Consider the following 144,179-nt stretch of genomic DNA (forward strand, 5'->3'; position numbering starts at 1 on the left):
CATTCCACCTTCCACTGGGCACCCTTTTTCCCCTCCTCAATGGCCCCTTTCCCCCTCATTAGAACCCTCCTTTACACACCCTCCACAATTCAGGGCCCTCTTCCCCTATGACATTGTCCCCAGGGCCCACTTTATCCTACATTCCCTTGCCCCCTCTCAACATACCCAGACTCACCCAGCCCCTCCACTTCTCCACAGGGACCCGTTCATCCAGCACTACCTCCCCCTTTACCCTTCCCCGCCTCCTCCTTTGTTTACCCTGCACTTCGTCTCCCCTGCCTCCACAGTCCCGCCTCTCTGCCACCCTCCCTTTTCCAGGGAACTAATTACATAACCACTGAACCTTTTAGAAGGAGTGTGGGTCCCCGCAACTGTACAAGGAGATTACCGAACTATTCCGAAAGCAGGACTCAAAGTCAGACCCCCCAGGATGTAACACAACCACTTAACCTCTAGGCCACTGCAGTTAGCTGATATTTGGTGGAGTGGGGGGGGGGGGCAGATGTTCTATCCTCATTGGCTTCAGTGAACATGTTTCACAATGCAAATGGGTATGCTCACAGGTGCATGCAGTAGAAAGATATATGTGCCCAAAAGCTACTTTCAGAAGCACAGCCACCAGTGGCTCAAGTGGTAAATGCTTGGTCTTGCAATGCTGGAGACCTGAGTTCTAATCCAATGTCTGGCAACTCATATGCATGTATTTCTGATAGGGAAAATCTTTTTTTTTTATTGAAAATGGGTATACATTGTCCTGCGCGATCAACCAACAGCTAATGCCCCTTCAACAACTGCATTCTTACTAACAGTTTTGCCTTTGTTTTCTGCAATCTGGTCTTGGTAACGCCCATACAAAAGCTTGTCTCTCTGGCCCAAAATGACTGGAAAAAAACGAGGGAAAAAGGTGTAATCTACAAGTCATGGTTGATACAATAATTGCCCTGGGAGTCAAACAGGACACCTTCTCGAGGTGCTGTGAGGTGACCACCGCCCCCTGCATAGCAAGCAAACATGTATCAGCATCTCACCAGCAACTGAATGTGTCGCCTGCAGGCTACAGAAAGCAGACTGCAGTAGGTGCATTAACCCATTGGCTGTCGACCCTCCTTCCTCTGAGAGCAGGAAACTGAATTTCCTTGTTGCCTTCCTTTGGCACATTAGATCTATCTTTCAACCCAATTCAGAGGATCTTTTGCTTCACAGAGAGGTGATAATCACTGTGAGGTATGAGCCACTAATAGCCAAGCAGGCCAGTTAAATCTTAGAATTTGTCATTGCGGTGTACTGATATGCGCAGGGCAGTTTTCTGTCCTCTGCTACTGTATGCTATCTTCCTGCTGCTTGTTCATGATTCCTAAATGTAAACACTCTGCTCTCAAAAGTGAAAGATTTGAAAGACTCTTGATGTAACAAGCCTTTCCCACTCTTTGCCCTGGGGGTGAGAGGGCTGCTTTCTGCCTTTAACACCCTCAAGTTTGGAGTGGCTGGCTCCACCAATGAGAATGCCTAAGCCTGGAGGGAAACGGGCAGAGGTCTGCGCCCTGCGTCCTCCACATGTCCCTAACGCTCCCAAACGCGACCACAGCCTTTACGGGCACAGCCCTATGTCCGGTGCGGCCTCTATGGTGCACCCATCCAGGTAGCTTAGGGTTAGGATATGTGCTCTTCAACATAATCCTGGCCAACCAAGCCCCGGAGAGTGTCACAGCATGCTCTGTAATCCCCGAGTGCTGGTGGCCTTGGTGACGATGATCTTGATGGAATACTGATGCCTTTTTTCCTCCCAGAAGCCCCAGAAGCCTAGTGAAATGAAGGGGTGTGCACCTCTCCCTGGCCTCTGTTTACCCTCTGGCTAACTGAAATTAGTTCTGGGCTCTCCAGGCAAATGTATCCATTTGGGAGAGAACTGGCAATAGGAAGGCTCTTTCTGCAGGCACGGTGGGGAAGAGTCAGAGAGCTACATGCCTGGGGCATCTTTCCTCCTCACTCGCTCATTGTGTTCCCTAACTTCTAACTCTCTGCCAGGCCAGGCCCTGTTTCTTTTACTGCCAACCCCCCAGACCCCTCGTCTTCCACCTACTTCCCGCTTTATCATGCCTTCTCCTTTGTTGCTCTCTTCTATGCCCTTTGAAAAGGAATGCAGGCCTAGCTAAGCCTCATGAAGGAAATCTACCAACAAAAGATGCATTCCTCGTTTATGGGAGGTGCTGTGAGACGAGTAAGAATGGCTGAAGGGGTGATTGGGTTGTTGAGTTGGGAAGCACCAGAGGCGTAGGCAGGATTGTCTAGCAAATGGGGCCTGATGCTAATGTAGTTGGGCCCACTGCACTGACACACATATCTGTAAATGTCCACACAGCGCTGCTGCGTGGGCATTTACAGATTTTGGGTGGGCCTTGCCCCTCAGGCCCTACCCTGCCTACGCCTCTGCCCTCTCCCCCAGGGCAAAGACTGGGAAAGGCTAGCTACAGCAAGAGTCTTTCAAATCTTTCACTTTTGAGAGCAGTGTTTACATTTAAAAATCATGAACAAGCAGCAATAAGAAAGCATACAGTAGGACAGGACAGAAGACTGCCCGGCGCATAGCAATACACCCCAATGACAAAGGCAATGATTTAACTGACCTACTTAGCTGATAGTGGCTCACACCTCACAATGATTATCATCTCTCCGTGAAGCAAAACATCCTCTGAATTTCTGTTGAAAGATAGATCTAATGTGCCAAAGGAAGGCAACATGGAAATTCAGTTTCCTGCTCTCAGAGGAAGGAGGGACGACAGCCCAATGGGTTAATGCACCTACTGCAGCCTCCTATGTGTAGCCTGCAGGCGACACATTCAGTTGCTGGTGAGATGCTGATACAGGTTTGCTTGCAATGCAGGGGCCGGTTGTCACCTCTCAGCGGCTCGAGAAGGTGTCCTCTTTGAGTCCCCGTGCAAATATCTTATCAACCATGGCCCATAGTTTACACTTTTTCCCCTCGTTTTTCCCAGTCAGTTGGGGCCAGAGAGACAAGCTTTTGTATGGGTGTTACCAAGGCTAGAGTGCAGAAAACAAAGGCACAACTGTTAGTAGGAATGCAGGTATTGAAGGGGCATTAGCTGTTGGCTGATCGCACAGGGCACTGCATACGCATTTAAAAAAAAAAAAAACAGTTTAAAAAAAAAAACAATGCACAGGAGATTCTGGACATTGGATTAGAATTCAGGTCTCCAGCGTTCCAAGACCAAGCCCTTACCACTTGAGCCACTGGTGGCTATGCTTCTAAGAGTCACTTTTGGGCTTATATATCTTTCTTCAGCAAACCCCTGTGAGCATACCCATTTGCATTTTGAAACATGTTCACTTAAGAAAACGTGGATAGAACATCTGGCCACCCCGCTCCACCAAATACCAGCTAACTACAGTGGCCTAGAGGTTAAGTGCTTGTGTTACAGTGCTGGGGGCCTGGGTTTGAGTTCTGCTTTCCTCACATAAACGGAATAGTTGGGTAATGTCCTTGTACAGTAGGAGTGGAAGAAAGCAGAGGGCCGGGACTGTGGAAGCAAGGAAGTACAGGTTAAAGGAGGAGGTGGGGCAGGCTAAAGGGGGGATAGGGCTGGATGTATGGGTCCGTGTTGAGAGGAGGCAGGCTGGCCAAGTGGCGGTAGGTCTAGAAGGACATGGGGTAGGTTCCCAGGTAAAGGGAGGGTGGAAGAAAGCAGAAATGAAGGACTGTGGAGGCCAGGAAGTGCATTGTTAATAAAGGAGAAGGCGGGGCAGGATGAGGAAAGAAAATGTCAGCCCATTGTGCGGGGTCCATTCCACCTTCCACTGGGCACCCTTTTTCCCCTCCTCAATGGCCCCTTTCCCCCTCATTAGAACCCTCCTTTACACACCCTCCACAATTCAGGGCCCTCTTCCCCCATGACATTGCCCCCAGGGCCCACTTTATCCTACATTCCCTTGCCCCCTCTCAACATACCCAGACTCACCTAGCCCCTCCACTTCTCCACAGGGACCCGTTCATCCAGCACTACCTCCCCCTTTACCCTTCCCCGCCTCCTCCTTTGTTTACCCTGCACTTCGTCTCCCCTGGCTCCACAGTCCCGCCTCTCTGCCACCCTCCCTTTTCCAGGGAACTAATTACATAACCACTGAACCTTTTAGAAGGAGTGTGGGTCCCCGCAACTGTACAAGGAGATTACCGAACTATTCCGAAAGCAGGACTCAAAGTCAGGCCCCCCAGGATGTAACACAACCACTTAACCTCTAGGCCACTGCAGTTAGCTGATATTTGGTGGAGTGGGGGGGCAGATGTTCTATCCTCATTGGCTTCAGTGAACATGTTTCACAATGCAAATGGGTATGAGCACAGGTGCATGCAGTAGAAAGATATATGTGCCCAAAAGCGACTTTCAGAAGCACAGCCACCAGTGGCTCAAGTGGTAAATGCTTGGTCTTGCAATGCTGGAGACCTGAGTTCTAATCCAATGTCGGCCAACTCCTACGCATGTATTTCTGATAAAGAAAATCTTTTTTTTTTATTGAAAATGGGTATACATTGTCCTGCGCGATCAACCAACAGCTAATGCCCCTTCAACAACTGCATTCTTACTAACAGTTTTGCCTTTGTTTTCTGCAATCTGGTCTTGGTAACGCCCATACAAAAGCTTGTCTCTCTGGCCCAAAATGACTGGAAAAAAACAAGGGAAAAAGGTGTAATCTACAAGTCATGGTTGATACAATAATTGCCCTGGCAGTCAAACAGGACACCTTCTCGAGGTGCTGTGAGGTGACCACCGCCGCCTGCATAGCAAGCAAACCTGTATCAGCATCTCACCAGCAACTGAATGTGTCGCCTGCAGGCTACAGAAAGCAGACTGCAGTAGGTGCATTAACCCATTGGCTGTCGACCCTCCTTCCTCTGAGAGCAGGAAACTGAATTTCCTTGTTGCCTTCCTTTGGCACATTAGATCTATCTTTCAACCCAATTCAGAGGATCTTTTGCTTCACAGAGAGGTGATAATCACTGTGAGGTATGAGCCACTAATAGCCAAGCAGGCCAGTTAAATATTTGAATTTGTCATTGCGGTGTACTGATATGCGCAGGACAGTTTTCTGTCCTCTGCTACTGTATGCTATCTTCTTGCTGCTTGTTCATGATTCCTAAATGTAAACACTCTGCTCTCAAAAGTGAAAGATTTGAAAGACTCTTGATGTAACAAGCCTTTCCCACTCTTTGCCCTGGGGGTGAGAGGGCTGCTTTCTGCCTTTAACACCCTCAAGTTTGGAGTGGCTGGCTCCACCAATGAGAATGCCTAAGCCTGGAGGGAAACGGGCAGAGGTCTGCGCCCTGCGTCCTCCACGCGTCCCTAACGCTCCCAAACGCGACCACAGCCTTTACGGGCACAGCCCTATGTCCGGTGCGGCCTCTATGGTGCACCCACCCAGGTAGCTTAGGGTTAGGATATGTGCTCTTCAACATAATCCTGGCCAACCAAGCCCCGGAGAGTGTCACAGCATGCTCTGTAATCCCGAGTGCTGGTGGCCTTGGTGACGATGATCTTGATGGAATACTGATGCCTTTTTTCCTCCCAGAAGCCCCAGAAGCCTAGTGAAATGAAGGGGTGTGCACCTCTCCCTGGCCTCTGTTTACCCTCTGGCTAACTGAAATTAGTTCTGGGCTCTCCAGGCAAATGTATCCATTTGGGAGAGAGCTGGCAATAGGAAGGCTCTTTCTGCAGGCACGGTGGGGAAGAGTCAGAGAGCTACATGCCTGGGGCATCTTTCCTCCTCCCTCGCTCATTGTGTTCCCTAACTTCTAACTCTCTGCCAGGCCAGGCCCTGTTTCTTTTACTGCCAACCCCCCAGACCCCTCGTCTTCCACCTACTTCCCGCTTTATCATGCCTTCTCCTTTGTTGCTCTCTTCTATGCCCTTTGAAAAGGAATGCAGGCCTAGCTAAGCCTCATGAAGGAAATCTACCAACAAAAGATGCATTCCTCGTTTATGGGAGGTGCTGTGAGACGAGTAAGAATGGCTGAAGGGGGTGATTGGGTTGTTGAGTTGGGAAGCACCAGAGGCGTAGGCAGGATTGTCTAGCAAATGGGGCCTGATGCTAATGTAGTTGGGCCCACTGCACTGACACACATATCTGTAAATGTCCACACAGCGCTGCTGCGTGGGCATTTACAGAGTTTGGGTGGGCCTTGCCCCTCAGGCCCTACCCTGCCTACGCCTCTGCCCTCTCCCCCAGGGCAAAGACTGGGAAAGGCTAGCTACAGCAAGAGTCTTTCAAATCTTTCACTTTTGAGAGCAGTGTTTACATTTAAAAATCATGAACAAGCAGCAATAAGAAAGCATACAGTAGGACAGGACAGAAGACGGCCCGGCGCATAGCAATACACCCCAATGACAAAGGCAATGATTTAACTGACCTACTTAGCTGATAGTGGCTCACACCTCACAATGATTATCATCTCTCCGTGAAGCAAAACATCCTCTGAATTTCTGTTGAAAGATAGATCTAATGTGCCAAAGGAAGGCAACATGGAAATTCAGTTTCCTGCTCTCAGAGGAAGGAGGAACGACAGCCCAATGGGTTAATGCACCTACTGCAGCCTCCTATGTGTAGCCTGCAGGCGACACATTCAGTTGCTGGTGAGATGCTGATACAGGTTTGCTTGCAATGCAGGGGCCGGTTGTCACCTCTCAGCGGCTCGAGAAGGTGTCCTGTTTGAGTCCCCATGCAAATATCTTATCAACCATGGCCCATAGTTTACACTTTTTCCCCTCGTTTTTCCCAGTCAGTTGGGGCCAGAGAGACAAGCTTTTGTATGGGCGTTACCAAGGCTAGAGTGCAGAAAACAAAGGCACAACTGTTAGTAGGAATGCAGGTATTGAAGGGGCATTAGCTGTTGGCTGATCGCACAGGGCACTGCATACGCATTTAAAAAAAAAAAAAACGGTTTAAAAAAAAAAACCACGCACAAAAGATTCTGGACATTGGATTTGAACTCAGGTCTCCAGCGTTCCAAGACCAAGCCCTTACCACTTGAGCCACTGGTGGCTATGCTTCTGAGAGTCACTTTTGGGCTTATATATCTTTCTTCAGCAAACCCCTGTGAGCATACCCATTTGCATTTTGAAACATGTTAACTTAAGAAAACGTGGATAGAACATCTGGCCACCACGCTCCACCAAATACCAGCTAACTACAGTGGCCTAGAGGTTAAGTGCTTGTGTTACAGTGCTGGGGGCCTGGGTTTGAGTCCTGCTTTCCTCACATAAACGGAATAGTTGGGTAATGTCCTTGTACAGTAGGAGTGGAAGAAAGCAGAGGGCCGGGACTGTGGAAGCAAGGAAGTACAGGTTAAAGGAGGAGGTGGGACAGGCTAAAGAGGAGGTGGGGGAGTAAGGGCAGGCTAAAGGGGGGATAGGGCTGGATGTATGGGTCCGTGTTGAGAGGAGGCGGCTGGCCAAGTGGCGGTAGGTCTAGAAGGACATGGGGTAGGTTCCCAGGTAAAGGGAGGGTGGAAGAAAGCAGAAATGAAGTACTGTGGAGGCCAGGAAGTGCATTGTTAATAAAGGAGGAGGTGGGGCAGGATGAGCAAAGAAAATGTCAGCCGATTGTGCGGGGTCCATTCCACCTTCCACTGGGCACCCTTTTTCCCCTCCTCAATGGCCCCTTTCCCCCTCATTAGAACCCTCCTTTACACACCCTCCACAATTCAGGGCCCTCTTCACCTATGACATTGTCCCCAGGGCCCACTTTATCCTACATTCCCTTGCCCCCTCTCAACATACCCAGACTCACCCAGCCCCTCCACTTCTCCACAGGGACCCGTTCATCCAGCACTACCTCCCCCTTTACCCTTCCCCGCCTCCTCCTTTGTTTACCCTGCACTTCGTCTCCCCTGCCTCCACAGTCCCGCCTCTCTGCCACCCTCCCTTTTCCAGGGAACTAATTACATAACCACTGAACCTTTTAGAAGGAGTGTGGGTCCCCGCAACTGTACAAGGAGATTACCGAACTATTCCGAAAGCAGGACTCAAAGTCAGACCCCCCAGGATGTAACACAACCACTTAACCTCTAGGCCACTGCAGTTAGCTGATATTTGGTGGAGTGGGGGGGGGCAGATGTTCTATCCTCATTGGCTTCAGTGAACATGTTTCACAATGCAAATGGGTATGCTCACAGGTGCATGCAGTAGAAAGATATATGTGCCCAAAAGCTACTTTCAGAAGCACAGCCACCAGTGGCTCAAGTTATAAATGCTTGGTCCTGCAATGCTGGAGACCTGAGTTCTAATCCAATGTCTGGCAACTCCTACGCGTGTATTTCTGATAGGGAAAATCTTTTTTTTTTATTGAAAATGGGTATACATTGTCCTGCGCGATCAACCAACAGCTAATGCCCCTTCAACAACTGCATTCTTACTAACAGTTTTGCCTTTGTTTTCTGCAATCTGGTCTTGGTAACGCCCATACAAAAGCTTGTCTCTCTGGCCCAAAATGACTGGAAAAAAACGAGGGAAAAAGGTGTAATCTACAAGTCATGGTTGATACAATAATTGCCCTGGGAGTCAAACAGGACACCTTCTCGAGGTGCTGTGAGGTGACCACCGCCCCCTGCATAGCAAGCAAACATGTATCAGCATCTCACCAGCAACTGAATGTGTCGCCTGCAGGCTACAGAAAGCAGACTGCAGTAGGTGCATTAACCCATTGGCTGTCGACCCTCCTTCCTCTGAGAGCAGGAAACTGAATTTCCTTGTTGCCTTCCTTTGGCACATTAGATCTATCTTTCAACCCAATTCAGAGGATCTTTTGCTTCACAGAGAGGTGATAATCACTGTGAGGTATGAGCCACTAATAGCCAAGCAGGCCAGTTAAATCTTAGAATTTGTCATTGCGGTGTACTGATATGCGCAGGGCAGTTTTCTGTCCTCTGCTACTGTATGCTATCTTCCTGCTGCTTGTTCATGATTCCTAAATGTAAACACTCTGCTCTCAAAAGTGAAAGATTTGAAAGACTCTTGATGTAACAAGCCTTTCCCACTCTTTGCCCTGGGGGTGAGAGGGCTGCTTTCTGCCTTTAACACCCTCAAGTTTGGAGTGGCTGGCTCCACCAATGAGAATGCCTAAACCTGGAGGGAAACGGGCAGAGGTCTGCGCCCTGCGTCCTCCACGCGTCCCTAACGCTCCCAAACGCGACCACAGCCTTTACGGGCACAGCCCTATGTCCGGTGCGGCCTCTATGGTGCACCCATCCAGGTAGCTTAGGGTTAGGATATGTGCTCTTCAACATAATCCTGGCCAACCAAGCCCCGGAGAGTGTCACAGCATGCTCTGTAATCCCGAGTGCTGGTGGCCTTGGTGACGATGATCTTGATGGAATACTGATGCCTTTTTTCCTCCCAGAAGCCCCAGAAGCCTAGTGAAATGAAGGGGTGTGCACCTCTCCCTGGCCTCTGTTTACCCTCTGGCTAACTGAAATTAGTTCTGGGCTCTCCAGGCAAATGTATCCATTTGGGAGAGAGCTGGCAATAGGAAGGCTCTTTCTGCAGGCACGGTGGGGAAGAGTCAGAGAGCTACATGCCTGGGGCATCTTTCCTCCTCCCTCGCTCATTGTGTTCCCTAACTTCTAACTCTCTGCCAGGCCAGGCCCTGTTTCTTTTACTGCCAACCCCCCAGACCCCTCGTCTTCCACCTACTTCCCGCTTTATCATGCCTTCTCCTTTGTTGCTCTCTTCTATGCCCTTTGAAAAGGAATGCAGGCCTAGCTAAGCCTCATGAAGGAAATCTACCAACAAAAGATGCATTCCTCGTTTATGGGAGGTGCTGTGAGACGAGTAAGAATGGCTGAAGGGGTGATTGGGTTGTTGAGTTGGGAAGCACCAGAGGCGTAGGCAGGATTGTCTAGCAAATGGGGCCTGATGCTAATGTAGTTGGGCCCACTGCACTGACACACATATCTGTAAATGTCCACACAGCGCTGCTGCGTGGGCATTTACAGAGTTTGGGTGGGCCTTGCCCCTCAGGCCCTACCCTGCCTACGCCTCTGCCCTCTCCCCCAGGGCAAAGACTGGGAAAGGCTAGCTACAGCAAGAGTCTTTCAAATCTTTCACTTTTGAGAGCAGTGTTTACGTTTAAAAATCATGAACAAGCAGCAATAAGAAAGCATACAGTAGGACAGGACAGAAGACGGCCCGGCGCATAGCAATACACCCCAATGACAAAGGCAATGATTTAACTGACCTACTTAGCTGATAGTGGCTCATACCTCACAATGATTATCATCTCTCCGTGAAGCAAAACATCCTCTGAATTTCTGTTGAAAGATAGATCTAATGTGCCAAAGGAAGGCAACATGGAAATTCAGTTTCCTGCTCTCAGAGGAAGGAGGAACGACAGCCCAATGGGTTAATGCACCTACTGCAGCCTCCTATGTGTAGCCTGCAGGCGACACATTCAGTTGCTGGTGAGATGCTGATACAGGTTTGCTTGCAATGCAGGGGCCGGTTGTCACCTCTCAGCGGCTCGAGAAGGTGTCCTGTTTGAGTCCCCATGCAAATATCTTATCAACCATGGCCCATAGTTTACACTTTTTCCCCTCGTTTTTCCCAGTCAGTTGGGGCCAGAGAGACAAGCTTTTGTATGGGCGTTACCAAGGCTAGAGTGCAGAAAACAAAGGCACAACTGTTAGTAGGAATGCAGGTATTGAAGGGGCATTAGCTGTTGGCTGATCGCACAGGGCACTGCATACGCATTTAAAAAAAAAAAAACGGTTTAAAAAAAAAACCACGCACAAAAGATTCTGGACATTGGATTTGAACTCAGGTCTCCAGCGTTCCAAGACCAAGCCCTTACCACTTGAGCCATTGGTGGCTATGCTTCTAAGTGTCGCTTTTGGGCTTATATATCTTTCTTCAGCAAACCCCTGTGAGCATACCCATTTGCATTTTGAAACATGTTAACTTAAGAAAACGTGGATAGAACATCTGGCCACCACGCTCCACCAAATACCAGCTAACTACAGTGGCCTAGAGGTTAAGTGCTTGTGTTACAGTGCTGGGGGCCTGGGTTTGAGTCCTGCTTTCCTCACATAAACGGAATAGTTGGGTAATGTCCTTGTACAGTAGGAGTGGAAGAAAGCAGAGGGCCGGGACTGTGGAAGCAAGGAAGTACAGGTTAAAGGAGGAGGTGGGACAGGCTAAAGAGGAGGTGGGGGAGTAAGGGCAGGCTAAAGGGGGGATAGGGCTGGATGTATGGGTCCGTGTTGAGAGGAGGCAGCTGGCCAAGTGGCGGTAGGTCTAGAAGGACATGGGGTAGGTTCCCAGGTAAAGGGAGGGTGGAAGAAAGCAGAAATGAAGGACTGTGGAGGCCAGGAAGTGCATTGTTAATAAAGGAGGAGGTGGGGCAGGATGAGCAAAGAAAATGTCAGCCGATTGTGCGGGGTCCATTCCACCTTCCACTGGGCACCCTTTTTCCCCTCCTCAATGGCCCCTTTCCCCCTCATTAGAACCCTCCTTTACACACCCTCCACAATTCAGGGCCCTCTTCACCTATGACATTGTCCCCAGGGCCCACTTTATCCTACATTCCCTTGCCCCCTCTCAACATACCCAGACTCACCCAGCCCCTCCACTTCTCCACAGGGACCCGTTCATCCAGCACTACCTCCCCCTTTACCCTTCCCCGCCTCCTCCTTTGTTTACCCTGCACTTCGTCTCCCCTGCCTCCACAGTCCCGCCTCTCTGCCACCCTCCCTTTTCCAGGGAACTAATTACATAACCACTGAACCTTTTAGAAGGAGTGTGGGTCCCCGCAACTGTACAAGGAGATTACCGAACTATTCCGAAAGCAGGACTCAAAGTCAGACCCCCCAGGATGTAACACAACCACTTAACCTCTAGGCCACTGCAGTTAGCTGATATTTGGTGGAGTGGGGGGGGGCAGATGTTCTATCCTCATTGGCTTCAGTGAACATGTTTCACAATGCAAATGGGTATGCTCACAGGTGCATGCAGTAGAAAGATATATGTGCCCAAAAGCTACTTTCAGAAGCACAGCCACCAGTGGCTCAAGTTATAAATGCTTGGTCCTGCAATGCTGGAGACCTGAGTTCTAATCCAATGTCTGGCAACTCCTACGCGTGTATTTCTGATAGGGAAAATCTTTTTTTTTTATTGAAAATGGGTATACATTGTCCTGCGCGATCAACCAACAGCTAATGCCCCTTCAACAACTGCATTCTTACTAACAGTTTTGCCTTTGTTTTCTGCAATCTGGTCTTGGTAACGCCCATACAAAAGCTTGTCTCTCTGGCCCAAAATGACTGGAAAAAAATGAGGGAAAAAGGTGTAATCTACAAGTCATGGTTGATACAATAATTGCCCTGGGAGTCAAACAGGACACCTTCTCGAGGTGCTGTGAGGTGACCACCGCCCCCTGCATAGCAAGCAAACATGTATCAGCATCTCACCAGCAACTGAATGTGTCGCCTGCAGGCTACAGAAAGCAGACTGCAGTAGGTGCATTAACCCATTGGCTGTCGACCCTCCTTCCTCTGAGAGCAGGAAACTGAATTTCCTTGTTGCCTTCCTTTGGCACATTAGATCTATCTTTCAACCCAATTCAGAGGATCTTTTGCTTCACAGAGAGGTGATAATCACTGTGAGGTATGAGCCACTAATAGCCAAGCAGGCCAGTTAAATCTTAGAATTTGTCATTGCGGTGTACTGATATGCGCAGGGCAGTTTTCTGTCCTCTGCTACTGTATGCTATCTTCCTGCTGCTTGTTCATGATTCCTAAATGTAAACACTCTGCTCTCAAAAGTGAAAGATTTGAAAGACTCTTGATGTAACAAGCCTTTCCCACTCTTTGCCCTGGGGGTGAGAGGGCTGCTTTCTGCCTTTAACACCCTCAAGTTTGGAGTGGCTGGCTCCACCAATGAGAATGCCTAAACCTGGAGGGAAACGGGCAGAGGTCTGCGCCCTGCGTCCTCCACGCGTCCCTAACGCTCCCAAACGCGACCACAGCCTTTACGGGCACAGCCCTATGTCCGGTGCGGCCTCTATGGTGCACCCATCCAGGTAGCTTAGGGTTAGGATATGTGCTCTTCAACATAATCCTGGCCAACCAAGCCCCGGAGAGTGTCACAGCATGCTCTGTAATCCCCGAGTGCTGGTGGCCTTGGTGACGATGATCTTGATGGAATACTGATGCCTTTTTTCCTCCCAGAAGCCCCAGAAGCCTAGTGAAATGAAGGGGTGTGCACCTCTCCCTGGCCTCTGTTTACCGTCTGGCTAACTGAAATTAGTTCTGGGCTCTCCAGGCAAATGTATCCATTTGGGAGAGAGCTGGCAATAGGAAGGCTCTTTCTGCAGGCACGGTGGGGAAGAGTCAGAGAGCTACATGCCTGGGGCATCTTTCCTCCTCACTCGCTCATTGTGTTCCCTAACTTCTAACTCTCTGCCAGGCCAGGCCCTGTTTATTTTACTGCCAACCCCCCAGACCCCTCGTCTTCCACCTACTTCCCGCTTTATCATGCCTTCTCCTTTGTTGCTCTCTTCTATGCCCTTTGAAAAGAAATGCAGGCCTAGCTAAGCCTCATGAAGGAAATCTACCAACAAAAGATGCATTCCTCGTTTATGGGAGGTGCTGTGAGACGAGTAAGAATGGCTGAAGGGGTGATTGGGTTGTTGAGTTGGGAAGCACCAGAGGCGTAGGCAGGATTGTCTAGCAAATGGGGCCTGATGCTAATGTAGTTGGGCCCACTGCACTGACACACATATCTGTAAATGTCCACACAGCGCTGCTGCGTGGGCATTTACAGATTTTGGGTGGGCCTTGCCCCTCAGGCCCTACCCTGCCTACGCCTCTGCCCTCTCCCCCAGGGCAAAGACTGGGAAAGGCTAGCTACAGCAAGAGTCTTTCAAATCTTTCACTTTTGAGAGCAGTGTTTACATTTAAAAATCATGAACAAGCAGCAATAAGAAAGCATACAGTAGGACAGGACAGAAGACTGCCCGGCGCATAGCAATACACCCCAATGACAAAGGCAATGATTTAACTGACCTACTTAGCTGATAGTGGCTCACACCTCACAATGATTATCATCTCTCCGTGAAGCAAAACATCCTCTGAATTTCTGTTGAAAGATAGATCTAATGTGCCAAAGGAAGGCAACATGGAAATTCAGTTTCCTGCTCTCAGAGGAAGGAGGGACGACAGCCCAATGGGTAAATGCACCTACTGCAGCCTCCTATGTGTAGCCTGCAGGCGACACATTCAGTTGCTGGTGAGATGCTGATACAGGTTTGCTTGCAATGCAGGGGCCGGTTGTCACCTCTCAGCGGCTCGAGAAGGTGTCCTGTTTGAGTCCCCGTGCAAATATCTTATCAACCATGGCCCATAGTTTACACTTTTTCCCCTCGTTTTTCCCAGTCAGTTGGGGCCAGAGAGACAAGCTTTTGTATGGGCGTTACCAAGGCTAGAGTGCAGAAAACAAAGGCACAACTGTTAGTAGGAATGCAGGTATTGAAGGGGCATTAGCTGTTGGCTGATCGCACAGGGCACTGCATACGCATTTAAAAAAAAAAAAAACGGTTTAAAAAAAAAAACCACGCACAAAAGATTCTGGACATTGGATTTGAACTCAGGTCTCCAGCGTTCCAAGACCAAGCCCTTACCACTTGAGCCATTGGTGGCTATGCTTCTGAGAGTCACTTTTGGGCTTATATATCTTTCTTCAGCAAACCCCTGTGAGCATACCCATTTGCATTTTGAAACATGTTAACTTAAGAAAACGTGGATAGAACATCTGGCCACCACGCTCCACCAAATACCAGCTAACTACAGTGGCCTAGAGGTTAAGTGCTTGTGTTACAGTGCTGGGGGCCTGGGTTTGAGTCCTGCTTTCCTCACATAAACGGAATAGTTGGGTAATGTCCTTGTACAGTAGGAGTGGAAGAAAGCAGAGGGCCGGGACTGTGGAAGCAAGGAAGTACAGGTTAAAGGAGGAGGTGGGACAGGCTAAAGAGGAGGTGGTGGAGTAAGGGCAGGCTAAAGGGGGGATAGGGCTGGATGTATGGGTCCGTGTTGAGAGGAGGCGGCTGGCCAAGTGGCGGTAGGTCTAGAAGGACATGGGGTAGGTTCCCAGGTAAAGGGAGGGTGGAAGAAAGCAGAAATGAAGTACTGTGGAGGCCAGGAAGTGCATTGTTAATAAAGGAGGAGGTGGGGCAGGATGAGCAAAGAAAATGTCAGCCGATTGTGCGGGGTCCATTCCACCTTCCACTGGGCACCCTTTTTCCCCTCCTCAATGGCCCCTTTCCCCCTCATTAGAACCCTCCTTTACACACCCTCCACAATTCAGGGCCCTCTTCACCTATGACATTGTCCCCAGGGCCCACTTTATCCTACATTCCCTTGCCCCCTCTCAACATACCCAGACTCACCCAGCCCCTCCACTTCTCCACAGGGACCCGTTCATCCAGCACTACCTCCCCCTTTACCCTTCCCCGCCTCCTCCTTTGTTTACCCTGCACTTCGTCTCCCCTGCCTCCACAGTCCCGCCTCTCTGCCACCCTCCCTTTTCCAGGGAACTAATTACATAACCACTGAACCTTTTAGAAGGAGTGTGGGTCCCCGCAACTGTACAAGGAGATTACCGAACTATTCCGAAAGCAGGACTCAAAGTCAGACCCCCCAGGATGTAACACAACCACTTAACCTCTAGGCCACTGCAGTTAGCTGATATTTGGTGGAGTGGGGGGGGGCAGATGTTCTATCCTCATTGGCTTCAGTGAACATGTTTCACAATGCAAATGGGTATGCTCACAGGTGCATGCAGTAGAAAGATATATGTGCCCAAAAGCTACTTTCAGAAGCACAGCCACCAGTGGCTCAAGTTATAAATGCTTGGTCCTGCAATGCTGGAGACCTGAGTTCTAATCCAATGTCTGGCAACTCCTACGCGTGTATTTCTGATAGGGAAAATCTTTTTTTTTTATTGAAAATGGGTATACATTGTCCTGCGCGATCAACCAACAGCTAATGCCCCTTCAACAACTGCATTCTTACTAACAGTTTTGCCTTTGTTTTCTGCAATCTGGTCTTGGTAACGCCCATACAAAAGCTTGTCTCTCTGGCCCAAAATGACTGGAAAAAAACGAGGGAAAAAGGTGTAATCTACAAGTCATGGTTGATACAATAATTGCCCTGGGAGTCAAACAGGACACCTTCTCGAGGTGCTGTGAGGTGACCACCGCCCCCTGCATAGCAAGCAAACATGTATCAGCATCTCACCAGCAACTGAATGTGTCGCCTGCAGGCTACAGAAAGCAGACTGCAGTAGGTGCATTAACCCATTGGCTGTCGACCCTCCTTCCTCTGAGAGCAGGAAACTGAATTTCCTTGTTGCCTTCCTTTGGCACATTAGATCTATCTTTCAACCCAATTCAGAGGATCTTTTGCTTCACAGAGAGGTGATAATCACTGTGAGGTATGAGCCACTAATAGCCAAGCAGGCCAGTTAAATCTTAGAATTTGTCATTGCGGTGTACTGATATGCGCAGGGCAGTTTTCTGTCCTCTGCTACTGTATGCTATCTTCCTGCTGCTTGTTCATGATTCCTAAATGTAAACACTCTGCTCTCAAAAGTGAAAGATTTGAAAGACTCTTGATGTAACAAGCCTTTCCCACTCTTTGCCCTGGGGGTGAGAGGGCTGCTTTCTGCCTTTAACACCCTCAAGTTTGGAGTGGCTGGCTCCACCAATGAGAATGCCTAAACCTGGAGGGAAACGGGCAGAGGTCTGCGCCCTGCGTCCTCCACGCGTCCCTAACGCTCCCAAACGCGACCACAGCCTTTACGGGCACAGCCCTATGTCCGGTGCGGCCTCTATGGTGCACCCATCCAGGTAGCTTAGGGTTAGGATATGTGCTCTTCAACATAATCCTGGCCAACCAAGCCCCGGAGAGTGTCACAGCATGCTCTGTAATCCCGAGTGCTGGTGGCCTTGGTGACGATGATCTTGATGGAATACTGATGCCTTTTTTCCTCCCAGAAGCCCCAGAAGCCTAGTGAAATGAAGGGGTGTGCACCTCTCCCTGGCCTCTGTTTACCCTCTGGCTAACTGAAATTAGTTCTGGGCTCTCCAGGCAAATGTATCCATTTGGGAGAGAGCTGGCAATAGGAAGGCTCTTTCTGCAGGCACGGTGGGGAAGAGTCAGAGAGCTACATGCCTGGGGCATCTTTCCTCCTCCCTCGCTCATTGTGTTCCCTAACTTCTAACTCTCTGCCAGGCCAGGCCCTGTTTCTTTTACTGCCAACCCCCCAGACCCCTCGTCTTCCACCTACTTCCCGCTTTATCATGCCTTCTCCTTTGTTGCTCTCTTCTATGCCCTTTGAAAAGGAATGCAGGCCTAGCTAAGCCTCATGAAGGAAATCTACCAACAAAAGATGCATTCCTCGTTTATGGGAGGTGCTGTGAGACGAGTAAGAATGGCTGAAGGGGTGATTGGGTTGTTGAGTTGGGAAGCACCAGAGGCGTAGGCAGGATTGTCTAGCAAATGGGGCCTGATGCTAATGTAGTTGGGCCCACTGCACTGACACGCATATCTGTAAATGTCCACACAGCGCTGCTGCGTGGGCATTTACAGAGTTTGGGTGGGCCTTGCCCCTCAGGCCCTACCCTGCCTACGCCTCTGCCCTCTCCCCCAGGGAAAAGACTGGGAAAGGCTAGCTACAGCAAGAGTCTTTCAAATCTTTCACTTTTGAGAGCAGTGTTTACATTTAAAAATCATGAACAAGCAGCAATAAGAAAGCATACAGTAGGACAGGACAGAAGACGGCCCGGCGCATAGCAATACACCCCAATGACAAAGGCAATGATTTAACTGACCTACTTAGCTGATAGTGGCTCACACCTCACAATGATTATCATCTCTCCGTGAAGCAAAACATCCTCTGAATTTCTGTTGAAAGATAGATCTAATGTGCCAAAGGAAGGCAACATGGAAATTCAGTTTCCTGCTCTCAGAGGAAGGAGGAACGACAGCCCAATGGGTTAATGCACCTACTGCAGCCTCCTATGTGTAGCCTGCAGGCGACACATTCAGTTGCTGGTGAGATGCTGATACAGGTTTGCTTGCAATGCAGGGGCCGGTTGTCACCTCTCAGCGGCTCGAGAAGGTGTCCTGTTTGAGTCCCCATGCAAATATCTTATCAACCATGGCCCATAGTTTACACTTTTTCCCCTCGTTTTTCCCAGTCAGTTGGGGCCAGAGAGACAAGCTTTTGTATGGGCGTTACCAAGGCTAGAGTGCAGAAAACAAAGGCACAACTGTTAGTAGGAATGCAGGTATTGAAGGGGCATTAGCTGTTGGCTGATCGCACAGGGCACTGCATACGCATTTAAAAAAAAAAAAAACGGTTTAAAAAACCACGCACAAAAGATTCTGGACATTGGATTTGAACTCAGGTCTCCAGCGTTCCAAGACCAAGCCCTTACCACTTGAGCCATTGGTGGCTATGCTTCTGAGAGTCACTTTTGGGCTTATATATCTTTCTTCAGCAAACCCCTGTGAGCATACCCATTTGCATTTTGAAACATGTTAACTTAAGAAAACGTGGATAGAACATCTGGCCACCACGCTCCACCAAATACCAGCTAACTACAGTGGCCTAGAGGTTAAGTGCTTGTGTTACAGTGCTGGGGGCCTGGGTTTGAGTCCTGCTTTCCTCACATAAACGGAATAGTTGGGTAATGTCCTTGTACAGTAGGAGTGGAAGAAAGCAGAGGGCCGGGACTGTGGAAGCAAGGAAGTACAGGTTAAAGGAGGAGGTGGGACAGGCTAAAGAGGAGGTGGGGGAGTAAGGGCAGGCTAAAGGGGGGATAGGGCTGGATGTATGGGTCCGTGTTGAGAGGAGGCGGCTGGCCAAGTGGCGGTAGGTCTAGAAGGACATGGGGTAGGTTCCCAGGTAAAGGGAGGGTGGAAGAAAGCAGAAATGAAGGACTGTGGAGGCCAGGAAGTGCATTGTTAATAAAGGAGGAGGTGGGGCAGGATGAGCAAAGAAAATGTCAGCCGATTGTGCGGGGTCCATTCCACCTTCCACTGGGCACCCTTTTTCCCCTCCTCAATGGCCCCTTTCCCCCTCATTAGAACCCTCCTTTACACACCCTCCACAATTCAGGGCCCTCTTCACCTATGACATTGTCCCCAGGGCCCACTTTATCCTACATTCCCTTGCCCCCTCTCAACATACCCAGACTCACCCAGCCCCTCCACTTCTCCACAGGGACCCGTTCATCCAGCACTACCTCCCCCTTTACCCTTCCCCGCCTCCTCCTTTGTTTACCCTGCACTTCGTCTCCCCTGCCTCCACAGTCCCGCCTCTCTGCCACCCTCCCTTTTCCAGGGAACTAATTACATAACCACTGAACCTTTTAGAAGGAGTGTGGGTCCCCGCAACTGTACAAGGAGATTACCGAACTATTCCGAAAGCAGGACTCAAAGTCAGACCCCCCAGGATGTAACACAACCACTTAACCTCTAGGCCACTGCAGTTAGCTGATATTTGGTGGAGTGGGGGGGGGCAGATGTTCTATCCTCATTGGCTTCAGTGAACATGTTTCACAATGCAAATGGGTATGCTCACAGGTGCATGCAGTAGAAAGATATATGTGCCCAAAAGCTACTTTCAGAAGCACAGCCACCAGTGGCTCAAGTTATAAATGCTTGGTCCTGCAATGCTGGAGACCTGAGTTCTAATCCAATGTCTGGCAACTCCTACGCGTGTATTTCTGATAGGGAAAATCTTTTTTTTTTATTGAAAATGGGTATACATTGTCCTGCGCGATCAACCAACAGCTAATGCCCCTTCAACAACTGCATTCTTACTAACAGTTTTGCCTTTGTTTTCTGCAATCTGGTCTTGGTAACGCCCATACAAAAGCTTGTCTCTCTGGCCCAAAATGACTGGAAAAAAACGAGGGAAAAAGGTGTAATCTACAAGTCATGGTTGATACAATAATTGCCCTGGGAGTCAAACAGGACACCTTCTCGAGGTGCTGTGAGGTGACCACCGCCCCCTGCATAGCAAGCAAACATGTATCAGCATCTCACCAGCAACTGAATGTGTCGCCTGCAGGCTACAGAAAGCAGACTGCAGTAGGTGCATTAACCCATTGGCTGTCGACCCTCCTTCCTCTGAGAGCAGGAAACTGAATTTCCTTGTTGCCTTCCTTTGGCACATTAGATCTATCTTTCAACCCAATTCAGAGGATCTTTTGCTTCACAGAGAGGTGATAATCACTGTGAGGTATGAGCCACTAATAGCCAAGCAGGCCAGTTAAATCTTAGAATTTGTCATTGCGGTGTACTGATATGCGCAGGGCAGTTTTCTGTCCTCTGCTACTGTATGCTATCTTCCTGCTGCTTGTTCATGATTCCTAAATGTAAACACTCTGCTCTCAAAAGTGAAAGATTTGAAAGACTCTTGATGTAACAAGCCTTTCCCACTCTTTGCCCTGGGGGTGAGAGGGCTGCTTTCTGCCTTTAACACCCTCAAGTTTGGAGTGGCTGGCTCCACCAATGAGAATGCCTAAACCTGGAGGGAAACGGGCAGAGGTCTGCGCCCTGCGTCCTCCACGCGTCCCTAACGCTCCCAAACGCGACCACAGCCTTTACGGGCACAGCCCTATGTCCGGTGCGGCCTCTATGGTGCACCCATCCAGGTAGCTTAGGGTTAGGATATGTGCTCTTCAACATAATCCTGGCCAACCAAGCCCCGGAGAGTGTCACAGCATGCTCTGTAATCCCCGAGTGCTGGTGGCCTTGGTGACGATGATCTTGATGGAATACTGATGCCTTTTTTCCTCCCAGAAGCCCCAGAAGCCTAGTGAAATGAAGGGGTGTGCACCTCTCCCTGGCCTCTGTTTACCGTCTGGCTAACTGAAATTAGTTCTGGGCTCTCCAGGCAAATGTATCCATTTGGGAGAGAGCTGGCAATAGGAAGGCTCTTTCTGCAGGCACGGTGGGGAAGAGTCAGAGAGCTACATGCCTGGGGCATCTTTCCTCCTCACTCGCTCATTGTGTTCCCTAACTTCTAACTCTCTGCCAGGCCAGGCCCTGTTTCTTTTACTGCCAACCCCCCAGACCCCTCGTCTTCCACCTACTTCCCGCTTTATCATGCCTTCTCCTTTGTTGCTCTCTTCTATGCCCTTTGAAAAGAAATGCAGGCCTAGCTAAGCCTCATGAAGGAAATCTACCAACAAAAGATGCATTCCTCGTTTATGGGAGGTGCTGTGAGACGAGTAAGAATGGCTGAAGGGGTGATTGGGTTGTTGAGTTGGGAAGCACCAGAGGCGTAGGCAGGATTGTCTAGCAAATGGGGCCTGATGCTAATGTAGTTGGGCCCACTGCACTGACACACATATCTGTAAATGTCCACACAGCGCTGCTGCGTGGGCATTTACAGATTTTGGGTGGGCCTTGCCCCTCAGGCCCTACCCTGCCTACGCCTCTGCCCTCTCCCCCAGGGCAAAGACTGGGAAAGGCTAGCTACAGCAAGAGTCTTTCAAATCTTTCACTTTTGAGAGCAGTGTTTACATTTAAAAATCATGAACAAGCAGCAATAAGAAAGCATACAGTAGGACAGGACAGAAGACTGCCCGGCGCATAGCAATACACCCCAATGACAAAGGCAATGATTTAACTGACCTACTTAGCTGATAGTGGCTCACACCTCACAATGATTATCATCTCTCCGTGAAGCAAAACATCCTCTGAATTTCTGTTGAAAGATAGATCTAATGTGCCAAAGGAAGGCAACATGGAAATTCAGTTTCCTGCTCTCAGAGGAAGGAGGGACGACAGCCCAATGGGTAAATGCACCTACTGCAGCCTCCTATGTGTAGCCTGCAGGCGACACATTCAGTTGCTGGTGAGATGCTGATACAGGTTTGCTTGCAATGCAGGGGCCGGTTGTCACCTCTCAGCGGCTCGAGAAGGTGTCCTGTTTGAGTCCCCGTGCAAATATCTTATCAACCATGGCCCATAGTTTACACTTTTTCCCCTCGTTTTTCCCAGTCAGTTGGGGCCAGAGAGACAAGCTTTTGTATGGGCGTTACCAAGGCTAGAGTGCAGAAAACAAAGGCACAACTGTTAGTAGGAATGCAGGTATTGAAGGGGCATTAGCTGTTGGCTGATCGCACAGGGCACTGCATACGCATTTAAAAAAAAAAAAAACGGTTTAAAAAAAAAAACCACGCACAAAAGATTCTGGACATTGGATTTGAACTCAGGTCTCCAGCGTTCCAAGACCAAGCCCTTACCACTTGAGCCATTGGTGGCTATGCTTCTGAGAGTCACTTTTGGGCTTATATATCTTTCTTCAGCAAACCCCTGTGAGCATACCCATTTGCATTTTGAAACATGTTAACTTAAGAAAACGTGGATAGAACATCTGGCCACCACGCTCCACCAAATACCAGCTAACTACAGTGGCCTAGAGGTTAAGTGCTTGTGTTACAGTGCTGGGGGCCTGGGTTTGAGTCCTGCTTTCCTCACATAAACGGAATAGTTGGGTAATGTCCTTGTACAGTAGGAGTGGAAGAAAGCAGAGGGCCGGGACTGTGGAAGCAAGGAAGTACAGGTTAAAGGAGGAGGTGGGACAGGCTAAAGAGGAGGTGGGGGAGTAAGGGCAGGCTAAAGGGGGGATAGGGCTGGATGTATGGGTCCGTGTTGAGAGGAGGCGGCTGGCCAAGTGGCGGTAGGTCTAGAAGGACATGGGGTAGGTTCCCAGGTAAAGGGAGGGTGGAAGAAAGCAGAAATGAAGGACTGTGGAGGCCAGGAAGTGCATTGTTAATAAAGGAGGAGGTGGGGCAGGATGAGCAAAGAAAATGTCAGCCGATTGTGCGGGGTCCATTCCACCTTCCACTGGGCACCCTTTTTCCCCTCCTCAATGGCCCCTTTCCCCCTCATTAGAACCCTCCTTTACACACCCTCCACAATTCAGGGCCCTCTTCACCTATGACATTGTCCCCAGGGCCCACTTTATCCTACATTCCCTTGCCCCCTCTCAACATACCCAGACTCACCCAGCCCCTCCACTTCTCCACAGGGACCCGTTCATCCAGCACTACCTCCCCCTTTACCCTTCCCCGCCTCCTCCTTTGTTTACCCTGCACTTCGTCTCCCCTGCCTCCACAGTCCCGCCTCTCTGCCACCCTCCCTTTTCCAGGGAACTAATTACATAACCACTGAACCTTTTAGAAGGAGTGTGGGTCCCCGCAACTGTACAAGGAGATTACCGAACTATTCCGAAAGCAGGACTCAAAGTCAGACCCCCCAGGATGTAACACAACCACTTAACCTCTAGGCCACTGCAGTTAGCTGATATTTGGTGGAGTGGGGGGGGGGCAGATGTTCTATCCTCATTGGCTTCAGTGAACATGTTTCACAATGCAAATGGGTATGCTCACAGGTGCATGCAGTAGAAAGATATATGTGCCCAAAAGCTACTTTCAGAAGCACAGCCACCAGTGGCTCAAGTTATAAATGCTTGGTCCTGCAATGCTGGAGACCTGAGTTCTAATCCAATGTCTGGCAACTCCTACGCGTGTATTTCTGATAGGGAAAATCTTTTTTTTTTATTGAAAATGGGTATACATTGTCCTGCGCGATCAACCAACAGCTAATGCCCCTTCAACAACTGCATTCTTACTAACAGTTTTGCCTTTGTTTTCTGCAATCTGGTCTTGGTAACGCCCATACAAAAGCTTGTCTCTCTGGCCCAAAATGACTGGAAAAAAACGAGGGAAAAAGGTGTAATCTACAAGTCATGGTTGATACAATAATTGCCCTGGGAGTCAAACAGGACACCTTCTCGAGGTGCTGTGAGGTGACCACCGCCCCCTGCATAGCAAGCAAACATGTATCAGCATCTCACCAGCAACTGAATGTGTCGCCTGCAGGCTACAGAAAGCAGACTGCAGTAGGTGCATTAACCCATTGGCTGTCGACCCTCCTTCCTCTGAGAGCAGGAAACTGAATTTCCTTGTTGCCTTCCTTTGGCACATTAGATCTATCTTTCAACCCAATTCAGAGGATCTTTTGCTTCACAGAGAGGTGATAATCACTGTGAGGTATGAGCCACTAATAGCCAAGCAGGCCAGTTAAATCTTAGAATTTGTCATTGCGGTGTACTGATATGCGCAGGGCAGTTTTCTGTCCTCTGCTACTGTATGCTATCTTCCTGCTGCTTGTTCATGATTCCTAAATGTAAACACTCTGCTCTCAAAAGTGAAAGATTTGAAAGACTCTTGATGTAACAAGCCTTTCCCACTCTTTGCCCTGGGGGTGAGAGGGCTGCTTTCTGCCTTTAACACCCTCAAGTTTGGAGTGGCTGGCTCCACCAATGAGAATGCCTAAACCTGGAGGGAAACGGGCAGAGGTCTGCGCCCTGCGTCCTCCACGCGTCCCTAACGCTCCCAAACGCGACCACAGCCTTTACGGGCACAGCCCTATGTCCGGTGCGGCCTCTATGGTGCACCCATCCAGGTAGCTTAGGGTTAGGATATGTGCTCTTCAACATAATCCTGGCCAACCAAGCCCCGGAGAGTGTCACAGCATGCTCTGTAATCCCCGAGTGCTGGTGGCCTTGGTGACGATGATCTTGATGGAATACTGATGCCTTTTTTCCTCCCAGAAGCCCCAGAAGCCTAGTGAAATGAAGGGGTGTGCACCTCTCCCTGGCCTCTGTTTACCGTCTGGCTAACTGAAATTAGTTCTGGGCTCTCCAGGCAAATGTATCCATTTGGGAGAGAGCTGGCAATAGGAAGGCTCTTTCTGCAGGCACGGTGGGGAAGAGTCAGAGAGCTACATGCCTGGGGCATCTTTCCTCCTCACTCGCTCATTGTGTTCCCTAACTTCTAACTCTCTGCCAGGCCAGGCCCTGTTTCTTTTACTGCCAACCCCCCAGACCCCTCGTCTTCCACCTACTTCCCGCTTTATCATGCCTTCTCCTTTGTTGCTCTCTTCTATGCCCTTTGAAAAGAAATGCAGGCCTAGCTAAGCCTCATGAAGGAAATCTACCAACAAAAGATGCATTCCTCGTTTATGGGAGGTGCTGTGAGACGAGTAAGAATGGCTGAAGGGGTGATTGGGTTGTTGAGTTGGGAAGCACCAGAGGCGTAGGCAGGATTGTCTAGCAAATGGGGCCTGATGCTAATGTAGTTGGGCCCACTGCACTGACACACATATCTGTAAATGTCCACACAGCGCTGCTGCATGGGCATTTACAGATTTTGGGTGGGCCTTGCCCCTCAGGCCCTACCCTGCCTACGCCTCTGCCCTCTCCCCCAGGGCAAAGACTGGGAAAGGCTAGCTACAGCAAGAGTCTTTCAAATCTTTCACTTTTGAGAGCAGTGTTTACATTTAAAAATCATGAACAAGCAGCAATAAGAAAGCATACAGTAGGACAGGACAGAAGACTGCCCGGCGCATAGCAATACACCCCAATGACAAAGGCAATGATTTAACTGACCTACTTAGCTGATAGTGGCTCACACCTCACAATGATTATCATCTCTCCGTGAAGCAAAACATCCTCTGAATTTCTGTTGAAAGATAGATCTAATGTGCCAAAGGAAGGCAACATGGAAATTCAGTTTCCTGCTCTCAGAGGAAGGAGGGACGACAGCCCAATGGGTAAATGCACCTACTGCAGCCTCCTATGTGTAGCCTGCAGGCGACACATTCAGTTGCTGGTGAGATGCTGATACAGGTTTGCTTGCAATGCAGGGGCCGGTTGTCACCTCTCAGCGGCTCGAGAAGGTGTCCTGTTTGAGTCCCCGTGCAAATATCTTATCAACCATGGCCCATAGTTTACACTTTTTCCCCTCGTTTTTCCCAGTCAGTTGGGGCCAGAGAGACAAGCTTTTGTATGGGCGTTACCAAGGCTAGAGTGCAGAAAACAAAGGCACAACTGTTAGTAGGAATGCAGGTATTGAAGGGGCATTAGCTGTTGGCTGATCGCACAGGGCACTGCATACGCATTTAAAAAAAAAAAAAACAGTTTAAAAAAAAAAACAATGCACTGGAGATTCTGGACATTGGATAAGAACTCAGGTCTCCAGCGTTCCAAGACCAAGCCCTTACCACTTGAGCCACTGGTGGCTATGCTTCTAAGAGTCACTTTTGGGCTTATATATCTTTCTTCAGCAGACCCCTGTGAGCATACCCATTTGCATTTTGAAACATGTTCACTTAAGAAAACGTGGATAAAACATCTGGCCACCCCGCTCCACCAAATACCAGCTAACTACAGTGGCCTAGAGGTTAAGTGCTTGTGTTACAGTGCTGGGGGCCTGGGTTTGAGTTCTGCTTTCCTCACATAAACGGAATAGTTGGGTAATGTCCTTGTACAGTAGGAGTGGAAGAAAGCAGAGGGCCGGGACTGTGGAAGCAAGGAAGTACAGGTTAAAGGAGGAGGTGGGGCAGGCTAAAGGGGGGATAGGGCTGGATGTATGGGTCCGTGTTGAGAGGAGGCAGGCTGGCCAAGTGGCGGTAGGTCTAGAAGGACATGGGGTAGGTTCCCAGGTAAAGGGAGGGTGGAAGAAAGCAGAAATGAAGGACTGTGGAGGCCAGGAAGTGCATTGTTAATAAAGGAGAAGGCGGGGCAGGATGAGGAAAGAAAATGTCAGCCCATTGTGCGGGGTCCATTCCACCTTCCACTGGGCACCCTTTTTCCCCTCCTCAATGGCCCCTTTCCCCCTCATTAGAACCCTCCTTTACACACCCTCCACAATTCAGGGCCCTCTTCCCCCATGACATTGTCCCCAGGGCCCACTTTATCCTACATTCCCTTGCCCCCTCTCAACATACCCAGACTCACCTAGCCCCTCCACTTCTCCACAGGGACCCGTTCATCCAGCACTACCTCCCCCTTTACCCTTCCCCGCCTCGTCCTTTGTTTACTCTGCACTTCGTCTCCCCTGGCTCCACAGTCCCGCCTCTCTGCCACCCTCCCTTTTCCAGGGAACTAATTACATAACCACTGAACCTTTTAGAAGGAGTGTGGGTCCCCGCAACTGTACAAGGAGATTACCAAACTATTCCGAAAGCAGGACTCAAAGTCAGGCCCCCCAGGATGTAACACAACCACTTAACCTCTAGGCCACTGCAGTTAGCTGATATTTGGTGGAGTGGGGGGGGCAGATGTTCTATCCTCATTGGCTTCAGTGAACATGTTTCACAATGCAAATGGGTATGAGCACAGGTGCATGCAGTAGAAAGATATATGTGCCCAAAAGCTGCTTTCAGAAGCACAGCCACCAGTGGCTCAAGTGGTAAATGCTTGGTCTTGCAATGCTGGAGACCTGAGTTCTAATCCAATGTCCGCCAACTCCTACGCATGAATTTCTGATAAAGAAAATCTTTTTTTTTTATTGAAAATGGGTATACATTGTCCTGCGCGATCAACCAACAGCTAATGCCCCTTCAACAACTGCATTCTTACTAACAGTTTTGCCTTTGTTTTCTGCAATCTGGTCTTGGTAACGCCCATACAAAAGCTTGTCTCTCTGGCCCAAAATGACTGGAAAAAAACAAGGGAAAAAGGTGTAATCTACAAGTCATGGTTGATACAATAATTGCCCTGGCAGTCAAACAGGACACCTTCTCGAGGTGCTGTGAGGTGACCACCGCCGCCTGCATAGGAAGCAAACCTGTATCAGCATCTCACCAGCAACTGAATGTGTCGCCTGCAGGCTACAGAAAGCAGACTGCAGTAGGTGCATTAACCCATTGGCTGTCGACCCTCCTTCCTCTGAGAGCAGGAAACTGAATTTCCTTGTTGCCTTCCTTTGGCACATTAGATCTATCTTTCAACCCAATTCAGAGGATCTTTTGCTTCACAGAGAGGTGATAATCACTGTGAGGTATGAGCCACTAATAGCCAAGCAGGCCAGTTAAATATTTGAATTTGTCATTGCGGTGTACTGATATGCGCAGGACAGTTTCCTGTCCTCTGCTACTGTATGCTATCTTCTTGCTGCTTGTTCATGATTCCTAAATGTAAACACTCTGCTCTCAAAAGTGAAAGATTTGAAAGACTCTTGATGTAACAAGCCTTTCCCACTCTTTGCCCTGGGGGTGAGAGGGCTGCTTTCTGCCTTTAACACCCTCAAGTTTGGAGTGGCTGGCTCCACCAATGAGAATGCCTAAGCCTGGAGGGAAATGGGCAGAGGTCTGCGCCCTGCGTCCTCCACGCGTCCCTAACGCTCCCAAACGCGACCACAGCCTTTACGGGCACAGCCCTATGTCCGGTGCGGCCTCTATGGTGCACCCACCCAGGTAGCTTAGGGTTAGGATATGTGCTCGTCAACATAATCCTGGCCAACCAAGCCCCGGAGAGTGTCACAGCATGCTCTGTAATCCCGAGTGCTGGTGGCCTTGGTGACGATGATCTTGATGGAATACTGATGCCTTTTTTCCTCCCAGAAGCCCCAGAAGCCTAGTGAAATGAAGGGGTGTGCACCTCTCCCTGGCCTCTGTTTACCCTCTGGCTAACTGAAATTAGTTCTGGGCTCTCCAGGCAAATGTATCCATTTGGGAGAGAGCTGGCAATAGGAAGGCTCTTTCTGCAGGCACGGTGGGGAAGAGTCAGAGAGCTACATGCCTGGGGCATCTTTCCTCCTCCCTCGCTCATTGTGTTCCCTAACTTCTAACTCTCTGCCAGGCCAGGCCCTGTTTCTTTTACTGCCAACCCCCCAGACCCCTCGTCTTCCACCTACTTCCCGCTTTATCATGCCTTCTCCTTTGTTGCTCTCTTCTATGCCCTTTGAAAAGGAATGCAGGCCTAGCTAAGCCTCATGAAGGAAATCTACCAACAAAAGATGCATTCCTCGTTTATGGGAGGTGCTGTGAGACGAGTAAGAATGGCTGAAGGGGTGATTGGGTTGTTGAGTTGGGAAGCACCAGAGGCGTAGGCAGGATTGTCTAGCAAATGGGGCCTGATGCTAATGTAGTTGGGCCCACTGCACTGACACACATATCTGTAAATGTCCACACAGCGCTGCTGCGTGGGCATTTACAGAGTTTGGGTGGGCCTTGCCCCTCAGGCCCTACCCTGCCTACGCCTCTGCCCTCTCCCCCAGGGCAAAGACTGGGAAAGGCTAGCTACAGCAAGAGTCTTTCAAATCTTTCACTTTTGAGAGCAGTGTTTACATTTAAAAATCATGAACAAGCAGCAATAAGAAAGCATACAGTAGGACAGGACAGAAGACGGCCCGGCGCATAGCAATACACCCCAATGACAAAGGCAATGATTTAACTGACCTACTTAGCTGATAGTGGCTCACACCTCACAATGATTATCATCTCTCCGTGAAGCAAAACATCCTCTGAATTTCTGTTGAAAGATAGATCTAATGTGCCAAAGGAAGGCAACATGGAAATTCAGTTTCCTGCTCTCAGAGGAAGGAGGAATGACAGCCCAATGGGTTAATGCACCTACTGCAGCCTCCTATGTGTAGCCTGCAGGCGACACATTCAGTTGCTGGTGAGATGCTGATACAGGTTTGCTTGCAATGCAGGGGCCGGTTGTCACCTCTCAGCGGCTCGAGAAGGTGTCCTGTTTGAGTCCCCATGCAAATATCTTATCGCAAATATCTTATCAACCATGGCCCATAGTTTACACTTTTTCCCCTCGTTTTTCCCAGTCAGTTGGGGCCAGAGAGACAAGGTTTTGTATGGGCGTTACCAAGGCTAGAGTGCAGAAAACAAAGGCACAACTGTTAGTAGGAATGCAGGTATTGAAGGGGCATTAGCTGTTGGCTGATCGCACAGGGCACTGCATACGCATTTAAAAAAAAAAAAAACGGTTTAAAAAAAAAAACCACGCACAAAAGATTCAGAACATTGGATTTGAACTCAGGTCTCCAGCGTTCCAAGACCAAGCCCTTACCACTTGAGCCACTGGTGGCTATGCTTCTGAGAGTCACTTTTGGGCTTATATATCTTTCTTCAGCAAACCCCTGTGAGCATACCCATTTGCATTTTGAAACATGTTAACTTAAGAAAACGTGGATAGAACATCTGGCCACCACGCTCCACCAAATACCAGCTAACTACAGTGGCCTAGAGGTTAAGTGCTTGTGTTACAGTGCTGGGGGCCTGGGTTTGAGTCCTGCTTTCCTCACATAAACGGAATAGTTGGGTAATGTCCTTGTACAGTAGGAGTGGAAGAAAGTAGGAGTGGAAGAAAGCAGAGGGCCGGGACTGTGGAAGCAAGGAAGTACAGGTTAAAGGAGGAGGTGGGACAGGCTAAAGAGGAGGTGGGGGAGTAAGGGCAGGCTAAAGGGGGGATAGGGCTGGATGTATGGGTCCGTGTTGAGAGGAGGCGGCTGGCCAAGTGGCGGTAGGTCTAGAAGGACATGGGGTAGGTTCCCAGGTAAAGGGAGGGTGGAAGAAAGCAGAAATGAAGGACTGTGGAGGCCAGGAAGTGCATTGTTAATAAAGGAGGAGGTGGGGCAGGATGAGCAAAGAAAATGTCAGCCGATTGTGCGGGGTCCATTCCACCTTCCACTGGGCACCCTTTTTCCCCTTTCCCCCTCATTAGAACCCTCCTTTACACACCCTCCACAATTCAGGGCCCTCTTCACCTATGACATTGTCCCCAGGGCCCACTTTATCCTACATTCCCTTGCCCCCTCTCAAAATACCCAGACTCACCCAGCCCCTCCACTTCTCCACAGGGACCCGTTCATCCAGCACTACCTCCCCCTTTACCCTTCCCCGCCTCCTCCTTTGTTTACCCTGCACTTCGTCTCCCCTGCCTCCACAGTCCCGCCTCTCTGCCACCCTCCCTTTTCCAGGGAACTAATTACATAACCACTGAACCTTTTAGAAGGAGTGTGGGTCCCCGCAACTGTACAAGGAGATTACCGAACTATTCCGAAAGCAGGACTCAAAGTCAGACCCCCCAGGATGTAACACAACCACTTAACCTCTAGGCCACTGCAGTTAGCTGATATTTGGTGGAGTGGGGGGGGGGGGCAGATGTTCTATCCTCATTGGCTTCAGTGAACATGTTTCACAATGCAAATGGGTATGCTCACAGGTGCATGCAGTAGAAAGATATATGTGCCCAAAAGCTAATTTCAGAAGCACAGCCACCAGTGGCTCAAGTGGTAAATGCTTGGTCTTGCAATGCTGAAGACCTGAGTTCTAATCCAATGTCTGGCAACTCCTACGCATGTATTTCTGATAGGGAAAATCTTTTTTTTTTATTGAAAATGGGTATACATTGTCCTGCGCGATCAACCAACAGCTAATGCCCCTTCAACAACTGCATTCTTACTAACAGTTTTGCCTTTGTTTTCTGCAATCTGGTCTTGGTAACGCCCATACAAAAGCTTGTCTCTCTGGCCCAAAATGACTGGAAAAAAACGAGGGAAAAAGGTGTAATCTACAAGTCATGGTTGATACAATAATTGCCCTGGGAGTCAAACAGGACACCTTCTCGAGGTGCTGTGAGGTGACCACCGCCCCCTGCATAGCAAGCAAACATGTATCAGCATCTCACCAGCAACTGAATGTGTCGCCTGCAGGCTACAGAAAGCAGACTGCAGTAGGTGCATTAACCCATTGGCTGTCGACCCTCCTTCCTCTGAGAGCAGGAAACTGAATTTCCTTGTTGCCTTCCTTTGGCACATTAGATCTATCTTTCAACCCAATTCAGAGGATCTTTTGCTTCACAGAGAGGTGATAATCACTGTGAGGTATGAGCCACTAATAGCCAAGCAGGCCAGTTAAATATTTGAATTTGTCATTGCGGTGTACTGATATGCGCAGGACAGTTTTCTGTCCTCTGCCGCTGTATGCTATCTTCTTGCTGCTTGTTCATGATTCCTAAATGTAAACACTCTGCTCTCAAAAGTGAAAGATTTGAAAGACTCTTGATGTAACAAGCCTTTCCCACTCTTTGCCCTGGGGGTGAGAGGGCTGCTTTCTGCCTTTAACACCCTCAAGTTTGGAGTGGCTGGCTCCACCAATGAGAATGCCTAAGCCTGGAGGGAAACGGGCAGAGGTCTGCGCCCTGCGTCCTCCACGCGTCCCTAACGCTCCCAAACGCGACCACAGCCTTTACGGGCACAGCCCTATGTCCGGTGCGGCCTCTATGGTGCACCCACCCAGGTAGCTTAGGGTTAGGATATGTGCTCGTCAACATAATCCTGGCCAACCAAGCCCCGGAGAGTGTCACAGCATGCTCTGTAATCCCGAGTGCTGGTGGCCTTGGTGACGATGATCTTGATGGAATACTGATGCCTTTTTTCCTCCCAGAAGCCCCAGAAGCCTAGTGAAATGAAGGGGTGTGCACCTCTCCCTGGCCTCTGTTTACCCTCTGGCTAACTGAAATTAGTTCTGGGCTCTCCAGGCAAATGTATCCATTTGGGAGAGAGCTGGCAATAGGAAGGCTCTTTCTGCAGGCACGGTGGGGAAGAGTCAGAGAGCTACATGCCTGGGGCATCTTTCCTCCTCCCTCGCTCATTGTGTTCCCTAACTTCTAACTCTCTGCCAGGCCAGGCCCTGTTTCTTTTACTGCCAACCCCCCAGACCCCTCGTCTTCCACCTACTTCCCGCTTTATCATGCCTTCTCCTTTGTTGCTCTCTTCTATGCCCTTTGAAAAGGAATGCAGGCCTAGCTAAGCCTCATGAAGGAAATCTACCAACAAAAGATGCATTCCTCGTTTATGGGAGGTGCTGTGAGACGAGTAAGAATGGCTGAAGGGGTGATTGGGTTGTTGAGTTGGGAAGCACCAGAGGCGTAGGCAGGATTGTCTAGCAAATGGGGCCTGATGCTAATGTAGTTGGGCCCACTGCACTGACACACATATCTGTAAATGTCCACACAGCGCTGCTGCGTGGGCATTTACAGAGTTTGGGTGGGCCTTGCCCCTCAGGCCCTACCCTGCCTACGCCTCTGCCCTCTCCCCCAGGGCAAAGACTGGGAAAGGCTAGCTACAGCAAGAGTCTTTCAAATCTTTCACTTTTGAGAGCAGTGTTTACATTTAAAAATCATGAACAAGCAGCAATAAGAAAGCATACAGTAGGACAGGACAGAAGACGGCCCGGCGCATAGCAATACACCCCAATGACAAAGGCAATGATTTAACTGACCTACTTTGCTGATAGTGGCTCACACCTCACAATGATTATCATCTCTCCGTGAAGCAAAACATCCTCTGAATTTCTGTTGAAAGATAGATCTAATGTGCCAAAGGAAGGCAACATGGAAATTCAGTTTCCTGCTCTCAGAGGAAGGAGGAACGACAGCCCAATGGGTTAATGCACCTACTGCAGCCTCCTATGTGTAGCCTGCAGGCGACACATTCAGTTGCTGGTGAGATGCTGATACAGGTTTGCTTGAAATGCAGGGGCCGGTTGTCACCTCTCAGCGGCTCGAGAAGGTGTCCTGTTTGAGTCCCCATGCAAATATCTTATCGCAAATATCTTATCAACCATGGCCCATAGTTTACACTTTTTCCCCTCGTTTTTCCCAGTCAGTTGGGGCCAGAGAGACAAGCTTTTGTATGGGCGTTACCAAGGCTAGAGTGCAGAAAACAAAGGCACAACTGTTAGTAGGAATGCAGGTATTGAAGGGGCATTAGCTGTTGGCTGATCGCACAGGGCACTGCATACGCATTTAAAAAAAAAAAAAACGGTTTAAAAAAAAAAACCACGCACAAAAGATTCTGGACATTGGATTTGAACTCAGGTCTCCAGCGTTCCAAGACCAAGCCCTTACCACTTGAGCCACTGGTGGCTATGCTTCTGAGAGTCACTTTTGGGCTTATATATCTTTCTTCAGCAAACCCCTGTGAGCATACCCATTTGCATTTTGAAACATGTTAACTTAAGAAAACGTGGATAGAACATCTGGCCACCACGCTCCACCAAATACCAGCTAACTACAGTGGCCTAGAGGTTAAGTGCTTGTGTTACAGTGCTGGGGGCCTGGGTTTGAGTCCTGCTTTCCTCACATAAACGGAATAGTTGGGTAATGTCCTTGTACAGTAGGAGTGGAAGAAAGCAGAGGGCCGGGACTGTGGAAGCAAGGAAGTACAGGTTAAAGGAGGAGGTGGGACAGGCTAAAGAGGAGGTGGGGGAATAAGGGCAGGCTAAAGGGGGGATAGGGCTGGATGTATGGGTCCGTGTTGAGAGGAGGCGGCTGGCCAAGTGGCGGTAGGTCTAGAAGGACATGGGGTAGGTTCCCAGGTAAAGGGAGGGTGGAAGAAAGCAGAAATGAAGGACTGTGGAGGCCAGGAAGTGCATTGTTAATAAAGGAGGAGGTGGGGCAGGATGAGCAAAGAAAATGTCAGCCGATTGTGCGGGGTCCATTCCACCTTCCACTGGGCACCCTTTTTCCCCTCCTCAATGGCCCCTTTCCCCCTCATTAGAACCCTCCTTTACACACCCTCCACAATTCAGGGCCCTCTTCACCTATGACATTGTCCCCAGGGCCCACTTTATCCTACATTCCCTTGCCCCCTCTCAACATACCCAGACTCACCCAGCCCCTCCACTTCTCCACAGGGACCCGTTCATCCAGCACTACCTCCCCCTTTACCCTTCCCCGCCTCCTCCTTTGTTTACCCTGCACTTCGTCTCCCCTGCCTCCACAGTCCCGCCTCTCTGCCACCCTCCCTTTTCCAGGGAACTAATTACATAACCACTGAACCTTTTAGAAGGAGTGTGGGTCCCCGCAACTGTACAAGGAGATTACCGAACTATTCCGAAAGCAGGACTCAAAGTCAGACCCCCCAGGATGTAACACAACCACTTAACCTCTAGGCCACTGCAGTTAGCTGATATTTGGTGGAGTGGGGGGGGGGCAGATGTTCTATCCTCATTGGCTTCAGTGAACATGTTTCACAATGCAAATGGGTATGCTCACAGGTGCATGCAGTAGAAAGATATATGTGCCCAAAAGCTACTTTCAGAAGCACAGCCACCAGTGGCTCAAGTGGTAAATGCTTGGTCTTGCAATGCTGGAGACCTGAGTTCTAATTCAATGTCTGGCAACTCCTACGCATGTATTTCTGATAGGGAAAATCTTTTTTTTATTGAAAATGGGTATACATTGTCCTGCGCGATCAACCAACAGCTAATGCCCCTTCAACAACTGCATTCTTACTAACAGTTTTGCCTTTGTTTTCTGCAATCTGGTCTTGGGAACGCCCATACAAAAGCTTGTCTCTCTGGCCCAAAATGACTGGAAAAAAACGAGGGAAAAAGGTGTAATCTACAAGTCATGGTTGATACAATAATTGCCCTGGGAGTCAAACAGGACACCTTCTCGAGGTGCTGTGAGGTGACCACCGCCCCCTGCATAGCAAGCAAACATGTATCAGCATCTCACCAGCAACTGAATGTGTCGCCTGCAGGCTACAGAAAGCAGACTGCAGTAGGTGCATTAACCCATTGGCTGTCGACCCTCCTTCCTCTGAGAGCAGGAAACTGAATTTCCTTGTTGCCTTCCTTTGGCACATTAGATCTATCTTTCAACCCAATTCAGAGGATCTTTTGCTTCACAGAGAGGTGATAATCACTGTGAGGTATGAGCCACTAATAGCCAAGCAGGCCAGTTAAATCTTAGAATTTGTCATTGCGGTGTACTGATATGCGCAGGGCAGTTTTCTGTCCTCTGCTACTGTATGCTATCTTCCTGCTGCTTGTTCATGATTCCTAAATGTAAACACTCTGCTCTCAAAAGTGAAAGATTTGAAAGACTCTTGATGTAACAAGCCTTTCCCACTCTTTGCCCTGGGGGTGAGAGGGCTGCTTTCTGCCTTTAACACCCTCAAGTTTGGAGTGGCTGGCTCCACCAATGAGAATGCCTAAACCTGGAGGGAAACGGGCAGAGGTCTGCGCCCTGCGTCCTCCACGCGTCCCTAACGCTCCCAAACGCGACCACAGCCTTTACGGGCACAGCCCTATGTCCGGTGCGGCCTCTATGGTGCACCCATCCAGGTAGCTTAGGGTTAGGATATGTGCTCTTCAACATAATCCTGGCCAACCAAGCCCCGGAGAGTGTCACAGCATGCTCTGTAATCCCGAGTGCTGGTGGCCTTGGTGACGATGATCTTGATGGAATACTGATGCCTTTTTTCCTCCCAGAAGCCCCAGAAGCCTAGTGAAATGAAGGGGTGTGCACCTCTCCCTGGCCTCTGTTTACCCTCTGGCTAACTGAAATTAGTTCTGGGCTCTCCAGGCAAATGTATCCATTTGGGAGAGAGCTGGCAATAGGAAGGCTCTTTCTGCAGGCACGGTGGGGAAGAGTCAGAGAGCTTCATGCCTGGGGCATCTTTCCTCCTCCCTCGCTCATTGTGTTCCCTAACTTCTAACTCTCTGCCAGGCCAGGCCCTGTTTCTTTTACTGCCAACCCCCCAGACCCCTCGTCTTCCACCTACTTCCCGCTTTATCATGCCTTCTCCTTTGTTGCTCTCTTCTATGCCCTTTGAAAAGGAATGCAGGCCTAGCTAAGCCTCATGAAGGAAATCTACCAACAAAAGATGCATTCCTCGTTTATGGGAGGTGCTGTGAGACGAGTAAGAATGGCTGAAGGGGTGATTGGGTTGTTGAGTTGGGAAGCACCAGAGGCGTAGGCAGGATTGTCTAGCAAATGGGGCCTGATGCTAATGTAGTTGGGCCCACTGCACTGACACACATATCTGTAAATGTCCACACAGCGCTGCTGCGTGGGCATTTACAGAGTTTGGGTGGGCCTTGCCCCTCAGGCCCTACCCTGCCTACGCCTCTGCCCTCTCCCCCAGGGCAAAGACTGGGAAAGGCTAGCTACAGCAAGAGTCTTTCAAATCTTTCACTTTTGAGAGCAGTGTTTACATTTAAAAATCATGAACAAGCAGCAATAAGAAAGCATACAGTAGGACAGGACAGAAGACGGCCCGGCGCATAGCAATACACCCCAATGACAAAGGCAATGATTTAACTGACCTACTTAGCTGATAGTGGCTCATACCTCACAATGATTATCATCTCTCCGTGAAGCAAAACATCCTCTGAATTTCTGTTGAAAGATAGATCTAATGTGCCAAAGGAAGGCAACATGGAAATTCAGTTTCCTGCTCTCAGAGGAAGGAGGAACGACAGCCCAATGGGTTAATGCACCTACTGCAGCCTCCTATGTGTAGCCTGCAGGCGACACATTCAGTTGCTGGTGAGATGCTGATACAGGTTTGCTTGCAATGCAGGGGCCGGTTGTCACCTCTCAGCGGCTCGAGAAGGTGTCCTGTTTGAGTCCCCATGCAAATATCTTATCAACCATGGCCCATAGTTTACACTTTTTCCCCTCGTTTTTCCCAGTCAGTTGGGGCCAGAGAGACAAGCTTTTGTATGGGCGTTACCAAGGCTAGAGTGCAGAAAACAAAGGCACAACTGTTAGTAGGAATGCAGGTATTGAAGGGGCATTAGCTGTTGGCTGATCGCACAGGGCACTGCATACGCATTTAAAAAAAAAAAAAAACGGTTTAAAAAAAAAACCACGCACAAAAGATTCTGGACATTGGATTTGAACTCAGGTCTCCAGCGTTCCAAGACCAAGCCCTTACCACTTGAGCCATTGGTGGCTATGCTTCTAAGTGTCGCTTTTGGGCTTATATATCTTTCTTCAGCAAACCCCTGTGAGCATACCCATTTGCATTTTGAAACATGTTAACTTAAGAAAACGTGGATAGAACATCTGGCCACCACGCTCCACCAAATACCAGCTAACTACAGTGGCCTAGAGGTTAAGTGCTTGTGTTACAGTGCTGGGGGCCTGGGTTTGAGTCCTGCTTTCCTCACATAAACGGAATAGTTGGGTAATGTCCTTGTACAGTAGGAGTGGAAGAAAGCAGAGGGCCGGGACTGTGGAAGCAAGGAAGTACAGGTTAAAGGAGGAGGTGGGACAGGCTAAAGAGGAGGTGGGGGAGTAAGGGCAGGCTAAAGGGGGGATAGGGCTGGATGTATGGGTCCGTGTTGAGAGGAGGCAGCTGGCCAAGTGGCGGTAGGTCTAGAAGGACATGGGGTAGGTTCCCAGGTAAAGGGAGGGTGGAAGAAAGCAGAAATGAAGGACTGTGGAGGCCAGGAAGTGCATTGTTAATAAAGGAGGAGGTGGGGCAGGATGAGCAAAGAAAATGTCAGCCGATTGTGCGGGGTCCATTCCACCTTCCACTGGGCACCCTTTTTCCCCTCCTCAATGGCCCCTTTCCCCCTCATTAGAACCCTCCTTTACACACCCTCCACAATTCAGGGCCCTCTTCACCTATGACATTGTCCCCAGGGCCCACTTTATCCTACATTCCCTTGCCCCCTCTCAACATACCCAGACTCACCCAGCCCCTCCACTTCTCCACAGGGACCCGTTCATCCAGCACTACCTCCCCCTTTACCCTTCCCCGCCTCCTCCTTTGTTTACCCTGCACTTCGTCTCCCCTGCCTCCACAGTCCCGCCTCTCTGCCACCCTCCCTTTTCCAGGGAACTAATTACATAACCACTGAACCTTTTAGAAGGAGTGTGGGTCCCCGCAACTGTACAAGGAGATTACCGAACTATTCCGAAAGCAGGACTCAAAGTCAGACCCCCCAGGATGTAACACAACCACTTAACCTCTAGGCCACTGCAGTTAGCTGATATTTGGTGGAGTGGGGGGGGGCAGATGTTCTATCCTCATTGGCTTCAGTGAACATGTTTCACAATGCAAATGGGTATGCTCACAGGTGCATGCAGTAGAAAGATATATGTGCCCAAAAGCTACTTTCAGAAGCACAGCCACCAGTGGCTCAAGTTATAAATGCTTGGTCCTGCAATGCTGGAGACCTGAGTTCTAATCCAATGTCTGGCAACTCCTACGCGTGTATTTCTGATAGGGAAAATCTTTTTTTTTTATTGAAAATGGGTATACATTGTCCTGCGCGATCAACCAACAGCTAATGCCCCTTCAACAACTGCATTCTTACTAACAGTTTTGCCTTTGTTTTCTGCAATCTGGTCTTGGTAACGCCCATACAAAAGCTTGTCTCTCTGGCCCAAAATGACTGGAAAAAAACGAGGGAAAAAGGTGTAATCTACAAGTCATGGTTGATACAATAATTGCCCTGGGAGTCAAACAGGACACCTTCTCGAGGTGCTGTGAGGTGACCACCGCCCCCTGCATAGCAAGCAAACATGTATCAGCATCTCACCAGCAACTGAATGTGTCGCCTGCAGGCTACAGAAAGCAGACTGCAGTAGGTGCATTAACCCATTGGCTGTCGACCCTCCTTCCTCTGAGAGCAGGAAACTGAATTTCCTTGTTGCCTTCCTTTGGCACATTAGATCTATCTTTCAACCCAATTCAGAGGATCTTTTGCTTCACAGAGAGGTGATAATCACTGTGAGGTATGAGCCACTAATAGCCAAGCAGGCCAGTTAAATCTTAGAATTTGTCATTGCGGTGTACTGATATGCGCAGGGCAGTTTTCTGTCCTCTGCTACTGTATGCTATCTTCCTGCTGCTTGTTCATGATTCCTAAATGTAAACACTCTGCTCTCAAAAGTGAAAGATTTGAAAGACTCTTGATGTAACAAGCCTTTCCCACTCTTTGCCCTGGGGGTGAGAGGGCTGCTTTCTGCCTTTAACACCCTCAAGTTTGGAGTGGCTGGCTCCACCAATGAGAATGCCTAAACCTGGAGGGAAACGGGCAGAGGTCTGCGCCCTGCGTCCTCCACGCGTCCCTAACGCTCCCAAACGCGACCACAGCCTTTACGGGCACAGCCCTATGTCCGGTGCGGCCTCTATGGTGCACCCATCCAGGTAGCTTAGGGTTAGGATATGTGCTCTTCAACATAATCCTGGCCAACCAAGCCCCGGAGAGTGTCACAGCATGCTCTGTAATCCCCGAGTGCTGGTGGCCTTGGTGACGATGATCTTGATGGAATACTGATGCCTTTTTTCCTCCCAGAAGCCCCAGAAGCCTAGTGAAATGAAGGGGTGTGCACCTCTCCCTGGCCTCTGTTTACCGTCTGGCTAACTGAAATTAGTTCTGGGCTCTCCAGGCAAATGTATCCATTTGGGAGAGAGCTGGCAATAGGAAGGCTCTTTCTGCAGGCACGGTGGGGAAGAGTCAGAGAGCTACATGCCTGGGGCATCTTTCCTCCTCACTCGCTCATTGTGTTCCCTAACTTCTAACTCTCTGCCAGGCCAGGCCCTGTTTCTTTTACTGCCAACCCCCCAGACCCCTCGTCTTCCACCTACTTCCCGCTTTATCATGCCTTCTCCTTTGTTGCTCTCTTCTATGCCCTTTGAAAAGAAATGCAGGCCTAGCTAAGCCTCATGAAGGAAATCTACCAACAAAAGATGCATTCCTCGTTTATGGGAGGTGCTGTGAGACGAGTAAGAATGGCTGAAGGGGTGATTGGGTTGTTGAGTTGGGAAGCACCAGAGGCGTAGGCAGGATTGTCTAGCAAATGGGGCCTGATGCTAATGTAGTTGGGCCCACTGCACTGACACACATATCTGTAAATGTCCACACAGCGCTGCTGCGTGGGCATTTACAGATTTTGGGTGGGCCTTGCCCCTCAGGCCCTACCCTGCCTACGCCTCTGCCCTCTCCCCCAGGGCAAAGACTGGGAAAGGCTAGCTACAGCAAGAGTCTTTCAAATCTTTCACTTTTGAGAGCAGTGTTTACATTTAAAAATCATGAACAAGCAGCAATAAGAAAGCATACAGTAGGACAGGACAGAAGACTGCCCGGCGCATAGCAATACACCCCAATGACAAAGGCAATGATTTAACTGACCTACTTAGCTGATAGTGGCTCACACCTCACAATGATTATCATCTCTCCGTGAAGCAAAACATCCTCTGAATTTCTGTTGAAAGATAGATCTAATGTGCCAAAGGAAGGCAACATGGAAATTCAGTTTCCTGCTCTCAGAGGAAGGAGGGACGACAGCCCAATGGGTAAATGCACCTACTGCAGCCTCCTATGTGTAGCCTGCAGGCGACACATTCAGTTGCTGGTGAGATGCTGATACAGGTTTGCTTGCAATGCAGGGGCCGGTTGTCACCTCTCAGCGGCTCGAGAAGGTGTCCTGTTTGAGTCCCCGTGCAAATATCTTATCAACCATGGCCCATAGTTTACACTTTTTCCCCTCGTTTTTCCCAGTCAGTTGGGGCCAGAGAGACAAGCTTTTGTATGGGCGTTACCAAGGCTAGAGTGCAGAAAACAAAGGCACAACTGTTAGTAGGAATGCAGGTATTGAAGGGGCATTAGCTGTTGGCTGATCGCACAGGGCACTGCATACGCATTTAAAAAAAAAAAAACGGTTTAAAAAAAAAAACCACGCACAAAAGATTCTGGACATTGGATTTGAACTCAGGTCTCCAGCGTTCCAAGACCAAGCCCTTACCACTTGAGCCATTGGTGGCTATGCTTCTGAGAGTCACTTTTGGGCTTATATATCTTTCTTCAGCAAACCCCTGTGAGCATACCCATTTGCATTTTGAAACATGTTAACTTAAGAAAACGTGGATAGAACATCTGGCCACCACGCTCCACCAAATACCAGCTAACTACAGTGGCCTAGAGGTTAAGTGCTTGTGTTACAGTGCTGGGGGCCTGGGTTTGAGTCCTGCTTTCCTCACATAAACGGAATAGTTGGGTAATGTCCTTGTACAGTAGGAGTGGAAGAAAGCAGAGGGCCGGGACTGTGGAAGCAAGGAAGTACAGGTTAAAGGAGGAGGTGGGACAGGCTAAAGAGGAGGTGGGGGAGTAAGGGCAGGCTAAAGGGGGGATAGGGCTGGATGTATGGGTCCGTGTTGAGAGGAGGCGGCTGGCCAAGTGGCGGTAGGTCTAGAAGGACATGGGGTAGGTTCCCAGGTAAAGGGAGGGTGGAAGAAAGCAGAAATGAAGTACTGTGGAGGCCAGGAAGTGCATTGTTAATAAAGGAGGAGGTGGGGCAGGATGAGCAAAGAAAATGTCAGCCGATTGTGCGGGGTCCATTCCACCTTCCACTGGGCACCCTTTTTCCCCTCCTCAATGGCCCCTTTCCCCCTCATTAGAACCCTCCTTTACACACCCTCCACAATTCAGGGCCCTCTTCACCTATGACATTGTCCCCAGGGCCCACTTTATCCTACATTCCCTTGCCCCCTCTCAACATACCCAGACTCACCCAGCCCCTCCACTTCTCCACAGGGACCCGTTCATCCAGCACTACCTCCCCCTTTACCCTTCCCCGCCTCCTCCTTTGTTTACCCTGCACTTCGTCTCCCCTGCCTCCACAGTCCCGCCTCTCTGCCACCCTCCCTTTTCCAGGGAACTAATTACATAACCACTGAACCTTTTAGAAGGAGTGTGGGTCCCCGCAACTGTACAAGGAGATTACCGAACTATTCCGAAAGCAGGACTCAAAGTCAGACCCCCCAGGATGTAACACAACCACTTAACCTCTAGGCCACTGCAGTTAGCTGATATTTGGTGGAGTGGGGGGGGGCAGATGTTCTATCCTCATTGGCTTCAGTGAACATGTTTCACAATGCAAATGGGTATGCTCACAGGTGCATGCAGTAGAAAGATATATGTGCCCAAAAGCTACTTTCAGAAGCACAGCCACCAGTGGCTCAAGTTATAAATGCTTGGTCCTGCAATGCTGGAGACCTGAGTTCTAATCCAATGTCTGGCAACTCCTACGCGTGTATTTCTGATAGGGAAAATCTTTTTTTTTTATTGAAAATGGGTATACATTGTCCTGCGCGATCAACCAACAGCTAATGCCCCTTCAACAACTGCATTCTTACTAACAGTTTTGCCTTTGTTTTCTGCAATCTGGTCTTGGTAACGCCCATACAAAAGCTTGTCTCTCTGGCCCAAAATGACTGGAAAAAAACGAGGGAAAAAGGTGTAATCTACAAGTCATGGTTGATACAATAATTGCCCTGGGAGTCAAACAGGACACCTTCTCGAGGTGCTGTGAGGTGACCACCGCCCCCTGCATAGCAAGCAAACATGTATCAGCATCTCACCAGCAACTGAATGTGTCGCCTGCAGGCTACAGAAAGCAGACTGCAGTAGGTGCATTAACCCATTGGCTGTCGACCCTCCTTCCTCTGAGAGCAGGAAACTGAATTTCCTTGTTGCCTTCCTTTGGCACATTAGATCTATCTTTCAACCCAATTCAGAGGATCTTTTGCTTCACAGAGAGGTGATAATCACTGTGAGGTATGAGCCACTAATAGCCAAGCAGGCCAGTTAAATCTTAGAATTTGTCATTGCGGTGTACTGATATGCGCAGGGCAGTTTTCTGTCCTCTGCTACTGTATGCTATCTTCCTGCTGCTTGTTCATGATTCCTAAATGTAAACACTCTGCTCTCAAAAGTGAAAGATTTGAAAGACTCTTGATGTAACAAGCCTTTCCCACTCTTTGCCCTGGGGGTGAGAGGGCTGCTTTCTGCCTTTAACACCCTCAAGTTTGGAGTGGCTGGCTCCACCAATGAGAATGCCTAAACCTGGAGGGAAACGGGCAGAGGTCTGCGCCCTGCGTCCTCCACGCGTCCCTAACGCTCCCAAACGCGACCACAGCCTTTACGGGCACAGCCCTATGTCCGGTGCGGCCTCTATGGTGCACCCATCCAGGTAGCTTAGGGTTAGGATATGTGCTCTTCAACATAATCCTGGCCAACCAAGCCCCGGAGAGTGTCACAGCATGCTCTGTAATCCCGAGTGCTGGTGGCCTTGGTGACGATGATCTTGATGGAATACTGATGCCTTTTTTCCTCCCAGAAGCCCCAGAAGCCTAGTGAAATGAAGGGGTGTGCACCTCTCCCTGGCCTCTGTTTACCCTCTGGCTAACTGAAATTAGTTCTGGGCTCTCCAGGCAAATGTATCCATTTGGGAGAGAGCTGGCAATAGGAAGGCTCTTTCTGCAGGCACGGTGGGGAAGAGTCAGAGAGCTACATGCCTGGGGCATCTTTCCTCCTCCCTCGCTCATTGTGTTCCCTAACTTCTAACTCTCTGCCAGGCCAGGCCCTGTTTCTTTTACTGCCAACCCCCCAGACCCCTCGTCTTCCACCTACTTCCCGCTTTATCATGCCTTCTCCTTTGTTGCTCTCTTCTATGCCCTTTGAAAAGGAATGCAGGCCTAGCTAAGCCTCATGAAGGAAATCTACCAACAAAAGATGCATTCCTCGTTTATGGGAGGTGCTGTGAGACGAGTAAGAATGGCTGAAGGGGTGATTGGGTTGTTGAGTTGGGAAGCACCAGAGGCGTAGGCAGGATTGTCTAGCAAATGGGGCCTGATGCTAATGTAGTTGGGCCCACTGCACTGACACACATATCTGTAAATGTCCACACAGCGCTGCTGCGTGGGCATTTACAGAGTTTGGGTGGGCCTTGCCCCTCAGGCCCTACCCTGCCTACGCCTCTGCCCTCTCCCCCAGGGCAAAGACTGGGAAAGGCTAGCTACAGCAAGAGTCTTTCAAATCTTTCACTTTTGAGAGCAGTGTTTACATTTAAAAATCATGAACAAGCAGCAATAAGAAAGCATACAGTAGGACAGGACAGAAGACGGCCCGGCGCATAGCAATACACCCCAATGACAAAGGCAATGATTTAACTGACCTACTTAGCTGATAGTGGCTCACACCTCACAATGATTATCATCTCTCCGTGAAGCAAAACATCCTCTGAATTTCTGTTGAAAGATAGATCTAATGTGCCAAAGGAAGGCAACATGGAAATTCAGTTTCCTGCTCTCAGAGGAAGGAGGAACGACAGCCCAATGGGTTAATGCACCTACTGCAGCCTCCTATGTGTAGCCTGCAGGCGACACATTCAGTTGCTGGTGAGATGCTGATACAGGTTTGCTTGCAATGCAGGGGCCGGTTGTCACCTCTCAGCGGCTCGAGAAGGTGTCCTGTTTGAGTCCCCATGCAAATATCTTATCAACCATGGCCCATAGTTTACACTTTTTCCCCTCGTTTTTCCCAGTCAGTTGGGGCCAGAGAGACAAGCTTTTGTATGGGCGTTACCAAGGCTAGAGTGCAGAAAACAAAGGCACAACTGTTAGTAGGAATGCAGGTATTGAAGGGGCATTAGCTGTTGGCTGATCGCACAGGGCACTGCATACGCATTTAAAAAAAAAAAAAACGGTTTAAAAAAAAAAACCACGCACAAAAGATTCTGGACATTGGATTTGAACTCAGATCTCCAGCGTTCCAAGACCAAGCCCTTACCACTTGAGCCACTGGTGGCTATGCTTCTGAGAGTCACTTTTGGGCTTATATATCTTTCTTCAGCAAACCCCTGTGAGCATACCCATTTGCATTTTGAAACATGTTAACTTAAGAAAACGTGGATAGAACATCTGGCCACCACGCTCCACCAAATACCAGCTAACTACAGTGGCCTAGAGGTTAAGTGCTTGTGTTACAGTGCTGGGGGCCTGGGTTTGAGTCCTGCTTTCCTCACATAAACGGAATAGTTGGGTAATGTCCTTGTACAGTAGGAGTGGAAGAAAGCAGAGGGCCGGGACTGTGGAAGCAAGGAAGTACAGGTTAAAGGAGGAGGTGGGACAGGCTAAAGAGGAGGTGGGGGAGTAAGGGCAGGCTAAAGGGGGGATAGGGCTGGATGTATGGGTCCGTGTTGAGAGGAGGCGGCTGGCCAAGTGGCGGTAGGTCTAGAAGGACATGGGGTAAGTTCCCAGGTAAAGGGAGGGTGGAAGAAAGCAGAAATGAAGGACTGTGGAGGCCAGGAAGTGCATTGTTAATAAAGGAGGAGGTGGGGCAGGATGAGCAAAGAAAATGTCAGCCGATTGTGCGGGGTCCATTCCACCTTCCACTGGGCACCCTTTTTCCCCTCCTCAATGGCCCCTTTCCCCCTCATTAGAACCCTCCTTTACACACCCTCCACAATTCAGGGCCCTCTTCACCTATGACATTGTCCCCAGGGCCCACTTTATCCTACATTCCCTTGCCCCCTCTCAACATACCCAGACTCACCCAGCCCCTCCACTTCTCCACAGGGACCCGTTCATCCAGCACTACCTCCCCCTTTACCCTTCCCCGCCTCCTCCTTTGTTTACCCTGCACTTCGTCTCCCCTGCCTCCACAGTCCCGCCTCTCTGCCACCCTCCCTTTTCCAGGGAACTAATTACATAACCACTGAACCTTTTAGAAGGAGTGTGGGTCCCCGCAACTGTACAAGGAGATTACCGAACTATTCCGAAAGCAGGACTCAAAGTCAGACCCCCCAGGATGTAACACAACCACTTAACCTCTAGGCCACTGCAGTTAGCTGATATTTGGTGGAGTGGGGGGGGGGCAGATGTTCTATCCTCATTGGCTTCAGTGAACATGTTTCACAATGCAAATGGGTATGCTCACAGGTGCATGCAGTAGAAAGATATATGTGCCCAAAAGCTACTTTCAGAAGCACAGCCACCATTGGCTCAAGTGGTAAATGCTTGGTCTTGCAATGCTGGAGACCTGAGTTCTAATCCAATGTCTGGCAACTCCTACGCATGTATTTCTGATAGGGAAAATCTTTTTTTTTATTGAAAATGGGTATACATTGTCCTGCGCGATCAACCAACAGCTAATGCCCCTTCAACAACTGCATTCTTACTAACAGTTTTGCCTTTGTTTTCTGCAATCTGGTCTTGGTAACGCCCATACAAAAGCTTGTCTCTCTGGCCCAAAATGACTGGAAAAAAACGAGGGAAAAAGGTGTAATCTACAAGTCATGGTTGATACAATAATTGCCCTGGGAGTCAAACAGGACACCTTCTCGAGGTGCTGTGAGGTGACCACCGCCCCCTGCATAGCAAGCAAACATGTATCAGCATCTCACCAGCAACTGAATGTGTCGCCTGCAGGCTACAGAAAGCAGACTGCAGTAGGTGCATTAACCCATTGGCTGTCGACCCTCCTTCCTCTGAGAGCAGGAAACTGAATTTCCTTGTTGCCTTCCTTTGGCACATTAGATCTATCTTTCAACCCAATTCAGAGGATCTTTTGCTTCACAGAGAGGTGATAATCACTGTGAGGTATGAGCCACTAATAGCCAAGCAGGCCAGTTAAATCTTAGAATTTGTCATTGCGGTGTACTGATATGCGCAGGGCAGTTTTCTGTCCTCTGCTACTGTATGCTATCTTCCTGCTGCTTGTTCATGATTCCTAAATGTAAACACTCTGCTCTCAAAAGTGAAAGATTTGAAAGACTCTTGATGTAACAAGCCTTTCCCACTCTTTGCCCTGGGGGTGAGAGGGCTGCTTTCTGCCTTTAACACCCTCAAGTTTGGAGTGGCTGGCTCCACCAATGAGAATGCCTAAACCTGGAGGGAAACGGGCAGAGGTCTGCGCCCTGCGTCCTCCACGCGTCCCTAACGCTCCCAAACGCGACCACAGCCTTTACGGGCACAGCCCTATGTCCGGTGCGGCCTCTATGGTGCACCCATCCAGGTAGCTTAGGGTTAGGATATGTGCTCTTCAACATAATCCTGGCCAACCAAGCCCCGGAGAGTGTCACAGCATGCTCTGTAATCCCCGAGTGCTGGTGGCCTTGGTGACGATGATCTTGATGGAATACTGATGCCTTTTTTCCTCCCAGAAGCCCCAGAAGCCTAGTGAAATGAAGGGGTGTGCACCTCTCCCTGGCCTCTGTTTACCGTCTGGCTAACTGAAATTAGTTCTGGGCTCTCCAGGCAAATGTATCCATTTGGGAGAGAGCTGGCAATAGGAAGGCTCTTTCTGCAGGCACGGTGGGGAAGAGTCAGAGAGCTACATGCCTGGGGCATCTTTCCTCCTCACTCGCTCATTGTGTTCCCTAACTTCTAACTCTCTGCCAGGCCAGGCCCTGTTTCTTTTACTGCCAACCCCCCAGACCCCTCGTCTTCCACCTACTTCCCGCTTTATCATGCCTTCTCCTTTGTTGCTCTCTTCTATGCCCTTTGAAAAGAAATGCAGGCCTAGCTAAGCCTCATGAAGGAAATCTACCAACAAAAGATGCATTCCTCGTTTATGGGAGGTGCTGTGAGACGAGTAAGAATGGCTGAAGGGGTGATTGGGTTGTTGAGTTGGGAAGCACCAGAGGCGTAGGCAGGATTGTCTAGCAAATGGGGCCTGATGCTAATGTAGTTGGGCCCACTGCACTGACACACATATCTGTAAATGTCCACACAGCGCTGCTGCGTGGGCATTTACAGATTTTGGGTGGGCCTTGCCCCTCAGGCCCTACCCTGCCTACGCCTCTGCCCTCTCCCCCAGGGCAAAGACTGGGAAAGGCTAGCTACAGCAAGAGTCTTTCAAATCTTTCACTTTTGAGAGCAGTGTTTACATTTAAAAATCATGAACAAGCAGCAATAAGAAAGCATACAGTAGGACAGGACAGAAGACTGCCCGGCGCATAGCAATACACCCCAATGACAAAGGCAATGATTTAACTGACCTACTTAGCTGATAGTGGCTCACACCTCACAATGATTATCATCTCTCCGTGAAGCAAAACATCCTCTGAATTTCTGTTGAAAGATAGATCTAATGTGCCAAAGGAAGGCAACATGGAAATTCAGTTTCCTGCTCTCAGAGGAAGGAGGGACGACAGCCCAATGGGTAAATGCACCTACTGCAGCCTCCTATGTGTAGCCTGCAGGCGACACATTCAGTTGCTGGTGAGATGCTGATACAGGTTTGCTTGCAATGCAGGGGCCGGTTGTCACCTCTCAGCGGCTCGAGAAGGTGTCCTGTTTGAGTCCCCGTGCAAATATCTTATCAACCATGGCCCATAGTTTACACTTTTTCCCCTCGTTTTTCCCAGTCAGTTGGGGCCAGAGAGACAAGCTTTTGTATGGGCGTTACCAAGGCTAGAGTGCAGAAAACAAAGGCACAACTGTTAGTAGGAATGCAGGTATTGAAGGGGCATTAGCTGTTGGCTGATCGCACAGGGCACTGCATACGCATTTAAAAAAAAAAAAAACGGTTTAAAAAAAAAAACCACGCACAAAAGATTCTGGACATTGGATTTGAACTCAGGTCTCCAGCGTTCCAAGACCAAGCCCTTACCACTTGAGCCATTGGTGGCTATGCTTCTGAGAGTCACTTTTGGGCTTATATATCTTTCTTCAGCAAACCCCTGTGAGCATACCCATTTGCATTTTGAAACATGTTAACTTAAGAAAACGTGGATAGAACATCTGGCCACCACGCTCCACCAAATACCAGCTAACTACAGTGGCCTAGAGGTTAAGTGCTTGTGTTACAGTGCTGGGGGCCTGGGTTTGAGTCCTGCTTTCCTCACATAAACGGAATAGTTGGGTAATGTCCTTGTACAGTAGGAGTGGAAGAAAGCAGAGGGCCGGGACTGTGGAAGCAAGGAAGTACAGGTTAAAGGAGGAGGTGGGACAGGCTAAAGAGGAGGTGGGGGAGTAAGGGCAGGCTAAAGGGGGGATAGGGCTGGATGTATGGGTCCGTGTTGAGAGGAGGCGGCTGGCCAAGTGGCGGTAGGTCTAGAAGGACATGGGGTAGGTTCCCAGGTAAAGGGAGGGTGGAAGAAAGCAGAAATGAAGGACTGTGGAGGCCAGGAAGTGCATTGTTAATAAAGGAGGAGGTGGGGCAGGATGAGCAAAGAAAATGTCAGCCGATTGTGCGGGGTCCATTCCACCTTCCACTGGGCACCCTTTTTCCCCTCCTCAATGGCCCCTTTCCCCCTCATTAGAACCCTCCTTTACACACCCTCCACAATTCAGGGCCCTCTTCACCTATGACATTGTCCCCAGGGCCCACTTTATCCTACATTCCCTTGCCCCCTCTCAACATACCCAGACTCACCCAGCCCCTCCACTTCTCCACAGGGACCCGTTCATCCAGCACTACCTCCCCCTTTACCCTTCCCCGCCTCCTCCTTTGTTTACCCTGCACTTCGTCTCCCCTGCCTCCACAGTCCCGCCTCTCTGCCACCCTCCCTTTTCCAGGGAACTAATTACATAACCACTGAACCTTTTAGAAGGAGTGTGGGTCCCCGCAACTGTACAAGGAGATTACCGAACTATTCCGAAAGCAGGACTCAAAGTCAGACCCCCCAGGATGTAACACAACCACTTAACCTCTAGGCCACTGCAGTTAGCTGATATTTGGTGGAGTGGGGGGGGGGCAGATGTTCTATCCTCATTGGCTTCAGTGAACATGTTTCACAATGCAAATGGGTATGCTCACAGGTGCATGCAGTAGAAAGATATATGTGCCCAAAAGCTACTTTCAGAAGCACAGCCACCAGTGGCTCAAGTTATAAATGCTTGGTCCTGCAATGCTGGAGACCTGAGTTCTAATCCAATGTCTGGCAACTCCTACGCGTGTATTTCTGATAGGGAAAATCTTTTTTTTTTATTGAAAATGGGTATACATTGTCCTGCGCGATCAACCAACAGCTAATGCCCCTTCAACAACTGCATTCTTACTAACAGTTTTGCCTTTGTTTTCTGCAATCTGGTCTTGGTAACGCCCATACAAAAGCTTGTCTCTCTGGCCCAAAATGACTGGAAAAAAACGAGGGAAAAAGGTGTAATCTACAAGTCATGGTTGATACAATAATTGCCCTGGGAGTCAAACAGGACACCTTCTCGAGGTGCTGTGAGGTGACCACCGCCCCCTGCATAGCAAGCAAACATGTATCAGCATCTCACCAGCAACTGAATGTGTCGCCTGCAGGCTACAGAAAGCAGACTGCAGTAGGTGCATTAACCCATTGGCTGTCGACCCTCCTTCCTCTGAGAGCAGGAAACTGAATTTCCTTGTTGCCTTCCTTTGGCACATTAGATCTATCTTTCAACCCAATTCAGAGGATCTTTTGCTTCACAGAGAGGTGATAATCACTGTGAGGTATGAGCCACTAATAGCCAAGCAGGCCAGTTAAATCTTAGAATTTGTCATTGCGGTGTACTGATATGCGCAGGGCAGTTTTCTGTCCTCTGCTACTGTATGCTATCTTCCTGCTGCTTGTTCATGATTCCTAAATGTAAACACTCTGCTCTCAAAAGTGAAAGATTTGAAAGACTCTTGATGTAACAAGCCTTTCCCACTCTTTGCCCTGGGGGTGAGAGGGCTGCTTTCTGCCTTTAACACCCTCAAGTTTGGAGTGGCTGGCTCCACCAATGAGAATGCCTAAACCTGGAGGGAAACGGGCAGAGGTCTGCGCCCTGCGTCCTCCACGCGTCCCTAACGCTCCCAAACGCGACCACAGCCTTTACGGGCACAGCCCTATGTCCGGTGCGGCCTCTATGGTGCACCCATCCAGGTAGCTTAGGGTTAGGATATGTGCTCTTCAACATAATCCTGGCCAACCAAGCCCCGGAGAGTGTCACAGCATGCTCTGTAATCCCCGAGTGCTGGTGGCCTTGGTGACGATGATCTTGATGGAATACTGATGCCTTTTTTCCTCCCAGAAGCCCCAGAAGCCTAGTGAAATGAAGGGGTGTGCACCTCTCCCTGGCCTCTGTTTACCGTCTGGCTAACTGAAATTAGTTCTGGGCTCTCCAGGCAAATGTATCCATTTGGGAGAGAGCTGGCAATAGGAAGGCTCTTTCTGCAGGCACGGTGGGGAAGAGTCAGAGAGCTACATGCCTGGGGCATCTTTCCTCCTCACTCGCTCATTGTGTTCCCTAACTTCTAACTCTCTGCCAGGCCAGGCCCTGTTTCTTTTACTGCCAACCCCCCAGACCCCTCGTCTTCCACCTACTTCCCGCTTTATCATGCCTTCTCCTTTGTTGCTCTCTTCTATGCCCTTTGAAAAGAAATGCAGGCCTAGCTAAGCCTCATGAAGGAAATCTACCAAAAAAAGATGCATTCCTCATTTATGGGAGGTGCTGTGAGACGAGTAAGAATGGCTGAAGGGGTGATTGGGTTGTTGAGTTGGGAAGCACCAGAGGCGTAGGCAGGATTGTCTAGCAAATGGGGCCTGATGCTAATGTAGTTGGGCCCACTGCACTGACACACATATCTGTAAATGTCCACACAGCGCTGCTGCGTGGGCATTTACAGATTTTGGGTGGGCCTTGCCCCTCAGGCCCTACCCTGCCTACGCCTCTGCCCTCTCCCCCAGGGCAAAGACTGGGAAAGGCTAGCTACAGCAAGAGTCTTTCAAATCTTTCACTTTTGAGAGCAGTGTTTACATTTAAAAATCATGAACAAGCAGCAATAAGAAAGCATACAGTAGGACAGGACAGAAGACTGCCCGGCGCATAGCAATACACCCCAATGACAAAGGCAATGATTTAACTGACCTACTTAGCTGATAGTGGCTCACACCTCACAATGATTATCATCTCTCCGTGAAGCAAAACATCCTCTGAATTTCTGTTGAAAGATAGATCTAATGTGCCAAAGGAAGGCAACATGGAAATTCAGTTTCCTGCTCTCAGAGGAAGGAGGGACGACAGCCCAATGGGTAAATGCACCTACTGCAGCCTCCTATGTGTAGCCTGCAGGCGACACATTCAGTTGCTGGTGAGATGCTGATACAGGTTTGCTTGCAATGCAGGGGCCGGTTGTCACCTCTCAGCGGCTCGAGAAGGTGTCCTGTTTGAGTCCCCGTGCAAATATCTTATCAACCATGGCCCATAGTTTACACTTTTTCCCCTCGTTTTTCCCAGTCAGTTGGGGCCAGAGAGACAAGCTTTTGTATGGGCGTTACCAAGGCTAGAGTGCAGAAAACAAAGGCACAACTGTTAGTAGGAATGCAGGTATTGAAGGGGCATTAGCTGTTGGCTGATCGCACAGGGCACTGCATACGCATTTAAAAAAAAAAAAACAGTTTAAAAAAAAAAACCACGCACTGGAGATTCTGGACATTGGATAAGAACTCAGGTCTCCAGCGTTCCAAGACCAAGCCCTTACCACTTGAGCCACTGGTGGCTATGCTTCTAAGAGTCACTTTTGGGCTTATATATCTTTCTTCAGCAAACCCCTGTGAGCATACCCATTTGCATTTTGAAACATGTTCACTTAAGAAAACGTGGATAAAACATCTGGCCACCCCGCTCCACCAAATACCAGCTAACTACAGTGGCCTAGAGGTTAAGTGCTTGTGTTACAGTGCTGGGGGCCTGGGTTTGAGTTCTGCTTTCCTCACATAAACGGAATAGTTGGGTAATGTCCTTGTACAGTAGGAGTGGAAGAAAGCAGAGGGCCGGGACTGTGGAAGCAAGGAAGTACAGGTTAAAGGAGGAGGTGGGGCAGGCTAAAGGGGGGATAGGGCTGGATGTATGGGTCCGTGTTGAGAGGAGGCAGGCTGGCCAAGTGGCGGTAGGTCTAGAAGGACATGGGGTAGGTTCCCAGGTAAAGGGAGGGTGGAAGAAAGCAGAAATGAAGGACTGTGGAGGCCAGGAAGTGCATTGTTAATAAAGGAGAAGGCGGGGCAGGATGAGGAAAGAAAATGTCAGCCCATTGTGCGGGGTCCATTCCACCTTCCACTGGGCACCCTTTTTCCCCTCCTCAATGGCCCCTTTCCCCCTCATTAGAACCCTCCTTTACACACCCTCCACAATTCAGGGCCCTCTTCCCCCATGACATTGTCCCCAGGGCCCACTTTATCCTACATTCCCTTGCCCCCTCTCAACATACCCAGACTCACCTAGCCCCTCCACTTCTCCACAGGGACCCGTTCATCCAGCACTACCTCCCCCTTTACCCTTCCCCGCCTCGTCCTTTGTTTACTCTGCACTTCGTCTCCCCTGGCTCCACAGTCCCGCCTCTCTGCCACCCTCCCTTTTCCAGGGAACTAATTACATAACCACTGAACCTTTTAGAAGGAGTGTGGGTCCCCGCAACTGTACAAGGAGATTACCAAACTATTCCGAAAGCAGGACTCAAAGTCAGGCCCCCCAGGATGTAACACAACCACTTAACCTCTAGGCCACTGCAGTTAGCTGATATTTGGTGGAGTGGGGGGGGCAGATGTTCTATCCTCATTGGCTTCAGTGAACATGTTTCACAATGCAAATGGGTATGAGCACAGGTGCATGCAGTAGAAAGATATATGTGCCCAAAAGCTACTTTCAGAAGCACAGCCACCAGTGGCTCAAGTGGTAAATGCTTGGTCTTGCAATGCTGGAGACCTGAGTTCTAATCCAATGTCCGCCAACTCCTACGCATGTATTTCTGATAAAGAAAATCTTTTTTTTTTATTGAAAATGGGTATACATTGTCCTGCGCGATCAACCAACAGCTAATGCCCCTTCAACAACTGCATTCTTACTAACAGTTTTGCCTTTGTTTTCTGCAATCTGGTCTTGGTAACGCCCATACAAAAGCTTGTCTCTCTGGCCCAAAATGACTGGAAAAAAACAAGGGAAAAAGGTGTAATCTACAAGTCATGGTTGATACAATAATTGCCCTGGCAGTCAAACAGGACACCTTCTCGAGGTGCTGTGAGGTGACCACCGCCGCCTGCATAGGAAGCAAACCTGTATCAGCATCTCACCAGCAACTGAATGTGTCGCCTGCAGGCTACAGAAAGCAGACTGCAGTAGGTGCATTAACCCATTGGCTGTCGACCCTCCTTCCTCTGAGAGCAGGAAACTGAATTTCCTTGTTGCCTTCCTTTGGCACATTAGATCTATCTTTCAACCCAATTCAGAGGATCTTTTGCTTCACAGAGAGGTGATAATCACTGTGAGGTATGAGCCACTAATAGCCAAGCAGGCCAGTTAAATATTTGAATTTGTCATTGCGGTGTACTGATATGCGCAGGACAGTTTCCTGTCCTCTGCTACTGTATGCTATCTTCTTGCTGCTTGTTCATGATTCCTAAATGTAAACACTCTGCTCTCAAAAGTGAAAGATTTGAAAGACTCTTGATGTAACAAGCCTTTCCCACTCTTTGCCCTGGGGGTGAGAGGGCTGCTTTCTGCCTTTAACACCCTCAAGTTTGGAGTGGCTGGCTCCACCAATGAGAATGCCTAAGCCTGGAGGGAAATGGGCAGAGGTCTGTGCCCTGCGTCCTCCACGCGTCCCTAACGCTCCCAAACGCGACCACAGCCTTTACGGGCACAGCCCTATGTCCGGTGCGGCCTCTATGGTGCACCCACCCAGGTAGCTTAGGGTTAGGATATGTGCTCGTCAACATAATCCTGGCCAACCAAGCCCCGGAGAGTGTCACAGCATGCTCTGTAATCCCGAGTGCTGGTGGCCTTGGTGACGATGATCTTGATGGAATACTGATGCCTTTTTTCCTCCCAGAAGCCCCAGAAGCCTAGTGAAATGAAGGGGTGTGCACCTCTCCCTGGCCTCTGTTTACCCTCTGGCTAACTGAAATTAGTTCTGGGCTCTCCAGGCAAATGTATCCATTTGGGAGAGAGCTGGCAATAGGAAGGCTCTTTCTGCAGGCACGGTGGGGAAGAGTCAGAGAGCTACATGCCTGGGGCATCTTTCCTCCTCCCTCGCTCATTGTGTTCCCTAACTTCTAACTCTCTGCCAGGCCAGGCCCTGTTTCTTTTACTGCCAACCCCCCAGACCCCTCGTCTTCCACCTACTTCCCGCTTTATCATGCCTTCTCCTTTGTTGCTCTCTTCTATGCCCTTTGAAAAGGAATGCAGGCCTAGCTAAGCCTCATGAAGGAAATCTACCAACAAAAGATGCATTCCTCGTTTATGGGAGGTGCTGTGAGACGAGTAAGAATGGCTGAAGGGGTGATTGGGTTGTTGAGTTGGGAAGCACCAGAGGCGTAGGCAGGATTGTCTAGCAAATGGGGCCTGATGCTAATGTAGTTGGGCCCACTGCACTGACACACATATCTGTAAATGTCCACACAGCGCTGCTGCGTGGGCATTTACAGAGTTTGGGTGGGCCTTGCCCCTCAGGCCCTACCCTGCCTACGCCTCTGCCCTCTCCCCCAGGGCAAAGACTGGGAAAGGCTAGCTACAGCAAGAGTCTTTCAAATCTTTCACTTTTGAGAGCAGTGTTTACATTTAAAAATCATGAACAAGCAGCAATAAGAAAGCATACAGTAGGACAGGACAGAAGACGGCCCGGCGCATAGCAATACACCCCAATGACAAAGGCAATGATTTAACTGACCTACTTAGCTGATAGTGGCTCACACCTCACAATGATTATCATCTCTCCGTGAAGCAAAACATCCTCTGAATTTCTGTTGAAAGATAGATCTAATGTGCCAAAGGAAGGCAACATGGAAATTCAGTTTCCTGCTCTCAGAGGAAGGAGGAATGACAGCCCAATGGGTTAATGCACCTACTGCAGCCTCCTATGTGTAGCCTGCAGGCGACACATTCAGTTGCTGGTGAGATGCTGATACAGGTTTGCTTGCAATGCAGGGGCCGGTTGTCACCTCTCAGCGGCTCGAGAAGGTGTCCTGTTTGAGTCCCCATGCAAATATCTTATCGCAAATATCTTATCAACCATGGCCCATAGTTTACACTTTTTCCCCTCGTTTTTCCCAGTCAGTTGGGGCCAGAGAGACAAGGTTTTGTATGGGCGTTACCAAGGCTAGAGTGCAGAAAACAAAGGCACAACTGTTAGTAGGAATGCAGGTATTGAAGGGGCATTAGCTGTTGGCTGATCGCACAGGGCACTGCATACGCATTTAAAAAAAAAAAAAACGGTTTAAAAAAAAAAACCACGCACAAAAGATTCAGAACATTGGATTTGAACTCAGGTCTCCAGCGTTCCAAGACCAAGCCCTTACCACTTGAGCCACTGGTGGCTATGCTTCTGAGAGTCACTTTTGGGCTTATATATCTTTCTTCAGCAAACCCCTGTGAGCATACCCATTTGCATTTTGAAACATGTTAACTTAAGAAAACGTGGATAGAACATCTGGCCACCACGCTCCACCAAATACCAGCTAACTACAGTGGCCTAGAGGTTAAGTGCTTGTGTTACAGTGCTGGGGGCCTGGGTTTGAGTCCTGCTTTCCTCACATAAACGGAATAGTTGGGTAATGTCCTTGTACAGTAGGAGTGGAAGAAAGTAGGAGTGGAAGAAAGCAGAGGGCCGGGACTGTGGAAGCAAGGAAGTACAGGTTAAAGGAGGAGGTGGGACAGGCTAAAGAGGAGGTGGGGGAGTAAGGGCAGGCTAAAGGGGGGATAGGGCTGGATGTATGGGTCCGTGTTGAGAGGAGGCGGCTGGCCAAGTGGCGGTAGGTCTAGAAGGACATGGGGTAGGTTCCCAGGTAAAGGGAGGGTGGAAGAAAGCAGAAATGAAGGACTGTGGAGGCCAGGAAGTGCATTGTTAATAAAGGAGGAGGTGGGGCAGGATGAGCAAAGAAAATGTCAGCCGATTGTGCGGGGTCCATTCCACCTTCCACTGGGCACCCTTTTTCCCCTCCTCAATGGCCCCTTTCCCCCTCATTAGAACCCTCCTTTACACACCCTCCACAATTCAGGGCCCTCTTCACCTATGACATTGTCCCCAGGGCCCACTTTATCCTACATTCCCTTGCCCCCTCTCAAAATACCCAGACTCACCCAGCCCCTCCACTTCTCCACAGGGACCCGTTCATCCAGCACTACCTCCCCCTTTACCCTTCCCCGCCTCCTCCTTTGTTTACCCTGCACTTCGTCTCCCCTGCCTCCACAGTCCCGCCTCTCTGCCACCCTCCCTTTTCCAGGGAACTAATTACATAACCACTGAACCTTTTAGAAGGAGTGTGGGTCCCCGCAACTGTACAAGGAGATTACCGAACTATTCCGAAAGCAGGACTCAAAGTCAGACCCCCCAGGATGTAACACAACCACTTAACCTCTAGGCCACTGCAGTTAGCTGATATTTGGTGGAGTGGGGGGGGGGCAGATGTTCTATCCTCATTGGCTTCAGTGAACATGTTTCACAATGCAAATGGGTATGCTCACAGGTGCATGCAGTAGAAAGATATATGTGCCCAAAAGCTACTTTCAGAAGCACAGCCACCAGTGGCTCAAGTGGTAAATGCTTGGTCTTGCAATGCTGAAGACCTGAGTTCTAATCCAATGTCTGGCAACTCCTACGCATGTATTTCTGATAGGGAAAATCTTTTTTTTTTATTGAAAATGGGTATACATTGTCCTGCGCGATCAACCAACAGCTAATGCCCCTTCAACAACTGCATTCTTACTAACAGTTTTGCCTTTGTTTTCTGCAATCTGGTCTTGGTAACGCCCATACAAAAGCTTGTCTCTCTGGCCCAAAATGACTGGAAAAAAACGAGGGAAAAAGGTGTAATCTACAAGTCATGGTTGATACAATAATTGCCCTGGGAGTCAAACAGGACACCTTCTCGAGGTGCTGTGAGGTGACCACCGCCCCCTGCATAGCAAGCAAACATGTATCAGCATCTCACCAGCAACTGAATGTGTCGCCTGCAGGCTACAGAAAGCAGACTGCAGTAGGTGCATTAACCCATTGGCTGTCGACCCTCCTTCCTCTGAGAGCAGGAAACTGAATTTCCTTGTTGCCTTCCTTTGGCACATTAGATCTATCTTTCAACCCAATTCAGAGGATCTTTTGCTTCACAGAGAGGTGATAATCACTGTGAGGTATGAGCCACTAATAGCCAAGCAGGCCAGTTAAATATTTGAATTTGTCATTGCGGTGTACTGATATGCGCAGGACAGTTTTCTGTCCTCTGCCGCTGTATGCTATCTTCTTGCTGCTTGTTCATGATTCCTAAATGTAAACACTCTGCTCTCAAAAGTGAAAGATTTGAAAGACTCTTGATGTAACAAGCCTTTCCCACTCTTTGCCCTGGGGGTGAGAGGGCTGCTTTCTGCCTTTAACACCCTCAAGTTTGGAGTGGCTGGCTCCACCAATGAGAATGCCTAAGCCTGGAGGGAAACGGGCAGAGGTCTGCGCCCTGCGTCCTCCACGCGTCCCTAACGCTCCCAAACGCGACCACAGCCTTTACGGGCACAGCCCTATGTCCGGTGCGGCCTCTATGGTGCACCCACCCAGGTAGCTTAGGGTTAGGATATGTGCTCGTCAACATAATCCTGGCCAACCAAGCCCCGGAGAGTGTCACAGCATGCTCTGTAATCCCGAGTGCTGGTGGCCTTGGTGACGATGATCTTGATGGAATACTGATGCCTTTTTTCCTCCCAGAAGCCCCAGAAGCCTAGTGAAATGAAGGGGTGTGCACCTCTCCCTGGCCTCTGTTTACCCTCTGGCTAACTGAAATTAGTTCTGGGCTCTCCAGGCAAATGTATCCATTTGGGAGAGAGCTGGCAATAGGAAGGCTCTTTCTGCAGGCACGGTGGGGAAGAGTCAGAGAGCTACATGCCTGGGGCATCTTTCCTCCTCCCTCGCTCATTGTGTTCCCTAACTTCTAACTCTCTGCCAGGCCAGGCCCTGTTTCTTTTACTGCCAACCCCCCAGACCCCTCGTCTTCCACCTACTTCCCGCTTTATCATGCCTTCTCCTTTGTTGCTCTCTTCTATGCCCTTTGAAAAGGAATGCAGGCCTAGCTAAGCCTCATGAAGGAAATCTACCAACAAAAGATGCATTCCTCGTTTATGGGAGGTGCTGTGAGACGAGTAAGAATGGCTGAAGGGGTGATTGGGTTGTTGAGTTGGGAAGCACCAGAGGCGTAGGCAGGATTGTCTAGCAAATGGGGCCTGATGCTAATGTAGTTGGGCCCACTGCACTGACACACATATCTGTAAATGTCCACACAGCGCTGCTGCGTGGGCATTTACAGAGTTTGGGTGGGCCTTGCCCCTCAGGCCCTACCCTGCCTACGCCTCTGCCCTCTCCCCCAGGGCAAAGACTGGGAAAGGCTAGCTACAGCAAGAGTCTTTCAAATCTTTCACTTTTGAGAGCAGTGTTTACATTTAAAAATCATGAACAAGCAGCAATAAGAAAGCATACAGTAGGACAGGACAGAAGACGGCCCGGCGCATAGCAATACACCCCAATGACAAAGGCAATGATTTAACTGACCTACTTTGCTGATAGTGGCTCACACCTCACAATGATTATCATCTCTCCGTGAAGCAAAACATCCTCTGAATTTCTGTTGAAAGATAGATCTAATGTGCCAAAGGAAGGCAACATGGAAATTCAGTTTCCTGCTCTCAGAGGAAGGAGGAACGACAGCCCAATGGGTTAATGCACCTACTGCAGCCTCCTATGTGTAGCCTGCAGGCGACACATTCAGTTGCTGGTGAGATGCTGATACAGGTTTGCTTGCAATGCAGGGGCCGGTTGTCACCTCTCAGCGGCTCGAGAAGGTGTCCTGTTTGAGTCCCCGTGCAAATATCTTATCAACCATGGCCCATAGTTTACACTTTTTCCCCTCGTTTTTCCCAGTCAGTTGGGGCCAGAGAGACAAGCTTTTGTATGGGCGTTACCAAGGCTAGAGTGTAGAAAACAAAGGCACAACTGTTAGTAGGAATGCAGGTATTGAAGGGGCATTAGCTGTTGGCTGATCGCACAGGGCACTGCATACGCATTTTAAAAAAAAAAAACAGTTTAAAAAAAAAACAATGCACAGGAGATTCTGGACATTGGATAAGAACTCAGGTCTCCAGCGTTCCAAGACCAAGCCCTTACCACTTGAGCCACTGGTGGCTATGCTTCTAAGAGTCACTTTTGGGCTTATATATCTTTCTTCAGCAAACCCCTGTGAGCATACCCATTTGCATTTTGAAACATGTTCACTTAAGAAAACGTGGATAAAACATCTGGCCACCCCGCTCCACCAAATACCAGCTAACTACAGTGGCCTAGAGGTTAAGTGCTTGTGTTACAGTGCTGGGGGCCTGGGTTTGAGTTCTGCTTTCCTCACATAAACGGAATAGTTGGGTAATGTCCTTGTACAGTAGGAGTGGAAGAAAGCAGAGGGCCGGGACTGTGGAAGCAAGGAAGTACAGGTTAAAGGAGGAGGTGGGGCAGGCTAAAGGGGGGATAGGGCTGGATGTATGGGTCCGTGTTGAGAGGAGGCAGGCTGGCCAAGTGGCGGTAGGTCTAGAAGGACATGGGGTAGGTTCCCAGGTAAAGGGAGGGTGGAAGAAAGCAGAAATGAAGGACTGTGGAGGCCAGGAAGTGCATTGTTAATAAAGGAGAAGGCGGGGCAGGATGAGGAAAGAAAATGTCAGCCCATTGTGCGGGGTCCATTCCACCTTCCACTGGGCACCCTTTTTCCCCTCCTCAATGGCCCCTTTCCCCCTCATTAGAACCCTCCTTTACACACCCTCCACAATTCAGGGCCCTCTTCCCCCATGACATTGTCCCCAGGGCCCACTTTATCCTACATTCCCTTGCCCCCTCTCAACATACCCAGACTCACCTAGCCCCTCCACTTCTCCACAGGGACCCGTTCATCCAGCACTACCTCCCCCTTTACCCTTCCCCGCCTCCTCCTTTGTTTACCCTGCACTTCGTCTCCCCTGGCTCCACAGTCCCGCCTCTCTGCCACCCTCCCTTTTCCAGGGAACTAATTACATAACCACTGAACCTTTTAGAAGGAGTGTGGGTCCCCGCAACTGTACAAGGAGATTACCGAACTATTCCGAAAGCAGGACTCAAAGTCAGGCCCCCCAGGATGTAACACAACCACTTAACCTCTAGGCCACTGCAGTTAGCTGATATTTGGTGGAGTGGGGGGGGCAGATGTTCTATCCTCATTGGCTTCAGTGAACATGTTTCACAATGCAAATGGGTATGAGCACAGGTGCATGCAGTAGAAAGATATATGTGCCCAAAAGCTACTTTCAGAAGCACAGCCACCAGTGGCTCAAGTGGTAAATGCTTGGTCTTGCAATGCTGGAGACCTGAGTTCTAATCCAATGTCCGCCAACTCCTACGCATGTATTTCTGATAAAGAAAATCTTTTTTTTTTATTGAAAATGGGTATACATTGTCCTGCGCGATCAACCAACAGCTAATGCCCCTTCAACAACTGCATTCTTACTAACAGTTTTGCCTTTGTTTTCTGCAATCTGGTCTTGGTAACGCCCATACAAAAGCTTGTCTCTCTGGCCCAAAATGACTGGAAAAAAACAAGGGAAAAAGGTGTAATCTACAAGTCATGGTTGATACAATAATTGCCCTGGCAGTCAAACAGGACACCTTCTCGAGGTGCTGTGAGGTGACCACCGCCGCCTGCATAGCAAGCAAACCTGTATCAGCATCTCACCAGCAACTGAATGTGTCGCCTGCAGGCTACAGAAAGCAGACTGCAGTAGGTGCATTAACCCATTGGCTGTCGACCCTCCTTCCTCTGAGAGCAGGAAACTGAATTTCCTTGTTGCCTTCCTTTGGCACATTAGATCTATCTTTCAACCCAATTCAGAGGATCTTTTGCTTCACAGAGAGGTGATAATCACTGTGAGGTATGAGCCACTAATAGCCAAGCAGGCCAGTTAAATATTTGAATTTGTCATTGCGGTGTACTGATATGCGCAGGACAGTTTTCTGTCCTCTGCTACTGTATGCTATCTTCTTGCTGCTTGTTCATGATTCCTAAATGTAAACACTCTGCTCTCAAAAGTGAAAGATTTGAAAGACTCTTGATGTAACAAGCCTTTCCCACTCTTTGCCCTGGGGGTGAGAGGGCTGCTTTCTGCCTTTAACACCCTCAAGTTTGGAGTGGCTGGCTCCACCAATGAGAATGCCTAAGCCTGGAGGGAAACGGGCAGAGGTCTGTGCCCTGCGTCCTCCACGCGTCCCTAACGCTCCCAAACGCGACCACAGCCTTTACGGGCACAGCCCTATGTCCGGTGCGGCCTCTATGGTGCACCCACCCAGGTAGCTTAGGGTTAGGATATGTGCTCTTCAACATAATCCTGGCCAACCAAGCCCCGGAGAGTGTCACAGCATGCTCTGTAATCCCGAGTGCTGGTGGCCTTGGTGACGATGATCTTGATGGAATACTGATGCCTTTTTTCCTCCCAGAAGCCCCAGAAGCCTAGTGAAATGAAGGGGTGTGCACCTCTCCCTGGCCTCTGTTTACCCTCTGGCTAACTGAAATTAGTTCTGGGCTCTCCAGGCAAATGTATCCATTTGGGAGAGAGCTGGCAATAGGAAGGCTCTTTCTGCAGGCACGGTGGGGAAGAGTCAGAGAGCTACATGCCTGGGGCATCTTTCCTCCTCCCTCGCTCATTGTGTTCCCTAACTTCTAACTCTCTGCCAGGCCAGGCCCTGTTTCTTTTACTGCCAACCCCCCAGACCCCTCGTCTTCCACCTACTTCCCGCTTTATCATGCCTTCTCCTTTGTTGCTCTCTTCTATGCCCTTTGAAAAGGAATGCAGGCCTAGCTAAGCCTCATGAAGGAAATCTACCAAAAAAAGATGCATTCCTCGTTTATGGGAGGTGCTGTGAGACGAGTAAGAATGGCTGAAGGGGTGATTGGGTTGTTGAGTTGGGAAGCACCAGAGGCGTAGGCAGGATTGTCTAGCAAATGGGGCCTGATGCTAATGTAGTTGGGCCCACTGCACTGACACACATATCTGTAAATGTCCACACAGCGCTGCTGTGTGGGCATTTACAGAGTTTGGGTGGGCCTTGCCCCTCAGGCCCTACCCTGCCTACGCCTCTGCCCTCTCCCCCAGGGCAAAGACTGGGAAAGGCTAGCTACAGCAAGAGTCTTTCAAATCTTTCACTTTTGAGAGCAGTGTTTACATTTAAAAATCATGAACAAGCAGCAATAAGAAAGCATACAGTAGGACAGGACAGAAGACGGCCCGGCGCATAGCAATACACCCCAATGACAAAGGCAATGATTTAACTGACCTACTTAGCTGATAGTGGCTCACACCTCACAATGATTATCATCTCTCCGTGAAGCAAAACATCCTCTGAATTTCTGTTGAAAGATAGATCTAATGTGCCAAAGGAAGGCAACATGGAAATTCAGTTTCCTGCTCTCAGAGGAAGGAGGAACGACAGCCCAATGGGTTAATGCACCTACTGCAGCCTCCTATGTGTAGCCTGCAGGCGACACATTCAGTTGCTGGTGAGATGCTGATACAGGTTTGCTTGCAATGCAGGGGCCGGTTGTCACCTCTCAGCGGCTCGAGAAGGTGTCCTGTTTGAGTCCCCATGCAAATATCTTATCAACCATGGCCCATAGTTTACACTTTTTCCCCTCGTTTTTCCCAGTCAGTTGGGGCTAGAGAGACAAGCTTTTGTATGGGCGTTACCAAGGCTAGAGTGCAGAAAACAAAGGCACAACTGTTAGTAGGAATGCAGGTATTGAAGGGGCATTAGCTGTTGGCTGATCGCACAGGGCACTGCATACGCATTTAAAAAAAAAAAAAACGGTTTAAAAAAAAAAACCACGCACAAAAGATTCTGGACATTGGATTTGAACTCAGGTCTCCAGCGTTCCAAGACCAAGCCCTTACCACTTGAGCCACTGGTGGCTATGCTTCTGAGAGTCACTTTTGGGCTTATATATCTTTCTTCAGCAAACCCCTGTGAGCATACCCATTTGCATTTTGAAACATGTTAACTTAAGAAAACGTGGATAGAACATCTGGCCACCACGCTCCACCAAATACCAGCTAACTACAGTGGCCTAGAGGTTAAGTGCTTGTGTTACAGTGCTGGGGGCCTGGGTTTGAGTCCTGCTTTCCTCACATAAACGGAATAGTTGGGTAATGTCCTTGTACAGTAGGAGTGGAAGAAAGCAGAGGGCCGGGACTGTGGAAGCAAGGAAGTACAGGTTAAAGGAGGAGGTGGGGCAGGCTAAAGGGGGGATAGGGCTGGATGTATGGGTCCGTGTTGAGAGGAGGCAGGCTGGCCAAGTGGCGGTAGGTCTAGAAGGACATGGGGTAGGTTCCCAGGTAAAGGGAGGGTGGAAGAAAGCAGAAATGAAGGACTGTGGAGGCCAGGAAGTGCATTGTTAATAAAGGAGAAGGCGGGGCAGGATGAGGAAAGAAAATGTCAGCCCATTGTGCGGGGTCCATTCCACCTTCCACTGGGCACCCTTTTTCCCCTCCTCAATGGCCCCTTTCCCCCTCATTAGAACCCTCCTTTACACACCCTCCACAATTCAGGGCCCTCTTCCCCCATGACATTGTCCCCAGGGCCCACTTTATCCTACATTCCCTTGCCCCCTCTCAACATACCCAGACTCACCTAGCCCCTCCACTTCTCCACAGGGACCCGTTCATCCAGCACTACCTCCCCCTTTACCCTTCCCCGCCTCCTCCTTTGTTTACCCTGCACTTCGTCTCCCCTGGCTCCACAGTCCCGCCTCTCTGCCACCCTCCCTTTTCCAGGGAACTAATTACATAACCACTGAACCTTTTAGAAGGAGTGTGGGTCCCCGCAACTGTACAAGGAGATTACCGAACTATTCCGAAAGCAGGACTCAAAGTCAGGCCCCCCAGGATGTAACACAACCACTTAACCTCTAGGCCACTGCAGTTAGCTGATATTTGGTGGAGTGGGGGGGCAGATGTTCTATCCTCATTGGCTTCAGTGAACATGTTTCACAATGCAAATGGGTATGAGCACAGGTGCATGCAGTAGAAAGATATATGTGCCCAAAAGCTACTTTCAGAAGCACAGCCACCAGTGGCTCAAGTGGTAAATGCTTGGTCTTGCAATGCTGGAGACCTGAGTTCTAATCCAATGTCCGCCAACTCCTACGCATGTATTTCTGATAAAGAAAATCTTTTTTTTTTATTGAAAATGGGTATACATTGTCCTGCGCGATCAACCAACAGCTAATGCCCCTTCAACAACTGCATTCTTACTAACAGTTTTGCCTTTGTTTTCTGCAATCTGGTCTTGGTAACGCCATACAAAAGCTTGTCTCTCTGGCCCAAAATGACTGGAAAAAAACAAGGGAAAAAGGTGTAATCTACAAGTCATGGTTGATACAATAATTGCCCTGGCAGTCAAACAGGACACCTTCTCGAGGTGCTGTGAGGTGACCACCGCCGCCTGCATAGCAAGCAAACCTGTATCAGCATCTCACCAGCAACTGAATGTGTCGCCTGCAGGCTACAGAAAGCAGACTGCAGTAGGTGCATTAACCCATTGGCTGTCGACCCTCCTTCCTCTGAGAGCAGGAAACTGAATTTCCTTGTTGCCTTCCTTTGGCACATTAGATCTATCTTTCAACCCAATTCAGAGGATCTTTTGCTTCACAGAGAGGTGATAATCACTGTGAGGTATGAGCCACTAATAGCCAAGCAGGCCAGTTAAATATTTGAATTTGTCATTGCGGTGTACTGATATGCGCAGGACAGTTTTCTGTCCTCTGCTACTGTATGCTATCTTCTTGCTGCTTGTTCATGATTCCTAAATGTAAACACTCTGCTCTCAAAAGTGAAAGATTTGAAAGACTCTTGATGTAACAAGCCTTTCCCACTCTTTGCCCTGGGGGTGAGAGGGCTGCTTTCTGCCTTTAACACCCTCAAGTTTGGAGTGGCTGGCTCCACCAATGAGAATGCCTAAGCCTGGAGGGAAACGGGCAGAGGTCTGCGCCCTGCGTCCTCCACGCGTCCCTAACGCTCCCAAACGCGACCACAGCCTTTACGGGCACAGCCCTATGTCCGGTGCGGCCTCTATGGTGCACCCACCCAGGTAGCTTAGGGTTAGGATATGTGCTCTTCAACATAATCCTGGCCAACCAAGCCCCGGAGAGTGTCACAGCATGCTCTGTAATCCCGAGTGCTGGTGGCCTTGGTGACGATGATCTTGATGGAATACTGATGCCTTTTTTCCTCCCAGAAGCCCCAGAAGCCTAGTGAAATGAAGGGGTGTGCACCTCTCCCTGGCCTCTGTTTACCCTCTGGCTAACTGAAATTAGTTCTGGGCTCTCCAGGCAAATGTATCCATTTGGGAGAGAGCTGGCAATAGGAAGGCTCTTTCTGCAGGCACGGTGGGGAAGAGTCAGAGAGCTACATGCCTGGGGCATCTTTCCTCCTCCCTCGCTCATTGTGTTCCCTAACTTCTAACTCTCTGCCAGGCCAGGCCCTGTTTCTTTTACTGCCAACCCCCCAGACCCCTCGTCTTCCACCTACTTCCCGCTTTATCATGCCTTCTCCTTTGTTGCTCTCTTCTATGCCCTTTGAAAAGGAATGCAGGCCTAGCTAAGCCTCATGAAGGAAATCTACCAAAAAAAGATGCATTCCTCGTTTATGGGAGGTGCTGTGAGACGAGTAAGAATGGCTGAAGGGGTGATTGGGTTGTTGAGTTGGGAAGCACCAGAGGCGTAGGCAGGATTGTCTAGCAAATGGGGCCTGATGCTAATGTAGTTGGGCCCACTGCACTGACACACATATCTGTAAATGTCCACACAGCGCTGCTGTGTGGGCATTTACAGAGTTTGGGTGGGCCTTGCCCCTCAGGCCCTACCCTGCCTACGCCTCTGCCCTCTCCCCCAGGGCAAAGACTGGGAAAGGCTAGCTACAGCAAGAGTCTTTCAAATCTTTCACTTTTGAGAGCAGTGTTTACATTTAAAAATCATGAACAAGCAGCAATAAGAAAGCATACAGTAGGACAGGACAGAAGACGGCCCGGCGCATAGCAATACACCCCAATGACAAAGGCAATGATTTAACTGACCTACTTAGCTGATAGTGGCTCACACCTCACAATGATTATCATCTCTCCGTGAAGCAAAACATCCTCTGAATTTCTGTTGAAAGATAGATCTAATGTGCCAAAGGAAGGCAACATGGAAATTCAGTTTCCTGCTCTCAGAGGAAGGAGGAACGACAGCCCAATGGGTTAATGCACCTACTGCAGCCTCCTATGTGTAGCCTGCAGGCGACACATTCAGTTGCTGGTGAGATGCTGATACAGGTTTGCTTGCAATGCAGGGGCCGGTTGTCACCTCTCAGCGGCTCGAGAAGGTGTCCTGTTTGAGTCCCCATGCAAATATCTTATCAACCATGGCCCATAGTTTACACTTTTTCCCCTCGTTTTTCCCAGTCAGTTGGGGCTAGAGAGACAAGCTTTTGTATGGGCGTTACCAAGGCTAGAGTGCAGAAAACAAAGGCACAACTGTTAGTAGGAATGCAGGTATTGAAGGGGCATTAGCTGTTGGCTGATCGCACAGGGCACTGCATACGCATTTAAAAAAAAAAAAAACGGTTTAAAAAAAAAAACCACGCACAAAAGATTCTGGACATTGGATTTGAACTCAGGTCTCCAGCGTTCCAAGACCAAGCCCTTACCACTTGAGCCACTGGTGGCTATGCTTCTGAGAGTCACTTTTGGGCTTATATATCTTTCTTCAGCAAACCCCTGTGAGCATACCCATTTGCATTTTGAAACATGTTAACTTAAGAAAACGTGGATAGAACATCTGGCCACCACGCTCCACCAAATACCAGCTAACTACAGTGGCCTAGAGGTTAAGTGCTTGTGTTACAGTGCTGGGGGCCTGGGTTTGAGTCCTGCTTTCCTCACATAAACGGAATAGTTGGGTAATGTCCTTGTACAGTAGGAGTGGAAGAAAGCAGAGGGCCGGGACTGTGGAAGCAAGGAAGTACAGGTTAAAGGAGGAGGTGGGGCAGGCTAAAGGGGGGATAGGGCTGGATGTATGGGTCCGTGTTGAGAGGAGGCAGGCTGGCCAAGTGGCGGTAGGTCTAGAAGGACATGGGGTAGGTTCCCAGGTAAAGGGAGGGTGGAAGAAAGCAGAAATGAAGGACTGTGGAGGCCAGGAAGTGCATTGTTAATAAAGGAGAAGGCGGGGCAGGATGAGGAAAGAAAATGTCAGCCCATTGTGCGGGGTCCATTCCACCTTCCACTGGGCACCCTTTTTCCCCTCCTCAATGGCCCCTTTCCCCCTCATTAGAACCCTCCTTTACACACCCTCCACAATTCAGGGCCCTCTTCCCCCATGACATTGTCCCCAGGGCCCACTTTATCCTACATTCCCTTGCCCCCTCTCAACATACCCAGACTCACCTAGCCCCTCCACTTCTCCACAGGGACCCGTTCATCCAGCACTACCTCCCCCTTTACCCTTCCCCGCCTCCTCCTTTGTTTACCCTGCACTTCGTCTCCCCTGGCTCCACAGTCCCGCCTCTCTGCCACCCTCCCTTTTCCAGGGAACTAATTACATAACCACTGAACCTTTTAGAAGGAGTGTGGGTCCCCGCAACTGTACAAGGAGATTACCGAACTATTCCGAAAGCAGGACTCAAAGTCAGGCCCCCCAGGATGTAACACAACCACTTAACCTCTAGGCCACTGCAGTTAGCTGATATTTGGTGGAGTGGGGGGGCAGATGTTCTATCCTCATTGGCTTCAGTGAACATGTTTCACAATGCAAATGGGTATGAGCACAGGTGCATGCAGTAGAAAGATATATGTGCCCAAAAGCTACTTTCAGAAGCACAGCCACCAGTGGCTCAAGTGGTAAATGCTTGGTCTTGCAATGCTGGAGACCTGAGTTCTAATCCAATGTCCGCCAACTCCTACGCATGTATTTCTGATAAAGAAAATCTTTTTTTTTTATTGAAAATGGGTATACATTGTCCTGCGCGATCAACCAACAGCTAATGCCCCTTCAACAACTGCATTCTTACTAACAGTTTTGCCTTTGTTTTCTGCAATCTGGTCTTGGTAACGCCATACAAAAGCTTGTCTCTCTGGCCCAAAATGACTGGAAAAAAACAAGGGAAAAAGGTGTAATCTACAAGTCATGGTTGATACAATAATTGCCCTGGCAGTCAAACAGGACACCTTCTCGAGGTGCTGTGAGGTGACCACCGCCGCCTGCATAGCAAGCAAACCTGTATCAGCATCTCACCAGCAACTGAATGTGTCGCCTGCAGGCTACAGAAAGCAGACTGCAGTAGGTGCATTAACCCATTGGCTGTCGACCCTCCTTCCTCTGAGAGCAGGAAACTGAATTTCCTTGTTGCCTTCCTTTGGCACATTAGATCTATCTTTCAACCCAATTCAGAGGATCTTTTGCTTCACAGAGAGGTGATAATCACTGTGAGGTATGAGCCACTAATAGCCAAGCAGGCCAGTTAAATATTTGAATTTGTCATTGCGGTGTACTGATATGCGCAGGACAGTTTTCTGTCCTCTGCTACTGTATGCTATCTTCTTGCTGCTTGTTCATGATTCCTAAATGTAAACACTCTGCTCTCAAAAGTGAAAGATTTGAAAGACTCTTGATGTAACAAGCCTTTCCCACTCTTTGCCCTGGGGGTGAGAGGGCTGCTTTCTGCCTTTAACACCCTCAAGTTTGGAGTGGCTGGCTCCACCAATGAGAATGCCTAAGCCTGGAGGGAAACGGGCAGAGGTCTGCGCCCTGCGTCCTCCACGCGTCCCTAACGCTCCCAAACGCGACCACAGCCTTTACGGGCACAGCCCTATGTCCGGTGCGGCCTCTATGGTGCACCCACCCAGGTAGCTTAGGGTTAGGATATGTGCTCTTCAACATAATCCTGGCCAACCAAGCCCCGGAGAGTGTCACAGCATGCTCTGTAATCCCGAGTGCTGGTGGCCTTGGTGACGATGATCTTGATGGAATACTGATGCCTTTTTTCCTCCCAGAAGCCCCAGAAGCCTAGTGAAATGAAGGGGTGTGCACCTCTCCCTGGCCTCTGTTTACCCTCTGGCTAACTGAAATTAGTTCTGGGCTCTCCAGGCAAATGTATCCATTTGGGAGAGAGCTGGCAATAGGAAGGCTCTTTCTGCAGGCACGGTGGGGAAGAGTCAGAGAGCTACATGCCTGGGGCATCTTTCCTCCTCACTCGCTCATTGTGTTCCCTAACTTCTAACTCTCTGCCAGGCCAGGCCCTGTTTCTTTTACTGCCAACCCCCCAGACCCCTCGTCTTCCACCTACTTCCCGCTTTATCATGCCTTCTCCTTTGTTGCTCTCTTCTATGCCCTTTGAAAAGGAATGCAGGCCTAGCTAAGCCTCATGAAGGAAATCTACCAACAAAAGATGCATTCCTCGTTTATGGGAGGTGCTGTGAGTCGAGTAAGAATGGCTGAAGGGGTGATTGGGTTGTTGAGTTGGGAAGCACCAGAGGCGTAGGCAGGATTGTCTAGCAAATGGGGCCTGATGCTAATGTAGTTGGGCCCACTGCACTGACACACATATCTGTAAATGTCCACACAGCGCTGCTGTGTGGGCATTTACAGAGTTTGGGTGGGCCTTGCCCCTCAGGCCCTACCCTGCCTACGCCTCTGCCCTCTCCCCCAGGGCAAAGACTGGGAAAGGCTAGCTACAGCAAGAGTCTTTCAAATCTTTCACTTTTGAGAGCAGTGTTTACATTTAAAAATCATGAACAAGCAGCAATAAGAAAGCATACAGTAGGACAGGACAGAAGACGGCCCGGCGCATAGCAATACACCCCAATGACAAAGGCAATGATTTAACTGACCTACTTAGCTGATAGTGGCTCACACCTCACAATGATTATCATCTCTCCGTGAAGCAAAACATCCTCTGAATTTCTGTTGAAAGATAGATCTAATGTGCCAAAGGAAGGCAACATGGAAATTCAGTTTCCTGCTCTCAGAGGAAGGAGGAACGACAGCCCAATGGGTTAATGCACCTACTGCAGCCTCCTATGTGTAGCCTGCAGGCGACACATTCAGTTGCTGGTGAGATGCTGATACAGGTTTGCTTGCAATGCAGGGGCCGGTTGTCACCTCTCAGCGGCTCGAGAAGGTGTCCTGTTTGAGTCCCCATGCAAATATCTTATCAACCATGGCCCATAGTTTACACTTTTTCCCCTCGTTTTTCCCAGTCAGTTGGGGCCAGAGAGACAAGCTTTTGTATGGGCGTTACCAAGGCTAGAGTGCAGAAAACAAAGGCACAACTGTTAGTAGGAATGCAGGTATTGAAGGGGCATTAGCTGTTGGCTGATCGCACAGGGCACTGCATACGCATTTAAAAAAAAAAAAAACGGTTTAAAAAAAAAAACCACGCACAAAAGATTCTGGACATTGGATTTAAACTCAGGTCTCCAGCGTTCCAAGACCAAGCCCTTACCACTTGAGCCACTGGTGGCTATGCTTCTGAGAGTCACTTTTGGGCTTATATATCTTTCTTCAGCAAACCCCTGTGAGCATACCCATTTGCATTTTGAAACATGTTAACTTAAGAAAACGTGGATAGAACATCTGGCCACCACACTCCACCAAATACCAGCTAACTACAGTGGCCTAGAGGTTAAGTGCTTGTGTTACAGTGCTGGGGGCCTGGGTTTGAGTCCTGCTTTCCTCACATAAACTGAATAGTTGGGTAATGTCCTTGTACAGTAGGAGTGGAAGAAAGCAGAGGGCCGGGACTGTGGAAGCAAGGAAGTACAGGTTAAAGGAGGAGGTGGGACAGGCTAAAGAGGAGGTGGGGGAGTAAGGGCAGGCTAAAGGGGGGATAGGGCTGGATGTATGGGTCCGTGTTGAGAGGAGGCGGCTGGCCAAGTGGCGGTAGGTCTAGAAGGACATGGGGTAGGTTCCCAGGTAAAGGGAGGGTGGAAGAAAGCAGAAATGAAGGACTGTGGAGGCCAAGAAGTGCATTGTTAATAAAGGAGGAGGTGGGGCAGGATGAGCAAAGAAAATGTCAGCCGATTGTGCGGGGTCCATTCCACCTTCCACTGGGCACCCTTTTTCCCCTCCTCAATGGCCCCTTTCCCCCTCATTAGAACCCTCCTTTACACACCCTCCACAATTCAGGGCCCTCTTCACCTATGACATTGTCCCCAGGGCCCACTTTATCCTACATTCCCTTGCCCCCTCTCAACATACCCAGACTCACCCAGCCCCTCCACTTCTCCACAGGGACCCGTTCATCCAGCACTACCTCCCCCTTTACCCTTCCCCGCCTCCTCCTTTGTTTACCCTGCACTTCGTCTCCCCTGCCTCCACAGTCCCGCCTCTCTGCCACCCTCCCTTTTCCAGGGAACTAATTACATAACCACTGAACCTTTTAGAAGGAGTGTGGGTCCCCGCAACTGTACAAGGAGATTACCAAACTATTCCGAAAGCAGGACTCAAAGTCAGACCCCCCAGGATGTAACACAACCACTTAACCTCTAGGCCACTGCAGTTAGCTGATATTTGGTGGAGTGGGGGGGGGGGGGCAGATGTTCTATCCTCATTGGCTTCAGTGAACATGTTTCACAATGCAAATGGGTATGCTCACAGGTGCATGCAGTAGAAAGATATATGTGCCCAAAAGCTACTTTCAGAAGCACAGCCACCAGTGGCTCAAGTGGTAAATGCTTGGTCTTGCAATGCTGGAGACCTGAGTTCTAATCCAATGTCTGGCAACTCCTACGCATGTATTTCTGATAGGGAAAATCTTTTTTTTTATTGAAAATGGGTATACATTGTCCTGCGCGATCAACCAACAGCTAATGCCCCTTCAACAACTGCATTCTTACTAACAGTTTTGCCTTTGTTTTCTGCAATCTGGTCTTGGTAACGCCCATACAAAAGCTTGTCTCTCTGGCCCAAAATGACTGGAAAAAAACGAGGGAAAAAGGTGTAATCTACAAGTCATGGTTGATACAATAATTGCCCTGGGAGTCAAACAGGACACCTTCTCGAGGTGCTGTGAGGTGACCACCGCCCCCTGCATAGCAAGCAAACATGTATCAGCATCTCACCAGCAACTGAATGTGTCGCCTGCAGGCTACAGAAAGCAGACTGCAGTAGGTGCATTAACCCATTGGCTGTCGACCCTCCTTCCTCTGAGAGCAGGAAACTGAATTTCCTTGTTGCCTTCCTTTGGCACATTAGATCTATCTTTCAACCCAATTCAGAGGATCTTTTGCTTCACAGAGAGGTGATAATCACTGTGAGGTATGAGCCACTAATAGCCAAGCAGGCCAGTTAAATATTTGAATTTGTCATTGCGGTGTACTGATATGCGCAGGACAGTTTTCTGTCCTCTGCTACTGTATGCTATCTTCTTGCTGCTTGTTCATGATTCCTAAATGTAAACACTCTGCTCTCAAAAGTGAAAGATTTGAAAGACTCTTGATGTAACAAGCCTTTCCCACTCTTTGCCCTGGGGGTGAGAGGGCTGCTTTCTGCCTTTAACACCCTCAAGTTTGGAGTGGCTGGCTCCACCAATGAGAATGCCTAAGCCTGGAGGGAAACGGGCAGAGGTCTGCGCCCTGCGTCCTCCACGCGTCCCTAACGCTCCCAAACGCGACCACAGCCTTTACGGGCACAGCCCTATGTCCGGTGCGGCCTCTATGGTGCACCCACCCAGGTAGCTTATGGTTAGGATATGTGCTCGTCAACATAATCCTGGCCAACCAAGCCCCGGAGAGTGTCACAGCATGCTCTGTAATCCCGAGTGCTGGTGGCCTTGGTGACGATGATCTTGATGGAATACTGATGCCTTTTTTCCTCCCAGAAGCCCCAGAAGCCTAGTGAAATGAAGGGGTGTGCACCTCTCCCTGGCCTCTGTTTACCCTCTGGCTAACTGAAATTAGTTCTGGGCTCTCCAGGCAAATGTATCCATTTGGGAGAGAGCTGGCAATAGGAAGGCTCTTTCTGCAGGCACGGTGGGGAAGAGTCAGAGAGCTACATGCCTGGGGCATCTTTCCTCCTCCCTCGCTCATTGTGTTCCCTAACTTCTAACTCTCTGCCAGGCCAGGCCCTGTTTCCTTTACTGCCAACCCCCCAGACCCCTCGTCTTCCACCTACTTCCCGCTTTATCATGCCTTCTCCTTTGTTGCTCTCTTCTATGCCCTTTGAAAAGGAATGCAGGCCTAGCTAAGCCTCATGAAGGAAATCTACCAACAAAAGATGCATTCCTCGTTTATGGGAGGTGCTGTGAGACGAGTAAGAATGGCTGAAGGGGTGATTGGGTTGTTGAGTTGGGAAGCACCAGAGGCGTAGGCAGGATTGTCTAGCAAATGGGGCCTGATGCTAATGTAGTTGGGCCCACTGCACTGACACACATATCTGTAAATGTCCACACAGCGCTGCTGCGTGGGCATTTACAGAGTTTGGGTGGGCCTTGCCCCTCAGGCCCTACCCTGCCTACGCCTCTGCCCTCTCCCCCAGGGCAAAGACTGGGAAAGGCTAGCTACAGCAAGAGTCTTTCAAATCTTTCACTTTTGAGAGCAGTGTTTACATTTAAAAATCATGAACAAGCAGCAATAAGAAAGCATACAGTAGGACAGGACAGAAGACGGCCCGGCGCATAGCAATACACCCCAATGACAAAGGCAATGATTTAACTGACCTACTTAGCTGATAGTGGCTCACACCTCACAATGATTATCATCTCTCCGTGAAGCAAAACATCCTCTGAATTTCTGTTGAAAGATAGATCTAATGTGCCAAAGGAAGGCAACATGGAAATTCAGTTTCCTGCTCTCAGAGGAAGGAGGAACGACAGCCCAATGGGTTAATGCACCTACTGCAGCCTCCTATGTGTAGCCTGCAGGCGACACATTCAGTTGCTGGTGAGATGCTGATACAGGTTTGCTTGCAATGCAGGGGCCGGTTGTCACCTCTCAGCGGCTCGAGAAGGTGTCCTGTTTGAGTCCCCATGCAAATATCTTATCAACCATGGCCCATAGTTTACACTTTTTCCCCTCGTTTTTCCCAGTCAGTTGGGGCCAGAGAGACAAGCTTTTGTATGGGCGTTACCAAGGCTAGAGTGCAGAAAACAAAGGCACAACTGTTAGTAGGAATGCAGGTATTGAAGGGGCATTAGCTGTTGGCTGATCGCACAGGGCACTGCATACGCATTTTAAAAAAAAAAAACGGTTTAAAAAAAAAAACCACGCACAAAAGATTCTGGACATTGGATTTGAACTCAGGTCTCCAGCGTTCCAAGACCAAGCCCTTACCACTTGAGCCACTGGTGGCTATGCTTCTGAGAGTCACTTTTGGGCTTATATATCTTTCTTCAGCAAACCCCTGTGAGCATACCCATTTGCATTTTGAAACATGTTAACTTAAGAAAACGTGGATAGAACATCTGGCCACCACGCTCCACCAAATACCAGCTAACTACAGTGGCCTAGAGGTTAAGTGCTTGTGTTACAGTGCTGGGGGCCTGGGTTTGAGTCCTGCTTTCCTCACATAAACGGAATAGTTGGGTAATGTCCTTGTACAGTAGGAGTGGAAGAAAGCAGAGGGCCGGGACTGTGGAAGCAAGGAAGTACAGGTTAAAGGAGGAGGTGGGACAGGCTAAAAGAGGAGGTGGGGGAGTAAGGGCAGGCTAAAGGGGGGATAGGGCTGGGTGTATGGGTCCGTGTTGAGAGGAGGCGGCTGGCCAAGTGGCGGTAGGTCTAGAAGGACATGGGGTAGGTTCCCAGGTAAAGGGAGGGTGGAAGAAAGCAGAAATGAAGGACTGTGGAGGCCAGGAAGTGCATTGTTAATAAAGGAGGAGGTGGGGCAGGATGAGCAAAGAAAATGTCAGCCGATTGTGCGGGGTCCATTCCACCTTCCACTGGGCACCCTTTTTCCCCTCCTCAATGGCCCCTTTCCCCCTCATTAGAACCCTCCTTTACACACCCTCCACAATTCAGGGCCCTCTTCCCCTATGACATTGTCCCCAGGGCCCACTTTATCCTACATTCCCTTGCCCCCTCTCAACATACCCAGACTCACCCAGCCCCTCCACTTCTCCACAGGGACCCGTTCATCCAGCACTACCTCCCCCTTTACCCTTCCCCGCCTCCTCCTTTGTTTACCCTGCACTTTGTCTCCCCTGCCTCCACAGTCCCGCCTCTCTGCCACCCTCCCTTTTCCAGGGAACTAATTACATAACCACTGAACCTTTTAGAAGGAGTGTGGGTCCCCGCAACTGTACAAGGAGATTACCGAACTATTCCGAAAGCAGGACTCAAAGTCAGACCCCCCAGGATGTAACACAACCACTTAACCTCTAGGCCACTGCAGTTAGCTGATATTTGGTGGAGTGGGGGGGGGGGGCAGATGTTCTATCCTCATTGGCTTCAGTGAACATGTTTCACAATGCAAATGGGTATGCTCACAGGTGCATGCAGTAGAAAGATATATGTGCCCAAAAGCTACTTTCAGAAGCACAGCCACCAGTGGCTCAAGTGGTAAATGCTTGGTCTTGCAATGCTGGAGACCTGAGTTTTAATCCAATGTCTGGCAACTCCTACGCATGTATTTCTGATAGGGAAAATCTTTTTTTTTTATTGAAAATGGGTATACATTGTGCTGCGCGATCAACCAACAGCTAATGCCCCTTCAACAACTGCATTCTTACTAACAGTTTTGCCTTTGTTTTCTGCAATCTGGTCTTGGTAACGCCCATACAAAAGCTTGTCTCTCTGGCCCAAAATGACTGGAAAAAAACAAGGGGAAAAGGTGTAATCTACAAGTCATGGTTGATACAATAATTGCCCTGGCAGTCAAACAGGACACCTTCTCGAGGTGCTGTGAGGTGACCACCGCCGCCTGCATAGCAAGCAAACCTGTATCAGCATCTCACCAGCAACTGAATGTGTCGCCTGCAGGCTACAGAAAGCAGACTGCAGTAGGTGCATTAACCCATTGGCTGTCGACCCTCCTTCCTCTGAGAGCAGGAAACTGAATTTCCTTGTTGCCTTCCTTTGGCACATTAGATCTATCTTTCAACCCAATTCAGAGGATCTTTTGCTTCACAGAGAGGTGATAATCACTGTGAGGTATGAGCCACTAATAGCCAAGCAGGCCAGTTAAATATTTGAATTTGTCATTGCGGTGTACTGATATGCGCAGGACAGTTTTCTGTCCTCTGCTACTGTATGCTATCTTCTTGCTGCTTGTTCATGATTCCTAAATGTAAACACTCTGCTCTCAAAAGTGAAAGATTTGAAAGACTCTTGATGTAACAAGCCTTTCCCACTCTTTGCCCTGGGGGTGAGAGGGCTGCTTTCTGCCTTTAACACCCTCAAGTTTGGAGTGGCTGGCTCCACCAATGAGAATGCCTAAGCCTGGAGGGAAACGGGCAGAGGTCTGCGCCCTGCGTCCTCCACGCGTCCCTAACGCTCCCAAACCCGACCACAGCCTTTACGGGCACAGCCCTATGTCCGGTGCGGCCTCTATGGTGCACCCACCCAGGTAGCTTAGGGTTAGGATATGTGCTCTTCAACATAATCCTGGCCAACCAAGCCCCGGAGAGTGTCACAGCATGCTCTGTAATCCCGAGTGCTGGTGGCCTTGGTGACGATGATCTTGATGGAATACTGATGCCTTTTTTCCTCCCAGAAGCCCCAGAAGCCTAGTGAAATGAAGGGGTGTGCACCTCTCCCTGGCCTCTGTTTACCCTCTGGCTAACTGAAATTAGTTCTGGGCTCTCCAGGCAAATGTATCCATTTGGGAGAGAGCTGGCAATAGGAAGGCTCTTTCTGCAGGCACGGTGGGGAAGAGTCAGAGAGCTACATGCCTGGGGCATCTTTCCTCCTCCCTCGCTCATTGTGTTCCCTAACTTCTAACTCTCTGCCAGGCCAGGCCCTGTTTCCTTTACTGCCAACCCCCCAGACCCCTCGTCTTCCACCTACTTCCCGCTTTATCATGCCTTCTCCTTTGTTGCTCTCTTCTATGCCCTTTGAAAAGGAATGCAGGCCTAGCTAAGCCTCATGAAGGAAATCTACCAACAAAAGATGCATTCCTCGTTTATGGGAGGTGCTGTGAGACGAGTAAGAATGGCTGAAGGGGTGATTGGGTTGTTGAGTTGGGAAGCACCAGAGGCGTAGGCAGGATTGTCTAGCAAATGGGGCCTGATGCTAATGTAGTTGGGCCCACTGCACTGACACACATATCTGTAAATGTCCACACAGCGCTGCTGCGTGGGCATTTACAGAGTTTGGGTGGGCCTTGCCCCTCAGGCCCTACCCTGCCTACGCCTCTGCCCTCTCCCCCAGGGCAAAGACTGGGAAAGGCTAGCTACAGCAAGAGTCTTTCAAATCTTTCACTTTTGAGAGCAGTGTTTACATTTAAAAATCATGAACAAGCAGCAATAAGAAAGCATACAGTAGGACAGGACAGAAGACGGCCCGGCGCATAGCAATACACCCCAATGACAAAGGCAATGATTTAACTGACCTACTTAGCTGATAGTGGCTCACACCTCACAATGATTATCATCTCTCCGTGAAGCAAAACATCCTCTGAATTTCTGTTGAAAGATAGATCTAATGTGCCAAAGGAAGGCAACATGGAAATTCAGTTTCCTGCTCTCAGAGGAAGGAGGAACGACAGCCCAATGGGTTAATGCACCTACTGCAGCCTCCTATGTGTAGCCTGCAGGCGACACATTCAGTTGCTGGTGAGATGCTGATACAGGTTTGCTTGCAATGCAGGGGCCGGTTGTCACCTCTCAGCGGCTCGAGAAGGTGTCCTGTTTGAGTCCCCATGCAAATATCTTATCAACCATGGCCCATAGTTTACACTTTTTCCCCTCGTTTTTCCCAGTCAGTTGGGGCCAGAGAGACAAGCTTTTGTATGGGCGTTACCAAGGCTAGAGTGCAGAAAACAAAGGCACAACTGTTAGTAGGAATGCAGGTATTGAAGGGGCATTAGCTGTTGGCTGATCGCACAGGGCACTGCATACGCATTTTAAAAAAAAAAAACGGTTTAAAAAAAAAAACCACGCACAAAAGATTCTGGACATTGGATTTGAACTCAGGTCTCCAGCGTTCCAAGACCAAGCCCTTACCACTTGAGCCACTGGTGGCTATGCTTCTGAGAGTCACTTTTGGGCTTATATATCTTTCTTCAGCAAACCCCTGTGAGCATACCCATTTGCATTTTGAAACATGTTAACTTAAGAAAACGTGGATAGAACATCTGGCCACCACGCTCCACCAAATACCAGCTAACTACAGTGGCCTAGAGGTTAAGTGCTTGTGTTACAGTGCTGGGGGCCTGGGTTTGAGTCCTGCTTTCCTCACATAAACGGAATAGTTGGGTAATGTCCTTGTACAGTAGGAGTGGAAGAAAGCAGAGGGCCGGGACTGTGGAAGCAAGGAAGTACAGGTTAAAGGAGGAGGTGGGACAGGCTAAAAGAGGAGGTGGGGGAGTAAGGGCAGGCTAAAGGGGGGATAGGGCTGGGTGTATGGGTCCGTGTTGAGAGGAGGCGGCTGGCCAAGTGGCGGTAGGTCTAGAAGGACATGGGGTAGGTTCCCAGGTAAAGGGAGGGTGGAAGAAAGCAGAAATGAAGGACTGTGGAGGCCAGGAAGTGCATTGTTAATAAAGGAGGAGGTGGGGCAGGATGAGCAAAGAAAATGTCAGCCGATTGTGCGGGGTCCATTCCACCTTCCACTGGGCACCCTTTTTCCCCTCCTCAATGGCCCCTTTCCCCCTCATTAGAACCCTCCTTTACACACCCTCCACAATTCAGGGCCCTCTTCCCCTATGACATTGTCCCCAGGGCCCACTTTATCCTACATTCCCTTGCCCCCTCTCAACATACCCAGACTCACCCAGCCCCTCCACTTCTCCACAGGGACCCGTTCATCCAGCACTACCTCCCCCTTTACCCTTCCCCGCCTCCTCCTTTGTTTACCCTGCACTTCGTCTCCCCTGCCTCCACAGTCCCGCCTCTCTGCCACCCTCCCTTTTCCAGGGAACTAATTACATAACCACTGAACCTTTTAGAAGGAGTGTGGGTCCCCGCAACTGTACAAGGAGATTACCGAACTATTCCGAAAGCAGGACTCAAAGTCAGACCCCCCAGGATGTAACACAACCACTTAACCTCTAGGCCACTGCAGTTAGCTGATATTTGGTGGAGTGGGGGGGGGGCAGATGTTCTATCCTCATTGGCTTCAGTGAACATGTTTCACAATGCAAATGGGTATGCTCACAGGTGCATGCAGTAGAAAGATATATGTGCCCAAAAGCTACTTTCAGAAGCACAGCCACCAGTGGCTCAAGTGGTAAATGCTTGGTCTTGCAATGCTGGAGACCTGAGTTTTAATCCAATGTCTGGCAACTCCTACGCATGTATTTCTGATAGGGAAAATCTTTTTTTTTTATTGAAAATGGGTATACATTGTGCTGCGCGATCAACCAACAGCTAATGCCCCTTCAACAACTGCATTCTTACTAACAGTTTTGCCTTTGTTTTCTGCAATCTGGTCTTGGTAACGCCCATACAAAAGCTTGTCTCTCTGGCCCAAAATGACTGGAAAAAAACAAGGGGAAAAGGTGTAATCTACAAGTCATGGTTGATACAATAATTGCCCTGGCAGTCAAACAGGACACCTTCTCGAGGTGCTGTGAGGTGACCACCGCCGCCTGCATAGCAAGCAAACCTGTATCAGCATCTCACCAGCAACTGAATGTGTCGCCTGCAGGCTACAGAAAGCAGACTGCAGTAGGTGCATTAACCCATTGGCTGTCGACCCTCCTTCCTCTGAGAGCAGGAAACTGAATTTCCTTGTTGCCTTCCTTTGGCACATTAGATCTATCTTTCAACCCAATTCAGAGGATCTTTTGCTTCACAGAGAGGTGATAATCACTGTGAGGTATGAGCCACTAATAGCCAAGCAGGCCAGTTAAATATTTGAATTTGTCATTGCGGTGTACTGATATGCGCAGGACAGTTTTCTGTCCTCTGCTACTGTATGCTATCTTCTTGCTGCTTGTTCATGATTCCTAAATGTAAACACTCTGCTCTCAAAAGTGAAAGATTTGAAAGACTCTTGATGTAACAAGCCTTTCCCACTCTTTGCCCTGGGGGTGAGAGGGCTGCTTTCTGCCTTTAACACCCTCAAGTTTGGAGTGGCTGGCTCCACCAATGAGAATGCCTAAGCCTGGAGGGAAACGGGCAGAGGTCTGCGCCCTGCGTCCTCCACGCGTCCCTAACGCTCCCAAACCCGACCACAGCCTTTACGGGCACAGCCCTATGTCCGGTGCGGCCTCTATGGTGCACCCACCCAGGTAGCTTAGGGTTAGGATATGTGCTCTTCAACATAATCCTGGCCAACCAAGCCCCGGAGAGTGTCACAGCATGCTCTGTAATCCCGAGTGCTGGTGGCCTTGGTGACGATGATCTTGATGGAATACTGATGCCTTTTTTCCTCCCAGAAGCCCCAGAAGCCTAGTGAAATGAAGGGGTGTGCACCTCTCCCTGGCCTCTGTTTACCCTCTGGCTAACTGAAATTAGTTCTGGGCTCTCCAGGCAAATGTATCCATTTGGGAGAGAGCTGGCAATAGGAAGGCTCTTTCTGCAGGCACGGTGGGGAAGAGTCAGAGAGCTACATGCCTGGGGCATCTTTCCTCCTCCCTCGCTCATTGTGTTCCCTAACTTCTAACTCTCTGCCAGGCCAGGCCCTGTTTCTTTTACTGTCAACCACCCAGACCCCTCGTCTTCCACCTACTTCCCGCTTTATCATGCCTTCTCCTTTGTTGATCTCTTCTATGCCCTTTGAAAAGGAATGCAGGCCTAGCTAAGCCTCATGAAGGAAATCTACCAACAAAAGATGCATTCCTCGTTTATGGGAGGTGCTGTGAGACGAGTAAGAATGGCTGAAGGGGTGATTGGGTTGTTGAGTTGGGAAGCACCAGAGGCGTAGGCAGGATTGTCTAGCAAATGGGGCCTGATGCTAATGTAGTTGGGCCCACTGCACTGACACACATATCTGTAAATGTCCACACAGCGCTGCTGCGTGGGCATTTACAGATTTTGGGTGGGCCTTGCCCCTCAGGCCCTACCCTGCCTACGCCTCTGCCCTCTCTCCCAGGGCAAAGACTGGGAAAGGCTAGCTACAGCAAGAGTCTTTCAAATCTTTCACTTTTGAGAGCAGTGTTTACATTTAAAAATCATGAACAAGCAGCAATAAGAAAGCATACAGTAGGACAGGACAGAAGACGGCCCGGCGCATAGCAATACACCCCAATGACAAAGGCAATGATTTAACTGACCTACTTAGCTGATAGTGGCTCACACCTCACAATGATTATCATCTCTCCGTGAAGCAAAACATCCTCTGAATTTCTGTTGAAAGATAGATCTAATGTGCCAAAGGAAGGCAACATGGAAATTCAGTTTCCTGCTCTCAGAGGAAGGAGGAACGACAGCCCAATGGGTTAATGCACCTACTGCAGCCTCCTATGTGTAGCCTGCAGGCGACACATTCAGTTGCTGGTGAGATGCTGATACAGGTTTGCTTGCAATGCAGGGGCCGGTTGTCACCTCTCAGCGGCTCGAGAAGGTGTCCTGTTTGAGTCCCCATGCAAATATCTTATCAACCATGGCCCATAGTTTACACTTTTTCCCCTCGTTTTTCCCAGTCAGTTGGGGCCAGAGAGACAAGCTTTTGTATGGGCGTTACCAAGGCTAGAGTGCAGAAAACAAAGGCACAACTGTTAGTAGGAATGCAGGTATTGAAGGGGCATTAGCTGTTGGCTGATCGCACAGGGCACTGCATACGCATTTAAAAAAAAAAAAAAACATGCGCAGGTGATTCCGGACATTGAATTAGAACTCAGGTCTCCAGCGTTCCAAGACCAAGCCCTTACCACTTGAGCCACTGGTAGGGCACTGCATACGCATTTAAAAAAAAAAAAAACGGTTTAAAAAAAAACCACGCACAAGAGATTCTGGACATTGGATTTGAACTCAGGTCTCCAGCGTTCCAAGACCAAGCACTTACCACTTGAGCCACTGGTGGCTATGCTTCTGAGAGTCACTTTTGGGCTTATATATCTTTCTTCAGCAAACCCCTGTGAGCATACCCATTTGCATTTTGAAACATGTTCACTTAAGAAAACGTGGATAGAACATCTGGCCACCCCGCTCCACCAAATACCAGCTAACTACAGTGGCCTAGAGGTTAAGTGCTTGTGTTACAGTGCTGGGGGCCTGGGTTTGAGTCCTGCTTCCCTCACATAAACGGAATAGTTGGGTAATGTCCTTGTACAGTAGGAGTGGAAGAAAGCAGAGGGCCGGGACTGTAGAAGCAAGGAAGTACAGGTTAAAGGAGGAGGTGGGACTGGCTAAAAGAGGAGGTGGGGGAGTAAGGGCAGGCTAAAGGGGGGATAGGGCTGGATGTATGGGTCCGTGTTGAGAGGAGGCGGCTGGCCAAGTGGCGGTAGGTCTAGAAGGACATGGGGTAGGTTCCCAGGTAAAGGGAGGGTGGAAGAAAGCAGAAATGAAGGACTGTGGAGGCCAAGAAGTGCATTGTTAATAAAGGAGGAGGTGGGGCAGGATGAGCAAAGAAAATGTCAGCCGATTGTGCGGGGTCCATTCCACCTTCCACTGGGCACTCTTTTTCCCCTCCTCAATGGCCCCTTTCCCCCTCATTAGAACCCTCCTTTACACACCCTCCACAATTCAGGGCCCTCTTCCCCTATGACATTGTCCCCAGGGCCCACTTTATCCTACATTCCCTTGCCCCCTCTCAACATACCCAGACTCACCCAGCCCCTCCACTTCTCCACAGGGACCCGTTCATCCAGCACTACCTCCCCCTTTACCCTTCCCCGCCTCCTCCTTTGTTTACCCTGCACTTCGTCTCCCCTGCCTCCACAGTCCCGCCTCTCTGCCACCCTCCCTTTTCCAGGGAACTAATTACATAACCACTGAACCTTTTAGAAGGAGTGTGGGTACCCGCAACTGTACAAGGAGATTACCGAACTATTCCGAAAGCAGGACTCAAAGTCAGACCCCCCAGGATGTAACACAACCACTTAACCTCTAGGCAACTGCAGTTAGCTGATATTTGGTGGAGTGGGGGGGGGGCAGATGTTCTATCCTCATTGGCTTCAGTAAACATGTTTCACAATGCAAATGGGTATGCTCACAGGTGCATGCAGTAGAAAGATATATGTGCCCAAAAGCTACTTTCAGAAGCACAGCCACCAGTGGCTCAAGTGGTAAATGCTTGGTCTTGCAATGATGGAGACCTGAGTTCTAATCCAATGTCTGGCAACTCCTACGCATGTATTTCTGATAGGGAAAATCTTTTTTTTTTATTGAAAATGGGTATACATTGTCCTGCGCGATCAACCAACAGCTAATGCCCCTTCAACAACTGCATTCTTACTAACAGTTTTGCCTTTGTTTTCTTCAATCTGGTCTTGGTAACGCCCATACAAAAGCTTGTCTCTCTGGCCCAAAATGACTGGAAAAAAACGAGGGAAAAAGGTGTAATCTACAAGTCATGGTTGATACAATAATTGCCCTGGGAGTCAAACAGGACACCTTCTCGAGGTGCTGTGAGGTGACCACCGCCCCCTGCATAGCAAGCAAACATGTATCAGCATCTCACCAGCAACTGAATGTGTCGCCTGCAGGCTACAGAAAGCAGACTGCAGTAGGTGCATTAACCCATTGGCTGTCGACCCTCCTTCCTCTGAGAGCAGGAAACTGAATTTCCTTGTTGCCTTCCTTTGGCACATTAGATCTATCTTTCAACCCAATTCAGAGGATCTTTTGCTTCACAGAGAGGTGATAATCACTGTGAGGTATGAGCCACTAATAGCCAAGCAGGCCAGTTAAATATTTGAATTTGTCATTGCGGTGTACTGATATGCGCAGGACAGTTTTCTGTCCTCTGCTACTGTATGCTATCTTCTTGCTGCTTGTTCATGATTCCTAAATGTAAACACTCTGCTCTCAAAAGTGAAAGATTTGAAAGACTCTTGATGTAACAAGCCTTTCCCACTCTTTGCCCTGGGGGTGAGAGGGCTGCTTTCTGCCTTTAACACCCTCAAGTTTGGAGTGGCTGGCTCCACCAATGAGAATGCCTAAGCCTGGAGGGAAACGGGCAGAGGTCTGCGCCCTGCGTCCTCCACGCGTCCCTAACGCTCCCAAACGCGACCACAGCCTTTACGGGCACAGCCCTATGTCCGGTGCGGCCTCTATGGTGCACCCACCCAGGTAGCTTAGGGTTAGGATATGTGCTCTTCAACATAATCCTGGCCAACCAAGCCCCGGAGAGTGTCACAGCATGCTCTGTAATCCCGAGTGCTGGTGGCCTTGGTGACGATGATCTTGATGGAATACTGATGCCTTTTTTCCTCCCAGAAGCCCCAGAAGCCTAGTGAAATGAAGGGGTGTGCACCTCTCCCTGGCCTCTGTTTACCCTCTGGCTAACTGAAATTAGTTCTGGGCTCTCCAGGCAAATGTATCCATTTGGGAGAGAGCTGGCAATAGGAAGGCTCTTTCTGCAGGCACGGTGGGGAAGAGTCAGAGAGCTACATGCCTGGGGCATCTTTCCTCCTCCCTCGCTCATTGTGTTCCCTAACTTCTAACTCTCTGCCAGGCCAGGCCCTGTTTCTTTTACTGCCAACCCCCCAGACCCCTCGTCTTCCACCTACTTCCCGCTTTATCATGCCTTCTCCTTTGTTGCTCTCTTCTATGCCCTTTGAAAAGGAATGCAGGCCTAGCTAAGCCTCATGAAGGAAATCTACCAACAAAAGATGCATTCCTCGTTTATGGGAGGTGCTGTGAGACGAGTAAGAATGGCTGAAGGGGTGATTGGGTTGTTGAGTTGGGAAGCACCAGAGGCGTAGGCAGGATTGTCTAGCAAATGGGGCCTGATGCTAATTTAGTTGGGCCCACTGCACTGACACACATATCTGTAAATGTCCACACAGCGCTGCTGTGTGGGCATTTACAGAGTTTGGGTGGGCCTTGCCCCTCAGGCCCTACCCTGCCTACGCCTCTGCCCTCTCCCCCAGGGCAAAGACTGGGAAAGGCTAGCTACAGCAAGAGTCTTTCAAATCTTTCACTTTTGAGAGCAGTGTTTACATTTAAAAATCATGAACAAGCAGCAATAAGAAAGCATACAGTAGGACAGGACAGAAGACGGCCCGGCGCATAGCAATACACCCCAATGACAAAGGCAATGATTTAACTGACCTACTTAGCTGATAGTGGCTCACACCTCACAATGATTATCATCTCTCCGTGAAGCAAAACATCCTCTGAATTTCTGTTGAAAGATAGATCTAATGTGCCAAAGGAAGGCAACATGGAAATTCAGTTTCCTGCTCTCAGAGGAAGGAGGAACGACAGCCCAATGGGTTAATGCACCTACTGCAGCCTCCTATGTGTAGCCTGCAGGCGACACATTCAGTTGCTGGTGAGATGCTGATACAGGTTTGCTTGCAATGCAGGGGCCGGTTGTCACCTCTCAGCGGCTCGAGAAGGTGTCCTGTTTGAGTCCCCATGCAAATATCTTATCAACCATGGCCCATAGTTTACAGTTTTTCCCCTCGTTTTTCCCAGTCAGTTGGGGCCAGAGAGACAAGCTTTTGTATGGGCGTTACCAAGGCTAGAGTGCAGAAAACAAAGGCACAACTGTTAGTAGGAATGCAGGTATTGAAGGGGCATTAGCTGTTGGCTGATCGCACAGGGCACTGCATACGCATTTAAAAAAAAAAAACCACGCACAAAAGATTCTGGACATTGGATTTGAACTCAGGTCTCCAGCGTTCCAAGACCAAGCCCTTACCACTTGAGCCACTGGTGGCTATGCTTCTGAGAGTCACTTTTGGGCTTATATATCTTTCTTCAGCAAACCCCTGTGAGCATACCCATTTGCATTTTGAAACATGTTAACTTAAGAAAACGTGGATAGAACATCTGGCCACCACGCTCCACCAAATACCAGCTAACTACAGTGGCCTAGAGGTTAAGTGCTTGTGTTACAGTGCTGGGGGCCTGGGTTTGAGTCCTGCTTTCCTCACATAAACGGAATAGTTGGGTAATGTCCTTGTACAGTAGGAGTGGAAGAAAGCAGAGGGCCGGGACTGTGGAAGCAAGGAAGTATAGGTTAAAGGAGGAGGTGGGACAGGCTAAAAGAGGAGGTGGGGGAGTAAGGGCAGGCTAAAGGGGGGATAGGGCTGGATGTATGGGTCCGTGTTGAGAGGAGGCTGCTGGCCAAGTGGCGGTAGGTCTAGAAGGACATGGGGTAGGTTCCCAGGTAAAGGGAGGGTGGAAGAAAGCAGAAATGAAGGACTGTGGAGGCCAGGAAGTGCATTGTTAATAAAGGAGGAGGTGGGGCAGGATGAGCAAAGAAAATGTCAGCCGATTGTGCGGGGTCCATTCCACCTTCCACTGGGCACCCTTTTTCCCCTCCTCAATGGCCCCTTTCCCCCTCATTAGAACCCTCCTTTACACACCCTCCACAATTCAGGGCCCTCTTCACCTATGACATTGTCCCCAGGGCCCACTTTATCCTACATTCCCTTGCCCCCTCTCAACATACCCAGACTCACCCAGCCCCTCCACTTCTCCACAGGGACCCGTTCATCCAGCACTACCTCCCCCTTTAGCCTTCCCCGCCTCCTCCTTTGTTTACCCTGCACTTCGTCTCCCCTGCCTCCACAGTCCCGCCTCTCTGCCACCCTCCCTTTTCCAGGGAACTAATTACATAACCACTGAACCTTTTAGAAGGAGTGTGGGTCCCCGCAACTGTACAAGGAGATTACCGAACTATTCCGAAAGCAGGACTCAAAGTCAGACCCCCCAGGATGTAACACAACCACTTAACCTCTAGGCCACTGCAGTTAGCTGATATTTGGTGGAGTGGGGGGGGGGGGCAGATGTTCTATCCTCATTGGCTTCAGTGAACATGTTTCACAATGCAAATGGGTATGCTCACAGGTGCATGCAGTAGAAAGATATATGTGCCCAAAAGCCACTTTCAGAAGCACAGCCACCAGTGGCTCAAGTGGTAAATGCTTGGTCTTGCAATGCTGGAGACCTGAGTTCTAATCCAATGTCTGGCAACTCCTACGCATGTATTTCTGATAGGGAAAATCTTTTTTTTTATTGAAAATGGGTATACATTGTCCTGCGCGATCAACCAACAGCTAATGCCCCTTAAACAACTGCATTCTTACTAACAGTTTTGCCTTTGTTTTCTGCAATCTGGTCTTGGTAACGCCCATACAAAAGCTTGTCTCTCTGGCCCAAAATGACTGGAAAAAAACGAGGGAAAAAGGTGTAATCTACAAGTCATGGTTGATACAATAATTGCCCTGGGAGTCAAACAGGACACCTTCTCGAGGTGCTGTGAGGTGACCACCGCCCCCTGCATAGCAAGCAAACATGTATCAGCATCTCACCAGCAACTGAATGTGTCGCCTGCAGGCTACAGAAAGCAGACTGCAGTAGGTGCATTAACCCATTGGCTGTCGACCCTCCTTCCTCTGAGAGCAGGAAACTGAATTTCCTTGTTGCCTTCCTTTGGCACATTAGATCTATCTTTCAACCCAATTCAGAGGATCTTTTGCTTCACAGAGAGGTGATAATCACTGTGAGGTATGAGCCACTAATAGCCAAGCAGGCCAGTTAAATCTTAGAATTTGTCATTGCGGTGTACTGATATGCGCAGGGCAGTTTTCTGTCCTCTGCTACTGTATGCTATCTTCCTGCTGCTTGTTCATGATTCCTAAATGTAAACACTCTGCTCTCAAAAGTGAAAGATTTGAAAGACTCTTGATGTAACAAGCCTTTCCCACTCTTTGCCCTGGGGGTGAGAGGGCTGCTTTCTGCCTTTAACACCCTCAAGTTTGGAATGGCTGGCTCCACCAATGAGAATGCCTAAGCCTGGAGGGAAACGGGCAGAGGTCTGCGCCCTGCGTCCTCCACGCGTCCCTAACGCTCCCAAACGCGACCACAGCCTTTACGGGCACAGCCCTATGTCCGGTGCGGCCTCTATGGTGCACCCATCCAGGTAGCTTAGGGTTAGGATATGTGCTCTTCAACATAATCCTGGCCAACCAAGCCCCGGAGAGTGTCACAGCATGCTCTGTAATCCCCGAGTGCTGGTGGCCTTGGTGACGATGATCTTGATGGAATATTGATGCCTTTTTTCCTCCCAGAAGCCCCAGAAGCCTAGTGAAATGAAGGGGTGTGCACCTCTCCCTGGCCTCTGTTTAACCTCTGGCTAACTGAAATTAGTTCTGGGCTCTCCAGGCAAATGTATCCATTTGGGAGAGAGCTGGCAATAGGAAGGCTCTTTCTGCAGGCACGGTGGGGAAGAGTCAGAGAGCTACATGCCTGGGGCATCTTTCCTCCTCACTCGCTCATTGTGTTCCCTAACTTCTAACTCTCTGCCAGGCCAGGCCCTGTTTCTTTTACTGCCAACCCCCCAGATCCCTCGTCTTCCACCTACTTCCCGCTTTATCATGCCTTCTCCTTTGTTGCTCTCTTCTATGCCCTTTGAAAAGGAATGCAGGCCTAGCTAAGCCTCATGAAGGAAATCTACCAACAAAAGATGCATTCCTCGTTTATGGGAGGTGCTGTGAGACGAGTAAGAATGGCTGAAGGGGTGATTGGGTTGTTGAGTTGGGAAGCACCAGAGGCGTAGGCAGGATTGTCTAGCAAATGGGGCCTGATGCTAATGTAGTTGGGCCCACTGCACTGACACACATATCTGTAAATGTCCACACAGCGCTGCTGCGTGGGCATTTACAGATTTTGGGTGGGCCTTGCCCCTCAGGCCCTACCCTGCCTACGCCTCTGCCCTCTCCCCCAGGGCAAAGACTGGGAAAGGCTAGCTACAGCAAGAGTCTTTCAAATCTTTCACTTTTGAGAGCAGTGTTTACATTTAAAAATCATGAACAAGCAGCAATAAGAAAGCATACAGTAGGACAGGACAGAAGACGGCCCGGCGCATAGCAATACACCCCAATGACAAAGGCAATGATTTAACTGACCTACTTAGCTGATAGTGGCTCACACCTCACAATGATTATCATCTCTCCGTGAAGCAAAACATCCTCTGAATTTCTGTTGAAAGATAGATCTAATGTGCCAAAGGAAGGCAACATGGAAATTCAGTTTCCTGCTCTCAGAGGAAGGAGGGACGACAGCCCAATGGGTTAATGCACCTACTGCAGCCTCCTATGTGTAGCCTGCAGGCGACACATTCAGTTGCTGGTGAGATGCTGATACAGGTTTGCTTGCAATGCAGGGGCCGGTTGTCACCTCTCAGCGGCTCGAGAAGGTGTCCTGTTTGAGTCCCCGTGCAAATATCTTATCAACCATGGCCCATAGTTTACACTTTTTCCCCTCGTTTTTCCCAGTCAGTTGGGGCCAGAGAGACAAGCTTTTGTATGGGCGTTACCAAGGCTAGAGTGCAGAAAACAAAGGCACAACTGTTAGTAGGAATGCAGGTATTGAAGGGGCATTAGCTGTTGGCTGATCGCACAGGGCACTGCATACGCATTTTAAAAAAAAAAAAACAGTTTAAAAAAAAAAACAATGCACAGGAGATTCTGGACATTGGATTAGAACTCAGGTCTCCAGCGTTCCAAGACCAAGCCCTTACCACTTGAGCCACTGGTGGCTATGCTTCTAAGAGTCACTTTTGGGCTTATATATCTTTCTTCAGCAAACCCCTGTGAGCATTCCCATTTGCATTTTGAAACATGTTCACTTAAGAAAACGTGGATAGAACATCTGGCCACCCCGCTCCACCAAATACCAGCTAACTACAGTGGCCTAGAGGTTAAGTGCTTGTGTTACAGTGCTGGGGGCCTGGGTTTGAGTTCTGCTTTCCTCACATAAACGGAATAGTTGGGTAATGTCCTTGTACAGTAGGAGTGGAAGAAAGCAGAGGGCCGGGACTGTGGAAGCAAGGAAGTACAGGTTAAAGGAGGAGGTGGGGCAGGCTAAAGGGGGGATAGGGCTGGATGTATGGGTCCGTGTTGAGAGGAGGCGGCTGGCCAAGTGGCGGTAGGTCTAGAAGGACATGGGGTAGGTTCCCAGGTAAAGGGAGGGTGGAAGAAAGCAGAAATGAAGGACTGTGGAAGCCAGGAAGTGCATTGTTAATAAAGGAGGAGGTGGGGCAGGATGAGCAAAGAAAATGTCAGCCGATTGTGCGGGGTCCATTCCACCTTCCACTGGGCACCCTTTTTCCCCTCCTCAATGGCCCCTTTCCCCCTCATTAGAACCCTCCTTTACACACCCTCCACAATTCAGGGCCCTCTTCCCCTATGACATTGTCCCCAGGGCCCACTTTATCCTACATTCCCTTGCCCCCTCTCAACATACCCAGACTCACCCAGCCCCTCCACTTCTCCACAGGGACCCGTTCATCCAGCACTACCTCCCCCTTTACCCTTCCCCGCCTCCTCCTTTGTTTACCCTGCACTTCGTCTCCCCTGCCTCCACAGTCCCGCCTCTCTGCCACCCTCCCTTTTCCAGGGAACTAATTACATAACCACTGAACCTTTTAGAAGGAGTGTGGGTCCCCGCAACTGTACAAGGAGATTACCGAACTATTCCGAAAGCAGGACTCAAAGTCAGACCCCCCTAGGATGTAACACAACCACTTAACCTCTAGGCCACTGCAGTTAGCTGATATTTGGTGGAGTGGGGGGGGGCAGATGTTCTATCCTCATTGGCTTCAGTGAACATGTTTCACAATGCAAATGGGTATGCTCACAGGTGCATGCAGTAGAAAGATATATGTGCCCAAAAGCTACTTTCATAAGCACAGCCACCAGTGGCTCAAGTGGTAAATGCTTGGTCTTACAATGCTGGAGACCTGAGTTTTAATCCAATGTCTGGCAACTCCTACGCATGTATTTCTGATAGGGAAAATCTTTTTTTTTTATTGAAAATGGGTATACATTGTCCTGCGCGATCAACCAACAGCTAATGCCCCTTCAACAACTGCATTCTTACTAACAGTTTTGCCTTTGTTTTCTGCAATCTGGTCTTGGTAACGCCCATACAAAAGCTTGTCTCTCTGGCCCAAAATGACTGGAAAAAAACGAGGGAAAAAGGTGTAATCTACAAGTCATGGTTGATACAATAATTGCCCTGGGAGTCAAACAGGACACCTTCTCGAGGTGCTGTGAGGTGACCACCGCCCCCTGCATAGCAAGCAAACATGTATCAGCATCTCACCAGCAACTGAATGTGTCGCCTGCAGGCTACAGAAAGCAGACTGCAGTAGGTGCATTAACCCATTGGCTGTCGACCCTCCTTCCTCTGAGAGCAGGAAACTGAATTTCCTTGTTGCCTTCCTTTGGCACATTAGATCTATCTTTCAACCCAATTCAGAGGATCTTTTGCTTCACAGAGAGGTGATAATCACTGTGAGGTATGAGCCACTAATAGCCAAGCAGGCCAGTTAAATATTTGAATTTGTCATTGCGGTGTACTGATATGCGCAGGGCAGTTTTCTGTCCTCTGCTACTGTATGCTATCTTCTTGCTGCTTGTTCATGATTCCTAAATGTAAACACTCTGCTCTCAAAAGTGAAAGATTTGAAAGACTCTTGATGTAACAAGCCTTTCCCACTCTTTGCCCTGGGGGTGAGAGGGCTGCTTTCTGCCTTTAACACCCTCAAGTTTGGAGTGGCTGGCTCCACCAATGAGAATGCCTAAGCCTGGAGGGAAACGGGCAGAGGTCTGCGCCCTGCGTCCTCCACGCGTCCCTAACGCTCCCAAACGCGACCACAGCCTTTACGGGCACAGCCCTATGTCTGGTGCGGCCTCTATGGTGCACCCACCCAGGTAGCTTAGGGTTAGGATATGTGCTCTTCAACATAATCCTGGCCAACCAAGCCCCGGAGAGTGTCACAGCATGCTCTGTAATCCCGAGTGCTGGTGGCCTTGGTGACGATGATCTTGATGGAATACTGATGCCTTTTTTCCTCCCAGAAGCCCCAGAAGCCTAGTGAAATGAAGGGGTGTGCACCTCTCCCTGGCCTCTGTTTACCCTCTGGCTAACTGAAATTAGTTCTGGGCTCTCCAGGCAAACGTATCCATTTGGGAGAGAGCTGGCAATAGGAAGGCTCTTTCTGCAGGCACGGTGGGGAAGAGTCAGAGAGCTACATGCCTGGGGCATCTTTCCTCCTCCCTCGCTCATTGTGTTCCCTAACTTCTAACTCTCTGCCAGGCCAGGCCCTGTTTCTTTTACTGCCAACCCCCCAGACCCCTCGTCTTCCACCTACTTCCCGCTTTATCATGCCTTCTCCTTTGTTGCTCTCTTCTATGCCCTTTGAAAAGGAATGCAGGCCTAGCTAAGCCTCATGAAGGAAATCTACCAACAAAAGATGCATTCCTCGTTTATGGGAGGTGCTGTGAGACGAGTAAGAATGGCTGAAGGGGTGATTGGGTTGTTGAGTTGGGAAGCACCAGAGGCGTAGGCAGGATTGTCTAGCAAATGGGGCCTGATGCTAATGTAGTTGGGCCCACTGCACTGACACACATATCTGTAAATGTCCACACAGCGCTGCTGCGTGGGCATTTACAGAGTTTGGGTGGGCCTTGCCCCTCAGGCCCTACCCTGCCTACGCCTCTGCCCTCTCCCCCAGGGCAAAGACTGGGAAAGGCTAGCTACAGCAAGAGTCTTTCAAATCTTTCACTTTTGAGAGCAGTGTTTACATTTAAAAATCATGAACAAGCAGCAATAAGAAAGCATACAGTAGGACAGGACAGAAGACGGCCCGGCGCATCGCAATACACCCCAATGACAAAGGCAATGATTTAACTGACCTACTTAGCTGATAGTGGCTCACACCTCACAATGATTATCATCTCTCCGTGAAGCAAAACATCCTCTGAATTTCTGTTGAAAGATAGATCTAATGTGCCAAAGGAAGGCAACATGGAAATTCAGTTTCCTGCTCTCAGAGGAAGGAGGAACGACAGCCCAATGGGTTAATGCACCTACTGCAGCCTCCTATGTGTAGCCTGCAGGCGACACATTCAGTTGCTGGTGAGATGCTGATACAGGTTTGCTTGCAATGCAGGGGCCGGTTGTCACCTCTCAGCGGCTCGAGAAGGTGTCCTGTTTGAGTCCCCATGCAAATATCTTATCAACCATGGCCCATAGTTTACACTTTTTCCCCTCGTTTTTCCCAGTCAGTTGGGGCCAGAGAGACAAGCTTTTGTATGGGCGTTACCAAGGCTAGAGTGCAGAAAACAAAGGCACAACTGTTAGTAGGAATGCAGGTATTGAAGGGGCATTAGCTGTTGGCTGATCGCACAGGGCACTGCATACGCATTTAAAAAAATAAAAAAACGGTTTAAAAAAAAAAACCACGCACAAAAGATTCTGGACATTGGATTTGAACTCAGGTCTCCAGCGTTCCAAGACCAAGCCCTTACCACTTGAGCCACTGGTGGCTATGCTTCTGAGAGTCACTTTTGGGCTTATATATCTTTCTTCAGCAAACCCCTGTGAGCATACCCATTTGCATTTTGAAACATGTTAACTTAAGAAAACGTGGATAGAACATCTGGCCACCACGCTCCACCAAATACCAGCTAACTACAGTGGCCTAGAGGTTAAGTGCTTGTGTTACAGTGCTGGGGGCCTGGGTTTGAGTCCTGCTTTCCTCACATAAACGGAATAGTTGGGTAATGTCCTTGTACAGTAGGAGTGGAAGAAAGCAGAGGGCCGGGACTGTGGAAGCAAGGAAGTATAGGTTAAAGGAGGAGGTGGGACAGGCTAAAAGAGGAGGTGGGGGAGTAAGGGCAGGCTAAAGGGGGGATAGGGCTGGATGTATGGGTCCGTGTCGAGAGGAGGCGGCTGGCCAAGTGGCGGTAGGTCTAGAAGGACATGGGGTAGGTTCCCAGGTAAAGGGAGGGTGGAAGAAAGCAGAAATGAAGGACTGTGGAGGCCAGGAAGTGCATTGTTAATAAAGGAGGAGGTGGGGCAGGATGAGCAAAGAAAATGTCAGCCGATTGTGCGGGGTCCATTCCACCTTCCACTGGGCACCCTTTTTCCCCTCCTCAATGGCCCCTTTCCCCCTCATTAGAACCCTCCTTTACACACCCTCCACAATTCAGGGCCCTCTTCACCTATGACATTGTCCCCAGGGCCCACTTTATCCTACATTCCCTTGCCCCCTCTCAACATACCCAGACTCACCCAGCCCCTCCACTTCTCCACAGGGACCCGTTCATCCAGCACTACCTCCCCCTTTACCCTTCCCCGCCTCCTCCTTTGTTTACCCTGCACTTCGTCTCCCCTGCCTCCACAGTCCCGCCTCTCTGCCACCCTCCCTTTTCCAGGGAACTAATTACATAACCACTGAACCTTTTAGAAGGAGTGTGGGTCCCCGCAACTGTACAAGGAGATTACCGAACTATTCCGAAAGCAGGACTCAAAGTCAGACCCCCCAGGATGTAACACAACCACTTAACCTCTAGGCCACTGCAGTTAGCTGATATTTGGTGGAGTGGGGGGGGGGCAGATGTTCTATCCTCATTGGCTTCAGTGAACATGTTTCACAATGCAAATGGGTATGCTCACAGGTGCATGCAGTAGAAAGATATATGTGCCCAAAAGCTACTTTCAGAAGCACAGCCACCAGTGTCTCAAGTGGTAAATGCTTGGTCTTGCAATGCTGGAGACCTGAGTTCTAATCCAATGTCTGGCAACTCCTACGCATGTATTTCTGATAGGGAAAATCTTTTTTTTTTATTGAAAATGGGTATACATTGTCCTGCGCGATCAACCAACAGCTAATGCCCCTTCAACAACTGCATTCTTACTAACAGTTTTGCCTTTGTTTTCTGCAATCTGGTCTTGGTAACGCCCATACAAAAGCTTGTCTCTCTGGCCCAAAATGACTGGAAAAAAACGAGGGAAAAAGGTGTAATCTACAAGTCATGGTTGATACAATAATTGCCCTGGGAGTCAAACAGGACACCTTCTCGAGGTGCTGTGAGGTGACCACCGCCCCCTGCATAGCAAGCAAACATGTATCAGCATCTCACCAGCAACTGAATGTGTCGCCTGCAGGCTACAGAAAGCAGACTGCAGTAGGTGCATTAACCCATTGGCTGTCGACCCTCCTTCCTCTGAGAGCAGGAAACTGAATTTCCTTGTTGCCTTCCTTTGGCACATTAGATCTATATTTCAACCCAATTCAGAGGATCTTTTGCTTCACAGAGAGGTGATAATCACTGTGAGGTATGAGCCACTAATAGCCAAGCAGGCCAGTTAAATCTTAGAATTTGTCATTGCGGTGTACTGATATGCGCAGGGCAGTTTTCTGTCCTCTGCTACTGTATGCTATCTTCCTGCTGCTTGTTCATGATTCCTAAATGTAAACACTCTGCTCTCAAAAGTGAAAGATTTGAAAGACTCTTGATGTAACAAGCCTTTCCCACTCTTTGCCCTGGGGGTGAGAGGGCTGCTTTCTGCCTTTAACACCCTCAAGTTTGGAGTGGCTGGCTCCACCAATGAGAATGCCAAAGCCTGGAGGGAAACGGGCAGAGGTCTGCGCCCTGCGTCCTCCACGCGTCCCTAACGCTCCCAAACGCGACCACAGCCTTTACGGGCACAGCCCTATGTCCGGTGCGGCCTCTATGGTGCACCCATCCAGGTAGCTTAGGGTTAGGATATGTGCTCTTCAACATAATCCTGGCCAACCAAGCCCCGGAGAGTGTCACAGCATGCTCTGTAATCCCCGAGTGCTGGTGGCCTTGGTGACGATGATCTTGATGGAATACTGATGCCTTTTTTCCTCCCAGAAGCCCCAGAAGCCTAGTGAAATGAAGGGGTGTGCACCTCTCCCTGGCCTCTGTTTAACCTCTGGCTAACTGAAATTAGTTCTGGGCTCTCCAGGCAAATGTATCCATTTGGGAGAGAGCTGGCAATAGGAAGGCTCTTTCTGCAGGCACGGTGGGGAAGAGTCAGAGAGCTACATGCCTGGGGCATCTTTCCTCCTCACTCGCTCATTGTGTTCCCTAACTTCTAACTCTCTGCCAGGCCAGGCCCTGTTTCTTTTACTGCCAACCCCCCAGATCCCTCGTCTTCCACCTACTTCCCGCTTTATCATGCCTTCTCCTTTGTTGCTCTCTTCTATGCCCTTTGAAAAGGAATGCAGGCCTAGCTAAGCCTCATGAAGGAAATCTACCAACAAAAGATGCATTCCTCGTTTATGGGAGGTGCTGTGAGACGAGTAAGAATGGCTGAAGGGGTGATTGGGTTGTTGTGTTGGGAAGCACCAGAGGCGTAGGCAGGATTGTCTAGCAAATGGGGCCTGATGCTAATGTAGTTGGGCCCACTGCACTGACACACATATCTGTAAATGTCCACACAGCGCTGCTGCGTGGGCATTTACAGATTTTGGGTGGGCCTTGCCCCTCAGGCCCTACCCTGCCTACGCCTCTGCCCTCTCCCCCAGGGCAAAGACTGGGAAAGGCTAGCTACAGCAAGAGTCTTTCAAATCTTTCACTTTTGAGAGCAGTGTTTACATTTAAAAATCATGAACAAGCAGCAATAAGAAAGCATACAGTAGGACAGGACAGAAGACGGCCCGGCGCATAGCAATACACCCCAATGACAAAGGCAATGATTTAACTGACCTACTTAGCTGATAGTGGCTCACACCTCACAATGATTATCATCTCTCCGTGAAGCAAAACATCCTCTGAATTTCTGTTGAAAGATAGATCTAATGTGCCAAAGGAAGGCAACATGGAAATTCAGTTTCCTGGTCTCAGAGGAAGGAGGGACGACAGCCCAATGGGTTAATGCACCTACTGCAGCCTCCTATGTGTAGCCTGCAGGCGACACATTCAGTTGCTGGTGAGATGCTGATACAGGTTTGCTTGCAATGCAGGGGCCGGTTGTCACCTCTCAGCGGCTCGAGAAGGTGTCCTGTTTGAGTCCCCGTGCAAATATCTTATCAACCATGGCCCATAGTTTACACTTTTTCCCCTCGTTTTTCCCAGTCAGTTGGGGCCAGAGAGACAAGCTTTTGTATGGGCGTTACCAAGGCTAGAGTGCAGAAAACAAAGGCACAACTGTTAGTAGGAATGCAGGTATTGAAGGGGCATTAGCTGTTGGCTGATCGCACAGGGCACTGCATACGCATTTTAAAAAAAAAAAAACAGTTTAAAAAAAAAAACAATGCACAGGAGATTCTGGACATTGGATTAGAACTCAGGTCTCCAGCGTTCCAAGACCAAGCCCTTACCACTTGAGCCACTGGTGGCTATGCTTCTAAGAGTCACTTTTGGGCTTATATATCTTTCTTCAGCAAACCCCTGTGAGCATTCCCATTTGCATTTTGAAACATGTTCACTTAAGAAAACGTGGATAGAACATCTGGCCACCCCGCTCCACCAAATACCAGCTAACTACAGTGGCCTAGAGGTTAAGTGCTTGTGTTACAGTGCTGGGGGCCTGGGTTTGAGTTCTGCTTTCCTCACATAAACGGAATAGTTGGGTAATGTCCTTGTACAGTAGGAGTGGAAGAAAGCAGAGGGCCGGGACTGTGGAAGCAAGGAAGTACAGGTTAAAGGAGGAGGTGGGGCAGGCTAAAGGGGGGATAGGGCTGGATGTATGGGTCCGTGTTGAGAGGAGGCGGCTGGCCAAGTGGCGGTAGGTCTAGAAGGACATGGGGTAGGTTCCCAGGTAAAGGGAGGGTGGAAGAAAGCAGAAATGAAGGACTGTGGAGGCCAGGAAGTGCATTGTTAATAAAGGAGGAGGTGGGGCAGGATGAGCAAAGAAAATGTCAGCCGATTGTGCGGGGTCCATTCCACCTTCCACTGGGCACCCTTTTTCCCCTCCTCAATGGCCCCTTTCCCCCTCATTAGAACCCTCCTTTACACACCCTCCACAATTCAGGGCCCTCTTCCCCTATGACATTGTCCCCAGGGCCCACTTTATCCTACATTCCCTTGCCCCCTCTCAACATACCCAGACTCACCCAGCCCCTCCACTTCTCCACAGGGACCCGTTCACCCAGCACTACCTCCCCCTTTACCCTTCCCCGCCTCCTCCTTTGTTTACCCTGCACTTCGTCTCCCCTGCCTCCACAGTCCCGCCTCTCTGCCACCCTCCCTTTTCCAGGGAACTAATTACATAACCACTGAACCTTTTAGAAGGAGTGTGGGTCCCCGCAACTGTACAAGGAGATTACCGAACTATTCCGAAAGCAGGACTCAAAGTCAGACCCCCCAGGATGTAACACAACCACTTAACCTCTAGGCCACTGCAGTTAGCTGATATTTGGTGGAGTGGGGGGGGGGCAGATGTTCTATCCTCATTGGCTTCAGTGAACATGTTTCACAATGCAAATGGGTATGCTCACAGGTGCATGCAGTAGAAAGATATATGTGCCCAAAAGCTACTTTCAGAAGCACAGCCACCAGTGGCTCAAGTGGTAAATGCTTGGTCTTGCAATGCTGGAGACCTGAGTTTTAATCCAATGTCTGGCAACTCCTACGCATGTATTTCTGATAGGGAAAATCATTTTTTTTATTGAAAATGGGTATACATTGTCCTGCGCGATCAACCAACAGCTAATGCCCCTTCAACAACTGCATTCTTACTAACAGTTTTGCCTTTGTTTTCTGCAATCTGGTCTTGGTAACGCCCATACAAAAGCTTGTCTCTCTGGCCCAAAATGACTGGAAAAAAACGAGGGAAAAAGGTGTAATCTACAAGTCATGGTTGATACAATAATTGCCCTGGGAGTCAAACAGGACACCTTCTCGAGGTGCTGTGAGGTGACCACCGCCCCCTGCATAGCAAGCAAACATGTATCAGCATCTCACCAGCAACTGAATGTGTCGCCTGCAGGCTACAGAAAGCAGACTGCAGTAGGTGCATTAACCCATTGGCTGTCGACCCTCCTTCCTCTGAGAGCAGGAAACTGAATTTCCTTGTTGCCTTCCTTTGGCACATTAGATCTATCTTTCAACCCAATTCAGAGGATCTTTTGCTTCACAGAGAGGTGATAATCACTGTGAGGTATGAGCCACTAATAGCCAAGCAGGCCAGTTAAATCTTAGAATTTGTCATTGCGGTGTACTGATATGCGCAGGGCAGTTTTCTGTCCTCTGCTACTGTATGCTATCTTCCTGCTGCTTGTTCATGATTCCTAAATGTAAACAGTCTGCTCTCAAAAGTGAAAGATTTGAAAGACTCTTGATGTAACAAGCCTTTCCCACTCTTTGCCCTGGGGGTGAGAGGGCTGCTTTCTGCCTTTAACACCCTCAAGTTTGGAGTGGCTGGCTCCACCAATGAGAATGCCTAAGCCTGGAGGGAAACGGGCAGAGGTCTGCGCCCTGCGTCCTCCACGCGTCCCTAACGCTCCCAAACGCGACCACAGCCTTTACGGGCACAGCCCTATGTCCGGTGCGGCCTCTATGGTGCACCCATCCAGGTAGCTTAGGGTTAGGATATGTGCTCTTCAACATAATCCTGGCCAACCAAGCCCCGGAGAGTGTCACAGCATGCTCTGTAATCCCCGAGTGCTGGTGGCCTTGGTGACGATGATCTTGATGGAATACTGATGCCTTTTTTCCTCCCAGAAGCCCCAGAAGCCTAGTGAAATGAAGGGGTGTGCACCTCTCCCTGGCCTCTGTTTACCCTCTGGCTAACTGAAATTAGTTCTGGGCTCTCCAGGCAAATGTATCCATTTGGGAGAGAGCTGGCAATAGGAAGGCTCTTTCTGCAGGCACGGTGGGGAAGAGTCAGAGAGCTACATGCCTGGGGCATCTTTCCTCCTCACTCGCTCATTGTGTTCCCTAACTTCTAACTCTCTGCCAGGCCAGGCCCTGTTTCTTTTACTGCCAACCCCCCAGACCCCTCGTCTTCCACCTACTTCCCGCTTTATCATGCCTTCTCCTTTGTTGCTCTCTTCTATGCCCTTTGAAAAGGAATGCAGGCCTAGCTAAGCCTCATGAAGGAAATCTACCAACAAAAGATGCATTCCTCGTTTATGGGAGGTGCTGTGAGACGAGTAAGAATGGCTGAAGGGGTGATTGGGTTGTTGAGTTGGGAAGCACCAGAGGCGTAGGCAGGATTGTCTAGCAAATGGGGCCTGATGCTAATGTAGTTGGGCCCACTGCACTGACACACATATCTGTAAATGTCCACACAGCGCTGCTGCGTGGGCATTTACAGATTTTGGGTGGGCCTTGCCCCTCAGGCCCTACCCTGCCTACGCCTCTGCCCTCTCCCCCAGGGCAAAGACTGGGAAAGGCTAGCTACAGCAAGAGTCTTTCAAATCTTTCACTTTTGAGAGCAGTGTTTACATTTAAAAATCATGAACAAGCAGCAATAAGAAAGCATACAGTAGGACAGGACAGAAGACGGCCCGGCGCATAGCAATACACCCCAATGACAAAGGCAATGATTTAACTGACCTACTTAGCTGATAGTGGCTCACACCTCACAATGATTATCATCTCTCCGTGAAGCAAAACATCCTCTGAATTTCTGTTGAAAGATAGATCTAATGTGCCAAAGGAAGGCAACATGGAAATTCAGTTTCCTGCTCTCAGAGGAAGGAGGGACGACAGCCCAATGGGTTAATGCACCTACTGCAGCCTCCTATGTGTAGCCTGCAGGCGACACATTCAGTTGCTGGTGAGATGCTGATACAGGTTTGCTTGCAATGCAGGGGCCGGTTGTCACCTCTCAGCGGCTCGAGAAGGTGTCCTCTTTGAGTCCCCGTGCAAATATCTTATCAACCATGGCCCATAGTTTACACTTTTTCCCCTCGTTTTTCCCAGTCAGTTGGGGCCAGAGAGACAAGCTTTTGTATGGGCGTTACCAAGGCTAGAGTGCAGAAAACAAAGGCACAACTGTTAGTAGGAATGCAGGTATTGAAGGGGCATTAGCTGTTGGCTGATCGCACAGGGCACTGCATACGCATTTTAAAAAAAAAAAAACAGTTTAAAAAAAAAAAACAATGCATAGGAGATTCTGGACATTGGATTAGAACTCAGGTCTCCAGCGTTCCAAGACCAAGCCCATACCACTTGAGCCACTGGTGGCCATGCTTCTAAGAGTCACTTCTGGGCTTATATATCTTTCTTCAGCAAACCCCTGTGAGCATACCCATTTGCATTTTGAAACATGTTCACTTAAGAAAACGTGGATAGAACATCTGGCCACCCCGCTCCACCAAATACCAGCTAACTACAGTGGCCTAGAGGTTAAGTGCTTGTGTTACAGTGCTGGGGGCCTGGGTTTGAGTTCTGCTTTCCTCACATAAACGGAATAGTTGGGTAATGTCCTTGTACAGTAGGAGTGGAAGAAAGCAGAGGGCCGGGACTGTGGAAGCAAGGAAGTACAGGTTAAAGGAGGAGGTGGGGCAGGCTAAAGGGGGGATAGGGCTGGATGTATGGGTCCGTGTTGAGAGGAGGCAGGCTGGCCAAGTGGCGGTAGGTCTAGAAGGACATGGGGTAGGTTCCCAGGTAAAGGGAGGGTGGAAGAAAGCAGAAATGAAGGACTGTGGAGGCCAGGAAGTGCATTGTTAATAAAGGAGAAGGCGGGGCAGGATGAGGAAAGAAAATGTCAGCCCATTGTGCGGGGTCCATTCCACCTTCCACTGGGCACCCTTTTTCCCCTCCTCAATGGCCCCTTTCCCCCTCATTAGAACCCTCCTTTACACACCCTCCACAATTCAGGGCCCTCTTCCCCCATGACATTGTCCCCAGGGCCCACTTTATCCTACATTCCCTTGCCCCCTCTCAACATACCCAGACTCACCTAGCCCCTCCACTTCTCCACAGGGACCCGTTCATCCAGCACTACCTCCCCCTTTACCCTTCCCCGCCTCCTCCTTTGTTTACCCTGCACTTCGTCTCCCCTGGCTCCACAGTCCCGCCTCTCTGCCACCCTCCCTTTTCCAGGGAACTAATTACATAACCACTGAACCTTTTAGAAGGAGTGTGGGTCCCCGCAACTGTACAAGGAGATTACCGAACTATTCCGAAAGCAGGACTCAAAGTCAGGCCCCCCAGGATGTAACACAACCACTTAACCTCTAGGCCACTGCAGTTAGCTGATATTTGGTGGAGTGGGGGGGCAGATGTTCTATCCTCATTGGCTTCAGTGAACATGTTTCACAATGCAAATGGGTATGAGCACAGGTGCATGCAGTAGAAAGATATATGTGCCCAAAAGCTACTTTCAGAAGCACAGCCACCAGTGGCTCAAGTGGTAAATGCTTGGTCTTGCAATGCTGGAGACCTGAGTTCTAATCCAATGTCCGCCAACTCCTACGCATGTATTTCTGATAAAGAAAATCTTTTTTTTTTATTGAAAATGGGTATACATTGTGCTGCGCGATCAACCAACAGCTAATGCCCCTTCAACAACTGCATTCTTACTAACAGTTTTGCCTTTGTTTTCTGCAATCTGGTCTTGGTAACGCCCATACAAAAGCTTGTCTCTCTGGCCCAAAATGACTGGAAAAAAACAAGGGGAAAAGGTGTAATCTACAAGTCATGGTTGATACAATAATTGCCCTGGCAGTCAAACAGGACACCTTCTCGAGGTGCTGTGAGGTGACCACCGCCGCCTGCATAGCAAGCAAACCTGTATCAGCATCTCACCAGCAACTGAATGTGTCGCCTGCAGGCTACAGAAAGCAGACTGCAGTAGGTGCATTAACCCATTGGCTGTCGACCCTCCTTCCTCTGAGAGCAGGAAACTGAATTTCCTTGTTGCCTTCCTTTGGCACATTAGATCTATCTTTCAACCCAATTCAGAGGATCTTTTGCTTCACAGAGAGGTGATAATCACTGTGAGGTATGAGCCACTAATAGCCAAGCAGGCCAGTTAAATATTTGAATTTGTCATTGCGGTGTACTGATATGCGCAGGACAGTTTTCTGTCCTCTGCTACTGTATGCTATCTTCTTGCTGCTTGTTCATGATTCCTAAATGTAAACACTCTGCTCTCAAAAGTGAAAGATTTGAAAGACTCTTGATGTAACAAGCCTTTCCCACTCTTTGCCCTGGGGGTGAGAGGGCTGCTTTCTGCCTTTAACACCCTCAAGTTTGGAGTGGCTGGCTCCACCAATGAGAATGCCTAAGCCTGGAGGGAAACGGGCAGAGGTCTGCGCCCTGCGTCCTCCACGCGTCCCTAACGCTCCCAAACCCGACCACAGCCTTTACGGGCACAGCCCTATGTCCGGTGCGGCCTCTATGGTGCACCCACCCAGGTAGCTTAGGGTTAGGATATGTGCTCTTCAACATAATCCTGGCCAACCAAGCCCCGGAGAGTGTCACAGCATGCTCTGTAATCCCGAGTGCTGGTGGCCTTGGTGACGATGATCTTGATGGAATACTGATGCCTTTTTTCCTCCCAGAAGCCCCAGAAGCCTAGTGAAATGAAGGGGTGTGCACCTCTCCCTGGCCTCTGTTTACCCTCTGGCTAACTGAAATTAGTTCTGGGCTCTCCAGGCAAATGTATCCATTTGGGAGAGAGCTGGCAATAGGAAGGCTCTTTCTGCAGGCACGGTGGGGAAGAGTCAGAGAGCTACATGCCTGGGGCATCTTTCCTCCTCCCTCGCTCATTGTGTTCCCTAACTTCTAACTCTCTGCCAGGCCAGGCCCTGTTTCTTTTACTGTCAACCACCCAGACCCCTCGTCTTCCACCTACTTCCCGCTTTATCATGCCTTCTCCTTTGTTGCTCTCTTCTATGCCCTTTGAAAAGGAATGCAGGCCTAGCTAAGCCTCATGAAGGAAATCTACCAACAAAAGATGCATTCCTCGTTTATGGGAGGTGCTGTGAGACGAGTAAGAATGGCTGAAGGGGTGATTGGGTTGTTGAGTTGGGAAGCACCAGAGGCGTAGGCAGGATTGTCTAGCAAATGGGGCCTGATGCTAATGTAGTTGGGCCCACTGCACTGACACACATATCTGTAAATGTCCACACAGCGCTGCTGCGTGGGCATTTACAGATTTTGGGTGGGCCTTGCCCCTCAGGCCCTACCCTGCCTACGCCTCTGCCCTCTCTCCCAGGGCAAAGACTGGGAAAGGCTAGCTACAGCAAGAGTCTTTCAAATCTTTCACTTTTGAGAGCAGTGTTTACATTTAAAAATCATGAACAAGCAGCAATAAGAAAGCATACAGTAGGACAGGACAGAAGACGGCCCGGCGCATAGCAATACACCCCAATGACAAAGGCAATGATTTAACTGACCTACTTAGCTGATAGTGGCTCACACCTCACAATGATTATCATCTCTCCGTGAAGCAAAACATCCTCTGAATTTCTGTTGAAAGATAGATCTAATGTGCCAAAGGAAGGCAACATGGAAATTCAGTTTCCTGCTCTCAGAGGAAGGAGGAACGACAGCCCAATGGGTTAATGCACCTACTGCAGCCTCCTATGTGTAGCCTGCAGGCGACACATTCAGTTGCTGGTGAGATGCTGATACAGGTTTGCTTGCAATGCAGGGGCCGGTTGTCACCTCTCAGCGGCTCGAGAAGGTGTCCTGTTTGAGTCCCCATGCAAATAACTTATCAACCATGGCCCATAGTTTACACTTTTTCCCCTCGTTTTTCCCAGTCAGTTGGGGCCAGAGAGACAAGCTTTTGTATGGGCGTTACCAAGGCTAGAGTGCAGAAAACAAAGGCACAACTGTTAGTAGGAATGCAGGTATTGAAGGGGCATTAGCTGTTGGCTGATCGCACAGGGCACTGCATACGCATTTTAAAAAAAAAAACCACGCACAAAAGATTCTGGACATTGGATTTGAACTCAGGTCTCCAGCGTTCCAAGACCAAGCCCTTACCACTTGAGCCACTGGTGGCTATGCTTCTGAGAGTCACTTTTGGGCTTATATATCTTTCTTCAGCAAACCCCTGTGAGCATACCCATTTGCATTTTGAAACATGTTCACTTAAGAAAACGTGGATAGAACATCTGGCCACCCCGCTCCACCAAATACCAGCTAACTACAGTGGCCTAGAGGTTAAGTGCTTGTGTTACAGTGCTGGGGGCCTGGGTTTGAGTCCTGCTTCCCTCACATAAACGGAATAGTTGGGTAATGTCCTTGTACAGTAGGAGTGGAAGAAAGCAGAGGGCCGGGACTGTGGAAGCAAGGAAGTACAGGTTAAAGGAGGAGGTGGGACTGGCTAAAAGAGGAGGTGGGGGAGTAAGGGCAGGCTAAAGGGGGGATAGGGCTGGATGTATGGGTCCGTGTTGAGAGGAGGCGGCTGGCCAAGTGGCGGTAGGTCTAGAAGGACATGGGGTAGGTTCCCAGGTAAAGGGAGGGTGGAAGAAAGCAGAAATGAAGGACTGTGGAGGCTAAGAAGTGCATTGTTAATAAAGGAGGAGGTGGGCAGGATGAGCAAAGAAAATGTCAGCCGATTGTGCGGGGTCCATTCCACCTTCCACTGGGTACCCTTTTTCCCCTCCTCAATGGCCCCTTTCCCCCTCATTAGAACCCTCCTTTACACACCCTCCACAATTCAGGGCCCTCTTCCCCTATGACATTGTCCCCAGGGCCCACTTTATCCTACATTCCCTTGCCCCCTCTCAACATACCCAGACTCACCCAGCCCCTCCACTTCTCCACAGGGACCCGTTCATCCAGCACTACCTCCCCCTTTACCCTTCCCCGCCTCCTCCTTTGTTTACCCTGCACTTCGTCTCCCCTGCCTCCACAGTCCCGCCTCTCTGCCACCCTCCCTTTTCCAGGGAACTAATTACATAACCACTGAACCTTTTAGAAGGAGTGTGGGTACCCGCAACTGTACAAGGAGATTACCGAACTATTCCGAAAGCAGGACTCAAAGTCAGACCCCCCAGGATGTAACACAACCACTTAACCTCTAGGCAACTGCAGTTAGCTGATATTTGGTGGAGTGGGGGGGGGCAGATGTTCTATCCTCATTGGCTTCAGTGAACATGTTTCACAATGCAAATGGGTATGCTCACAGGTGCATGCAGTAGAAAGATATATGTGCCCAAAAGCTACTTTCAGAAGCACAGCCACCAGTGGCTCAAGTGGTAAATGCTTGGTCTTGCAATGCTGGAGACCTGAGTTCTAATCCAATGTCTGGCAACTCCTACGCATGTATTTCTGATAGGGAAAATCTTTTTTTTTTATTGAAAATGGGTATACATTGTCCTGCGCGATCAACCAACAGCTAATGCCCCTTCAACAACTGCATTCTTACTAACAGTTTTGCCTTTGTTTTCTGCAATCTGGTCTTGGTAACGCCCATACAAAAGCTTGTCTCTCTGGCCCAAAATGACTGGAAAAAAACGAGGGAAAAAGGTGTAATCTACAAGTCATGGTTGATACAATAATTGCCCTGGGAGTCAAACAGGACACCTTCTCGAGGTGCTGTGAGGTGACCACCGCCCCCTGCATAGCAAGCAAACATGTATCAGCATCTCACCAGCAACTGAATGTGTCGCCTGCAGGCTACAGAAAGCAGACTGCAGTAGGTGCATTAACCCATTGGCTGTCGACCCTCCTTCCTCTGAGAGCAGGAAACTGAATTTCCTTGTTGCCTTCCTTTGGCACATTAGATCTATCTTTCAACCCAATTCAGAGGATCTTTTGCTTCACAGAGAGGTGATAATCACTGTGAGGTATGAGCCACTAATAGCCAAGCAGGCCAGTTAAATCTTAGAATTTGTCATTGCGGTGTACTGATATGCGTAGGGCAGTTTTCTGTCCTCTGCTACTGTATGCTATCTTCCTGCTGCTTGTTCATGATTCCTAAATGTAAACACTCTGCTCTCAAAAGTGAAAGATTTGAAAGACTCTTGATGTAATAAGCCTTTCCCACTCTTTGCCCTGGGGGTGAGAGGGCTGCTTTCTGCCTTTAACACCCTCAAGTTTGGAGTGGCTGGCTCCACCAATGAGAATGCCTAAGCCTGGAGGGAAACGGGCAGAGGTCTGCGCCCTGCGTCCTCCACGCGTCCCTAACTCTCCCAAACGCGACCACAGCCTTTACGGGCACAGCCCTATGTCCGGTGCGGCCTCTATGGTGCACCCATCCAGGTAGCTTAGGGTTAGGATATGTGCTCTTCAACATAATCCTGGCCAACCAAGCCCCGGAGAGTGTCACAGCATGCTCTGTAATCCCCGAGTGCTGGTGGCCTTGGTGACGATGATCTTGATGGAATACTGATGCCTTTTTTCCTCCCAGAAGCCCCAGAAGCCTAGTGAAATGAAGGGGTGTGCACCTCTCCCTGGCCTCTGTTTACCCTCTGGCTAACTGAAATTAGTTCTGGGCTCTCCAGGCAAATGTATCCATTTGGGAGAGAGCTGGCAATAGGAAGGCTCTTTCTGCAGGCACGGTGGGGAAGAGTCAGAGAGCTACATGCCTGGGGCATCTTTCCTCCTCACTCGCTCATTGTGTTCCCTAACTTCTAACTCTCTGCCAGGCCAGGCCCTGTTTCTTTTACTGCCAACCCCCCAGACCCCTCCTCTTCCACCTACTTCCCGCTTTATCATGCCTTCTCCTTTGTTGCTCTCTTCTATGCCCCTTGAAAAGGAATGCAGGCCTAGCTAAGCCTCATGAAGGAAATCTACCAACAAAAGATGCATTCCTCGTTTATGGGAGGTGCTGTGAGACGAGTAAGAATGGCTGAAGGGGTGATTGGGTTGTTGAGTTGGGAAGCACCAGAGGCGTAGGCAGGATTGTCTAGCAAATGGGGCCTGATGCTAATGTAGTTGGGCCCACTGCACTGACACACATATCTGTAAATGTCCACACAGCGCTGCTGCGTGGGCATTTACAGATTTTGGGTGGGCCTTGCCCCTCAGGCCCTACCCTGCCTACGCCTCTGCCCTCTCCCCCAGGGCAAAGACTGGGAAAGGCTAGCTACAGCAAGAGTCTTTCAAATCTTTCACTTTTGAGAGCAGTGTTTACATTTAAAAATCATGAACAAGCAGCAATAAGAAAGCATACAGTAGGACAGGACAGAAGACGGCCCGGCGCATAGCAATACACCCCAATGACAAAGGCAATGATTTAACTGACCTACTTAGCTGATAGTGGCTCACACCTCACAATGATTATCATCTCTCCGTGAAGCAAAACATCCTCTGAATTTCTGTTGAAAGATAGATCTAATGTGCCAAAGGAAGGCAACATGGAAATTCAGGTTCCTGCTCTCAGAGGAAGGAGGGACGACAGCCCAATGGGTTAATGCACCTACTGCAGCCTCCTATGTGTAGCCTGCAGGCGACACATTCAGTTGCTGGTGAGATGCTGATACAGGTTTGCTTGCAATGCAGGGGCCGGTTGTCACCTCTCAGCGGCTCGAGAAGGTGTCCTCTTTGAGTCCCCGTGCAAATATCTTATCAACCATGGCCCATAGTTTACACTTTTTCCCCTCGTTTTTCCCAGTCAGTTGGGGCCAGAGAGACAAGCTTTTGTATGGGCGTTACCAAGGCTAGAGTGCAGAAAACAAAGGCACAACTGTTAGTAGGAATGCAGGTATTGAAGGGGCATTAGCTGTTGGCTGATCGCACAGGGCACTGCATACGCATTTTAAAAAAAAAAAAACAGTTTAAAAAAAAAACAATGCACAGGAGATTCTGGACATTGGATAAGAACTCAGGTCTCCAGCGCTCCAAGACCAAGCCCTTACCACTTGAGCCACTGGTGGCTATGCTTCTAAAAGTCACTTTTGGGCTTATATATCTTTCTGCAGCAAACCCCTGTGAGCATACCCATTTGCATTTTGAAACATGTTCACTTAAGAAAACGTGGATAAAACATCTGGCCACCCCGCTCCACCAAATACCAGCTAACTACAGTGGCCTAGAGGTTAAGTGCTTGTGTTACAGTGCTGGGGGCCTGGGTTTGAGTTCTGCTTTCCTCACATAAACGGAATAGTTGGGTAATGTCCTTGTACAGTAGGAGTGGAAGAAAGCAGAGGGCCGGGACTGTGGAAGCAAGGAAGTACAGGTTAAAGGAGGAGGTGGGGCAGGCTAAAGGGGGGATAGGGCTGGATGTATGGGTCCGTGTTGAGAGGAGGCGGCTGGCCAAGTGGCGGTAGGTCTAGAAGGACATGGGGTAGGTTCCCAGGTAAAGGGAGGGTGGAAGAAAGCAGAAATGAAGGACTGTGGAGGCCAGGAAGTGCATTGTTAATAAAGGAGGAGGTGGGGCAGGATGAGCAAAGAAAATGTCAGCCGATTGTGCGGGGTCCATTCCACCTTCCACTGGGCACCCTTTTTCCCCTCCTCAATGGCCCCTTTCCCCCTCATTAGAACCCTCCTTTACACACCCTCCACAATTCAGGGCCCTCTTCCCCTATGACATTGTCCCCAGGGCCCACTTTATCCTACATTCCCTTGCCCCCTCTCAACATACCCAGACTCACCCAGCCCCTCCACTTCTCCACAGGGACCCGTTCATCCAGCACTACCTCCCCCTTTACCCTTCCCCGCCTCCTCCTTTGTTTACCCTGCACTTCGTCTCCCCTGCCTCCACAGTCCCGCCTCTCTGCCACCCTCCCTTTTCCAGGGAACTAATTACATAACCACTGAACCTTTTAGAAGGAGTGTGGGTCCCCGCAACTGTACAAGGAGATTACCGAACTATTCCGAAAGCAGGACTCAAAGTCAGACCCCCCAGGATGTAACACAACCACTTAACCTCTAGGCCACTGCAGTTAGCTGATATTTGGTGGAGTGGGGGGGGGGGCAGATGTTCTATCCTCATTGGCTTCAGTGAACATGTTTCACAATGCAAATGGGTATGCTCACAGGTGCATGCAGTAGAAAGATATATGTGCCCAAAAGCTACTTTCAGAAGCACAGCCACCAGTGGCTCAAGTGGTAAATGCTTGGTCTTGCAATGCTGGAGACCTGAGTTTTAATCCAATGTCTGGCAACTCCTACGCATGTATTTCTGATAGGGAAAATCTTTTTTTTTTATTGAAAATGGGTATACATTGTCCTGCGCGATCAACCAACAGCTAATGCCCCTTCAACAACTGCATTCTTACTATCAGTTTTGCCTTTGTTTTCTGCAATCTGGTCTTGGTAACGCCCATACAAAAGCTTGTCTCTCTGGCCCAAAATGACTGGAAAAAAACGAGGGAAAAAGGTGTAATCTACAAGTCATGGTTGATACAATAATTGCCCTGGGAGTCAAACAGGACACCTTCTCGAGGTGCTGTGAGGTGACCACCGCCCCCTGCATAGCAAGCAAACATGTATCAGCATCTCACCAGCAACTGAATGTGTCGCCTGCAGGCTACAGAAAGCAGACTGCAGTAGGTGCATTAACCCATTGGCTGTCGACCCTCCTTCCTCTGAGAGCAGGAAACTGAATTTCCTTGTTGCCTTCCTTTGGCACATTAGATCTATCTTTCAACCCAATTCAGAGGATCTTTTGCTTCACAGAGAGGTGATAATCACTGTGAGGTATGAGCCACTAATAGCCAAGCAGGCCAGTTAAATCTTAGAATTTGTCATTGCGGTGTACTGATATGCGCAGGGCAGTTTTCTGTCCTCTGCTACTGTATGCTATCTTCCTGCTGCTTGTTCATGATTCCTAAATGTAAACAGTCTGCTCTCAAAAGTGAAAGATTTGAAAGACTCTTGATGTAACAAGCCTTTCCCACTCTTTGCCCTGGGGGTGAGAGGGCTGCTTTCTGCCTTTAACACCCTCAAGTTTGGAGTGGCTGGCTCCACCAATGAGAATGCCTAAGCCTGGAGGGAAACGGGCAGAGGTCTGCGCCCTGCGTCCTCCACGCGTCCCTAACGCTCCCAAACGCGACCACAGCCTTTACGGGCACAGCCCTATGTCCGGTGCGGCCTCTATGGTGCACCCATCCAGGTAGCTTAGGGTTAGGATATGTGCTCTTCAACATAATCCTGGCCAACCAAGCCCCGGAGAGTGTCACAGCATGCTCTGTAATCCCCGAGTGCTGGTGGCCTTGGTGACGATGATCTTGATGGAATACTGATGCCTTTTTTCCTCCCAGAAGCCCCAGAAGCCTAGTGAAATGAAGGGGTGTGCACCTCTCCCTGGCCTCTGTTTACCCTCTGGCTAACTGAAATTAGTTCTGGGCTCTCCAGGCAAATGTATCCATTTGGGAGAGAGCTGGCAATAGGAAGGCTCTTTCTGCAGGCACGGTGGGGAAGAGTCAGAGAGCTACATGCCTGGGGCATCTTTCCTCCTCACTCGCTCATTGTGTTCCCTAACTTCTAACTCTCTGCCAGGCCAGGCCCTGTTTCTTTTACTGCCAACCCCCCAGACCCCTCGTCTTCCACCTACTTCCCGCTTTATCATGCCTTCTCCTTTGTTGCTCTCTTCTATGCCCTTTGAAAAGGAATGCAGGCCTAGCTAAGCCTCATGAAGGAAATCTACCAACAAAAGATGCATTCCTCGTTTATGGGAGGTGCTGTGAGACGAGTAAGAATGGCTGAAGGGGTGATTGGGTTGTTGAGTTGGGAAGCACCAGAGGCGTAGGCAGGATTGTCTAGCAAATGGGGCCTGATGCTAATGTAGTTGGGCCCACTGCACTGACACACATATCTGTAAATGTCCACACAGAGCTGCTGCGTGGGCATTTACAGAGTTTGGGTGGGCCTTGCCCCTCAGGCCCTACCCTGCCTACGCCTCTGCCCTCTCCCCCAGGGCAAAGACTGGGAAAGGCTAGCTACAGCAAGAGTCTTTCAAATCTTTCACTTTTGAGAGCAGTGTTTACATTTAAAAATCATGAACAAGCAGCAATAAGAAAGCATACAGTAGGACAGGACAGAAGACGGCCCGGCGCATAGCAATACACCCCAATGACAAAGGCAATGATTTAACTGACCTACTTAGCTGATAGTGGCTCACACCTCAAAATGATTATCATCTCTCCGTGAAGCAAAACATCCTCTGAATTTCTGTTGAAAGATAGATCTAATGTGCCAAAGGAAGGCAACATGGAAATTCAGTTTCCTGCTCTCAGAGGAAGGAGGAACGACAGCCCAATGGGTTAATGCACCTACTGCAGCCTCCTATGTGTAGCCTGCAGGCGACACATTCAGTTGCTGGTGAGATGCTGATACAGGTTTGCTTGCAATGCAGGGGCCGGTTGTCACCTCTCAGCGGCTCGAGAAGGTGTCCTGTTTGAGTCCCCATGCAAATATCTTATCAACCATGGCCCATAGTTTACACTTTTTCCCCTCGTTTTTCCCAGTCAGTTGGGGCCAGAGAGACAAGCTTTTGTATGGGCGTTACCAAGGCTAGAGTGCAGAAAACAAAGGCACAACTGTTAGTAGGAATGCAGGTATTGAAGGGGCATTAGCTGTTGGCTGATCGCACAGGGCACTGCATACGCATTTAAAAAAAAAAAAAAACGGTTTAAAAAAAAAAACCACGCACAAGAGATTCTGGACATTGGATTTGAACTCAGGTCTCCAGCTTTCCAAGACCAAGCACTTACCACTTGAGCCACTGGTGGCTGTGCTTCTGAGAGTCACTTTTGGGCTTATATATCTTTCTTCAGCAAACCCCTGTGAGCATACCCATTTGCATTTTGAAACATGTTCACTTAAGAAAACGTGGATAGAACATCTGGCCACCCCGCTCCACCAAATACCAGCTAACTACAGTGGCCTAGAGGTTAAGTGCTTGTGTTACAGTGCTGGGGGCCTGGGTTTGAGTCCTGCTTTCCTCACATAAACGGAATAGTTGGGTAATGTCCTTGTACAGTAGGAGTGGAAGAAAGCAGAGGGCCGGGACTGTGGAAGCAAGGAAGAACAGGTTAAAGGAGGAGGTGGGACTGGCTAAAAGAGGAGGTGGGGGAGTAAGGGCAGGCTAAAGGGGGGATAGGGCTGGATGTATGGGTCCGTGTTGAGAGGAGGCGGCTGGCCAAGTGGCGGTAGGTCTAGAAGGACATGGGGTAGGTTCCCAGGTAAAGGGAGGGTGGAAGAAAGCAGAAATGAAGGACTGTGGAGGCCAAGAAGTGCATTGTTAATAAAGGAGGAGGTGGGGCAGGATGAGCAAAGAAAATGTCAGCCGATTGTGCGGGGTCCATTCCACCTTCCACTGGGCACCCTTTTTCCCCTCCTCAATGGCCCCTTTCCCCCTCATTAGAACCCTCCTTTACACACCCTCCACAATTCAGGGCCCTCTTCCCCTATGACATTGTCCCCAGGGCCCACTTTATCCTACATTCCCTTGCCCCCTCTCAACATACCCAGACTCACCCAGCCCCTCCACTTCTCCACAGGGACCCGTTCATCCAGCACTACCTCCCCCTTTACCCTTCCCCGCCTCCTCCTTTGTTTACCCTGAACTTCGTCTCCCCTGCCTCCACAGTCCCGCCTCTCTGCCACCCTCCCTTTTCCAGGGAACTAATTACATAACCACTGAACCTTTTAGAAGGAGTGTGGGTACCCGCAACTGTACAAGGAGATTACCGAACTATTCCGAAAGCAGGACTCAAAGTCAGACCCCCCAGGATGTAACACAACCACTTAACCTCTAGGCAACTGCAGTTAGCTGATATTTGGTGGAGTGGGGGGGGGCAGATGTTCTATCCTCATTGGCTTCAGTGAACATGTTTCACAATGCAAATGGGTATGAGCACAGGTGCATGCAGTAGAAAGATATATGTGCCCAAAAGCTACTTTCAGAAGCACAGCCACCAGTGGCTCAAGTGGTAAATGCTTGGTCTTGCAATGCTGGAGACCTGAGTTCTAATCCAATGTCGGCCAACTCCTACGCATGTATTTCTGATAAGGAAAATCTTTTTTTTTTATTGAAAATGGGTATACATTGTCCTGCGCGATCAACCAACAGCTAATGCCCCTTCAACAACTGCATTCGTACAAACAGTTTTGCCTTTGTTTTCTGCAATCTGGTCTTGGTAACGCCCATACAAAAGCTTGTCTCTCTGGCCCAAAATGACTGGAAAAAAACGAGGGAAAAAGGTGTAATCTACAAGTCATGGTTGATACAATAATTGCCCTGGCAGTCAAACAGGACACCTTCTCGAGGTGCTGTGAGGTGACCACCGCCGCCTGCATAGCAAGCAAACCTGTATCAGCATCTCACCAGCAACTGAATGTGTCGCCTGCAGGCTACAGAAAGCAGACTGCAGTAGGTGCATTAACCCATTGGCTGTCGACCCTCCTTCCTCTGAGAGCAGGAAACTGAATTTCCTTGTTGCCTTCCTTTGGCACATTAGATCTATCTTTCAACCCAATTCAGAGGATCTTTTGCTTCACAGAGAGGTGATAATCACTGTGAGGTATGAGCCACTAATAGCCAAGCAGGCCAGTTAAATATTTGAATTTGTCATTGCGGTGTACTGATATGCGCAGGACAGTTTTCTGTCCTCTGCTACTGTATGCTATCTTCTTGCTGCTTGTTCATGATTCCTAAATGTAAACACTCTGCTCTCAAAAGTGAAAGATTTGAAAGACTCTTGATGTAACAAGCCTTTCCCACTCTTTGCCCTGGGGGTGAGAGGGCTGCTTTCTGCCTTTAACACCCTCAAGTTTGGAGTGGCTGGCTCCACCAATGAGAATGCCTAAGCCTGGAGGGAAACGGGCAGAGGTCTGCACCCTGCGTCCTCCACGCGTCCCTAACGCTCCCAAACGCGACCACAGCCTTTACGGGCACAGCCCTATGTCCGGTGCGGCCTCTATGGTGCACCCACCCAGGTAGCTTAGGGTTAGGATATGTGCTCTTCAACATAATCCTGGCCAACCAAGCCCCGGAGAGTGTCACAGCATGCTCTGTAATCCCGAGTGCTGGTGGCCTTGGTGACGATGATCTTGATGGAATACTGATGCCTTTTTTCCTCCCAGAAGCCCCAGATGCCTAGTGAAATGAAGGGGTGTGCACCTCTCCCTGGCCTCTGTTTACCCTCTGGCTAACTGAAATTAGTTCTGGGCTCTCCAGGCAAATGTATCCATTTGGGAGAGAGCTGGCAATAGGAAGGCTCTTTCTGCAGGCACGGTGGGGAAGAGTCAGAGAGCTACATGCCTGGGGCATCTTTCCTCCTCCCTCGCTCATTGTGTTCCCTAACTTCTAACTCTCTGCCAGGCCAGGCCCTGTTTCTTTTACTGCCAACCCCCCAGACCCCTCATCTTCCACCTACTTCCCGCTTTATCATGCCTTCTCCTTTGTTGCTCTCTTCTATGCCCTTTGAAAAGGAATGCAGGCCTAGCTAAGCCTCATGAAGGAAATCTACCAACAAAAGATGCATTCCTCGTTTATGGGAGGTGCTGTGAGACGAGTAAGAATGGCTGAAGGGGTGATTGGGTTGTTGAGTTGGGAAGCACCAGAGGCGTAGGCAGGATTGTCTAGCAAATGGGGCCTGATGCTAATGTAGTTGGGCCCACTGCACTGACACACATATCTGTAAATGTCCACACAGCGCTGCTGCGTGGGCATTTACAGAGTTTGGGTGGGCCTTGCCCCTCAGGCCCTACCCTGCCTACGCCTCTGCCCTCTCCCCCAGGGCAAAGACTGGGAAAGGCTAGCTACAGCAAGAGTCTTTCAAATCTTTGACTTTTGAGAGCAGTGTTTACATTTAAAAATCATGAACAAGCAGCAATAAGAAAGCATACAGTAGGACAGGACAGAAGACGGCCCGGCGCATAGCAATACACCCCAATGACAAAGGCAATGATTTAACTGACCTACTTAGCTGATAGTGGCTCACACCTCACAATGATTATCATCTCTCCGTGAAGCAAAACATCCTCTGAATTTCTGTTGAAAGATAGATCTAATGTGCCAAAGGAAGGCAACATGGAAATTCAGTTTCCTGCTCTCAGAGGAAGGAGGGACGACAGCCCAATGGGTTAATGCACCTACTGCAGCCTCCTATGTGTAGCCTGCAGGCGACACATTCAGTTGCTGGTGAGATGCTGATACAGGTTTGCTTGCAATGCAGGGGCCGGTTGTCACCTCTCAGCGGCTCGAGAAGGTGTCCTCTTTGAGTCCCCGTGCAAATATCTTATCAACCATGGCCCATAGTTTACACTTTTTCCCCTCGTTTTTCCCAGTCAGTTGGGGCCAGAGAGACAAGCTTTTGTATGGGCGTTACCAAGGCTAGAGTGCAGAAAACAAAGGCACAACTGTTAGTAGGAATGCAGGTATTGAAGGGGCATTAGCTGTTGGCTGATCGCACAGGGCACTGCATACGCATTTAAAAAAAAAAAAAACAGTTTAAAAAAAAAAACAATGCACAGGAGATTCTGGACATTGGATTAGAACTCAGGTCTCCAGCGTTCCAAGACCAAGCCCTTACCACTTGAGCCACTGGTGGCTATGCTTCTAAGAGTCACTTTTGGGCTTATATATCTTTCTTCAGCAAACCCCTGTGATCATACCCATTTGCATTTTGAAACATGTTCACTTAAGAAAACGTGGATAGAACATCTGGCCACCCCGCTCCACCAAATACCAGCTAACTACAGTGGCCTAGAGGTTAAGTGCTTGTGTTACAGTGCTGGGGGCCTGGGTTTGAGTTCTGCTTTCCTCACATAAACGGAATAGTTGGGTAATGTCCTTGTACAGTAGGAGTGGAAGAAAGCAGAGGGCCGGGACTGTGGAAGCAAGGAAGTACAGGTTAAAGGAGGAGGTGGGGCAGGCTAAAGGGATAGGGCTGGATGTATGGGTCCGTGTTGAGAGGAGGCAGGCTGGCCAAGTGGCGGTAGGTCTAGAAGGACATGGGGTAGGTTCCCAGGTAAAGGGAGGGTGAAAGAAAGCAGAAATGAAGGACTGTGGAGGCCAGGAAGTGCATTGTTAATAAAGGAGAAGGCGGGGCAGGATGAGGAAAGAAAATGTCAGCCCATTGTGCGGGGTCCATTCCACCTTCCACTGGGCACCCTTTTTCCCCTCCTCAATGGCCCCTTTCCCCCTCATTAGAACCCTCCTTTACACACCCTCCACAATTCAGGGCCCTCTTCCCCCATGACATTGTCCCCAGGGCCCACTTTATCCTACATTCCCTTGCCCCCTCTCAACATACCCAGACTCACCTAGCCCCTCCACTTCTCCACAGGGACCCGTTCATCCAGCACTACCTCCCCCTTTACCCTTCCCCGCCTGCTCCTTTGTTTACCCTGCACTTCGTCTCCCCTGGCTCCACAGTCCCGCCTCTCTGCCACCCTCCCTTTTCCAGGGAACTAATTACATAACCACTGAACCTTTTAGGAAGAGTGTGGGTCCCCGCAACTGTACAAGGAGATTACCGAACTATTCCGAAAGCAGGACTCAAAGTCAGGCCCCCCAGGATGTAACACAACCACTTAACCTCTAGGCCACTGCAGTTAGCTGATATTTGGTGGAGTGGGGGGGCAGATGTTCTATCCTCATTGGCTTCAGTGAACATGTTTCACCATGCAAATGGGTATGAGCACAGGTGCATGCAGTAGAAAGATATATGTGCCCAAAAGCTACTTTCAGAAGCACAGCCACCAGTGGCTCAAGTGGTAATTGCTTGGTCTTGCAATGCTGGAGACCTGAGTTCTAATCCAATGTCCGCCAACTCCTACGCATGTATTTCTGATAAAGAAAATCTTTTTTTTTTATTGAAAATGGGTATACATTGTCCTGCGCGATCAACCAACAGCTAATGCCCCTTCAACAACTGCATTCTTACTAACAGTTTTGCCTTTGTTTTCTGCAATCTGGTCTTGGTAACGCCCATACAAAAGCTTGTCTCTCTGGCCCAAAATGAATGGAAAAAAACAAGGGAAAATGGTGTAATCTACAAGTCATGGTTGATACAATAATTGCCCTGGCAGTCAAACAGGACACCTTCTCGAGGTGCTGTGAGGTGACCACCGCCGCCTGCATAGCAAGCAAACCTGTATCAGCATCTCACCAGCAACTGAATGTGTCGCCTGCAGACTACAGAAAGCAGACTGCAGTAGGTGCATTAACCCATTGGCTGTCGACCCTCCTTCCTCTGAGAGCAGGAAACTGAATTTCCTTGTTGCCTTCCTTTGGCACATTAGATCTATCTTTCAACTCAATTCAGAGGATCTTTTGCTTCACAGAGAGGTGATAATCACTGTGAGGTATGAGCCACTAATAGCCAAGCAGGCCAGTTAAATCTTTGAATTTGTCATTGCGGTGTACTGATATGCGCAGGGCAGTTTTCTGTCCTCTGCTACTGTATGCTATCTTCTTGCTGCTTGTTCATGATTCCTAAATGTAAACACTCTGCTCTCAAAAGTGAAAGATTTGAAAGACTCTTGATGTAACAAGCCTTTCCCACTCTTTGCCCTGGGGGTGAGAGGGCTGCTTTCTGCCTTTAACACCCTCAAGTTTGGAGTGGCTGGCTCCACCAATGAGAATGCCTAAGCCTGGAGGGAAACGGGCAGAGGTCTGCGCCCTGCGTCCTCCACGCGTCCCTAACGCTCCCAAACGCGACCACAGCCTTTACGGGAACAGCCCTATGTCCGGTGGGCCTCTATGGTGCACCCACCCAGGTAGCTTAGGGTTAGGATATGTGTTCTTCAACATAATCCTGGCCAACCAAGCCCCGGAGAGTGTCACAGCATGCTCTGTAATCCCGAGTGCTGGTGGCCTTGGTGACGATGATCTTGATGGAATACTGATGCCTTTTTTCCTCCCAGAAGCCCCAGAAGCCTAGTGAAATGAAGGGGTGTGCACCTCTCCCTGGCCTCTGTTTACCCTCTGGCTAACTGAAATTAGTTCTGGGCTCTCCAGGCAAATGTATCCATTTGGGAGAGAGCTGGCAATAGGAAGGCTCTTTCTGCAGGCACGGTGGGGAAGAGTCAGAGAGCTACATGCCTGGGGCATCTTTCCTCCTCCCTCGCTCATTGTGTTCCCTAACTTCTAACTCTCTGCCAGGCCAGGCCCTGTTTCTTTTACTGTCAACCACCCAGACCCCTCGTCTTCCACCTACTTCCCGCTTTATCATGCCTTCTCCTTTGTTGCTCTCTTCTATGCCCTTTGAAAAGGAATGCAGGCCTAGCTAAGCCTCATGAAGGAAATCTACCAACAAAAGATGCATTCCTCGTTTATGGGAGGTGCTGTGAGACAAGTAAGAATGGCTGAAGGGGTGATTGGGTTGTTGAGTTGGGAAGCACCAGAGGCGTAGGCAGGATTGTCTAGCAAATGGGGCCTGATGCTAATGTAGTTGGGCCCACTGCACTGACACACATATCTGTAAATGTCCACACAGCGCTGCTGCGTGGGCATTTACAGATTTTGGGTGGGCCTTGCCCCTCAGGCCCTACCCTGCCTACGCCTCTGCCCTCTCCCCCAGGGCAAAGACTGGGAAAGGCTAGCTACAGCAAGAGTCTTTCAAATCTTTCACTTTTGAGAGCAGTGTTTACATTTAAAAATCATGAACAAGCAGCAATAAGAAAGCATACAGTAGGACAGGACAGAAGACGGCCCGGCGCATAGCAATACACCCCAATGACAAAGGCAATGATTTAACTGACCTACTTAGCTGATAGTGGCTCACACCTCACAATGATTATCATCTCTCCGTGAAGCAAAACATCCTCTGAATTTCTGTTGAAAGATAGATCTAATGTGCCAAAGGAAGGCAACATGGAAATTCAGTTTCCTGCTCTCAGAGGAAGGAGGAACGACAGCCCAATGGGTAAATGCACCTACTGCAGCCTCCTATGTGTAGCCTGCAGGCGACACATTCAGTTGCTGGTGAGATGCTGATACAGGTTTGCTTGCAATGCAGGGGCCGGTTGTCACCTCTCAGCGGCTCGAGAAGGTGTCCTGTTTGAGTCCCCATGCAAATATCTTATCAACCATGGCCCATAGTTTACACTTTTTCCCCTCGTTTTTCCCAGTCAGTTGGGGCCAGAGAGACAAGCTTTTGTATGGGCGTTACCAAGGCTAGAGTGCAGAAAACAAAGGCACAACTGTTAGTAGGAATGCAGGTATTGAAGGGGCATTAGCTGTTGGCTGATCGCACAGGGCACTGCATACGCATTTAAAAAAAAAAAAAAACGGTTTAAAAAAAAAACCACGCACAAGAGATTCTGGACATTGGATTTGAACTCAGGTCTCCAGCGTTCCAAGACCAAGCACTTACCACTTGAGCCACTGGTGCCTATGCTTCTGAGAGTCACTTTCGGGCTTATATATCTTTCTTCAGCAAACCCCTGTGAGCATACCCATTTGCATTTTGAAACATGTTAACTTAAGAAAACATGGATAGAACATCTGGCCACCACGCTCCACCAAATACCAGCTAACTACAGTGGCCTAGAGGTTAAGTGCTTGTGTTACAGTGCTGGGGGCCTGGGTTTGAGTCCTGCTTTCCTCACATAAACGGAATAGTTGGGTAATGTCCTTGTACAGTAGGAGTGGAAGAAAGCAGAGGGCCGGGACTGTGGAAGCAAGGAAGTACAGGTTAAAGGAGGAGGTGGGACAGGCTAAAAGAGGAGGTGGGGGAGTAAGGGCAGGCTAAAGGGGGGATAGGGCTGGATGTATGGGTCCGTGTTGAGAGGAGGCGGCTGGCCAAGTGGCGGTAGGTCTAGAAGGACATGGGGTAGGTTCCCAGGTAAAGGGAGGGTGGAAGAAAGCAGAAATGAAGGACTGTGGAGGCCAGGAAGTGCATTGTTAATAAAGGAGGAGGTGGGGCAGGATGAGCAAAGAAAATGTCAGCCGATTATGCGGGGTCCATTCCACCTTCCACTGGGCACCCTTTTTCCCCTCCTCAATGGCCCCTTTCCCCCTCATTAGAACCCTCCTTTACACACCCTCCACAATTCAGGGCCCTCTTCACCTATGACATTGTCCCCAGGGCCCACTTTATCCTACATTCCCTTGCCCCCTCTCAACATACCCAGACTCACCCAGCCCCTCCACTTCTCCACAGGGACCCGTTCATCCAGCACTACCTCCCCCTTTACCCTTCCCCGCCTCCTCCTTTGTTTACCCTGCACTTCGTCTCCCCTGCCTCCACAGTCCCGCCTCTCTGCCACCCTCCCTTTTCCAGGGAACTAATTACATAACCACTGAACCTTTTAGAAGGAGTGTGGGTCCCCGCAACTGTACAAGGAGATTACCAAACTATTCCGAAAGCAGGACTCAAAGTCAGACCCCCCAGGATGTAACACAACCACTTAACCTCTAGGCCACTGCAGTTAGCTGATATTTGGTGGAGTGGGGGGGGGCAGATGTTCTATCCTCATTGGCTTCAGTGAACATGTTTCACAATGCAAATGGGTATGCTCACAGGTGCATGCAGTAGAAAGATATATGTGCCCAAAAGCTACTTTCAGAAGCACAGCCACCAGTGGCTCAAGTGGTAAATGCTTGGTCTTGCAATGCTGGAGACCTGAGTTCTAATCCAATGTCTGGCAACTCCTACGCATGTATTTCTGATAGGGAAAATCTTTTTTTTTATTGAAAATGGGTATACATTGTCCTGCGCGATCAACCAACAGCTAATGCCCCTTCAACAACTGCATTCTTACTAACAGTTTTGCCTTTGTTTTCTGCAATCTGGTCTTGGTAACGCCCATACAAAAGCTTGTCTCTCTGGCCCAAAATGACTGGAAAAAAATGAGGGAAAAAGGTGTAATCTACAAGTCATGGTTGATACAATAATTGCCCTGGGAGTCAAACAGGACACCTTCTCGAGGTGCTGTGAGGTGACCACCGCCCCCTGCATAGCAAGCAAACATGTATCAGCATCTCACCAGCAACTGAATGTGTCGCCTGCAGGCTACAGAAAGCAGACTGCAGTAGGTGCATTAACCCATTGGCTGTCGACCCTCCTTCCTCTGAGAGCAGGAAACTGAATTTCCTTGTTGCCTTCCTTTGGCACATTAGATCTATCTTTCAACCCAATTCAGAGGATCTTTTGCTTCACAGAGAGGTGATAATCACTGTGAGGTATGAGCCACTAATAGCCAAGCAGGCCAGTTAAATCTTAGAATTTGTCATTGCGGTGTACTGATATGCGCAGGGCAGTTTTCTGTCCTCTGCTACTGTATGCTATCTTCCTGCTGCTTGTTCATGATTCCTAAATGTAAACAGTCTGCTCTCAAAAGTGAAAGATTTGAAAGACTCTTGATGTAACAAGCCTTTCCCACTCTTTGCCCTGGGGGTGAGAGGGCTGCTTTCTGCCTTTAACACCCTCAAGTTTGGAGTGGCTGGCTCCACCAATGAGAATGCCTAAGCCTGGAGGGAAACGGGCAGAGGTCTGCGCCCTGCGTCCTCCACGCGTCCCTAACGCTCCCAAACGCGACCACAGCCTTTACGGGCACAGCCCTATGTCCGGTGCGGCCTCTATGGTGCACCCATCCAGGTAGCTTAGGGTTAGGATATGTGCTCTTCAACATAATCCTGGCCAACCAAGCCCCGGAGAGTGTCACAGCATGCTCTGTAATCCCCGAGTGCTGGTGGCCTTGGTGACGATGATCTTGATGGAATACTGATGCCTTTTTTCCTCCCAGAAGCCCCAGAAGCCTAGTGAAATGAAGGGGTGTGCACCTCTCCCTGGCCTCTGTTTACCCTCTGGCTAACTGAAATTAGTTCTGGGCTCTCCAGGCAAATGTATCCATTTGGGAGAGAGCTGGCAATAGGAAGGCTCTTTCTGCAGGCACGGTGGGGAAGAGTCAGAGAGCTACATGCCTGGGGCATCTTTCCTCCTCACTCGCTCATTGTGTTCCCTAACTTCTAACTCTCTGCCAGGCCAGGCCCTGTTTCTTTTACTGCCAACCCCCCAGACCCCTCGTCTTCCACCTACTTCCCGCTTTATCATGCCTTCTCCTTTGTTGCTCTCTTCTATGCCCTTTGAAAAGGAATGCAGGCCTAGCTAAGCCTCATGAAGGAAATCTACCAACAAAAGATGCATTCCTCGTTTATGGGAGGTGCTGTGAGACGAGTAAGAATGGCTGAAGGGGTGATTGGGTTGTTGAGTTGGGAAGCACCAGAGGCGTAGGCAGGATTGTCTAGCAAATGGGGCCTGATGCTAATGTAGTTGGGCCCACTGCACTGACACACATATCTGTAAATGTCCACACAGCGCTGCTGCGTGGGCATTTACAGAGTTTGGGTGGGCCTTGCCCCTCAGGCCCTACCCTGCCTACGCCTCTGCCCTCTCCCCCAGGGCAAAGACTGGGAAAGGCTAGCTACAGCAAGAGTCTTTCAAATCTTTCACTTTTGAGAGCAGTGTTTACATTTAAAAATCATGAACAAGCAGCAATAAGAAAGCATACAGTAGGACAGGACAGAAGACGGCCCGGCGCATAGCAATACACCCCAATGACAAAGGCAATGATTTAACTGACCTACCTAGCTGATAGTGGCTCACACCTCAAAATGATTATCATCTCTCCGTGAAGCAAAACATCCTCTGAATTTCTGTTGAAAGATAGATCTAATGTGCCAAAGGAAGGCAACATGGAAATTCAGTTTCCTGCTCTCAGAGGAAGGAGGAACGACAGCCCAATGGGTTAATGCACCTACTGCAGCCTCCTATGTGTAGCCTGCAGGCGACACATTCAGTTGCTGGTGAGATGCTGATACAGGTTTGCTTGCAATGCAGGGGCCGGTTGTCACCTCTCAGCGGCTCGAGAAGGTGTCCTGTTTGAGTCCCCATGCAAATATCTTATCAACCATGGCCCATAGTTTACACTTTTTCCCCTCGTTTTTCCCAGTCAGTTGGGGCCAGAGAGACAAGCTTTTGTATGGGCGTTACCAAGGCTAGAGTGCAGAAAACAAAGGCACAACTGTTAGTAGGAATGCAGGTATTGAAGGGGCATTAGCTGTTGGCTGATCGCACAGGGCACTGCATACGCATTTAAAAAAAAAAAAAACCGGTTTAAAAAAAAAAACCACGCACAAGAGATTCTGGACATTGGATTTGAACTCAGGTCTCCAGCGTTCCAAGACCAAGCACTTACCACTTGAGCCACTGGTGGCTATGCTTCTGAGAGTCACTTTTGGGCTTATATATCTTTCTTCAGCAAACCCCTGTGAGCATACCCATTTGCATTTTGAAACATGTTCACTTAAGAAAACGTGGATAGAACATCTGGCCACCCCGCTCCACCAAATACCAGCTAACTACAGTGGCCTAGAGGTTAAGTGCTTGTGTTACAGTGCTGGGGGCCTGGGTTTGAGTCCTGCTTTCCTCACATAAACGGAATAGTTGGGTAATGTCCTTGTACAGTAGGAGTGGAAGAAAGCAGAGGGCCGGGACTGTGGAAGCAAGGAAGTACAGGTTAAAGGAGGAGGTGGTACTGGCTAAAAGAGGAGGTGGGGGAGTAAGGGCAGGCTAAAGGGGGGATAGGGCTGGATGTATGGGTCCGTGTTGAGAGGAGGCGGCTGGCCAAGTGGCGGTAGGTCTAGAAGGACATGGGGTAGGTTCCCAGGTAAAGGGAGGGTGGAAGAAAGCAGAAATGAAGGACTGTGGAGGCCAGGAAGTGCATTGTTAATAAAGGAGGAGGTGGGGCAGGATGAGCAAAGAAAATGTCAGCCGATTGTGCGGGGTCCATTCCACCTTCCACTGGGCACCCTTTTTCCCCTCCTCAATGGCCCCTTTCCCCCTCATTAGAACCCTCCTTTACACACCCTCCACAATTCAGGGCCCTCTTCACCTATGACATTGTCCCCAGGGCCCACTTTATCCTACATTCCCTTGCCCCCTCTCAACATACCCAGACTCACCCAGCCCCTCCACTTCTCCACAGGGACCCGTTCATCCAGCACTACCTCCCCCTTTACCCTTCCCCGCCTCCTCCTTTGTTTACCCTGCACTTCGTCTCCCCTGCCTCCACAGTCCCGCCTCTCTGCCACCCTCCCTTTTCCAGGGAACTAATTACATAACCACTGAACCTTTTAGAAGGAGTGTGGGTCCCCGCAACTGTACAAGGAGATTACCGAACTATTCCGAAAGCAGGACTCAAAGTCAGACCCCCCAGGATGTAACACAACCACTTAACCTCTAGGCCACTGCAGTTAGCTGATATTTGGTGGAGTGGGGGGGGGGGCAGATGTTCTATCCTCATTGGCTTCAGTGAACATGTTTCACAATGCAAATAGGTATGCTCACAGGTGCATGCAGTAGAAAGATATATGTGCCCAAAAGCTACTTTCAGAAGCACAGCCACCAGTGGCTCAAGTGGTAAATGCTTGGTCTTGCAATGCTGGAGACCTGAGTTCTAATACAATGTCTGGCAACTCCTACGCATGTGTTTCTGATAGGGAAAATCTTTTTTTTTTATTGAAAATGGGTATACATTGTCCTGCGCGATCAACCAACAGCTAATGCCCCTTCAACAACTGCATTCTTACTAACAGTTTTGCCTTTGTTTTCTGCAATCTGGTCTTGGTAACGCCCATACAAAAGCTTGTCTCTCTGGCCCAAAATGACTGGAAAAAAACGAGGGAAAAAGGTGTAATCTACAAGTCATGGTTGATACAATAATTGCCCTGGGAGTCAAACAGGACACCTTCTCGAGGTGCTGTGAGGTGACCACCGCCCCCTGCATAGCAAGCAAACATGTATCAGCATCTCACCAGCAACTGAATGTGTCGCCTGCAGGCTACAGAAAGCAGACTGCAGTAGGTGCATTAACCCATTGGCTGTCGACCCTCCTTCCTCTGAGAGCAGGAAACTGAATTTCCTTGTTGCCTTCCTTTGGCACATTAGATCTATCTTTCAACCCAATTCAGAGGATCTTTTGCTTCACAGAGAGGTGATAATCACTGTGAGGTATGAGCCACTAATAGCCAAGCAGGCCAGTTAAATCTTAGAATTTGTCATTGCGGTGTACTGATATGCGCAGGTCAGTTTTCTGTCCTCTGCTACTGTATGCTATCTTCCTGCTGCTTGTTCATGATTCCTAAATGTAAACACTCTGCTCTCAAAAGTGAAAGATTTGAAAGACTCTTGATGTAACAAGCCTTTCCCACTCTTTGCCCTGGGGGTGAGAGGGCTGCTTTCTGCCTTTAACACCCTCAAGTTTGGAGTGGCTGGCTCCACCAATGAGAATGCCTAAGCCTGGAGGGAAACGGGCAGAGGTCTGCGCCCTGCGTCCTCCACGCGTCCCTAACGCTCCCAAACGCGACCACAGCCTTTACGGGCACAGCCCTATGTCCGGTGCGGCCTCTATGGTGCACCCATCCAGGTAGCTTAGGGTTAGGATATGTGCTCTTCAACATAATCCTGGCCAACCAAGCCCCGGAGAGTGTCACAGCATGCTCTGTAATCCCCGAGTGCTGGTGGCCTTGGTGACGATGATCTTGATGGAATACTGATGCCTTTTTTCCTCCCAGAAGCCCCAGAAGCCTAGTGAAATGAAGGGGTGTGCACCTCTCCCTGGCCTCTGTTTACCCGCTGGCTAACTGAAATTAGTTCTGGGCTCTCCAGGCAAATGTATCCATTTGGGAGAGAGCTGGCAATAGGAAGGCTCTTTCTGCAGGCACGGTGGGGACGAGTCAGAGAGCTACATGCCTGGGGCATCTTTCCTCCTCACTCGCTCATTGTGTTCTCTAACTTCTAACTCTCTGCCAGGCCAGGCCCTGTTTCTTTTACTGCCAACCCCCCAGATCCCTCGTCTTTCACCTACTTCCCGCTTTATCATGCCTTCTCCTTTGTTGCTCTCTTCTATGCCCTTTGAAAAGGAATGCAGGCCTAGCTAAGCCTCATGAAGGAAATCTACCAACAAAAGATGCATTCCTCGTTTATGGGAGGTGCTGTGAGACGAGTAAGAATGGCTGAAGGGGTGATTGGGTTGTTGAGTTGGGAAGCACCAGAGGCGTAGGCAGGATTGTCTAGCAAATGGGGCCTGATGCTAATGTAGTTGGGCCCACTGCACTGACACACATATCTGTAAATGTCCACACAGCGCTGCTGCGTGGGCATTTACAGATTTTGGGTGGGCCTTGCCCCTCAGGCCCTACCCTGCCTACGCCTCTGCCCTCTCCCCCAGGGCAAAGACTGGGAAAGGCTAGCTACAGCAAGAGTCTTTCAAATCTTTCACTTTTGAGAGCAGTGTTTACATTTAAAAATCATGAACAAGCAGCAATAAGAAAGCATACAGTAGGACAGGACAGAAGACGGCCCGGCGCATAGCAATACACCCCAATGACAAAGGCAATGATTTAACTGACCTACTTAGCTTATAGTGACTCACACCTCACAATGATTATCATCTCTCCGTGAAGCAAAACATCCTCCGAATTTCTGTTGAAAGATAGATCTAATGTGCCAAAGGAAGGCAACATGGAAATTCAGTTTCCTGCTCTCAGAGGAAGGAGGGACGACAGCCCAATGGGTTAATGCACCTACTGCAGCCTCCTATGTGTAGCCTGCAGGCGACACATTCAGTTGCTGGTGAGATGCTGATACAGGTTTGCTTGCAATGCAGGGGCCGGTTGTCACCTCTCAGCGGCTCGAGAAGGTGTCCTCTTTGAGTCCCCGTGCAAATATCTTATCAACCATGGCCCATAGTTTACACTTTTTCCCCTCGTTTTTCCCAGTCAGTTGGGGCCAGAGAGACAAGCTTTTGTATGGGCGTTACCAAGGCTAGAGTGCAGAAAACAAAGGCACAACTGTTAGTAGGAATGCAGGTATTGAAGGGGCATTAGCTGTTGGCTGATCGCACAGGGCACTGCATACGCATTTTTTTTAAAAAAAAAACAGTTTAAAAAAAAAAACAATGCACAGGAGATTCTGGACATTGGATTAGAACTCAGGTCTCCAGCGTTCCAAGACCAAGCCCTTACCACTTGAGCCACTGGTGGCTATGCTTCTAAGAGTCACTTTTGGGCTTATATATCTTTCTTCAGCAAACCCCTGTGAGCATACCCATTTGCATTTTGAAACATGTTCACTTAAGAAAACGTGGATAGAACATCTGGCCACCCCGCTCCACCAAATACCAGCTAACTACAGTGGCCTAGAGGTTAAGTGCTTGTGTTACAGTGCTGGGGGCCTGGGTTTGAGTCCTGCTTTCCTCACATAAACGGAATAGTTGGGTAATGTCCTTGTACAGTAGGAGTGGAAGAAAGCAGAGGGCCGGGACTGTGGAAGCAAGGAAGAACAGGTTAAAGGAGGAGGTGGGACTGGCTAAAAGAGGAGGTGGGGGAGTAAGGGCAGGCTAAAGGGGGGATAGGGCTGGATGTATGGGTCCGTGTTGAGAGGAGGCGGCTGGCCAAGTGGCGGTAGGTCTAGAAGGACATGGGGTAGGTTCCCAGGTAAAGGGAGGGTGGAAGAAAGCAGAAATGAAGGACTGTGGAGGCCAAGAAGTGCATTGTTAATAAAGGAGGAGGTGGGGCAGGATGAGCAAAGAAAATGTCAGCCGATTGTGCGGGGTCCATTCCACCTTCCACTGGGCACCCTTTTTCCCCTCCTCAATGGCCCCTTTCCCCCTCATTAGAACCCTCCTTTACACACCCTCCACAATTCAGGGCCCTCTTCCCCTATGACATTGTCCCCAGGGCCCACTTTATCCTACATTCCCTTGCCCCCTCTCAACATACCCAGACTCACCCAGCCCCTCCACTTCTCCACAGGGACCCGTTCATCCAGCACTACCTCCCCCTTTACCCTTCCCCGCCTCCTCCTTTGTTTACCCTGCACTTCGTCTCCCCTGCCTCCACAGTCCCGCCTCTCTGCCACCCTCCCTTTTCCAGGGAACTAATTACATAACCACTGAACCTTTTAGAAGGAGTGTGGGTACCCGCAACTGTACAAGGAGATTACCGAACTATTCCGAAAGCAGGACTCAAAGTCAGACCCCCCAGGATGTAACACAACCACTTAACCTCTAGGCAACTGCAGTTAGCTGATATTTGGTGGAGTGGGGGGGGGGCAGATGTTCTATCCTCATTGGCTTCAGTGAACATGTTTCACAATGCAAATGGGTATGAGCACAGGTGCATGCAGTAGAAAGATATATGTGCCCAAAAGCTACTTTCAGAAGCACAGCCACCAGTGGCTCAAGTGGTAAATGCTTGGTCTTGCAATGCTGGAGACCTGAGTTCTAATCCAATGTCGGCCAACTCCTACGCATGTATTTCTGATAAGGAAAATCTTTTTTTTTTATTGAAAATGGGTATACATTGTCCTGCGCGATCAACCAACAGCTAATGCCCCTTCAACAACTGCATTCGTACAAACAGTTTTGCCTTTGTTTTCTGCAATCTGGTCTTGGTAACGCCCATACAAAAGCTTGTCTCTCTGGCCCAAAATGACTGGAAAAAAACGAGGGAAAAAGGTGTAATCTACAAGTCATGGTTGATACAATAATTGCCCTGGCAGTCAAACAGGACACCTTCTCGAGGTGCTGTGAGGTGACCACCGCCGCCTGCATAGCAAGCAAACCTGTATCAGCATCTCACCAGCAACTGAATGTGTCGCCTGCAGGCTACAGAAAGCAGACTGCAGTAGGTGCATTAACCCATTGGCTGTCGACCCTCCTTCCTCTGAGAGCAGGAAACTGAATTTCCTTGTTGCCTTCCTTTGGCACATTAGATCTATCTTTCAACCCAATTCAGAGGATCTTTTGCTTCACAGAGAGGTGATAATCACTGTGAGGTATGAGCCACTAATAGCCAAGCAGGCCAGTTAAATATTTGAATTTGTCATTGCGGTGTACTGATATGCGCAGGACAGTTTTCTGTCCTCTGCTACTGTATGCTATCTTCTTGCTGCTTGTTCATGATTCCTAAATGTAAACACTCTGCTCTCAAAAGTGAAAGATTTGAAAGACTCTTGATGTAACAAGCCTTTCCCACTCTTTGCCCTGGGGGTGAGAGGGCTGCTTTCTGCCTTTAACACCCTCAAGTTTGGAGTGGCTGGCTCCACCAATGAGAATGCCTAAGCCTGGAGGGAAACGGGCAGAGGTCTGCACCCTGCGTCCTCCACGCGTCCCTAACGCTCCCAAACGCGACCACAGCCTTTACGGGCACAGCCCTATGTCCGGTGCGGCCTCTATGGTGCACCCACCCAGGTAGCTTAGGGTTAGGATATGTGCTCTTCAACATAATCCTGGCCAACCAAGCCCCGGAGAGTGTCACAGCATGCTCTGTAATCCCGAGTGCTGGTGGCCTTGGTGACGATGATCTTGATGGAATACTGATGCCTTTTTTCCTCCCAGAAGCCCCAGATGCCTAGTGAAATGAAGGGGTGTGCACCTCTCCCTGGCCTCTGTTTACCCTCTGGCTAACTGAAATTAGTTCTGGGCTCTCCAGGCAAATGTATCCATTTGGGAGAGAGCTGGCAATAGGAAGGCTCTTTCTGCAGGCACGGTGGGGAAGAGTCAGAGAGCTACATGCCTGGGGCATCTTTCCTCCTCCCTCGCTCATTGTGTTCCCTAACTTCTAACTCTCTGCCAGGCCAGGCCCTGTTTCTTTTACTGCCAACCCCCCAGACCCCTCATCTTCCACCTACTTCCCGCTTTATCATGCCTTCTCCTTTGTTGCTCTCTTCTATGCCCTTTGAAAAGGAATGCAGGCCTAGCTAAGCCTCATGAAGGAAATCTACCAACAAAAGATGCATTCCTCGTTTATGGGAGGTGCTGTGAGACGAGTAAGAATGGCTGAAGGGGTGATTGGGTTGTTGAGTTGGGAAGCACCAGAGGCGTAGGCAGGATTGTCTAGCAAATGGGGCCTGATGCTAATGTAGTTGGGCCCACTGCACTGACACACATATCTGTAAATGTCCACACAGCGCTGCTGCGTGGGCATTTACAGAGTTTGGGTGGGCCTTGCCCCTCAGGCCCTACCCTGCCTACGCCTCTGCCCTCTCCCCCAGGGCAAAGACTGGGAAAGGCTAGCTACAGCAAGAGTCTTTCAAATCTTTGACTTTTGAGAGCAGTGTTTACATTTAAAAATCATGAACAAGCAGCAATAAGAAAGCATACAGTAGGACAGGACAGAAGACGGCCCGGCGCATAGCAATACACCCCAATGACAAAGGCAATGATTTAACTGACCTACTTAGCTGATAGTGGCTCACACCTCACAATGATTATCATCTCTCCGTGAAGCAAAACATCCTCTGAATTTCTGTTGAAAGATAGATCTAATGTGCCAAAGGAAGGCAACATGGAAATTCAGTTTCCTGCTCTCAGAGGAAGGAGGGACGACAGCCCAATGGGTTAATGCACCTACTGCAGCCTCCTATGTGTAGCCTGCAGGCGACACATTCAGTTGCTGGTGAGATGCTGATACAGGTTTGCTTGCAATGCAGGGGCCGGTTGTCACCTCTCAGCGGCTCGAGAAGGTGTCCTCTTTGAGTCCCCGTGCAAATATCTTATCAACCATGGCCCATAGTTTACACTTTTTCCCCTCGTTTTTCCCAGTCAGTTGGGGCCAGAGAGACAAGCTTTTGTATGGGCGTTACCAAGGCTAGAGTGCAGAAAACAAAGGCACAACTGTTAGTAGGAATGCAGGTATTGAAGGGGCATTAGCTGTTGGCTGATCGCACAGGGCACTGCATACGCATTTTAAAAAAAAAAAAACAGTTTAAAAAAAAAAACAATGCACAGGAGATTCTGGACATTGGATTAGAACTCAGGTCTCCAGCGTTCCAAGACCAAGCCCTTACCACTTGAGCCACTGGTGGCTATGCTTCTAAGAGTCACTTTTGGGCTTATATATCTTTCTTCAGCAAACCCCTGTGATCATACCCATTTGCATTTTGAAACATGTTCACTTAAGAAAACGTGGATAGAACATCTGGCCACCCCGCTCCACCAAATACCAGCTAACTACAGTGGCCTAGAGGTTAAGTGCTTGTGTTACAGTGCTGGGGGCCTGGGTTTGAGTTCTGCTTTCCTCACATAAACGGAATAGTTGGGTAATGTCCTTGTACAGTAGGAGTGGAAGAAAGCAGAGGGCCGGGACTGTGGAAGCAAGGAAGTACAGGTTAAAGGAGGAGGTGGGGCAGGCTAAAGGGATAGGGCTGGATGTATGGGTCCGTGTTGAGAGGAGGCAGGCTGGCCAAGTGGCGGTAGGTCTAGAAGGACATGGGGTAGGTTCCCAGGTAAAGGGAGGGTGAAAGAAAGCAGAAATGAAGGACTGTGGAGGCCAGGAAGTGCATTGTTAATAAAGGAGAAGGCGGGGCAGGATGAGGAAAGAAAATGTCAGCCCATTGTGCGGGGTCCATTCCACCTTCCACTGGGCACCCTTTTTCCCCTCCTCAATGGCCCCTTTCCCCCTCATTAGAACCCTCCTTTACACACCCTCCACAATTCAGGGCCCTCTTCCCCCATGACATTGTCCCCAGGGCCCACTTTATCCTACATTCCCTTGCCCCCTCTCAACATACCCAGACTCACCTAGCCCCTCCACTTCTCCACAGGGACCCGTTCCTCCAGCACTACCTCCCCCTTTACCCTTCCCCGCCTCCTCCTTTGTTTACCCTGCACTTCGTCTCCCCTGGCTCCACAGTCCCGCCTCTCTGCCACCCTCCCTTTTCCAGGGAACTAATTACATAACCACTGAACCTTTTAGGAAGAGTGTGGGTCCCCGCAACTGTACAAGGAGATTACCGAACTATTCCGAAAGCAGGACTCAAAGTCAGGCCCCCCAGGATGTAACACAACCACTTAACCTCTAGGCCACTGCAGTTAGCTGATATTTGGTGGAGTGGGGGGGCAGATGTTCTATCCTCATTGGCTTCAGTGAACATGTTTCACCATGCAAATGGGTATGAGCACAGGTGCATGCAGTAGAAAGATATATGTGCCCAAAAGCTACTTTCAGAAGCACAGCCACCAGTGGCTCAAGTGGTAAATGCTTGGTCTTGCAATGCTGGAGACCTGAGTTCTAATCCAATGTCCGCCAACTCCTACGCATGTATTTCTGATAAAGAAAATCTTTTTTTTTTATTGAAAATGGGTATACATTGTCCTGCGCGATCAACCAACAGCTAATGCCCCTTCAACAACTGCATTCTTAGTAACAGTTTTGCCTTTGTTTTCTGCAATCTGGTCTTGGTAACGCCCATACAAAAGCTTGTCTCTCTGGCCCAAAATGAATGGAAAAAAACAAGGGAAAAAGGTGTAATCTACAAGTCATGGTTGATACAATAATTGCCCTGGGAGTCAAACAGAACACCTTCTCGAGGTGCTGTGAGGTGACCACCGCCCCCTGCATAGCAAGCAAACATGTATCAGCATCTCACCAGCAACTGAATGTGTCGCCTGCAGGCTACAGAAAGCAGACTGCAGTAGGTGCATTAACCCATTGGCTGTCGACCCTCCTTCCTCTGAGAGCAGGAAACTGAATTTCCTTGTTGCCTTCCTTTGGCACATTAGATCTATCTTTCAACCCAATTCAGAGGATCTTTTGCTTCACAGAGAGGTGATAATCACTGTGAGGTATGAGCCACTAATAGCCAAGCAGGCCAGTTAAATCTTTGAATTTGTCATTGCGGTGTACTGATATGCGCAGGGCAGTTTTCTGTCCTCTGCTACTGTATGCTATCTTCCTGCTGCTTGTTCATGATTCCTAAATGTAAACACTCTGCTCTCAAAAGTGAAAGATTTGAAAGACTCTTGATGTAACAAGCCTTTCCCACTCTTTGCCCTGGGGGTGAGAGGGCTGCTTTCTGCCTTTAACACCCTCAAGTTTGGAGTGGCTGGCTCCACCAATGAGAATGCCTAAGCCTGGAGGGAAACGGGCAGAGGTCTGCGCCCTGCGTCCTCCACGCGTCCCTAACGCTCCCAAACGCGACCACAGCCTTTACGGGCACAGCCCTATGTCCGGTGCGGCCTCTATGGTGCACCCATCCAGGTAGCTTAGGGTTAGGATATGTGCTCTTCAACATAATCCTGGCCAACCAAGCCCCGGAGAGTGTCACAGCATGCTCTGTAATCCCCGAGTGCTGGTGGCCTTGGTGACGATGATCTTGATGGAATACTGATGCCTTTTTTCCTCCCAGAAGCCCCAGAAGCCTAGTGAAATGAAGGGGTGTGCACCTCTCCCTGGCCTCTGTTTACCCGCTGGCTAACTGAAATTAGTTCTGGGCTCTCCAGGCAAATGTATCCATTTGGGAGAGAGCTGGCAATAGGAAGGCTCTTTCTGCAGGCACGGTGGGGAAGAGTCAGAGAGCTACATGCCTGGGGCATCTTTCCTCCTCACTCGCTCATTGTGTTCTCTAACTTCTAACTCTCTGCCAGGCCAGGCCCTGTTTCTTTTACTGCCAACCCCCCAGATCCCTCGTCTTCCACCTACTTCCCGCTTTATCATGCCTTCTCCTTTGTTGCTCTCTTCTATGCCCTTTGAAAAGGAATGCAGGCCTAGCTAAGCCTCATGAAGGAAATCTACCAACAAAAGATGCATTCCTCGTTTATGGGAGGTGCTGTGAGACGAGTAAGAATGGCTGAAGGGGTGATTGGGTTGTTGAGTTGGGAAGCACCAGAGGCGTAGGCAGGATTGTCTAGCAAATGGGGCCTGATGCTAATGTAGTTGGGCCCACTGCACTGACACACATATCTGTAAATGTCCACACAGCGCTGCTGCGTGGGCATTTACAGATTTTGGGTGGGCCTTGCCCCTCAGGCCCTACCCTGCCTACGCCTCTGCCCTCTCCCCCAGGGCAAAGACTGGGAAAGGCTAGCTACAACAAGAGTCTTTCAAATCTTTCACTTTTGAGAGCAGTGTTTACATTTAAAAATCATGAACAAGCAGCAATAAGAAAGCATACAGTAGGACAGGACAGAAGACGGCCCGGCGCATAGCAATACACCCCAATGACAAAGGCAATGATTTAACTGACCTACTTAGCTGATAGTGGCTCACACCTCACAATGATTATCATCTCTCCGTGAAGCAAAACATCCTCCGAATTTCTGTTGAAAGATAGATCTAATGTGCCAAAGGAAGGCAACATGGAAATTCAGTTTCCTGCTCTCAGAGGAAGGAGGGACGACAGCCCAATGGGTTAATGCACCTACTGCAGCCTCCTATGTGTAGCCTGCAGGCGACACATTCAGTTGCTGGTGAGATGCTGATACAGGTTTGCTTGCAATGCAGGGGCCGGTTGTCACCTCTCAGCGGCTCGAGAAGGTGTCCTCTTTGAGTCCCCGTGCAAATATCTTATCAACCATGGCCCATAGTTTACACTTTTTCCCCTCGTTTTTCCCAGTCAGTTGGGGCCAGAGAGACAAGCTTTTCTATGGGCGTTACCAAGGCTAGAGTGCAGAAAACAAAGGCACAACTGTTAGTAGGAATGCAGGTATTGAAGGGGCATTAGCTGTTGGCTGATCGCACAGGGCACTGCAAACGCATTTTAAAAAAAAAAAAACAGTTTAAAAAAAAAAACAATGCACAGGAGATTCTGGACATTGGATTAGAACTCAGGTCTCCAGCGTTCCAAGACCAAGCCCTTACCACTTGAGCCACTGGTGGCTATGCTTCTAAGAGTCACTTTTGGGCTTATATATCTTTCTTCAGCAAACCCCTGTGAGCATACCCATTTGCATTTTGAAACATGTTCACTTAAGAAAACGTGGATAGAACATCTGGCCACCCCGCTCCACCAAATACCAGCTAACTACAGTGGCCTAGAGGTTAAGTGCTTGTGTTACAGTGCTGGGGGCCTGGGTTTGAGTTCTGCTTTCCTCACATAAACGGAATAGTTGGGTAATGTCCTTGTACAGTAGGAGTGGAAGAAAGCAGAGGGCCGGGACTGTGGAAGCAAGGAAGTACAGGTTAAAGGAGGAGGTGGGGCAGGCTAAAGGGGGGATAGGGCTGGATGTATGGGTCCGTGTTGAGAGGAGGCAGGCTGGCCAAGTGGCGGTAGGTCTAGAAGGACATGGGGTAGGTTCCCAGGTAAAGGGAGGGTGAAAGAAAGCAGAAATGAAGGACTGTGGAGGCCAGGAAGTGCATTGTTAATAAAGGAGAAGGCGGGGCAGGATGAGGAAAGAAAATGTCAGCCCATTGTGCGGGGTCCATTCCACCTTCCACTGGGCACCCTTTTTCCCCTCCTCAATGGCCCCTTTCCCCCTCATTAGAACCCTCCTTTACACACCCTCCACAATTCAGGGCCCTCTTCCCCCATGACATTGTCCCCAGGGCCCACTTTATCCTACATTCCCTTGCCCCCTCTCAACATACCCAGACTCACCTAGCCCCTCCACTTCTCCACAGGGACCCGTTCATCCAGCACTACCTCCCCCTTTACCCTTCCCCGCCTCCTCCTTTGTTTACCCTGCACTTCGTCTCCCCTGGCTCCACAGTCCCGCCTCTCTGCCACCCTCCCTTTTCCAGGGAACTAATTACATAACCACTGAACCTTTTAGAAGGAGTGTGGGTCCCCGCAACTGTACAAGGAGATTACCGAACTATTCCGAAAGCAGGACTCAAAGTCAGGCCCCCCAGGATGTAACACAACCACTTAACCTCTAGGCCACTGCAGTTAGCTGATATTTGGTGGAGTGGGGGGGCAGATGTTCTATCCTCATTGGCTTCAGTGAACATGTTTCACAATGCAAATGGGTATGAGCACAGGTGCATGCAGTAGAAAGATATATGTGCCCAAAAGCTACTTTCAGAAGCACAGCCACCAGTGGCTCAAGTGGTAAATGCTTGGTCTTGCAATGCTGGAGACTTGAGTTCTAATCCAATGTCGGCCAACTCCTACGCATGTATTTCTTGAAAATGGGTATACATTGTCCTGCGCGATCAACCAACAGCTAATGCCCCTTCAACAACTGCATTCTTACTAACAGTTTTGCCTTTGTTTTCTGCAATCTGGTCTTGGTAACGCCCATACAAAAGCTTGTCTCTCTGGCCCAAAATGACTGGAAAAATACGAGGGAAAAAGGTGTAATCTACAAGTCATGGTTGATACAATAATTGCCCTGGCAGTCAAACAGGACACCTTCTCGAGGTGCTGTGAGGTGACCACCGCCGCCTGCATAGCAAGCAAACCTGTATCAGCATCTCACCAGCAACTGAATGTGTCGCCTGCAGGCTACAGAAAGCAGACTGCAGTAGGTGCATTAACCCATTGGCTGTCGACCCTCCTTCCTCTGAGAGCAGGAAACTGAATTTCCTTGTTGCCTTCCTTTGGCACATTAGATCTATCTTTCAACCCAATTCAGAGGATCTTTTGCTTCACAGAGAGGTGATAATCACTGTGAGGTATGAGCCACTAATAGCCAAGCAGGCCAGTTAAATATTTGAATTTGTCATTGCGGTGTACTGATATGCGCAGGACAGTTTTCTGTCCTCTGCTACTGTATGCTATCTTCTTGCTGCTTGTTCATGATTCCTAAATGTAAACACTCTGCTTTCAAAAGTGAAAGATTTGAAAGACTCTTGATGTAACAAGCCTTTCCCACTCTTTGCCCTGGGGGTGAGAGGGCTGCTTTCTGCCTTTAACACCCTCAAGTTTGGAGTGGCTGGCTTCACCAATGAGAATGCCTAAGCCTGGAGGGAAACGGGCAGAGGTCTGCGCCCTGCGTCCTCCACGCGTCCCTAACGCTCCCAAACGCGACCACAGCCTTTACGGGCACAGCCCTATGTCCGGTGCGGCCTCTATGGTGCACCCACCCAGGTAGCTTAGGGTTAGGATATGTGCTCTTCAACATAATCCTGGCCAACCAAGCCCCGGAGAGTGTCACAGCATGCTCTGTAATCCCGAGTGCTGGTGGCCTTGGTGACGATGATCTTGATGGAATACTGATGCCTTTTTTCCTCCCAGAAGCCCCAGAAGCCTAGTGAAATGAAGGGGTGTGCACCTCTCCCTGGCCTCTGTTTACCCTCTGGCTAACTGAAATTAGTTCTGGGCTCTCCAGGCAAATGTATCCATTTGGGAGAGAGCTGGCAATAGGAAGGCTCTTTCTGCAGGCACGGTGGGGAAGAGTCAGAGAGCTACATGCCTGGGGCATCTTTCCTCCTCCCTCGCTCATTGTGTTCCCTAACTTCTAACTCTCTGCCAGGCCAGGCCCAGTTTCTTTTACTGCCAACCCCCCAGACCCTCATCTTCCACCTACTTCCCGCTTTATCATGCCTTCTCCTTTGTTGCTCTCTTCTATGCCCTTTGAAAAGGAATGCAGGCCTAGCTAAGCCTCATGAAGGAAATCTACCAACAAAAGATGCATTCCTCGTTTATGGGAGGTGCTGTGAGACGAGTAAGAATGGCTGAAGGGGTGATTGGGTTGTTGAGTTGGGAAGCACCAGAGGCGTAGGCAGGATTGTCTAGCAAATGGGGCCTGATGCTAATGTAGTTGGGCCCACTGCACTGACACACATATCTGTAAATGTCCACACAGCGCTGCTGCGTGGGCATTTACAGAGTTTGGGTGGGCCTTGCCCCTCAGGCCCTACCCTGCCTACGCCTCTGCCCTCTCCCCCAGGGCAAAGACTGGGAAAGGCTAGCTACAGCAAGAGTCTTTCAAATCTTTCACTTTTGAGAGCAGTGTTTACATTTAAAAATCATGAACAAGCAGCAATAAGAAAGCATACAGTAGGACAGGACAGAAGACGGCCCGGCGCATAGCAATACACCCCAATGACAAAGGCAATGATTTAACTGACCTACTTAGCTGATAGTGGCTCACACCTCACAATGATTATCATCTCTCCGTGAAGCAAAACATCCTCTGAATTTCTGTTGAAAGATAGATCTAATGTGCCAAAGGAAGGCAACATGGAAATTCAGTTTCCTGCTCTCAGAGGAAGGAGGGACGACAGCCCAATGGGTTAATGCACCTACTGCAGCCTCCTATGTGTAGCCTGCAGGCGACACATTCAGTTGCTGGTGAGATGCTGATACAGGTTTGCTTGCAATGCAGGGGCCGGTTGTCACCTCTCAGCGGCTCGAGAAGGTGTCCTCTTTGAGTCCCCGTGCAAATATCTTATCAACCATGGCCCATAGTTTACACTTTTTCCCCTCGTTTTTCCCAGTCAGTTGGGGCCAGAGAGACAAGCTTTTGTATGGGCGTTACCAAGGCTAGAGTGCAGAAAACAAAGGCACAACTGTTAGTAGGAATGCAGGTATTGAAGGGGCATTAGCTGTTGGCTGATCGCACAGGGCACTGCATACGCATTTTAAAAAACAAAAAACAGTTTAAAAAAAAAAACAATGCACAGGAGATTCTGGACATTGGATTAGAACTCAGGTCTCCAGCCTTCCAAGACCAAGCCCTTACCACTTGAGCCACTGGTGGCTATGCTTCTAAGAGTCACTTTTGGGCTTATATATCTTTCTTCAGCAAACCCCTGTGAGCATACCCATTTGCATTTTGAAACATGTTCACTTAAGAAAACGTGGATAGAACATCTGGCCACCCCGCTCCACCAAATACCAGCTAACTACAGTGGCCTAGAGGTTAAGTGCTTGTGTTACAGTGCTGGGGGCCTGGGTTTGAGTTCTGCTTTCCTCACATAAACGGAATAGTTGGGTAATGTCCTTGTACAGTAGGAGTGGAAGAAAGCAGAGGGCCGGGACTGTGGAAGCAAGGAAGTACAGGTTAAAGGAGGAGGTGGGGCAGGCTAAAGGGGGGATAGGGCTGGATGTATGGGTCCGTGTTGAGAGGAGGCAGGCTGGCCAAGTGGCGGTAGGTCTAGAAGGACATGGGGTAGGTTCCCAGGTAAAGGGAGGGTGAAAGAAAGCAGAAATGAAGGACTGTGGAGGCCAGGAAGTGCATTGTTAATAAAGGAGAAGGCGGGGCAGGATGAGGAAAGAAAATGTCAGCCCATTGTGCGGGGTCCATTCCACCTTCCACTGGGCACCCTTTTTCCCCTCCTCAATGGCCCCTTTCCCCCTCATTAGAACCCTCCTTTACACACCCTCCACAATTCAGGGCCCTCTTCCCCCATGACATTGTCCCCAGGGCCCACTTTATCCTACATTCCCTTGCCCCCTCTCAACATACCCAGACTCACCTAGCCCCTCCACTTCTCCACAGGGACCCGTTCATCCAGCACTACCTCCCCCTTTACCCTTCCCCGCCTCCTCCTTTGTTTACCCTGCACTTCGTCTCCCCTGGCTCCACAGTCCCGCCTCTCTGCCACCCTCCCTTTTCCAGGGAACTAATTACATAACCACTGAACCTTTTAGAAGGAGTGTGGGTCCCCGCAACTGTACAAGGAGATTACCGAACTATTCCGAAAGCAGGACTCAAAGTCAGGCCCCCCAGGATGTAACACAACCACTTAACCTCTAGGCCACTGCAGTTAGCTGATATTTGGTGGAGTGGGGGGGCAGATGTTCTATCCTCATTGGCTTCAGTGAACATGTTTCACAATGCAAATGGGTATGAGCACAGGTGCATGCAGTAGAAAGATATATGTGCCCAAAAGCTACTTTCAGAAGTACAGCCACCAGTGGCTCAAGTGGTAAATGCTTGATCTTGCAATGCTGGAGACCTGAGTTCTAATCCAATGTCGGCCAACTCCTAAGCATGTATTTCTGATAAAGAAAATATTTTTTTTTTTATTGAAAATGGGTATACATTGTCCTGCGCGATCAACCAACAGCTAATGCCCCTTCAACAACTGCATTCTTACTAACAGTTTTGCCTTTGTTTTCTGCAATCTGGTCTTGGTAACGCCCATACAAAAGCTTGTCTCTCTGGCCCAAAATGACTGGAAAAAAACAAGGGAAAAAGGTGTAATCTACAAGTCATGGTTGATATAATAATTGCCCTGGCAGTCAAACAGGACACCTTCTCGAGGTGCTGTGAGGTGACCACCGCCGCCTGCATAGCAAGCAAACCTGTATCAGCATCTCACCAGCAACTGAATGTGTCGCCTGCAGGCTACAGAAAGCAGACTGCAGTAGGTGCATTAACCCATTGGCTGTCGACCCTCCTTCCTCTGAGAGCAGGAAACTGAATTTCCTTGTTGCCTTCCTTTGGCACATTAGATCTATCTTTCAACCCAATTCAGAGGATCTTTTGCTTCACAGAGAGGTGATAATCACTGTGAGGTATGAGCCACTAATAGCCAAGCAGGCCAGTTAAATCTTTGAATTTGTCATTGCGGTGTACTGATATGCGCAGGGCAGTTTTCTGTCTCTGCTACTGTATGCTATCTTCTTGCTGCTTGTTCATGATTCCTAAATGTAAACACTCTGCTCTCAAAAGTGAAAGATTTGAAAGACTCTTGATGTAACAAGCCTTTCCCACTCTTTGCCCTGGGGGTGAGAGGGCTGCTTTCTGCCTTTAACACCCTCAAGTTTGGAGTGGCTGGCTCCACCAATGAGAATGCCTAAGCCTGGAGGGAAACGGGCAGAGGTCTGCGCCCTGCGTCCTCCACGCGTCCCTAACGCTCCCAAACGCGACCACAGCCTTTACGGGCACAGCCCTATGTCCGGTGCGGCCTCTATGGTGCACCCACCCAGGTAGCTTAGGGTTCGGATATGTGCTCTTCAACATAATCCTGGCCAACCAAGCCCCGGAGAGTGTCACAGCATGCTCTGTAATCCCGAGTGCTGGTGGCCTTGGTGACGATGATCTTGATGGAATACTGATGCCTTTTTTCCTCCCAGAAGCCCCAGAAGCCTAGAGAAATGAAGGGGTGTGCACCTCTCCCTGGCCTCTGTTTACCCTCTGGCTAACTGAAATTAGTTCTGGGCTCTCCAGGCAAATGTATCCATTTGGGAGAGAGCTGGCAATAGGAAGGCTCTTTCTGCAGGCACGGTGGGGAAGAGTCAGAGAGCTACATGCCTGGGGCATCTTTCCTCCTCCCTTGCTCATTGTGTTCCCTAACTTCTAACTCTCTGCCAGGCCAGGCCCTGTTTCTTTTACTGTCAACCACCCAGACCCCTCGTCTTCCACCTACTTCCCGCTTTATCATGCCTTCTCCTTTGTTGCTCTCTTCTATGCCCCTTGAAAAGGAATGCAGGCCTAGCTAAGCCTCATGAAGGAAATCTACCAACAAAAGATGCATTCCTCGTTTATGGGAGGTGCTGTGAGACAAGTAAGAATGGCTGAAGGGGTGATTGGGTTGTTGAGTTGGGAAGCACCAGAGGCGTAGGCAGGATTGTCTAGCAAATGGGGCCTGATGCTAATGTAGTTGGGCCCACTGCACTGACACACATATCTGTAAATGTCCACACAGCGCTGCTGCATGGGCATTTACAGATTTTGTGTGGGCCTTGCCCCTCAGGCCCTACCCTGCCTACGCCTCTGCCCTCTCCCCCAGGGCAAAGACTGGGAAAGGCTAGCTACAGCAAGAGTCTTTCAAATCTTTCACTTTTGAGAGCAGTGTTTACATTTAAAAATCATGAACAAGCAGCAATAAGAAAGCCTACAGTAGGACAGGACAGAAGACGGCCCGGCGCAGAGCAATACACCCCAATGACAAAGGCAATGATTTAACTGACCTACTTAGCTGATAGTGGCTCACACCTCACAATGATTATCATCTCTCCGTGAAGCAAAACATCCTCTGAATTTCTGTTGAAAGATAGATCTAATTTGCCAAAGGAAGGCAACATGGAAATTCAGTTTCCTGCTCTCAGAGGAAGGAGGAACGACAGCCCAATGGGTTAATGCACCTACTGCAGCCTCCTATGTGTAGCCTGCAGGCGACACATTCAGTTGCTGGTGAGATGCTGATACAGGTTTGCTTGCAATGCAGGGGCCGGTTGTCACCTCTCAGCGGCTCGAGAAGGTGTCCTGTTTGAGTCCCCATGCAAATATCTTATCAACCATGGCCCATAGTTTACACTTTTTCCC

The sequence above is a fragment of the Ambystoma mexicanum genome, chromosome 10 (assembly GCF_040938575.1).
Source record: "Ambystoma mexicanum isolate Mex_15411 chromosome 10, UKY_AmexF1_1, whole genome shotgun sequence".
NCBI lineage: Eukaryota > Metazoa > Chordata > Amphibia > Caudata > Ambystomatidae > Ambystoma > Ambystoma mexicanum.